This window comes from Colossoma macropomum, unplaced genomic scaffold (genome assembly GCF_904425465.1).
Source record: "Colossoma macropomum unplaced genomic scaffold, Colossoma_macropomum, whole genome shotgun sequence".
Lineage (NCBI taxonomy): Eukaryota > Metazoa > Chordata > Actinopteri > Characiformes > Serrasalmidae > Colossoma > Colossoma macropomum.
Genome location: NW_023494790.1, coordinates 14522787 through 14666965, shown reverse-complemented (window position 1 = coordinate 14666965; position 144179 = coordinate 14522787). Strand labels below are relative to the sequence as shown.

General features: G+C 39.5%; 1 protein-coding gene across 1 annotated transcript; it reads right to left on the bottom strand.

The window, feature by feature from the left end:
• Positions 1 to 34819: 34819 nt before the first annotated feature.
• On the bottom strand, positions 34820 to 140627 carry arid5b (AT-rich interaction domain 5B). The gene is made up of 10 exons (XM_036572256.1): positions 140499 to 140627; positions 139903 to 140157; positions 131381 to 131615; positions 106866 to 107096; positions 69447 to 69562; positions 66083 to 66293; positions 61297 to 61349; positions 57899 to 57996; positions 40939 to 41134; positions 34820 to 38504 (listed from the first exon to the last, which is right to left on the bottom strand). The coding sequence occupies exons 1-10, from the start codon at positions 140517 to 140519 to the stop codon at positions 36357 to 36359; spliced, it is 3564 nt and encodes a 1187-aa protein (XP_036428149.1). The 5' UTR covers positions 140520 to 140627; the 3' UTR covers positions 34820 to 36356.
• Positions 140628 to 144179: the final 3552 nt, after the last annotated feature.

Sequence of the window (144179 nt, the reverse complement as noted above, 5' to 3'; positions counted from 1 at the left end):
ATATAGAATCTTTTAAAAATTATTCTATATAGCACTAAAAAAGCATTCTACAAGCTTCACATCAAAGAGTCTTCTTTGACGCTATATAGTACCATTTTTAAAAACAATAGAACCACATTCTCTATCAATATGAGAAACCTTTTCACTACTTTTTCAATAGTTGTGAAACAGCTGCTGGCTTAGGGATTGCACCGGGAATGGGTCTTTAAGAAGTAGCACAATGTCCACTGTTTTCTGCATGTCTGAAAAAAAAGTATTTTGTTGTTGGTTGCACTGAGTGACATTTGAAGGAAAGGAGTAGATTACATAAATTATTTTATGTATAATTTTGTGACAATTTTGCCATAAATAAATAAATTGTTTATTTAATCCTAATATAATTTCGCACCACCTGACATTTTTAGACCTGAGAGGCATAAATGCCCCAAAAAAAAATTACTGACTTACAGAAAATGTATATAAATATCACATTATTCTACAATTTTTATGTGAATACATTTGCAGGGTAATGTAGTAATTATATATATATATATATATATATATATATATATATATAGATTAGATAGATAGATAGATAAATAAATATTTGATTATATTTGATAATAATGGACTAGTTGGACTAATGTGAACATTTTTCATCACAACAATTGGGAAACCACATTTTAAATTTCCAACTGCAGTTTATAAGCTAAAAACAGATATTAAAATACTAAACAATTTTGATATTCTGTATATGGTGTATGGTTAGAAAGACAACATTTTCACAGATATGAAGCATCAACAGCATGTGAAAACCTACTTAATAATGCACAATTAAACCACCTACAATTCTTAAGTTGCTTTTAATATTACTGTTTCATTAGTGCATGCCTTCTAAATTTCAATGGGACTATTTTATGGAAATAGTCCCATTAAAATCAGCCAAGGTAAACTGACCTGCTTCATTAGGCCATTAAAGTGCAGTTTTATTGTTTGAAAAAATAAGGAAAATGACTAGAATAAAGGCAAAGAAAAAAGAAAATAGAAATACTAGAAGCTGGACATTTAGAACAAGGTGGCTGTGTTTTGCCTCATACAGCTGTGAAGTAGCACCACCTTTTGGACAAAACACTTAATTGCCAAATGCTTGGTTTGAATTACAGAAATGAGACTGCAGACTTCTGCTGGATCCAACATATCAGAAACAAGTTCAAGGACTGAAGGGTCTTGAGGAAAACCCCTCACTTCAAATGCTCAAGTAGATGAGGAAGCTAATGACTTTTATCTTACAAAAAGCCTCCTGACCTTGCAGGTCACGCTGTCAAGAACAAGAACTTTGGGTCACACCGCTGAGAATGAAGAATTACCGCCATGAAAACGAAAAGCAGTTATCAGCTGTTCATCTTTCATTTCCTTGCTGCTCATCTCAGATCATCAAAGACACAGAGAACAAACCCCTTTCATTCGGTCACTCACCACCATCACAACTGCCTCCTTACTGTCTCCCTTTGATTCCCTCAGCCCAGTGAAAGGACTGTAAGACCATGCTCACCCATACCCTCCCACCGCCACAATAATGGACAAATGAACAGGACACGTGTGGCTCTCCTAGCTTTTGTATGCCAAGAAATAAAGAGAAAGCTTGCAGGCTTTGTGTAGCTGGGTTATTTACTGTGAATGTCCTATTACCCTGACCTCATCCTCAGCAAAGCTTATAACAGTAGAGCAGTCTAGAGCTGGTTTATACATGAAGTCTTGAACTGCCTGTAATTAGACCTTCACTGGCCTTGCCTTCACACTGAAATCATGTGCCAATCCTGAATGGATCAAATGAGGTGAGGTCACTAATTCAGTACTAGTTTAATTCAGGCCAATGGTGTGGCTGTTTCAGTATAAGGCAGATTCATTTGAAGGAGAAGACAAAACAGGAATCGTCTACACTCATCCACTTTATTAGAAAATCACATTATACTTCCACTCACTCGCTACTTTATTGAACTCCATCTATATTATAGGTCCACTGTCAACACTCTTAAAAATATGGTTCATCAAGGGTTTTTTGGTAAAGACAGTTGTTCTATATAGAACCATAAACACTCAAAGAACCTTCTGCATGCTTAAATGGTTCTTTGCATGGTGAAATGGTTCTTCAGATAGACAGAGAATGTGTTGTATATTGTTCTATATAGGACGTTTTTGAAAATGGTTCTATATAGCACCAAAAATGGTTCTTCAATTGTTACAAGCTTGTATCTTGCGGTATCTTTTTTGGTGCTATATAGAACCATATACAACAATCTGAGGAACCATTTCACCACACTCTTAAAAAGATGGTTCTTCAATGATTCTTTAGTAAAGGGAATGGTTCTATATAGAATCAGGAGTTCTACATAGAACCATTTTATGCTTAAGTGGTTCTCTGCATGGTGAGATTGTTCTTTGGATTGATGTAGAATTTGTTGAATATGGTTTTTTATAGAGCTTAACTATTGAAAGTTGTTCTATATAGCACCAAAAATGGTTCTTCTATTGTTACGTCGAGTCTAGCCCAGTGTTAGGTATGTGGTTTAGTCTACCATTGCTCTGCTGAGAAGAATCCACTACTTCATGCTTATATACTATATATATGTATTGCTTAGGCTTATATATACGCTAATATCGGTGGTCAGAAACTTACCAGTTGGTACCAGATGAATGGATTAGATAGGGGCTGATACATTTTGCATGACAACAGGTAGACCTTAGTTTATAATTGAATCTACACTCTTGAAAAAGATGGTTCTTCAAGGGTTCTGTGCTAAAGAGTAATAGCATGATAGTGTGTGTGGTGGAGGTTATGTGTATCAGATACAGCTTTATTGTTGGGATGTTTATTCACGCTGGATTGACAGTGGCCTGCTACACAAAAATATCCAGCCAAGAGTGACTCTGAGGTAAAATTCCTACCACTGGCCTAGAGAACGGCCAACACAAATTGTGCAACAACAGTTTCTAACTGTACACCAGTTAAGGTAGGTGGTTAATTTTGTAGTGAATTAGCATATGAATTGAAGAGAACTACAAAGATAAATTAATGGGTTAGCAAGCCAACTGTGGGTGCATTTTGAGTTAGCAAAGATTTAAGCTAATTATGTTTACAGGTTAAGCTTAGACTAGCCCTGGCATAATTCCTCATATTATGCGTTAAAGCATAAGTCAGGAATTACTACAACTGGCAAGCTAGATTGTGATACCAGTGGTCTGCCACCCAAAAACATTCAGCCAAAAGTGGCTCTGAGGTCAAACACCTACCATTTGGGTTAGAGGATTTCCAACACAACAGTTTCTAACTATTTACAAGCAAAGGTATGGGTTTAATCTTACAGCAAATTAACTAAATAATTGAAAAGATGAACTACAAAGCAAGATGGTTTAGCAAGCTAGCTGTGGGCTCATCTTATGTTAGCAAATAGTTCAGCTTATTAGAGCAGGGGTTTCAAACTCAACCAGTAAAAGGGCCATATTAAAAAATCTCAACAAATCTGTGGGCCAGAGAAAAAAATGTTTTTATTTCATTTTTAATTAATGTTGTGCTATCATCCAAACTGGCCATTGTTTATTCAAAATATGCAAAAACTTAAGCAGTAAAATAAAGACACTTGTAGTAGACCTTGAAATATTACATGGACACTTGAAATGTTCAAAATTTAAATGCCCCCATGTGCTTGGTCTTTTAAATCTACCCATTTGCTTAAACTAGGCACCTGGCATCCTTTCTTTGCTGCAAGTTCATTAAGACTTGCATTTGCATTTGGTGATATGACTAGTGTGGAACTGTGTAGAATTGTGTAGAACTGAGGTGTAATCGCTGTCCTGTAGATTGTTTTTGGGGTAGGAGAGACAGCGTGCACATTATGTTGCAGAGCATGCTGGGGACTGTAGTGCAGTGTACTGTGAAATGGGCTATTAACAGAAAATTAAAAATACTTTTGCGGGCTGGATAGGATTGTGTGGGCCTTGTGTTTAATACATGGGTCTAAGAGCTTCAGTCAGGAATTTCTACAACTGACAAGTTAGATTTTAATACTGCTAACAGTGCTAAGGTTACAACTAAAACATGATATAGCCTGGTGTTTCTCAACCCTGCTCCTGGAGGCCCACTCCCCTACATTGTTCAGTGCACATGTGTCAGGCTCCAGTTCTCGCAGGCCAAAACATTGCAGACTCCAGTACACTGACTCATTAAACACTCCTGATTCAGCTCATCAGCTAATTAGCAAGGCCTTCAGAGAGTTAGATGAGAGTAAACACTGATCTCCATGGTACTTTGACCCAGAAGGTCCCCAGTTTGACATGCCTGGTTTAATGTATTCCCTGCTCCTAACACACCAGATCCAAAAGCTCATTAACAGCCTATTATTGGGTTAATGTGGGTGTGTTACAGCAAGGAAAGCACTAAAATGTGCAGGACAGTGGGCCTCCAGGACCAGGTTTGAAAAAACACTGATACAGCCTACAATTACTACACTCTTGGTACGTAAACTCAGAATCTCACAGCTATAGTGTCTGGCTTAATATAATATATTTACTGGGTCTTTAACATCAGGCAAACCTCTTGCTTTCTGTGGAATCTGTAGATGAATATCCCTCAGATTTTATCTTGAAGAAAGTACTCTAATGAATCTCATGGTAAACTGTGTTTCCGCGGTGACATCTAGTGGACAGCTCAGAGCATTTTCTACAAATAGCTCCCAATAAGCAATCATGCTTTTCAACACTAGAAGGAGATGTTCGGTACATGTTGTCTTTGAATCTCAAAGTATCTTGGTATAATTTTTACTCTATATTTGGATGCTTGAAAAAGCATCAGTCTAATCTTTTTGCCATTACAAGATGTACCAAATATTCAAAGAAATATGATGGATCATAATAATCTACCACTAGCTTTTGGGTCCATTGGTGTCAGGGAACAAACAAGCAAGACCATTAGAGCCAGGCTTTAATGTCCATGTTGCCATGTCATTTGTTAACTTGTTTATGAATAAAGTACCGTCCATTGCTTAACATGCCTTAATCGATCCATTCCGCTTATTCATGCCTTTTTACTGTGATGAAATCATGTATAATTCCCTGAAACAACTGCAATCAGATGTCTAGTAATGTCCTACCAAATGCTTTTCTCTGCCTGGATGCTGCAAATCAAATCATGGACTTCTTGTACTGGAACTGCTGTTTTATAGCATCTTTTTGCACCCAGAAACATGCATTAAAGACTGTTTTAAAGAGTAATCATCCATGCATGAGCGCACTAACGCACTACTTTGCCCTTAACACTGTGTACATAGCCTAAGTAGCAAATTCAGACTCAGCAAATGAGCTACTGGACACAGCCCAAACATAATGAAAAGGGGTTAATGTTTTATATAAAGGCCTTTTGGTAGATGGATCATCTGAATTACAGTAAACGCCCATTTACACATGTATGATCATGGAAACGGTCAGTGATGGGATACATGGTGGAGCTGGTGTGGCGTGCCAGCTTGGCTTTGGTTCTTTATAATTATGTCAATAGTAAAATGAAGTGATTATGCCACCCCACCCTGGGCAGCTATGAACATGTGGCACCATGTGCTTCATGAATATGAGACGTGTTCAGAACAGGCTGGAACAGTGGTCATCAACTCGCCTCCTGAAGATTTATCAACCTAGAGTTGTTCACCTCCAACCCTAATCAACCACACCTGCACTCTCAGAAAAATGTTAGGTTGATTTGTTTTTGATAAAGAACATTGCTTTTGGCCTGATGTTACTATGCTTTGCAAGAATTAACCAAGGTTTTTGAGGTAGTCTAAGTTAAACTTGCGCACTTAACTAACTCACTGCTAACTTAACCATTTAACAGGCCCATAATGAAGAACATGTTGATAAATTTTGGGGCAGGAGCATGTTTACCATTGTGTTACATCACCTTTGCTTTTAACAGCACTTAATAAACGTTTGGGGGGTTAGTTTAGCACCTGCACTCTCTGATTACACAGATATGTTGTTGTAACGAGAATTTTCTAGTCATTGTCATATTGAAATAAGCACGGACATTTCAGTAAAAGGCATCTAAAAGGCAGAAAATGTTGCTACAAAATAGGTATATATCTTTCTGCGTTAATGGTGCTTTCACACCATTTTGTGTCATATTGCCCACCCCTAATGTTCATTATTTCCATAAACAATCTGAAAGGTTGACAGAACACAATTCACGTTTTTACTGTGCATGAGTCCAATTCAGATTAATTCAAGCTCAGAGAAGTTGGCAGTGTTTCTGGATGTTTTTGCCACTCCTAATGTACTCTGCCACTAACAAAGCAATTCTGAACACTTAATTGTTTTTTAAAGTTTTTTTTTTTACACTGTGGGACAACAGTTTGAACTAATTTGGTAGAATGCTCCATATTGTGCACCTACAAAGTTGGTGGAGTTCATAAAGTGGCCAGTGAGTGGAAACACCCTGTAGTTGGGTCATTCTACCATTGAGGTGGCAAATAATGCCATGCAACTTTGAAACAATGAAAATGAGCTCAAAATAAGAACCTGCAGAATGTTGATGTCGGTGTATTCTTTGTTCTGTTCCTAAACTGACCAACGGAAAACGATTCTGTAATTTTTTTTTTTATTTTTAGTCATGTCATGCATGAAAAACAGCACAAATGCCGAAGTATTATTTTTTTATGTGAAACTTTTTTGTTTGTTTGTAATTATTGACTGTCCTGTTAAAACTATTTGTAAACTATAAATACAACTTTATTCTAATTTTAAAATCTTGTTTCAAGATTTTGTCAGTGGTGTTCCAGAAACAGCAAAGCCTTTTGAATTACTTCTTATATGAAAATCTCAAAGGAAATAGACTAACACTGGAAAGTCTATGGTTCATGAAATCTATCTCTGATAATTTATCTCTGATAAATTTGACTAAAACACTGACAGCTTCATGTGTTGCTACAGATTGTGTCAGCAGTGTTACTCATGAAACATTGTGATTTTAAAATTTGAAATGAATGCAATATATTGTATATGCAATGTGACTTTAAAACTAAAGTGGCAGTGGACTTTATTGTGGATTTTAGAAATGCTCAGATATTTCATAGTTTTGTCAGTGGTGTAACACATTTACTGATGTTGTTCAGTGTAACACACTACATTTCACACTTGAATTTCATTAAACATTTGTACCCCATTTACCACCACAACGGTAGAATAACCCAGTTGTTTGTATTAAAATGAGTATACAGTATTATTATTCCACTCCAAAATTCCTAATTGAGTCTTTAAAACCACACATGAATGCAGACCCAAAAGAATTGTTCCATAGACCAAACCCAGAATCTGGCCAATGGCAACTATATGCAAAATATCAGAAAGAAACACGAATTTCTGTTTCTTTTCTCTGTAAATGTAAAACATATAAAGCAAACCAGACTTTGCCAGATAAGAGTAATGAGGGTTGTTGGTGGAGGGGGACATTTTTGTGGCTGCCCTTTTAAAAAGCACTTTGTGGTTTTTATATCCACAGTGGGAACCAGACTGAGCCCATACAGCTAACCACAGACTGCTTACAAGTCATAGTGCCCTCAAAATATTCCTGCATCTCCCCAACCCACAGCCACTGAGTAGCTGTGGCTAATAAAGCAGTTATTTAGAGACAGTATAGCAGGCCTAGTTCATGAAATCTGTGCCAGGTTTTCACTTTGTACTTCAAAATCAGAATATGTTAAATATATTATTTCCAATTAATAATATGTACATTATGCCTAAATATTATGTGATCAGACGAATAGCATGTACAGAATTCTTTCTTGGTGCAGGTGCACACAACTAGAAAAACTAATGTCACCATGCAGAGGAGAAAAAAAATCAACTTTGTTTTTTTATTTTCCCATCTCTGTTTCTGCCAGCAGTGTGCCAAAATAGTGTCTCAAATTATTTTTTCATTTTTACATATAAGATAAAATTACTTCTTGTTGACTTACTTATTTTTCCTGATATTTTGAGATACTGTGTCAAAATAATGAATTACTACATTTCAAGAAAGCAAGTGCTTATTCGGTATAATTAGTCCTTATTACAAATCTTTGTTTTGATATAGTAAGTCTGTTTTGAGAAAATGTTATTGTTTTGACCAAGTAAGTCATTATTACTAGATACTTAGTCCTTATTTTGACACACAAGTCATTATTTCGATATAGTAAGTCAATATTTTGAGAAAATAAGCCATTATTTCAGCATAGTTCGTCATTATTATGAGACATTAAGTCTGTTGTTTCAGTATTTTTAGTCAATATTTTGAGAAAATACGTCATTATGTCAACATACTGAATCAATATTTTGAGAAAATAAGTCATGTCAACATGCTAAATCAGTATTTTGAGAAAATAAGTCATTATTTTGACATTGTAAGTCATTATTACCAGATATTAATATTTTATCCATATGTTGTTGTTAAGGTGGTGTAATGTCATTATTTTGACATAGTAAGCCAATATTTTGAGAAAATAGGTCATTATTTCAGCATAATCGGTCATTATTACAAGACACTTAGTCTTTTTTTCACTATTTCTACACAGTAAGTCAATTTATATATATATATATATATATATATATATATATATATATATATATATATATATATATATATATGTATATATATAGTCAATATATTTAGAACAAAGACATTGCAAGATACTAAGTCAGATTTTGACATATTGCTGCAAGAAACAAAGAAGGGGAAAAAAACTTGTAGGTTAAGTCTGGGCTCTAATCTTCGCACAGTCCAGGCACAACCCTGAAAAGCAACACAACGTTTGGAAAAAATCATGTTGCTGTAATATTTTCTATTCATATGGAACCAAAGTAGATGTTTAAAACCAGTTAATTCCAAGCATTACATTTCAGTGCATTTAGTATGAAGAATATATTTTTTAAGCATATAGTAAATAGCAACGAAAGGAGCAAAACACCAGTATAGAAAACATATAAACGATCATGAAATATCTTTAATTTTTTTGGAAATGTAATGCCCACGAGGCTGAACAAGTGTGAGATTCTCAATGAAACGTCCGGAAATCGCTTTTCCACATGCCTCTCCACTGTGTCCAGTGCGTTATGAATTATGATAACATCCGTAGAGACAATTAACAATGATGAGAGGCTTTCTGAGAGAAGCGGAGGGCAAAGGGAAGCAGGCATTACCCGTCTGGAGTGTTAGAGTAAGAAAAAGAGAAAAAAGGCTCAATTGCCTCAGATCTGCTGCCAGGCCAATATGAAAGAGTACAAATAACAAACGCTCTCATTAAGTCATGACATTTCCAGCCAGCCTCGTTCAATGCCATTTCTGTTACAAGACCTTTTTTCTCTTTCCCTCCTGCCGTCTTTCCCCGTCAACTGTTAAAATTAAGCCCCCCCCCAAAAAAAAAGGATGTGACACTGAGGCCAGTGATTCAGGCGTTTAGAAGGCCAAAATCTTTGAATGTGCCTCTCTCTAAGAGGTACTGAACTTTGAGAAAGAGATGGTGATGTACCTTCACATCTGCACAGCTCTGTGTGTGTCTGTTGTCCTCTGTGAAAGGGCTGAGTGATAAAGGCTGGTATTGTTGCGTACAGTGTGGGAAAACACTTCACGTCCTGCTCTGCTCTGTTCTGAATGAGCAGCCTGTATAAAGAGCTGCTCCGTGACTCACACTGCTCTTTCCGTTTACTGCCTCTCTTCACACACCCTGCTCCACCTGGACACACACACACACACATGAGGGGATAGTATGTGTGTGTGTGTTTGTGAGGATGTGTGAGTGGATTGTTCTTGATGTGTGTGTGTGTGTGTGTGTGTGTATGTGTGGGGGTGTTTCATAGGGATAATTAGTGTCTGTGTGTGTGCGCGTGTGTGTATATGTATGCATGTATGGGGGTGTTTGGTAGGGATTATTAATGTGTGTGTGTGTATGTATGTATGTATGGGGTTGTTTGGTAGAGATTATTAGTGTGTATGTGTATGTGTGTATGTGTGTGTATATGTATGAAGGGTGTTTGGTAGAGATTATTAGTGTGTATGTGTGTGTGTGTGTGTGTGTGTGTGTGTGAGGGGATTGTATGTGTAGGTATAGGTGTGTTTGGCAGGGATTATTAATGTCTGTGTGTATAAGTGTGTGTGTGTGTGTTTGGGTGTGGATTCATGGTCATAGCAGGCTGTTCTCCAACAGGTAAGATGAGCAATTCTGCAGAAATATAAAGATAATAAATACAGTTAGTTAGGGCTGGCCCAAATAGTTGAAATACATAAGTACTCATTTGTTGGTGTTGGTTTCTTTACTTAGTATTCAGATCAATCACTTTTGTCGCTTTAATTCTAGAACAATCTTATGGATTCCTGACAATTTTCACTGTTACAGACTTATTTATCACTGAAACAAAGCATTTTATCATAAAACCTGGAGTGCTGGAGAATTACTCGACAATAAATGTGAGATTAGGCTATAAAAATCATGAGAAACATTCATTTATTTGGCTGTAGTTTTTATTGTTGACTAACATTCAGATATGGAAGCCACATGCTAGCAAACTGGCTAATCAGCTGATTTCTATAAGATGTGAACGGCTGTAAATCTGTCTGAATTTCAAGTTATTTCACTCATGATGGAATCTAAACGTGGACCACTAAGTGAGCAATGGAATATGAACTTGACAATCCATTCAGTAAACCAGCTGAACTGAGTGAAATCATGTATAAAAGATTTATGTCTTATGTCTAGGTAAACAGAAGTCAGTGAGACTCATCTGTCTCGTTTTCCTACATAGTGTCGCAGCAATTTGTCTGATTGCATCTTTGGTACATCCGTCATTAAAAGGGATGTATAACCTATTTGTTACAATCAATAACTGGAATATCTTGATTAAACAACATACTTAAAGTAAGGTTAATTATGAAATGTAAATCAAATCATTTTTAAGGGTAGTCCTGAGAACCAGTATTCGAGTACTCATTTGGAAACATCACCTATTATTCAAAGCCTGTAAAATGCATTTTGGGCCAGCGCCTGTGTTAGTGTACTGCAGATGTGTCAAATTTTCTGTTTATCAACTCAAGCACTTAGTAACAAAGCAAAGCTCTGTAAAAATGCGTCTGCAATAGTCCATCTTGGTTATGCCGGAGGATAGAAACTGTCAAACAACGGAAAGTAATCAGATAAACCATAGAAATATAATAAATGGTAATGGTAAAGTACATTTTAAACATGTACAGCAAACCCACATATTATTCCTGCTTTGTAGGAGTGCAAAATACCAATAAAACAGGCTAGTTAGCTAATAAACTGCAACCCATATTTCATAACCTCAATGTTCTGTTTCCATCTCACATAAACAGCTTGTTTAAGTATTTAAGATCAGCACACGGCGTGTAAAGGTGTGCTTTAAAGAACTCAATAAACGGCTTCTTTACAAACACTGAGGTTCCTGCTAAAGCCTGAGTAGACTGATAAACCAATGTGATGATGCAGTTATCAATCACAGCGTGTGAAGAGTGTCCTCAGTAGAGGATGTTCGTGAGTGATAAGCTTAGCATCAGTGTTGTATTGGACTTGTGCATGTGTTTCATGGCAAGGTATTTACGTTGTTAACTGAAAGTCACAAAGCTCCCCACTTTATAGTCAAATTTGCTTGATTTTGTAAAACCAGTTTGGTGTTAAAAAGTGTGTATACGTGTCGGAGGTGTTTGAGTGTGTGTCTGTGTTTGTACAGTCGTATGCAAAAGTTTTGGCACTCCTAGTAGAATGATGTTTTGTTCAAAAATTCATACTGGCAAATTACACTAAAGCAGCACCACATGACTCTTTTCCCCTTAATGACAGATTCCAGGCCAAAAATAAAACATTTATAAGTCATTTTGACAACTCTTAAAGGTCAAAATAACATGTCTCTCCCATTCAGCATTGTAGTGTTGATCAAAAAGATTTTGAAAAACCAGTTTGGTGTGTATACGTGTTGGAGGTGTTTGAGAGTGTGTCTGTGTTTGTACAGTCGTATGCAAAAGTTTTGGCACCCCTAGTAGAATGATGTTTTGTTGATTTTCTAAGTAAAAATAAGTTAACACATTCTCTACAGAGGACATATCTTAATGCACAATTAAGGTTTATTCTATTAATTAACATATTAGAAAAAAATAAACTTTAAAACATGGCCTGTGCAAAAGCTATGGCACATTTAATATTGTATGTTTTATTTGTTTCCAATATGGTAAACTCAGAAACAGAAATTATGCACTAAAATTAGAATAATGGCATGCAAGGTTGTTCCCTGTAGAGGACGTTACCTTATTTTCACTTAGAAAATCAGCAAAATGTGTAATTTGGCTGGATGTCTTCCAACTTTTGCATATGACTGCATTTGTGTGTGTGTGTGTGTGTGTGTGTGTGTGTGTGTGTGTGTGTGTGTGTATCAGAAAACCAATTAAACTACTGCACAATGTCACCAGTGAAACAGTCTACTTACTAATGTTTACTGAAAGTATTTGCTTGTTGAGAAATGGCAGAACAGCTTTAACATGAGCAATGACGTCCGGTTCATTTCCAGTCAGCCACAAACCACATTACACACCAAAACATGACAAATAATAGTCCAAACTCTTGAAATCTTGAAACCTCTGTCAAACTGAGCATGACCAAATGATCAGGGGAGTGCTCCAAAACAAATGCAAAAACCAAACTGAGAGTGAGGCCTGAAAATCTGACAAAACTGTGAGAAATTATTCCCCCATACCTGCAGAACCTAATAAAGAAGGAGGAATGGTTTGGGCCAAACGGACGCCTGGATGAAAGGTAAGGTAATAAGAAAGAATAAGTGTTTTTGGCTGCCCAACTTTTTCCATGAAGTGGAGGGAGTGAGTAGAGAACGCTTTCCAGACCACATGTTATGGGTCCAAGAACCAAACCCTTCGGGGGAATTACTCAAATAACAGTAATTGTGCTGTGTTTTTCCTATATGACTTTTTATACAAGGATTTTATTCAAATACTTCTTCCATGTTGCCTCTAATAATGCTGTCAATAGCACATGTACAGCTTACAGCATGTTTTATTGCTTCTACTGTAGCAATACTGCACTTTTATGTTCTATTGAAAAAATTCATACTGGCAAATGACACTAAAGCAGCACCACATGACTCTTTTCCCCTTAATGACAGATGCCAGGCCAAAAATAAAACATTTAAAAGTCATTTTGATGACTCTTAAAGGTCAAAATAACATGTCTCTCCCATTCAGTGTTGTAGTGTTGATCAAATTTGACAGCAATCGCTCTGCACACAGTCAGCATGTCTGTGTAAGTGTGTGAACAGGCTATAATAAACTTCATAAGCAGTGACTCTAATTTCACGATGTTCTCCAAAGAGACATCCCAAATGATGAAAAGTTGCATTTAGTGGGTTTTGGGATAATATTTCCATTTCAAAGCAGAGCGGGGATGGGCTGTTATTTATGCTTTGAGTGTAGCACGGGCCATTCCTACACAAAAATTCAGAGTGTAGAGTTTCCTGCTGTCTTAGTCAGCACTGTGTTACAGTGCAGTTGTTGCAGTGCTTAAGATTATTAGAAGCCCCCACCTCTACCCCGACCCTCCCTTGAGACTCTTTGTAATTGGTTCCATGTGTGGGCCCACACTGCTGCAACTGTAGCATGTAGCTTTGCACTCATGGAAAACTTTACAACAACAGGACTGTTTTTTTCTCCTACAGATGGTCAGATACACTTAATAAGGATCGTTGAGCTTGTAAGGGAAAACGTTGTTTTTCTTTTATCGGGTACGATCGCCAAGACACAGTCTGTGAACTCGTACTGGAGTCAGCTTTGGTACCCAGGGCACAGCGCAGCATTCCACTTTAAAATGTCTCTCACACCCCATTTGTATTTTCATATTATTGCTAAAGTGAAACCAGATGTGACAAACATTGTATTGAAGACGGGCCAATAGCTCCATTTGGAAGTTCATTTAACATTTGATCTTCCAGGCTAGTAGTTTTCTCAGCCTTTAGGTGACACACAACTTACATGACTGGGAGGAGTAAGGAGAGTGTGTATGTATAAATGGTGCCCCATCATAGTTTGATAGTTCTTCAAAGAATGGTGCATAAGTGCAGAGTGCAAAGGAAACTGTTGTCCTTAGTGAGCTGTTTGATCCAATTAGATTGAAGTCCGGGTTCAGTTTCAGACAGATTTCCTGCACTGTAGATAATTTAAAGGTGCATTTGATGTCAATTAGCATTTATTTGTTATTTAGTAAACTAGCATTTAATATTATTTGTCTGCTGATCCAATGGCCACCTTGGCAATGTCCCCGGGCGGTTATTTCAAATTATTTTCGAACCAGACCTATAAGCCCCAAATTGAAGCAAAATTAACATTTCAAAAAAAGATTTGAAATCACTGGTCTGACAAAATCTGACAAAAACCGTGTAAATAGTTTGTAGTGTTTGGCTCAAATAATGCACAAAAATGTATTTTTTTCAGCTTGCTCTGGCTATTACGTATATCTCCACACTGAGAGAGGGCTTTTCCTGCATGCAGCCTAACCAGCAAGCCAAGTGGCTCTTTATATTGAAGGACTGGGCTTTAAATGGACACCATGTTGGGTGTTGTGAGCTTTGGGTGTTATTTTGTAACCAGGGCACTGTCTCCTCCTCCTTTATGGTAGCTTTGGTACTCATCGAGTTCCTCCCACCTTCAAGATACATCATCAAAAGGGGGTTTCCTAGTCTTTGAACCAGAAACTCTCACTTTAGAGTGGGAAACTGAGGGCCAGAGTCCAGCAGAGTCCTGTTTGATGATTTCCCTGTTCTAGCTCACTGGTAATTAACTGATGAGTTGAATCAAGTGTGCTTACGCAGGAAACTCACCAACCTATCTAGGAATCCAGCCCTTCAGGACTAAAGTTCCACACCTACTCTAGAAACTACTGCGAGAGGAAGCCAGTAGGCATGTGTACAATGGGACATGAGCAGGGTTGGGTAGTAACAGAATACATGTAACGGCATTACGTTATTGGGATACAAATAAGATGTAGTTGTATCCTGTTACAGTTACAAGAAAAAAGATCGTAATCAGATTACATGTACATTATAAAAAAAAAGGGGTGATTAGCAGCAGGATTACATTTGAATGCAAACTTGTCTCGTTGAAATTCACTGTTCTAATGATAAATATGTCACAGGAGTCATGCAGGTATTTTAAAGAGCTTTTAATTTGGGGGGAAGGGGGATAGGCTGCAGCCAGGAGAACTTTCTGAAGAATCCCCCGTCCAGCATCAGTTCAGTTTTTATTCAGACAATCTATAGAATTCTTACTAAGTATTTTTTTTTAAATTGTCAGAACTGAAATCTACAGTGTTCTCCTAAAGATTTCTGAACCAGTTGTTTAATCTGAATTTCCACAGCAGACTGATCTGATCTGGCACTAAACTCTTTATTATTGTTTGTTGCTACATAAAACTCTACAAGCTGCCAGGATATAAATTAACCTGACAGGTTTTAACTAATAGTCTGAATCGTGAAAAGAGAGTGCAGGCTCATGACCGGCAAAGTTAGTTTCGTTTTCACACCTACGATTTCTTTCTTCAGTAGTTTTGAAATGATGGATGCAATATGCTAATATGTGTAACTGATCAGTATTTGTAACTATGACTTACCGCTGAGAGCTGATTAGGGAGTGTCCTCAGCCTTTCAGCAAATAGAACACATATGATGTCCAGTCAGAGTTTTTAGAATTACCGCTATAATTATTGCTGCTCAAAAGAAGATTTCTATCAGAGTGACTGGCCTGATAAATAACAGATTTTTTAATAAATGAGGAAGGAATAAATAAGGAAAAGTTCCAGGACAACACTATAGTTTTTAATTATATTACATTTGATTCAATATACTGGACATTCTCTCTTAGCTCATTAGCTTTTCTTTTACCCAACACGAAAACCCACTGATGTTTCTTGGCCATTTTTGAATACTAAAACATGTTTTCAAATGTACAGTTCTACGTATGTGCTGCTAAATTGTGGTGAAACACCAATGCTGTCACCTACAAAGGTAAGCCTACAGCCCTGCGTTGATGCCAGCTGGAGTCCACTTTTTTGCCATTTCCTTACAGATACAACAGATATATCAATGGTTAAATCTTTCATTATGGCCAGATTATCCAGAGTGTTTGAGTACAACAATAAAACTATTTATCAGTTTGGTAGGTCATTATGCTCAACCAGACCACTCCATATATTATCATCATTCCAATTTCAAAATCTTCTAGAAGGAAAGGAGGAGATAAAGATGAGAAAAAGGTACACTGCTATCATCTGCTTTTCCTTTGATTAGTCTGTTTTGTAAAAAGCACTTGGAGCACTGGGGAGACAGGGTGTTTACATGGCTGAAGTAGCTGAAGTTGCATCCAAACAGAAGTTCAATTACTCGGCAGAAAACGACCAACAGAGCGACAGGAGAAAGATTACTGAGAAAATGCACTGAAGCTGAAGGACTCTCAGTGAAGAGGAAATTCTACTTCAGTGGAAGTGGAGTTACTCCTCTAAGCAATTACACAGATTGGAGACAAGAATGAAGGTGATCTATTTCAAGAACATCAAAACAAGTAAACATAAGCCTTATTTGAATTATATAGGTGCTTATACACTATGTTTGTATTACACTGTATATGTGAATGACATACATGTGCTATGTCTGACCAAGAGTACTGCAGATTTGTAGAGGCCCCATGCACACATCAAATTCTTGCTAAACTTCCTCATTGCACCCCATATGATGAGCTCTAAAATAACTAAGCTAGATGAAACAAACACATTGACATCGCATTTGTTTTGCCTTAGACCGGAGCACCAAACAGCCTAATTATGTTTTTCATTCACACTAACTGGCCACTTCAATTAAGTACACATCCTTGTATCACACTCATTGTCCACTTTATCACCTCCACTGACCATACAGGTGTACTTTGTAGTTCTACAATTACAGACTGTGGTCCATCTGTTGCTCAGCGCAACACACACTAACACACCACCACTATGTCAGTGTCACTACAGTGCTGAGAATGATCCAGCATCCAAATTATACCTGCGCAGTAGTGGTCCTGTGGGGGTCCTGACCATTGAAGAACAGGGTAAAAGGGGGCTAAGAAAGTATGCAGAAAAACAAATGGATTACAGTCTGTAATTGTGGAACTACAAAGTGCACCTTTATAGTAAGTGAAACTGATTAAAATGGACAAAGAGTGTAGAAACAAGGAGTGCACTTTATCAAAGTGGCCGGTTGGTGTGTACATACACATACATACATATATATATATATATATATATATATATGTACACACACACACTGATCAGACATAACATTATGACCACCTCCTTGTTTCTACGCTCATTGTCCATTTTATCAGCTCCACTTACTATATAGGTGCACTTTGTAGTTCTACAATTACAGACTGTAGTCCATCTGTTTCTCTGAATACTTTGTTAGCCCCTTTTACCTTAACTTAGTGTAACTTAATTACTTACGCCCTGGCTGCAAGTCATCTGGCAATCATTTCTTTTACTAGTTCACTGAAGAGGTGTATTTTTATATCAATGCCTTTACAAGGTTGAAAGGAGAGAACATTTATGTAGCAAATTCACACTTGCTCAGGCTCTTCTTCACGGCAACCTGTTCTCTTAAATAAAAGTTTCAGCTTTAAACACTTCAGAAACAAATGGTGTGGGCAGGAACGGTGTTTTCAGTTCAAGCAGACTGTGACTGAAATGACGCATGACAGGCCATCTGCGGTGCTGCATCACCCTCAGCACCTTTCGGAATCTTTTGGATTACTTCCTCGTGACACCGACTGGGGTGTCACTTCTGCCCACATTCAAATCTGTTTGTAAATTGCTATGGAATTAGCTGCAAAGAGTGAGAGACTGCAGACTTGTTGGGTTTTGCCCACAACAAGACCTTTTAAATGCACATCAATGCCCTCAGCCAAGAACTTTGACAGACTGATATACCAGAGGCAATAATAAGAATTAGACATGAGCTGAATGCATCAGTTTTAATGACAGTACAATATAGCCATTCACAAAGTGATTGCATCACAGGCCTCAGGCCTTCTGGCTGCAATCTGTGTGTGAAATCCAAACACTTTTTTTTTATAACAGGCAGTAACGGTCTTTACTTCTGAAATGTATAATCAACACACAAGGTTCTTTCGGAGTACGTGGTGAGTCAAAACATTACCAACCAGATGAATGTTTAGGGCTGCTATCCACCAAAGAATAATAATACTGAAAGTGCTACTCTTCTACATAATTAACTATGACATGAAAACAAACAGACAGTATTTAAATGAGACTATTAAGAATAATACTTAATAGTTAAATTATAGAATAAGTAAATGAACAATTGCTGTGAAAAGAAAAACAACAAAATAGAAGATGATGTGCAAGTCAAACAATGAAGCTGCTGGTATTCTCAGAGTCCAGACCACCAAGATCAATGAATATGTTTGATATCACTTGGATTGTGAAAAATGCAACCAACTTCAAAGACTGAACTTTGGATGTGTGGAAAAATATCACACAGATTTCTTTGAAAAACTGAAAGCTGATAAATTGTCAGCAAATAAATTGAGACCATGCACTTAAATGTGCTGAGAAATATCAATGTTTAAGTTTCTTCCCTGTAGAGGATGTGTTTTGCGTTTACTTATTCATCAACAAAACATGTAATTTCACCAGGGGTGTTCAAAATGTTGCATGCAGCTGTGTGTGTGTAAATATATATATTTATACACACACACACACACACACACACACACACACACACACACATATATATATTACACACACATATACATACACACACACACTTTATTTTTAGGAGCAACTCATCCACTGCTTAAGTCTGCTTATGCCCATTTTCACTGCTTAGAATTTATACAGTCTAATGCTGATGTCAATGCGTATCATAGAGGATCATCGTATCATCTGCAGGGCGTTTCCAGATCCAAGCAGTTCCAACCCTGTCCTAAGGGTAAGTCACTTATGACAGCTATCTGAAGTCGTCCCTGACAAATGTTTTGAGACGGCTGTCTAGCCATTGAGATATAAATACAAAACAAATCTAGTCCAAGTTGTCTTATTTACTCTGGCCTTTGCTATCTGGCTGTGGGCCAGATTACCCCCAATGCTCTCAAAGTCAATCCATACATCTGTCTCCCCTGCAGACAGGCAGGTGGTAAAGGCTGGGTAGTTTTAGCTCCAGGCACCCATGCTTAAGCAGGTGGGCTGATAGCGGACCAGGAAGCTTAGCAGGCATGATACAAGGTCCACCTCACTCTCACTAGTGGCAGAATGCTGAGCTTTAAATTTACAAAAAAAAAAAATATTCCCCCTAAATGTGGTCAAACAGGCAAGAGATGTTTGGTATCTTAAAAAGGGGAAATCCACAAATTTTCTTTTAAACTTGGTTTAACTTAATTGCTGAGATGTAAACAAAGTCATTCAGAGTGGTCTGATGTGAAATGGTATACTGTAGAGCAGTGGTCACCAATCCTGATCCTGGAGAGCTACCTGCTTATAGAGTCTAGATCCAACCAGTTTGCCACACCTGAGCCAGTTAATTAACTTCAGAAGTTCTCAGTTAGCTAGCTCAGATGCATTAGTGTTGGGTTGAAATGTTGGGCCTAAACTCTGCAGGAAAGTAGATCTCCAGGAGGAGGGTTGGTGACTACTCTCGTACAGAAACTTACTGATTTAGAATCTTCACAGTGGTGGAATCACAGGTCACAATATCTACAACACAAAACATTTTACTGATCTTCCAAAATGACCAAAGAATCTACCTGTGTCTGAGTTTTTAATATGTAAGTTTGATAATGATAAAGGTTTTCTTTAGGTACGGTTTTACACCCTGCATGTACCTCCATGTATAAATATAGAAAAAAAACCCTCAAAATATTCACACAGTTGCCTCAAACCACATTGAGCTGTTAGGAAATAAACACAAATATACTTGCTCACATTGGATTTGCTTCACTCTTTGCTCCAAGTGTTGCTTTCAAGCCAGGCACTGACAATTGGCTCTCAAATCAGAAACATTGAAAGCATGTCTCTAGAGCAGGAGTGCCTAATCTTATCAAGTCAAAGATTATTTATACAATTTTATTTATATACAAAGCAGCTTTACAGAAAAATCCAAGCCCAAGCCCCCATGAACCAGCTGAAGGCGACAGTAGCAAGGTAGAGCATAAGGAAGAGCAAGAGGAACAAACCTTAAGAGGAACCAAGACTCAAAAGGGAAACCCATCCACCTCCGGTCAACACTGGACAGCAAAACACAACAGCAATACGAGAATGAGGAGAATAAGGTTTGACCATTAGTATAAGATACAGAAAAGGGGAAAGCAGGAGCAGCAAAAACTATGAATAAGCAATTTGAGTACATGTACTGTACATGTAGTAGCATCATCAGGAGGGTCTGTGGCATGCAGGTGAGGTTTGCACAGTGTTGTACTTCAAGCAACAGCCCACATAGGATGGGAAGTTGCTCAGCTTGGCAAAGAAACAGACAGTTTCGTTAAGAGACACTGATTACTGTACAGTTTTAACAGAATGCAGCAGAGACCCCGGCAGGTTGAGCTATTACAGCCTAACTAAAATGGAGAGCCAGAAGGTAACAAAGACATGGTGGCTCCCTGAGATCTCAGATCTCACCCTTCCACAACACTGTCAAACCTGAGTGAAAGTGTGAGAGCAGAGGGATGACAGCACCAACACTTGCAATTTACCACAATACTCCATTTCCATGAACCCCCAGCTTGACTAAACAAGTAGGTTAATAGCCTAGACCTAAAGACTGAGGAAGATCATTTCAAAGTTGGGGGGCTTTGTATGAGAAGATCAATTGCTGACATGACAGATCAGGATCTATTGTGGCACCCAGTCAAAAAAAAAAAAAAGTACCTGTTGCAACTGAATAACTATCAAGTTTAAGTGTTAAATTAAACAGTTTGTTTCTAGCAGCTTTTGGACCAAGAAGAACCTCTGTTTTGTCCGAGTAGGAGAAGTTACTGGACATCCAGTCTTTTATAGACTTCAATCTTAAGTTGATCATTTGATTTGGTTGATATATAAAACTGTGTGTCAGCATAGCAGTGGAAACTGATGCGATGTTTATTGAAAATGGGACCCGGTGGTAGCATATATATAACGTGAATAATATAGGTCCTAAAACTGTCTTGTGAAGCATCATCCTTTACTTCTGTAAGAATATATGTTTTGTCGCTTGTGTTCACAAACTGTAAGAAATGAGACCGAGAAAGAGCCATTCCTGTTACACCTACAAGGTTTTCTAGTCTATCTAGTAAGAGTGGTCTGTCGTATCAGATTCTGTACCAAGATCAAGCAGAACAAGCAAGGATACATTTTCTTGATCAGAGAATAAAGAGATCATTGCCAATTTTCACTAGTGCTGTCTCTGTCCTATGATGAGGTCTAAATTCACACTGAAGTTTTTCCTGTACGTGTTCCTGTTTACACGGGAATCTTTATATTCTTATTTTCAATCAGAGAGGAGACACAAATGTGCTGCAGTAAGTGTCCTTCTATAGTTTAAGACTATCCTTCCAGGCAGACTGGAATACTTTGTTCACTCAGGCACCACTTTCACTCTAATTGTCTAACAGTCTGTTTTAAAACTCAAGTATGTTCATTGTACCATGGGGCAAGCTTTTTCTGCCTTATTTTACTTTTTATTCGAGCCACATTATCTAAAGTACAACCTCAATTCCAAAAAAGTTGAGATGCTGTGTAAAAATGTAAAAACAGAATGCAATGATCTGCAAATCTCACAGACCCTCACTTTCAACATGTGTTGTATGTTCTATTGTGAATAAAATATGGGTCTATGAGATTTGCAAATCATTGCATTCTGTTTATTTACATTTTACACAGCGCCTCAACTTTCTCGGAACTGGGGTTGTAGAATGAAAAGTATCCTCTAGTACTTGATCATAATATCTAATTTGTTATGCTCAGACAGACAGCTGATAGTAGCTAAAAGATCTGGGAGGTTTCTGATAAAGCTACTGAAAGCTTGCTGTAGAGGACTTAACGATAGCGTGGTAATGAACACATTACGACTAAAGCAATTTTCATATGAGATTAGGTAATGATCTGAGACTACTGTGCTCTGGGGGAGTGACTAAATGGTCTGTGTTTACACCAAAGAACAAAATTAAGTCAAGAGTGTGGCTGCAATAATGAGTGGGCCTCTTTTTATTTTGAGTCCAAAACAGATACAAATGCCTTATTTAGTGGATCCTGTGGTTTGTCAAGGTGGACATTAAAATCTGACAATTATTACTTTGAGAGAGTTATTAAACCTGATAGGCCAGCAAATTTCTGTAAGGACTCTATACAGCCCTGGTGGCCTATAGATTGTAATTACTGAAACTGAATTCTTATTTGTTCCTCGATCACTTATGTTAAGAAAAAACGCTTCAAAAGAAGAGAATTAAGGCAGGCCTGATGAAGAACCTTCTCTATGTTCTCGGACAGGATGACAGACCCACAGCGGCTTGGGTATAGTCTGTCCCTGCGGTAGAAGGCCGGTCGCTTTCAGAAAGTACTCCAGTTGCTCGTGTGGATGACGCAGTTGTTCTCGCACCAGCCTTGGAGCAAGCAATGCAGCGCGTAGAGCCTGCTGAAGACCCCGCTTCCTCTCCTGTAGGTGGGCAGAGGTCCTGAGATGACGATCTCTTCTTCTTAACGGTGCTCCCCGAGGACGACGGGATGAGAGGCCATTCAAACCACTTGGATACAGTGGAAAACAAGAGATAGCAGCGTTACCCTCAGAACCAGCTAATGTCAGCTGTTTAACGATGGAATCTCCGATCATTAGAACAGTGCCCTGACTCTCTGTCAGACGCGCTGCGGCAGGCAGTTACTGAAGGTGAAGTCCGGCGGAGGAGGAGGTGGACACCTTCTCTTTCCCCGTCCGCGCTGACGCTCCCAGCCCCGCTCCGATGCGGGGGCGTTAGCCGCGCAGTGGGTCTAGAGAGGAGTCGATGTAGCAGTCAGCCTTGTTGAACGCTGCTCTGCCGATACAGCTGCTGCAGCTCTCTGCTCAGCGTCCGGAGCTCACGTTCCGCGGCGGCCGCCATTTTCTCAGCGTCCTTAGAGAGAAGACAAGTTAAGGTCAGTTAGACTGAAACACTAAGTAAATTAGCGAATTAAGGCAATGATTAAATAATCAGCGAAAGAATGTAGCCTGAAAGATTACAAATGAGATTTAAAACCTAAGTGTATCAACAGTGAGCAAGTAAACACAAACGTACGACCTGTTTAGTCGGTAACGCCGTCAACGCATCAAGCAGGAGCACACCTAGGGTCAGGTTTTTAAGACTTCTTTAAATAAGTAGAGTCAGGAGAGCTCTTACCTGGTTAAAAAATTGTCCATCCCTGCCATAGAGACTCTGCCTCCTCTGTGCTGCTCTATGCAGGCCACCCCCATGCAGGTCACTCCACATTAATTGGTTAGAAATTAGTTCAATTTAAAGGAGAATGACACTGATTGTGCCACTGAGATGTGAAAAAAACAACAAAAAATCCCATTAAGAGTGGTTTCTTTACAATGACGGAGATATGAACCAGAGGTTTCCATTGTCACAGTGCAAATATAACCATTTTGTTCGCTGTGTACAATGAGCAACCTACTGTGTCGTCTGAGTGTTTGTATGTTAATAATGGTAAATCTGCAAAAGTTTTAGGCCGAAACATTTTTTAAAACAATGTCTCAGACATCTGTTAGCGTACTTATAATCGTTTCATGAAATTACTTTCTGTGCTTTTAGAGGCATTAAATGCTTTGGACATCTTGTTCCCATCACCACCACTGTTAACAGTTCTGATTCTGCAAGTTACTCTAGAACGGAGCATCAAACACATCAAACTGCTCTGAAAGAGTTTCTTCACTTCATCATTCAGTTATGCATTCCAAAAGATCTGTGGAAGTCCCCTTTCTCAAAGAGAAAAAACACTACAGATGGAAGTATGTTGATTTTAGTCAGGCGCCTATTCTTAGGGTTATCTAAGGAAAGTCAGCAAGAGCTTGGCACTTAATCAAACATCTTGTATTTTACATAACATCCTCCTTGCCAGGGCACAGAGACACATTCTTTGCTCCTCAGCACAGGAAATATGGCACACCATTACATAATTCTGACACTTCCAGGTGTACGGCTATATTTACATGCATGGTGTTGAAACAAGTGGGAAACTACCGCTCTATTCTGAACTCTCACCTTTTCTACCAGGGCCTTCTACTCCCCTCCATGTTCCTTTGCATCCTCTCTGGGGCCCTGTCCCAGTTGGGGCATTTCCGGTCTTCAGGACCTTATTTGCATGCGCCCATGATGTTGGCAAGGCTGTTGACACAATTAACAGAAGCTTCATCCCAGCATTGTTAAAACCAGTGTCCAGCAAACAGGATGCCAGCAAGTGTCTTTATTAGGCTGGTTTTACATGGTGAAACTCTTACACAACTTTAGTCGACTGAAACTCACTTGGGTTGCATATGTAAAGCGTCCTGCAACTCTCTTGAAACTCAGATGTGTCTCAACTTTGTATGTATGGTCATGCATTCTCCATAGACACTGGCAGTAGAATGGGTTTTACCAGCATGAAGAGCTCAGTGACTTTAAATGTGGCACGGGCATAGTCATTTCGTGAAATTTCTGCCCTGCTAGATCTGGCTTGGTCAACTGAGAGCCCTGACCGCAGTGGGTAGTGCTGTCGCCTCACAGCAAGAATGGCCTGGGTTCGATTCCCGCCCGGGTGACCAGGGTCATTTCTGTGTGGAGTTTGCATGTTCTCCCCGTGTCTGTGTGGGTTTCCTCCGGGTACTCCGGTTTCTTCCCACAGTCCAAAAACATGCAGTCAGGCCAAATGGACATGCTAAAATTGCCCCTAGGTGTGAATGTGTATGTCTGTCTGTCTGCCCTGCGATGGACTGGCGACCTGTCCGGGGTGTATCCTGCCTTCCGCCCAATGACACCTGGGATAGGCTCCAGCAACCCACCGCGACCCAGAAGGATAAGCAGTTTGGATGATGTATGTATACACACACATATATGTGTGTATGTACACAAAATTCAAAAAGTGTATTAAATCTTTTTCTAAAGATTTAATCCAATCGTTGTGAGGTCAGAAATGTAGACTCCTAGCAGACACAGTCAATGTGTGAATGTGTGTGAATCATCTTCTTCAGCTGATGCTTGGTCCAGATTGATGTTTGGAGCTCGGGCAATAAGCTCATGAAGATTGAGGTCACGTCCCAGAAGGAAAGGCCCCTCCATCTCTGAGCCAAAGCACAGCTCCAAAAACAGCGTCCTCCACCAGAGGGCTTCACACACACACATGCGCGCACAAACACACACACACACAGAGCCAGCAAATTAGCAGTTGAGAAGGACAGAAAAAGTGTTGACTTCGGTATGTCTCAAGGTCAGAGGAGCTGGCTTTGCTACTGCGTCCAGCTGCATGGCCTCCACACGCAACACCTCCTGATTAATATGTTATCAGCAACACTAATGCCTCACAGAAACAAAGCTAGAACACAGCCCAGTCAAACATGAGCTTTTGTGTCAGTTTGATTTGAACGAGGCTTTTCGAACGTGAATTAGATCCAACAAGCTAATCCTTAGTATTATCCCACTATCGCCTAAACTGTGTCTGTTGAGCGAGGATGTGGTGTATTTTTTTAAGAAAAAAATCTGGTTTGCACCATATACCATCATGTGCTCACTAGATATGATCAGATATTACCAGCAACTATTTGGTGAGCAGCAGATACTATCATGTGCTCACTAGATATTATCAGATGATTACCAGACACTATTTGGTGAGCGCCAAATATTATCAGGTGAGCACCAGAAACTGTATAGTGAGCATTAGATAATATCATGTGCTCACTAGATATTAATGTATGATTAGCAGACACTATTTGGTGAGCGCCAAATATTGTTAGGTGAGCACCATATACTATTTGTTGTGCACACTTTACAAATATATACATATAGAATATTCTACAGAATTGGTTCAAAATCACTTTTAACGGACTTGGACTTGAAAATGCGTTGAGTGACACTTTGAGTGATACTTTAATTATCTTTATTTTATTAAAATAAATGACTCAACATTCTATTTTGTCACTACCAATACAATAATAACACTACTGAAACTTTACCAAATGTTTCAGTAGTGACAATTTTAGCAGAACTCATTTTGAGCAGAAATCAAAAACACTAGCCAGTACATGACTAGCAAGCACAGATTTGAACAGCTGTACACACATAAAATATACACAAATACATTTACTTAATAGCAGAAAATATGTGTTTTGGTAGTGACAATTCTTATGCTACACATCAAGTTTCAGACTTTGGACATGTGGACTAACCATGTGGCCATGAGGGACAGGGATACAGTCTCACTTCCTGCTCTAAAATGCAGGGGTGTGACTAAAATAAGGCTCCACCTATGGACTAAAACTCTTTGTTTTTTTTTCACTGAAAATTAAATTCATGATAAATTTAAATCTTTCAACATCACTTTAATAGAAATTAAAAATATGTTTTAAACAAAAAATATTTTAAAAAATGTTTAAAAAAAAGTTTTTTTTTATTTTCACATGTTGAAATTAAGGGGGTTAGGGTTTGAGATAGCCAGCTCCAAACAGAAAATACCCTACATGATTTTGTATATATTTAGCTTATTACTATCTGTATTAATGCATTTGGGTTAAATAGGTCATGACATAATCCTTGTGATCTGTACTTAGTTGTTTTGATTTTTTTCTTTTTTCAGCACTTTGCCCTGTCGCATCTTTCAGAGTATGACAGGTAATTTCTAGTGCAAAGAATGAATGCTTCATCTTCAACAGTTCCTGTAGCACACTTTAGTCTGTCGAAATGACAGTCTATCATATGAACATTACAGAGCATAATAGAGTGCTTTTGTTTTGAGGTAAACACTGTCGTAATGAATGTTGTAATTAATGTCACTGACAAATAAGTGACTGTCTGCTAACCGCTGAACACGAACTGAACACAGACAAGACCCAATGGCTATGAATGGCTGTGATTTTGGTTAACAGGGATGCATGAGTAGAATTAGCCGATTTTTGCTTCAAACATTTTTATCAGCAATCAACAAATTTGTTATTATCACTTTTGGCCAATCTGCGTCGCAATTTTATGACTTAAGTAACGTGAGGCAGGTAAGTACACTTGCGCCAACGTAGTATATAAATAGGCAACTGATTATTCATTTATGAATTAAAATGCATTAAGGAGCAAATGATAATAAATATGTTGCAACTCTGGCTAATAATGAATACTGGAAATGTACTACTGTGTTTCATACTTTCGTGTAACACACATAGTGTGAGCTTTGGGTAAAAAAAAAAGCCTAATCAAAACTGTCCATTTGGCTGTAAAGAAATTGGACAAAAATTCATGATCAGCATAGGCATAATATTTAGTATTAAAATAGCCTTCACAAGATTTTTCAAATTAAATGTATCGGTCACATTTGAATGACAAAATTTGTATAAATGTAAGCTTTCATGAGGAGAAGAAAAAGGCCAAAAAGCATTTTTCACTATGAATTTTATGTTTGGTTGCTTTGACTTTGGCTCGTTAAAACCTCAGCTATTTTTGTGCAAAATACATCTGGCATTTCCCACTAGGTTATTTTTCCTGCCTGGCGGTTTTCCTGTGGTTCTCCCGAGTCAATACTTTGCAGAATGCCTTCATCTCTGAGCCTCCTCTTTATTAGAAAACATGCTTTTGCTTGTGTTATGAGCCAAGCCAGCGTGGTAACATGACACTTTTTACTGGCATGGCTAAATCCGGCTGATAAGCGGATTTAATAACAGTTTGAGAACAGGGATCTTGGCACTCATTATGGTTTTAAATATTACAACGTTGGGCCTGAGATTTGTTTTAATGATCCTTATGGCAGCAGCTGCTCTGTGTTGTTTTTTGCAGGCCTACTTCACAAGCTAAACAAGGCTTTTTGAAAAAAAGGCACAGCAATTGTGCTTGAGGAGCTAAAGTCGCCTGATTTCCTCTATGAGTGGAGAAAATAACACTGAATAAAGGCAATTGGGGGGTTGAAATTGTATACCATTGTGGGCAGAGCTGATGAATAGCTGGTGCAGTATTGCACAAGCCAGCAGATTATCAGAGCACAGCTGCTGAGTGTAGGACTAACATGAGCAGCTGTGCCATCAGGCCAAGCAAACAATGGCCTGTCGTCCACTCGGCAGTGTGTTATGGCCATTGCTTTCCACACACCTCTACCATGTCGGACAAACAGCTAAACCAGCAACGTAAAACCCACCCGGGCCTTCAGGAGCCTTGAGTTTATCAAGCAGCAAAGCAAACACGTTGACTTCATTATCGTTTTTGCAGTACAGCAGAGCCTTTTCCAAAATTTGAGAGCTTACACTGACACAGACTTCTACATGTTGTTTATGTTATATAGTTGCAGAGTGATTCATAATGAATATACAACATATAAGAGATTTCAGGTTCCTCATGTTGTTTTTCACAAAAGCCCACCATGTCTGTTTTCATTCAGCTTTTTTTTGTCCAGACACATGCTGATACAATCAAACCCTAGTTAATGAATGACTTCACTGGCTAAAAATATGCTGCTTTTGGAAGGCTTCCTCTCTTTTTTTTCTGTCCTTTTTTTTGTCCAGAGGGCATGCAGTAAGATAGTTGTAGGTTTATGTCAGTGCTTGTAGTGTCTCCTCTCTGCCTCGAGGTGTCGCCGCATTCAAAGTTCTCTGATACTTTCCTTGAAATTTCCTGAAGTGGTGCAGTAAGTAAGCACTCAGCCTGGTTATTCATCAGGGTTTCACAATCCAGTACAAATTCCCATCCCGCTTTTTTTTAGTCTTTTCTTTTTTTCTTTCTTTCTTTTTCCTTTTTTTTTTCAATGTAATGTGTTTTGAGTCAGCAGTGAAGATAAACATGCAAGTCTCGGTTGTATTCAGTGGAGTTAGCACTGTGCAATTAAGCTACCGTTGCAATACTTATTCTTTTACACTGCCTCAGCTCAGATATATTACATTTGTATAGTATGTAAAAATATATTACATTTGCGAATTAATAAGCTAGAACAAATATGTTAAATGTGTTTCCTCCAAACTATTGCTAGATCTAAGGCCTTCTGTGCGGGTACTAGGGCTGGGCAAAGCTATAACATCATGATACTTAAAGAAGTATATTTAGTTGTCTGAGATTTGATTAGTTGGAAGAGAAAAGAACCCCAAACCTATCAAAAACTATGAATACAATAGTTTTTTATTCAACGTTTTATTCAACTCAAGTCCCACTAAACAGGACTTCTTATGCTATTAGTGTTACCACTAATTATAGCCTAATATCTGCGACATGCTAAGAAAAGCGTATGTAGTAAATAGGTTGTAATTTACCATGATAATAGTATATATTGTCATTTTGCCACTCTTAGGTACATTTTTTAGGTAGGATGCACTCATATTCTCAAAAATAAACACTGAATCTGTGAGAACAGCCTTTTCATGTGCTATGCTAATCAGAAATGCATAGATTCAGCTGCCACGTCGTGCTGTGAAAACTGACGTGATTTTCTTGTCAGAATGTCAGTAGATTATTCACAAGCAAATGACATTTGGAATAGCTGTTCACAGGTCAGCTGGACGAGCCAAATGAGCTCGGTGTTCCTGTGTGGAAAATCTTGTGATGTAGGAAACGGAATGATTTCCACCCATTCGCACCGGTTATGTATATTTTAATCACCAAAACACTGAAAGGCAGGAAAAGCAACAACGTCCGCTGCCCTCCTCTTCTGACTCAACCCAAGTGATGAGCTGTGAAAGTGAGAAAGAAGAACTGTTTACCTCACGGAGGTTGGAAGTTATTATGCCGCTACTGCTTGATCTGCTCTTACAAATACATTAGTCTCCGTTTGCTCAGTTACTACTCAAAACATCTATATCATTCAGTCATTGACATGTAAACAAAGTCATTCAGAGTGGTTTAATGTGAAATTATTAATTGTAGTCTTAATTGTAGATTAATTGAAACCTGCCAATTTAGATTTCTTTACAGTGGTGGTGATAGGAACCAGGGGTCACAATAACACTTAACATATGATGTCAGTAAAATAGTGGTAAATCTGGAAAAAAATTCTTTGGTAACTATTTTGCTTCACAAACCCCTACATGTACCCTTCTGCCATGAATGGCTTTTAAAAATGTATGTTTTAGGCCAAACCCTTACCTCAAAACTTTAGTAAAATAGTGTTTCAGGCATCAGGCAGCATATTCATAATCATATAATGTAGTAACATTCTGTAACTTTTAGCAGCATTAAACACTTCAGACGTCTGGTTCCTATCACCACCACTGTGAATAATTCTGACAAGGTAAGCTTCTTTAGAACGGGGCATTTCACATCAAGTGATTCTGAATGACTTTGTTTACATTTTAACCATCTAATTTTGTACACATTTTGAAAAATTAGTGGAACCGCCCCTTAATTCTTTCAAAAGTTAGCGCTAACCACCTTTCTTTTTGTGATAACACAGTTTTACAGACCCCCTTTCCTGGGCCTCCTCCTAAATCCAAATTCTCACAGAGAAAGAAAGCAGTCTGTAATTAAAGCTTCTGATCCTCTTGACTAAATTTGACTCAGCCACTAGAGGGTGCATCAAAAGCTTCGAAAAACATTGCTGGGGTGTTTTACATTTTAATGAAGTACAGTTATTTCAAGGTTGACATGTTGTTCTCAAAATATTGGCTGTATTATTAAGAGCACTTGAAGTGGTAGGTTACATTTGAGTCGCACATATTTGCTGCAGCCTGGCCACATGGCTTGTATTACACGTACTGGCTCTGACATTCAGAAACCAAAATGTGGCTCAAGCACATTTAGCCGTTTCCTTTATGGCATATGATCTAAACAAAATGAGGTAATATACTCAGGGGTGTAGCAAGATCCTTTTTAATAGGGTGGCCAGGTTAGACCCAGTGGTTTCTTTGGGGTGGCAAACCACTAGGGAGAAAAGGTAAGATAACGTTATGAGAGAATACTTTTTGGCTGGGTAACATGCTAACCTGCATTAGCAGGAACTTCACCTCTGATGAAATCTAGCCTGCATTATTAAACACATGCATGTACTCAGCTGTAAAAGTATTTTGCTTACATGATAAAGGGCAGATGTTACTATACCATAGTAAATGTTAGTAGTTACTAGTTTTTAATGGTCATCATATAGCCTACTTCATATAACCGCAGCGCTGCTTAAGTGTACAGGGTGTACAATTATTACTGTGGTCAATTTTGGTGGTCAGTTCTTTAAGCATTAGCAAAATAGTGTTATTAACTGGTTAACCAAATCTTAAAATTTAAAATAGCTTCACTCAAGAAGAACTGAGTGGTTTTTCATTACATTATCTGAAAATGTTTGTATGTTTTGTTCCCTCTACTATTTATAGTCTCTGCTGAACACTGTTAAAATCTTCACTTACAGTAATCCACATAAGGTGCAATGTGCAACCAAAAATACTGATGTAGAGATTTATTTTGGTGCTTTTAAACCTTTTCTTAATGTAGAAAGCCAACATTAACTGCTTCCTGAAGCAGGTTTAAGGTTTAAGTTTTAGCCCCATTCTCTCGCCTGTGAGATACACTGATCATTGAGTGCAGTGTCAGATCATAACTTACTAGTAACGGCCCCAGTGGCAGATTTTCCCAAATAAATCTCCACACTTTGTTTAACCTTGGTGGCCTAAAGAGTGACCATGCTTCATGTAAGGACAGCACTGGACCACCCCTTGCCTTCGCCCTTGAATATTATGTTTTTATTATGAAGCGAAAAATACCAGTTTGGCTAAAAATGCTTGAAGGGGGAATTTCATGGATTTTTCTTCCTAACTAAATTGCTAAGATGTGAACAAATTCATTCAGAGTGGTTTGATGTAATATGCTTATGTTCTAGTGAAACTGGGTCAGAATTGTCAGGAACCAGACGTCTGAAGCTTCCTCAAAGAAAGTTATTAGACATAATAGTTATGAATATACTGCCTGAGACATGGTTTTACATAAATCTGTTTGTGGCAGAGGGGTACGTGCAGGGCACTGTGAGGCAAAATAGTCCTGAATGAAAACTTATTTCTTCAGATTTACAACTATTTTAACATTATCATCATCATCACACAAAAAAACCCACAAGGTGCATGTAGGTTCACTGGTCATTCTGAATAACAAATAAAATCGCTGTATTTATGTCGTAGATGTCATAAGCCATGGTTCAGTGAGCATGTCATGGGAAATAATAAGGCTAAAAACCACCTGCTAATAATAAGCAATTCCACTTTACCCACTCTACTGTACAAATTTGATAACACTTTCTATAAATACTGTTCCAGAAATAATAAACACATTCAAAATGTTCTAATGCATTATAAATATGGCTATAAATATTTATAAAAATGCATTGCATATGACAGCTATGTTTACTATGCATTATGAACTGTTAACATAATGCATTATGAGTAGTGTTCATAATACATTAGATTATCAGTGCCAAAGAAACTGCATAATGCATCATATATAACAATCCTATAAACATTCCTTAAGTCTAAAATATATTCTTCTTTACTAATAATTAACAAGTACAAGTTAAAAGTTATTATAATAGGGTTATGATATATCTATCAATAACAAAGACATAATAAATATATTCTGTCACTTGAAGCTTGCAAAGAAATGCTACAATACATTAATCAAGCTATTATTCCATTGCAGATAGAGGTATGATTCAAAAGTCGAATAAGAAATCATGGCCATGTTTAGTTATAGCTGTGTTTATAATGCTTTATGAATGCATTAAGTCATGAATGTATTTATGATATGGCATTCATAGAAAATGTTAGCACAAATTTTATGAAACAGATACGTGAATCACAAGGGGGACACTATTAGACACGCAAAGTGCTAATAGCAGTACATTAAGTTTTAGAATTTTTCTTTTCTTAAAAAAAAAAAAAATGAAAAAAGTAACATGCTGAGGTCTGAACTCTAACCTCCAAAAACGCAGCCGGCCTTGACAGTTCAACACTGAAAGAAGTACTTTAAGTACTCCTGACAAACATTCTAATTATGGGGGCCTCGAAATTCCCAGCGCTCATTACAATTATAATGGACATGGTAAACTAGAGCAGATGTGCTCTAGTACAGGGCTCTTTCAGCCTGTGGGTGACTTCAGTACCAAAACATGGATGACTTTCTCCTCCTGCTGAGACACTAGAAAAATACCAACTTTAAATAGACCTCCTTCACACTGTGTTATATACAGTGTCATGTTGCTGTGAAGAGTTTGATATTTAAGTTACAGAACTGTGCTGTTGTGATATTTAAGTCAAGAGACCACTCTTTCCTATATTTAATTTCCAGTCATAAACAGCCATTAAGTTATTTTTTCAGTTTTAGAAAAAAAGTAGGAAACAAGAATCCACAGGAGTTTCTGTCCATCCTTCCACTATGAGAAGACAACTTAACACTATGGGCCTGAAAAAAAAAGATGTGTAGCTGTCAAGAACACATAAAATAAATAAAAAAGAACAAATTGTGCAGTAGGACAACAAAATTTGGACACCTGAGATGTTGAGGTTTTATGGACTGATGAGTCTAAATCTGAGACCTCTGCAAGTAACAGAAATCAGTGCATACGCTGCCAAAGCAATAAAAGACTCTCGAGCCGTGTCTACAACCATCAGTCAAGGATGCTGGAGGACTGGTACAAGTTTTGGGGATGTGCAAGAACATCTGGGGTTGGAGATTTGTTCTTGATAGACGGCATCATGAATGCTGATACGCTATATGTCCAAAAGTATCTAGACACCCATTCTATTCAGTGAATCTGGCTACTTTACTATACCCCCACTAATGACAGGGGTGTTCAATTGCGCACACATAGTTTGTATAATCTCCAGAGAAAAGCATAGAATGGGACATTCTGGAGCAGCTGGACATGAGCCTAAAGTCACTATGTTCAGTGCCAAGCATCAGCTAGAAGGATATAAAGCCACCTGGTATTAGGCTGTGGAGCAGTGGAACTGCGTTCTCTGAAGTGATGTTCCATCCAGTGCTTTTCAGGTGAAACCAAATTCTAAGACTGGAGAAATTTCCCTGCAGGTTGAGAAGCAAGCTTTCTGTGTAAGTTTTAATATTAAATATTTTCTGCCTTTTCCCTGAAAAATAAATGACTTGTGCTTGATTGTTTTGACTGGATTGTTGTGTGTGTGTATATATGCACACTATATTATATGTATATACTTAAAATTGATATAGATTTTATGTATTAATACAATAATACAGTTCATGAAATAAGTAGTGATTTTAAGACTGTGTCAATGTGTTAACCATTTCCAAACCTCTTCCTGTGGTAGTCTTTTGTAGCCAACATCCAATACCTAGTTTGGCTAATCGATGCATCAAGTTAAATCAGGTGTGCTGGTGAAGGAACTTAACAAAACCATACCATAGCTGTGGGCATCATTGGGAAGGCGAGAACCAAACCTGTGTTCATCTAACCAGTTCACATCATCTTAACTACTTTTTGAAACAAATTCTTGTTACTTTTACTGCATTAACTGAATGTACTGTAATGTTATATCGTGTATACATTTCAAAAGACAATGTTGATCAAATATGCAAATACAGTGAATGCAGCACATGACTGGATAAAATTAATGTTTTTTTAAGTTATAAAACAGTTTATTTCTTATTAAAAATGTTACATAGCAACCTTGAGTGCTACTCCAAACACTGCTGGAGCAAATACATTTTCTTGAACTTTTAAGTTTAATTTCTCCTACTAATACATCAAAATAAAGAGTGAAACAAAGAAAAAAATTGATTACCCCTAGGAAGATTGTGTCACTTACAAATTGTGTTGGTACTTTTCCAAAATCCTTTGTGCAAAGAAATTACTTTTTTTTTTTTGACTGTTAACCATTTTCTGGTGTTTCACATTATTTTACACAGAACGTCTGACCACTGCCAATACTGCCAGCACAATCCAACGTATCTTAAGGTAAGTTTGACATCCACTGCTATACATCTTTGAACATAAACAATCAGGAGGGGCCTTTTGTGTGCTTCACTAAGTGCTCCTAAAACTCCCTCTCCCACATCCTCAGGTATAGTCTTAAACCCTGGTAAATCTCCTGAAAAGAATTCCTCTGAGTAAACTGTGATCACAAGTGTGTGCCTGCAAAGAAAAAGCCACTTTCTGACACCAAAGTAGTCCTGGACATGGTACTTCATCCCATCACGAGCAAAGTGATCCCATTTTAGAACTTGCGGTTTAGCGCAGTCAGAAATTACAGTAGCCAGTGAGTATGATACAAAGTGTTTTCAGTTTGCTGGGGTTATGTACAAGCACCTCGGTCCTACATTTGACAAACACATTCCACATTGCCCTGGCAAATGGGAGGGAGCTTCGCTGAGTGTGAGAGGAACAGAAGCGGATGCCAGTGGATGGTGGTCAGAAAAGCATGTGAAACCTAACTCACATTTTATCATCAATGTATAAGATTCTTTCAAAGAAAGCTTAGTTAGTTTTATTTACATGTAGCTGTGTAACACACCAAACTGCAATGTTCTGATCTCTTGTGGTTTGAACAAAACTTAGATCTTACTAGTTTAACCCCTGCAGGCTTGAAATATGAACACACTAAACTACCACACTGATACATAAAAAGATGCACAGTAAGGATTAATATGCAAAGGTACAATAGTTCACCAGGCAGCTTTCCTGCATGATGTCAAAATAGTGTTTCGAACCAGAGTTCTGTGGATTGATTGAAATAGCATTGCTGCAATTGCATTGATTTGTCACTCGACTTGTTTATATCCTTTGGGCACCCAGAAGTTCAGTGAGAATTCCTGCTCATCCATTGGGACATAACACCCTCCACTAACTCCAGCGCTCATGCTAAGGCAATCCTTATTCAAACCAGTCAACTGACGCCTGCAGACAGCACGGTGAGAACAAGACACAATCAGCCCAGCTGGCCCATGTTCTAAGAAATGTGCAAATCATAAACTTGAGTGGCAAAAAAGGACAAATAACAGAAATAAACTGCTCCTAAGTTGAAGCGTCTATAGCTGTGTGGTTGACAGCACGGCCATGCTTACTGGAAATAGGGACCATTCGAGTATGAGTCAGGAGTGTCTTTTAGGCCTCTCCAGTTATCGGAATGTCAGGCTCCTCTATCTAAGAGAGTTTGGTGCTGGGATGAACTGAAGAGAGCTGCGGGGGACTGAAAGCTGGCTGGGGATTGAGGGCTGACATGGGGTAGAGGCCATGGTGGAGAATGTCCCCATACGAAGTCCCAACTGGATGCCTGTATAGGTGGGCTGGGTTGGCCGCCTGGGCCAAGAACTGTCTCTGCATCATTATGGAATGGATGGCGAATGGAGGCATAAGTGGCGAAATGACAGCCTGGTTCTTCAAGTACTGCAGTGGATGTGAGTAACCAGGGGGGACATGGGGGCTCAGGCTGTCACACATGTCCTGTACCTGAGATACAAAAGCCCCAGGATACAGTCCTGGGAAGATGGGGGAGTGCAGGGGGAACTTGTGTCCTTCGGCAGCATAGCTGTTGATATGCACTGCGTGCGCCGGCTCTGCCGGCTTCATGGACTCGTTGTCAGGCTCCGGGGTCCGCACTTTCACCGGGATGTCTCTAGGTGTGGAGCAGTGCATGGGCGTCACAGCTCTGATCTTCTTCTCAGTGGGTCCGTTTTCCAGCTCTTCCAGGTTCCTTTTTAGTGGCCGTGCTGCACCAACATTCTGCGGGCTACTTTTGGTGCTCAGGATGGGCCGAGCCATGTCATCTATCTTGTAGCTCAGCGTTTCTTCTCCTCGGTCGTTGTGTGCTTTGGGCTGAGGTTCACTGACCTTTTTGGGAGTGGAAACAGTCATAGGAGGGACACGGCAGGCTCTGGGGTGGTAGTCCAAGCTTGAACTCTGGCTGTTGCCTGCTTGGAAGAGAGGAGTGCTTTTGACGTCCTGTTGCATCATGGAATGTGGGAGGCCACATAGTGACGAGGTGGAGTGGGGCAGTTTGTGTGGAGAGGGCTTTGGGAGACTGAGATCTGTTGGTTGCTCTTCTGTCACCCTTTCAGTAGGAGCGCCTTTTTCTTTCTGATTCAGATGAGCACAATAAGTCAGGCTTCCACTGTCTGGCTGCTGGCTCTGGGGGAAACCATGTGCAGTCTCAGTGTCCCGTGGGTAAGCCTCTCTGCTCAGGTACTTGCTTAGCTGTTCCTTGCTCAGATGATGCTCAGTCTGTCGGTAGAGGCTGTGCAGATGTGGTGAGGAGTAGAAATCACCAAGGAAACTAGGCGCTTGTCCTGGACGAGGTATCTCAGTAGATTTTTCCACGCTGGAGTGAGGGTTGGCCCTCACAACATAGGGCTCTCCTGTGGGGCTGGTTTGGGACTGCTGTAGATGTTGGTGCTGGAGTGGTTCAGAAGGGTATGAATCCCCCTCATTACACACCTCTTTCTGAGAAGACTCTACAGAAGGTCTCCTGTCCTCACCACCTCGAGACTTGAAGCTCTGGGCATGCTGGATGACAGATGGACGCTTGATCACTACACTTGCCTCACTTGCAGTGGAAGGGACCTGGGGGCCATGCTGTCCAGCAGCTGTTTCCTCTGTGCTACTGGCTGATGCCTTTTTGTTGACTAATGGGGGAGGAGGACCATAGGGATAATTATTGGGCAACCCAGTGCCACTGACTTGGGACAGCATCTTTTTCTTGGCTAAGGGGGACATTATGCCAGGGTTGCTTCTAGGATAGAGGAGTGAGTTGTAGCTGAAGCTCTCCTCTTTGGTTGGGAGTTCAGCCCTCTCCGTTGGAATCTCTGGCGCTGACAGGGGTTGCAGAGGTCTTTGCTTCAGAGAGGGTAGCACCATTACTACGTGGTTCTGATTCTCTTTTAACCCAGCCTGTTCAATATTTCCCAAGGTGTACGGAGGTACTTTGTAATCTGGTGTCCCATGCTGCCATTGGTCCTGTGTGTGAGGGTGAGTGAAGGGGTGGGAATGGCGTAGTGGTATGGAGGCAGCAACAGGGAACACATCAGAGTCCTCTGATTTGAGTGGCGTGCCATCCTGTGGAAGCGATGCGTGCTTGCTCCTATTGATTGGTTCGTGTGTATCGCCATCCCAGGGGGCCTTCTGAAGCACCAGTTTGTCCTCTTCCTCCTTGATGATCAGCTGCACGTCACCATCATCCGAGGTGGGACTCTTCACCTCGCCCTCCCTCTGGGCTGGAAGCTGGGACTGCTGTGCCTTCTGCTTCACCAGCACCTCCTCCTGGAGATGCTCCTTGTCCTCTATGTCCTCTGCACCCTAGAGACACAAATGTACATGGAAACAAAAGGCCACTTAATCACTGAACTGGGTACTGCAGAGGCATATAATCTGCTGTACTGTATTCTTAATGAAAATGCTTGCAGACCTGCCCTCAAGGTTTCACAGGCCCTTGAGGTGAAATGAGCTCAGCAGAATTTGATGTGCAACACCTTGAATAAAGCGCTAGCTTAATTTACAAACAGACATCAAAGCTTTCTCTGAGCTTCACACAAGTTGTGTGAATCATTGGCAGCTGACAGATGCCCTGACCTTCGACTACACCAGAAACTAAGCTACAGGGTTAGCATTACTGCAATGTTAGCCCCAAGATTTTATTCCACTTCCAGAGAGGCTGAGGGGAGGAAAAATCCCTTCCATAAATAAGATGAAAGGTATGTATTAAGAGCCCTGCTGGACCACCTCTCTTGTGTCAGTGGTGAACAAATCCATCCCAAAATGCACTTCATTCCAAATGAAACAAGCAAAAAGTAGTCAGCATAGTGTTGCAGAAGTGACAGCACACATCTGCTGCTGACCTTAAGATCCAGCACCTCATGTCACAACGCAGTCCATGCGCTTCAGGCAGTCTTCAGAAGTCTCTAATGAGCAGTCACATGCCACAACATCAGCCACATGGCAGCGCTGCAAAAGAGAGGCAAGCTCCACCCTTGCATTCATTACAAGCATCAGTTGGAGAAAGGCACAGATGTTTGACATCAGTTAGTGTCAGGTCAAATGTTAGTTCATCTCTTTCATACTGTTCCCTCCCTCAGCCCAGATAAGTATGCGACTGCAGGTGAATAATAGCTTATGCATATACCACATTATATCTCTTCTAAACAGCAGGTCCTACTTGTCTTTTGTAGACATGGGAAAGGAACAATATCCTTATCTGGTGTCCGATTACGTGCAGTTTTGCACAGTTTGTATGGGACGTTACCCAGAAAGGGACTGAATATGCTCATATCAAGTCTTTTCTGCTGATAAAGAGCGTGAGCACATATTATGTTGCTGATGACCCCTGACCTGGAGGCCCAATGAGGGTCTTGCCCTGGGGGCTGTGCTCTGACATGCCCTTAAATACAATGTCGAATGGGGGGTTTTAGAGGCTGGTGACTAACAGCCAAGATTACACAGTTGTAATGGGGTGTAACTGCCTGTTGGCAAGGCACGTATCACTCAATAGCCCTGATTGTCTTTGGTGCCTGAGGAAAGACTGAATTAACAGAGCTCACAACGCTCTGATTCTTACCAGAGCAGCATGCCTATATTTGTACATGTCCTGATTATATTCCACTGACATGGAGCCATGAGACAAATCCCAGCATCTGCCTCTCAAAATTACTCCTACAGCTGAGATCTATAACTTTGGTTGAAATGTTAAAGTGTTTTTTTCCCCTGTACTTTTCCTCCCTCTCTAGCCATTTGTATTGGCTCTGCCTCAAACGGAGAATTCCATTTTCATTTTCTCTCCTGTACAATGTACAATCAATTATCTGGAGAGGGCTTTCAAATTACAGAACATACCAGACAGATGAGCTAGGCATGCCACTGGAAAAGCAGTCAGCCCCTACAACAGCCTTCTTTGTTTCCATGCCGCAGCCGATCACTCACTTCATGCACAGCAGAAATGAATATGTGCCGTGCAGCAGCTCTGAAATGTGTCGAAATCTGACACTTCAAGAGAAAAATTCAAACGGCCCTTTCATCTTCTCTGTAATCATTTGGTTATTCATGTGAAAATAATAACTCAATTTTCATTCCCCTTGCAGAGTCGTGCGCGTGCGCGCACACTCCCTCTTTTTTCATATTTTTGCTTAACTGGAAAGACATTTGCAAATCACCATGGATTTATTGGCTTTCAGGGATAAAAATAAGCTTGCGGTTTATATAAGAACTAAAATATGGCATCAATTCAGTCGGCACGTAATGGCCAGTCGGATCTGATAGCAGGCATTTCCAGCGCAGCCCTCCTCTTAGTGCCGTTCTGTGCACAATAGGTCTTGTCAATAACAGCAACTTGGTCATGATCTTTTCTCCTTCACTTGATTTGTGAGGCAAAACTAGAAGGCTGAGAGAGAGAGAGCCTAGTGTGCTCCAGTCCAGCGGTTCACAGAAAGAAAATAACTGAATGAGGCAAAGCGTAAAAATCGCCTGGAGTCAGTGAGGCAGGGAAATACCATTTGATTTACCATGCTGTAGTGCAGCGGTCAGAGCCTCCGATTCAGCTCAAATAATTATGTTAAAACCAGCTGCTCCTGACAGCGCTATTCTCACAGGTCTTTGACGGTTTATTTGTTAAAGAGACAAAAGGCAGTCAGCCTGAAGTGGCCTGTCATGTTTTTCCCTCTCTGTCTCTCTCTTTCTTCTGTGTGTTTTGAAAAGGAAGGTGTTTCTGTGCAGCATCTCAATGAGAGAATTGGTAACTGACCGGCTCTGGAACTTTGGTTGAGGCGTCCTTTTCATTCCGGCCCTTCAGATTTTGGTCGTCTTTCAGTCGCTTCGTGGCTGGGACCTTTGTCTTGCCGCCCCCCTCCGGGGCGCCGGCCTCTTGCTTTCGGGGTTTGATGGGGGGTAGAGGCTTGTCCTCCTCTCCTTTCGTATATCTCTCATAGGGCAGAATTAGCCTGGGGAGAGGGGAAGTGAGACAGGTTAGCTCTCCAGCCTGAATACCACAGGCTGACTCACTGAGTGTTCTTTTCGTATTCTGCTTGCTCTTTTACCACATTAAACAGTCCTGTCTTCATTCTACTGGAACAATGACAGATGAGAAGTTTCAGGAAAATGCTTCTGCTTTCTCAATCACAACATGTAGTGTACAGAGACCACTATTTCGCCTGAGCTGTGCACTGATCAAAGCTAGTTGCAGAAGTCAAAACAAACACAGTCAAAGCTTTCAAAACGTTGGGCCACTGAAAGTTCTATATTATAAAGTTCTAAAGTTATATGTACCCCTCATTACTAGTCCGATGAACAGAAATGATGTCCCCGTCCACCTTGTCCTTTTCTATAATCTTGCACGTGTTTCTTATAATCCTACATGTGTGATTTCCTCACACCATTGTGCACACTTTCTTTCAGGGAACATGGGCAAAACAAGTGTGTTTTATAACCTGGAGATGTTTGCTTTCAATTTGTGCTATTGTCCTTTCAAAAACTGGTCCCAAACACAAAAATCTAGTAGCCCTTAAACCAGCTGCCTTTTGCGACTTCACATCACATGATATAAAAACATTCCTCAACCTGAAAAATAAATCCGTCTATCCAGGTACTGTAGTTGGAAATTAAATTGAAAAAACTTTTTCGTTCAAACAATTATTTATTTGCTGTTAATGGTTCACTTTAATTACTACTCTTGTGCTTGATCTGTCACACTTTCCAAATAAACAAATTTTTCATGTTTGGCATTAAAGGCTTAACAGAGGAAAATTCTATAGCAAAGCCAAGGAACCTTACCAACAGCTGGCTAAACACCTACAAACATGATGAGAGAACAAAAGCTGGTCATGGACTGTTCATTTAGTGATGGGGAGAGAGGGAGGACCTAGCCACCTGAGAATCTCACTGTAGAGTGTATATAGCACACATGGAATTCAAACCGAACTTAACAAACTGGATTTTTTTGTAATTTCAGAACCTCTTTTATAGGATTTCTCTAGAAGACTATGATCGTACACATATTCTCTTTCTCTCTCTGAAATACCTTGTCCTCAGTGAAGCATGTGGAGCAAACGGGGGATAATGCACTTGATCCTAATTAAAAGCATTCCCAGCAGCTGATGACATATGGCCATTCCACCCCACTCTCCTTCTCCTCAGCATGCTAGTCTTTAACCTATACCTGCCTAACCCCACAAAAGCCAAAATGACACAAGAAGTAAGCATGATTTACATTACAAATGCTGCAGAACCACTTATTGCTCTTTGTCCAAGCATGAACTGAATTCACACGGAGATCTAGGCTCCTGCTATCAGCCTTGTCTCTGGCTTTTGCTGATGGAGAAGCTTGATAGAGGCTGTGGTAATTGGATGGGGTGATACATAGCACTGTAATCTGCTGCTCTGCTCACGCAGTTTGAAGTTTTTATAATGTGGCTCGGTATGATTAATGAGTCCGGGTGGGAACTGTCAGAGGCATGCAGAATTATAAATATCCACTGTGAGATGCCAGCCATAATCAAAATAAAAATTTTACATCTCGCGCATCGTGATCTGGGAATGCCGAACAGGAGCCGACAGGACCGGAGATGCGCTAAATACGTCAGACCACTCTATCTCAATTATTTAGAAGCTTTTGTTGTTTTTTTTTCTTCTTCTTCTTTTCTAGTTCATATCACTAGAAGGCCCCCTCTCTCTCCGTTTCTCTTTATCTCTTCTTTCTTCTCTTGTTTAATAAAATCTGCAAGGCATCTCCAGAGGAATTCATTTCCGCTATTTTGCTTGGCTGAGTGTTTACTCAACAGCGAGGCCGTCCAGGCCTCTCGGAGCTGGGGCCAGCAGGGCTGCACTGAGCATGCTCAGGCAGGGGGAGGCATGCGGGAGAGCTATGCTGGTTGGGGTTTGGCAGTCGGCCAACGGCAAAGCTAAGCAGGAGCCCAGAGGGAACATTCATCTTCAGATCCCATTACCAAAAGAGTTTAAACATGTTACAGCTGCTAAAACTGGAAAACGGCTCGCTCCACGCGGTCAAATCAAAATAGCAGGCAGCTGCCAAATACCTGATTCCCACTGTAATGTTTCAGTTCATGTTTATATAATAGAGGCATAATAATGCACACAATGACTTATCCTGTTTGCAGCTAATCCTCTGAAATCTTCAATACCCCCCCCCCTTCCTCCAACACCCCCGGGAGCCCTCCCTAAGCTTTAAGCAGGTCTTATGACCCCCTTTTAGTTTGTGTACAATGGCCAAAATTAGGCTTATTTTGACCTCATATTTCCTTGTTTTTAAGTTCCAGGGGATAATTGATATCAGCTGTCACTGCTTAATTTGTGTATTTATGTGAGTGCTGAGATAAGAATGGAAATAGCCCCTACTGCAAGGTGAGAAGTCAGCTAATAAATTCCAACATTAAAGTTGCGATTGAAAAAAACAAAACAAAACACTATCCACATGTCCATGTATGGCTATCCTAAGCCACTGTTCCCTTCTCTTTTCACTTAAGAAAAAATCTATGCTTTACAAGTTAGGCCACAACATGTTTCCTCGGCAAGGAAGAAAAATGCTTTTAAGAGGTCGCGAGGGCCTGCACGACTTTAATTTTTGAATTTTTGTTGTTTTTCATTGAGCTCAGTAGCTGGCAGCTAGACAGCAGGATAGCTACATTCCATACAGCTGGTAAGAGGCATTGCGCCAAGAACAGGAAATCTGCAATTAAATGTTCCTTTATGAGAACAAGGCAGAGAGCGAGAGGAAAGGGAGAAAGAGGGAGGGGGGAAAAAAAAGTAAAGAGAAAGAGACAACATTAAAAAAATCTGGAATGGGCAAAAGACTAAGCAGGGTGCAGCCACCCTTTTAAATATAAATAATAAATAGTAAGTTTGTTGATTGTTAGGAAAAGGCACCTTTGTGTCACAAAGGTGGTTGCAGGAATCCATTTCACTGGGAAATGAACCTGAACCGCCATGACGGTCCTAATGTGAACTCGCTCCAGAGGCACAAAAAATAGCTTCAAGTGCCTGCACAAAGTATTCCATTTACTGTACTTGGAAACAGCCCCCCTCCCTTCCTTTCCTCCTCATGCTGTCAACAACCCACACTATCTCCAGAGTGACTGATTACATCTCTAAGCATGAGTTTAACCTAACCATGACGCTGGGGTCTGCCAGCAAGTTTGGGGAGGAGAGGGGGGGCATTCTGAGTCTTTTACATCAGCCTCTGCCTATCGGTCCATTACAATCAGGAAGCCACTTCAATAAAGCACAGCTACCACAGAGGCCATATGACTCTTCTAGTTCTCCTCCACTCTGGACTCTGTAATCACACCGCAGAATGAAAACTAAGGATCAGATTGTACAGCTGAAGAATTCTCAGCAGAGGACAACAAGGTCTTAATAAGAACAATGAGAAATTGTACAAATTGTGTAACTGGTGCTTTTTGCAAAAAGTGATAATGGTTGGTTGTATTTCTGACTTGTTGACGGCTTTTTTCACACTGTTAAACATGCTTGCGCAATTACGTGGTGAAGTTGTGGAACATTCTCTCCAATCTCAACAGAAAAAAACATCTTTGGTCAAGACTGCTGGCATTGCAATGATAATATTGTCAATACTGCAGTTAAAATACTGTCAATATTGTCGCCCAAGCCTAGAAGGTGGCATCCAGAAGACAAAGGTCAGCCACAGCCAGGAAACTATCTGTGATCACAAAAGCCAGGTTTAGCTTTGGGCCAGATAACCATGCAACAGTGCCTCTGGCCAGGCTCAGGTGTTCCTGCAGCCTGGGTTTTCTGCACTGCAGCAGGAAGCAGATGCTTATTTAAAGAAGACTGTCTTTCTCACAAGCACCAGCGGTTTGAGCTCGGCCAGACTGCACCTGTAGACACACACAAGCCTGCCCTTACACTCCAACAAGCACTCACTGGGGGCTCCCCCTCCACTTATCTAGGTTTCTCACTATCCTCCTTTGAGAAAAAAACAACAGGCACAGCTTTTAAAGAAGAAGGGCAGGAATGTTTTTGGTGGAAGAAGAGGAGGCATTGATTGGTGTTGATTAAATGGGGCCTGAGTAATGCTAGCTAGAGCAAAGCCTAGAGGTTAGAGATCACTAATGACCATTCAGTACCAGCAAAGCAATGGAGATACTTGTTAAAGCAGATGCACTGGAGAAATGTCACCTCATCACTGAGGAATGTGTGCAACTTAACAAGGGATGCATCATGATACAGCATCAACTGTGGAAGAATTCTGGCAGAATTACAACAATATTCTATAAAATACAGTGCAGCCTGGTTTTTTATTATTGTTCTGTCTGTATTGTACTACTGTGTAAAAATAACTTTGAACATTTGAACATTTGAGTATTCATTATATTTTTAATTGAGACATTTCTGCATAATTAAGTTGGTAAGGTATAAACAAAGCAATTGAGAGTAGTGAGAAATGCACCATTGTAGAGAAACTTATTTATTTATTTAGTCAGAATTGTTCACAGTGGTGGTGATAGGAACCAGACATCTTAAGAGTTTAACACCTCTTAAAGCTCCCTACTGATAACAGGACATGGTGTCTGCCTGATGTCTGAGACATTGTTCTATGCAAGTTGTAAGCATAGAATGTTTTTTTTTTTTAAATACATTCATGGTGGAAAGGTACATGCAAAACAGTCCCCAAAGTAAACATTTTTTTCAGATTCACTGCTTATCTATCAACATTACATGTAAAACCTCTGCAGACATGTAGGTTCACTGGTCATTTTGGATAGCAAATAAAATGGCAAAATTTGCGCTGTAGACACTGTGAGCCCTGGTTCCTACCATTACCACTGTAAAGAAATGAGTTCTTAAGTTTTCTGCAACAAAGCATTTTACATGAAACCACTCTGAATGACTTTGTTTAAATCTAAATCTTGAAAAATGGGTGGAATTCCCCTTCAAAAGCTTGAAATTCTACTAGGGTAATGAAATTTAGTTTAATAGAATCATGGTGAACTTTGAGAGTAATCTCCTAAAGAATCATAAACTAAATGAATCAGGAGGTCAAATATTTACATTCTCCCACCTATACACAATCTCAGCAAAAGTATACACGCCCCTAGTTGATAAAATGTTTTATTAATTTCCTATGCGAAATAAGTTAATACATCCTCTATAGGGAACCACAATTACTATTTATTTCCAGATTTTAACATATTGGTAAACATCTGTGTTTTATTTCTTTCAAATTTGTTAAATTCTACAAATAAATAGAAATTATGCAAAAAAAATTGCATAAATGTGCCATTTTTGAGTTTGTTCCCTGTAGAAGACATGTTTACTTATTTGCAATTAGAAAATCAACAAAACATGTCATTTGACAACGGATGCCCAAACCTTTGCACAAGACTGTAGTAAGCATTCCATGTGACAGTAATAACAAAATAACTGAATGTTTAGTTGACACTGGGCTACTGTGCTAAAATGTCTGCATTTTATTATTTTAATTTATTTTACTGCATTCGTAACCATTTATAAATAAATCATATGTTTCTCCGTCATGATAACCAAGGCTCAATTGCAATTTCTATAATTTATAATTGTTTATCCATCGGCAGATACGTACATGGAAAATATCGGATATCAGCATCAGTCCACAATTCCCATATCGGTGCATACTTACTCTGCAATCAGTGGGGAAATACCACAACATGAAATTTCCTGGTCTCAAGGTTATATACTATCTATTAGGCACTGAAAGCGCCTGAAAGAGCAAATAAATCAGCGTGACCAGAAGACCATGTTTAGGGTAATGCTACAATTTGAATACATGTATGAATAGATCTTATTAGACAGGCAAATCAGGCACATTTGCATATTTTAAAGGCAAATAAATATATTCATGGCCTTTGAATGATTAGTATGACTACATGAATTTGTCTAAATTGAATTCATCCAGCAATGGGATGACTCTTTTATGCATAACAGTTCTCCATCATTAATTCAAACGTGTAATTACTTTAGGAATCGTGGGGAGAATAAAGGACTCTTCATAATGCTGACAGATAAGGGCATTGCCACAGAGATGGCAGCCTAGCTGAAAACCACAAATGAGTGCAAGCGTGTGTGTGTGTGTGTGTGCCTTCTCCATTGGGAGTGCTGCTGAGTGGGTAATAAGATTCTGTTGCAGCATCTCTCTGTCCTTGCGGCCTCTAATCCGGCCTCTTACGTAATGTTCATTTCCATAGTGAGCAATTTCAAAAAAAAAAATCATGGCCTTTTTTTTAATAATTGCGTTTATAGCACACAATAATTACAGAAAGTGCTGCATTTACCCTCACTATCTCCAATGTCGTTTACAGCTCTGACATCCTTGCTCCCATTAAGGCACGGCCTTCAATTTACTTTTCGAAACAAGTAGGCCAGTAAATAGGCAGGTGTAAGTTAAGAGGAATGACGATCAGCTTTTTAACTTCCAATCATGACACAATAAGTAAGCATTTCAAGGTAAATACTGTGCAAAAGTCATAGACCACCCTTTCTTTTCATTAGTTTCCAGCTAAAATGATTTTTTAGTAGATATTTCTAAGGAGATTAGTTGATATAAGATAATCCACTTACACAAGGAAGGGGAAAGTCAAAGAAAAATAAGTGACAAAACAGGAGTTTTCAAAACTTGAGTTTAAAAATCATTACAAGATACAGGGAAAATGGGACTTGATAGATCACCAAAACTGTCAGCATCAGATAAACAGTACTTAAGGATTTCATTTTTGATAGAGGAGAAAATCAAGCTCTACTCTTGTTTCAGATTAAAAAAAAAAAACACAGGTTTCTGTCTGTCCTTCCACCGTGACGCAATGCTATGAGTCTAAAAGGATATGTAGATTTCAAGAGGCCATTATTGGGAAAAGAACAGACATAGCAGAAGAAAATTTGCAAATCAAACAAAGGAGCTATTGCTGTTGTTCTCAGAACATTACCGAATGTGTTTAGGATGACTTGACTTGAATCAAGAAAAGCAGAAAATGCAACCAACTTCTATGACTGAATTTTGGAGGTGTGAAAAAAATATCTCTGCAGATAAACTGAAAAGATTGGAAGCTGTAATGAAAGCTAAGAGTGGACACACTAAATACTGAAAATATCTGATATTACATTAGTTGTTAAGGCTTCTATGTAATATTCTGTAAAATATGTATTTTCTGCTGTTTCCTGACAATGACAAATGAATAACTGGAGAATACATTAATGAAGAGTGGTCTTTGACACTTGCACTGTATGTTTGGTCAGGATCGGCTGATTTATTTTTATTTTAGACATCAGGTACCAGACTTGACTGTAATGAAATCTGGATATGAATCAGACATAATTTGGTACAACCCTATTCCTGCTCAATGAATGATTTGTATGTGTACATCAATTTGTAATGAATTGTGAATTAAACCCCCAGTCTCTATGAAGTGGATAACTGTAGGCCGCCCTGTTTTTGCAATATTCTTCAGTGAGGCTGGCTGTTACTGGGACAGGAAGCAGGCCTGAGGTCAGTGGGATTTTTCTGCACAGCAAGGGAGGGAGGCCCTGCAACTGTCCACCTTCATGACCCCCACTCTCACTGCTTCATTTACAAGCGTGTGCCCACGCTTGGCAGAAGTGAAAAGCCAACAGACAGAGATGGTAAACTTGAGGTCAGGCTCAAAAAGGAAAGGCCAGCACATGGCTAAATGCAGCTCTAGAGTAGATAACATCAAAAATGGTCTCTTTCTAAATTCACACCACATAGTTGTTGCCCTCAAAAAAATGAGCTGATGGATTTGTTTCTTGTTTTTTTTTTCCTTTTTGGTTTTTGAGCCTGAGAACTGAAATATCATTTCTATTTACCACTCGCGTATGTGAGAAAAATGTGCTGGGGTGGGTGAGTGGTTGAGGCCAGAAGCTGTTTTTCACTTCTCTGTGCTACAGAGAAAAGCTCAGCAGAACTAAATTACTAGCATTTAACAGCGCTACTGGGAATGCCATCTCTGCTATTAGCACAAGATCCCACAATCAATACTCCGCTTTCCTTTGTTAACTAAAATAGCATGCGCGAATGGCTTTGTTGGTTTATATAACCATTACGTAATCCCATAGGATCACATTTGAAAGGAGGGGGGGATTGGACAATTGAATGTTGCCACAGTAACAGACAAATATGCAGCACAAATTTATCACAGAGAAAGATGTTACATAAACTGACATTTAAACACATATGTGGGCAGCTATGTATGCGTCAATATAATCACAGCAAAGATTACTTTTTTCGCCCCTCTAACTCAATGCATCAATCACAATGAAACATCTGACCATGAAATAAAGATAAGAGCAATAAGAGACATTACTAATTCTATAACCAATACAACAAAGCATTGGCGCTATTGTTAAAATATGAGTATTGCTGTCAGGGTTGTTTTAGTGTGAGAACGTGCCAGTTTTTACTTTCATGTTTTAATGAATGTAATTCCAAGCTGCTTTTATATCAACCCTCTGCAATGCTATAATTCTTATGTTTGGCCACAAGGTGGCACACCTTCCAGCATTGCGAGTCCCACGGAGAAAGCAGTAAAATATTACAACCACACATACCATGCTAATCAAGCCAGCAACTATTATCTTCTAGACTTCTCAAATAGAGGTAGAGTTACCATCCCTTTCTGCCTCTAGATCCCAGCACAATAATATCTAAGACAAATGGTTGCTGACACTAACAATTTTATTTTCCCATTCATCTCATTCTGGGCTTTTGGCTCCGGTGGGGGGAAAAACGTGTCTGGGATCAAACATGACAGGACATTAAAGTCATCTGACTAAGCCTGAAGTTTGCTGGGACTTCCACACGAAAAAAGGGCCTCTAATGACTGGCTACTGAAATGCCACTGCCTGTAAATCACAGATGGGGGGGTGTAGAGAGGGAATGCTGGCTGGATGGCAGTGTAGCAGGTTTTCTCTGATGCTAAATGAATGTTAAACAAACAACTGGAGGCTTGTGATTGAACGTAATGGAGAGAGCCGCTGAGCACCAGGCCCGAGGCGTTGCGGCTCGGGCCGAAAGCCTGCCGCAAAGTGGCGTTTTCATTACGGCGTCTGGAAGAGCTGGGATCAAACCTCGAGCTTCAGAAAAGGGCAAATAATTCAACGCACTTGTAAGAAAAAAAAAGAGACGCAGCATGCTTTTATTCTCTGCAGGGGGAAAATGTTGAATTAATCACAGAGACAGACGAGAGAGAGAATGCTGGACTGTGTATGTGAAGGTGGGAGGGAGAAAAGCAGACACTGTTCCATAAGCTCCGCAGGATCCCTGAAAAGTTTTTTCTATTTGTGGAGAAGTCGACCCTTGCACTAATCTTGATTCACACAGTTAAACAGGGTGAATGTGGGTGAAATGCCAAAGCAGGGTCTTTTTGTCACTGCTGGCATTCGTTCCCTTAAGGCACAAACTCATTAACTTCCAAAAGCCAACTTAAATTATGAAGCCTGGTGAATAATGTGTAATCAGCACAAAGTTCTTGTACTGTATGTCCTGGATGGTCAAAAATCCTCGGCAATGAAATGTTTCATTGTCGGAATTTTGCTCGGACACTGTCCAAATGAGAGCCAGATTCTTCCGTAATGATTTAAAGACCAGCCCTGGGCTTTCTACTTCCAGCTCCTTTGAACATGCTGGCTCTCTCAGGCCAAAACAAACACAGGCCCTTCTACCTCGTTCCCTCTCTCTCCCTCTGTCTGAGGACAATCCAAAGTGATAAAGCATAAATAAGCCCTCAGATGAACATGAAACTACATCAATACCATGGTTGCTAACGGGGAGTGGGGGGAAAAAATCCTTGTTCCAAAACAAAGCCTTGAAAAGGGGCTTTTTAATCTCCACTTTATAAATAGCCAAGGAACCTGAGCGTGAGGCACCTATGAAAGCAAAGACTAACCTTAGTAAATGTTTAATATGGGTCAGTTACACATCCCGGGGCAGAGCGAATCAGAAAATCTATTAAAGCTGCTAGACAAACTCAAATGACAGCTTGGTGGAATGCTGGTTCTGCAGTTAGCTGAGTCTAAAATTTTGCTCTAATGATCGACACGGCCTTTTCTCTACTGCAGCAGCATCAGCTGCAGAAACACACCTAAGAGCATTATCTTTGGCTGACACAAGTCACACTCAGGCTGCTGCTATTTAATCAGACGCTTTCTTCTCGCTGAAGAATAGAAGTGACGGTGTCTTACTAGGGCAAATGAGGCCGCAAATCTCCATGCAAATTGCAATGATAAACTAATTAGATCTATCAGGGATTTAATTAGGATTTGTCAGCTTCGAACACCCACCATGTCGCACTGGGGTCCTCTCCATTAGGTAAATTTCATCAAGGGTGTAAATACAGATACAGAGATAATCGTAAATAGACGCCTGTCAATACTTGGCATTTCCGTGAGCGCAGGTCTTTCTGATGTGACATTAAGAGAAGTTTTGGAATCGTACAGCAATGCCGTATGCTTTGAATAATGATGCAGAGGGATAATGCATGCAATATTGCTATCGTTCACAGCAGCCTGTGAGCTCAAATGAAACACTGACCTCTTCAGGGACACAAACAAGCTAATGCAATACTCGGAGGATGCGGCGCTACTTCAAAGACAGATGATTAAAATTTACTTAAAGAACCTGCATTAAAAAGCTGTCATAGAGGCTATAGGTTCAAAGAAGCGTGGCTCGTTTGAATTTAGAGCAAACATTAATTCCAAAGGGGATAAAAAATCAATAAAGCGCTGAGAGGAACCGGTGTGTTGCTTTTTTGCTCTCTCTCTGTCTCTCTCTCGCTCAGCCCTACATACTCCCTCCAAATGCCACAATGCCCTTTGGCATAGATTAACATGCTTTTTAGTTGATCTTTCTAAATGAACAGCCAAATAATGGGATAACTTTATGTAATTTTGTAAAAATCAACATTATGCAAAGTGGATGATTCATTTTTTCTGACCTGGTCTTCTTTATAGTGCTGGGATGGTAAGTGGATGAATTGCGATGAAAGTATTGATAAATATAAATAAAACTCAACATGTTTATTATTTAAAAACACAGGTATTTTACCATTTATTATTCAGTTTTTCTACAACTGTTTCCATTTGTGTCGGAGGGGAAGTCAAAACTTTATGTCATGATGACTAAAATATAAAAATATCCTTATAAGTACAGTAAGGTCTATATATCTAGACCTGTTCACTCAAAAAGAATTACTCATTTTGACAGGAAATAGTATCATGTAAAACTGCTATCTCAACCTTCAAAAGTTTTCACTCAGTAACCAAAGCTGACTCAAAACAGAAACACCTTTGTCATTTCTGCCTTCAATATGTGAACCTGGCAGACATACCTTTCAAAATTAGTGTAAGGAACTTCCATAAATATGAAAAAGTGGTCCCCAAAGTAAAGACAGTGGTCCTACTTTTTGATGTCAGATGACTGTGCATGTGGTCAACATGTCATTGTTTTAACTAAATATTGTTAACTACTGTTATAATAGATGAAAGTTGCACATTTTTTCCTAACAGGCCTTTTTTATTTTGGTTGTACCCCACCTACAGATTTTGAAAAGTTGCAGCTGAAGTTCACTTTGTTTTCGAGGCGGTGGACGTAAAGGAATGGCCAATCTTTTTGGAGTTAGCCTTGACTTGGACACATGATTTCCTTTGTACAGTCTAAGAAGCTGCCTGACTCAGCCAGCTGCATCAGGCAAAGCCGTTGGTTTGCAGCCCTGTGCACAAAACAAGCTGTGGACAAGCTGGCATGAAAGAATGAATGACTGTAATATTTTCTAAATTCCAGCAGTGTCTAATGCTCAGAAGCACAAGTATATGGGATGTCCTTATGAGACAAATGACTTAAGAATGATTAAGCTGAAGTTCCACAATAACCGATGCAGTTACGTTCAAGTGCTTGTACAGGTGCCAGAATGAAACCGCTGCTCTATTTAAGGTGGAACGGAAAATTTGAACAAAAAGCTGCAAAATAAGATGCCAACATCAGCCTTGTAGAGATTAAGACATGAAACAACACTTAGCAATGTTTTTGCTGGGCCTGTGGAGATGGTATCAGAAAGCACTATTTGCACAATAAAAATATTTCAGATTTACTCTAGGTGGTGTTAATGGTTCTTACTAAAAAGAGAAGGGACATCCCAGAATAATAAGCAGGTGTTAATCTACTTAAGCATCTAAATTGGTTTTATCTGAAAGAATATATATGTGATACATACAGAAACTAACAGAAATTTTAATTACACTGTGATATAAATTTTTGGCCAAACCACCCATTACTAACTAAAAAAAATCCTAAAAGGAACTATTACAAACTTACATTGTACAATCTAGGTAGCATCTGAAGCAGTTACTAAGTTGGTGGAGAATGTGGTTATCTGCAGGACGGCCTGTTTCTGGAACAAAGCGCTCTCTCTGAGAGGAGGAGGAGGATTAAATAAATAAGCCAGGCCTGATTGATCAGTGCCACTGACCTATATAATTAAAAAAGCAGCGGGGAAGGGAGGGAGGAATGCCGCAGTCTTTCTCAAGGTTATTCATGTCATTTTTATGACCCAATTTACAATCTATGTTTCATTCTTACTCTTTTTTTTCCTCCTCCCCCTCCTTCCTCTTCACTAGCAGAGGATAGCTAAACTGATGACAGAGCTAAATAAATATCAGTAGAAGCAGTTAGAGTCTGACTGCTGGGACTGTAGAAGATGTTAAATATTGATCCACAGCTGTTCTGGGTTGACCAGCTTTAGTGGCCTAAATGACAAATCCAAACCAGGCCAGATTACATTCACACATAAACTTTTTAGGCTACACACTCCTTCTCCCCAACCCCCCCATCCTCCCCGGCCAATTTTCACATTGCAGCTACAAAACCTTCAACATTTCCAAACTGACAGGGACAGCTCATTCCAAACCACAGTACATAGTGAGAAAGTTTGCCTGGCTACCTTTCAGAGAGTCATATTTAAGGCTTTGGTTTACCCTTTCTGAAAGGGAGGGAGGTAACCAACATCAAGGCGTGTTCAGCTTGTTTCACAGAAGCAAGATTCTCTTGTAAAAGAGAGAGAGAAAGAGAGAGGGTGGGCTCCTCATTCCCATCTGTGGCTGGCTCTTTTTTTCTGGCAGTGGTGCGGCCTGAGGACTTCCAGTGAAAAGCCACTTCAACTGAGCTCAACTCCTCAGCATGTAACTTACTGCTGAACAACGGTGGCCCATTACTGTGGCATGAAAACTGGGAGCACAAACAATGAGGCCCAATCTTTTGGTGCAAATACTGAAGACGTGTCCACTAGGGATGTACAAATGTATCAATGCATCGCATGGCAATGCAGCATCATCAATTATGGAATGTAATTATCAATTACAATCAATTACAATGCTATACAATAAAGTATGTGTTCATTTTTTGGCCAAAATGAAATGCTTGGACTACTTTCAAACATAAAAACCCACTTGCATTGTCTTTACTGTCTATATATCACTACTGTGTAAACAGTTCCCCTAGCCAAATTTGTATATTCGGTTCAAATTGTGTTGAAATTTGACATTTCATGATGTTTTCAAAGTAATTCTAGTGATCTGATTCACTTTGAGGTCAGATATTTACACCACTAACTGAATCAAATCAAACTGTGGTGAAATCAGTGCCTTTATGATGCAAAGAATCATTTTGTAAAGAATTGAAATTGAATCCAATCACTGTGAGACCAGAGAAATACACCACTATTGAAATTGTATCGTGGTGAAATTCAAGATTTCGTGATAAACTGATTCATTTCCTTAAGAATCAAATCATTTGGAGGTCAGATATTTACACCACTTTTTGTATCAAATTGGACTGTGGTGAAATAAGGAATTTCATGATGTGATTCATTGTTTTCTAAAGAATCCTAATAGAATCGAATCATTGTGAGGTCAGAGATTTACACCACTAACCGAATGAAACTAAATCATGATGAAAGAATGAATTTCATCATGTAAAAATTTTAAAATAATCACAATTAAACTAAATCGTTGCAAGATCAGAGATTTGTAAAGCTAACTAAATCAAATCAAACTGAGGTGAAGTGAGACGTCATGATGCAATGAATCATTTTCTAAAAACCTGTAATTGAATTAAATCATTTGAAGGTCAGAGAATCACATCACATATGAAATTAAGGTAAATTTAGGTAAAATTTAAGATTTCATGATGCACTGAATCGTTTCCTCAGACACGTATACCACTTACTGAATCAAATTGAATCATAATAAGGGATTTCATGATGCAACAAATGACGTTCTAAAGAAAAGTTACTAAATTGAATCATTGTGAAGTAAGATATTTACACCACTACTGAAACCAAACTGTGCTGAAATTCAAGATTTCACTATGCTCTGAATAGTTTCCTGGACCCTTGTGAGGTCAGAGATTTACTCTCCCACTATAGCCTTACAGTCTGCTGCTTACATAAAGAATGGCTTCATCTGCTGGGCAAATGAATTAGATTAATTACTATGGTTTGCAGCTGCACAAGCGAACACCTCAGCACGTTCTCCGTCTGCTCCATCGGCCTTTGGCAGCGCGCGATTCGCCGGACAGAGATTTTATACGCGGATATCGATTGAGCACCAGGTTGAGAACAGCGGGGCTGGAGGGCGGCCAGGTGCCAAAGCCTCGTCCACCCACTCTCCTGACCTCCACTCTCCGCTCCCTCACGTCAAAGCAAATAGGGGCTCCTCGCAAATCTTAAAGGTCGCATTGGATTGCTTTTCAAATAAGTAAAAGAAGGCCTTTTTGCCACCGCATACTCACTGATCCATGCCAGAACCAATACTGAGCTCAGCATGCTACACAAGGACATGAAAATAAACACAAGCACTAAGAACTCTACACATTTCCTTTTCTCTCACACCTTACATTTATGTATGTACATTATCATTTTAATAAGAAAGGAAATCTTTCCTGTGAGACAGCCATAGGCCTTAAATCTTCTCCCCCTGTCTCTTCTTAATCAATGCCACTCTCTGATAACGTCAGTGTGTATCTCACATCTTCAGAAAATTATTAACATGCGAGATAAGGCATGCAGCTTGGCTGAACAAAGTCAAAATGACAAGGCATTGGGAACAAGAGAAGCACTCAAGAAATTGATACACTGCTGCTCCTGGTTATTAGTATGAGCCCTGTAATCCACACCCCCTCATTACCATGTCCTAAATGATTCATTAACTGACTGTATTAATTAAGTTATGTGGGGAATCGGCTCACTCAAGAGTTGTACATGTGCAAGGCTTAATGTAGGACACTCATAGCCACAAATCCATTAGTGCCATGCAGTTATGAGTCTACAAATTTGAATCATCCTAATTATACAGACACTTTGGCAGCGTTCACACTGAGGACTATTCAGATTTGTGTTTCAGTCTGATCTTTAGGGACTGACTGTTCTGCAGCATTGTTTGTAACAGTGATCAGATCAGATTGCTCATTTTACTCAGTGTTCCATTTTATAGCACAGCCATTGCTATAGGTTGCTATAGTAATTACCTAGATGATAGCAAAGCTGTCAAGAAACATGTTTACTGCCGAAAACTGAATTAAATAAAAGTTTCTAAATGATCTGTCATTATACCATTAACGTTACCTTCATAATTTACATCACTTTTCACTTACCCCAGACACAGTCAATGCAGCCAAGACATGTTTGGTGTTCAGATTTTGCTTCTTTATTTTAGCACTGGACCTATGAGGGTAACGTTTCTCACAAACACTAGAAGTGAACTCACCCAAATCTTTTCTATAAACACTCCCAAAACGTCTCTAAACCCACTCAAACCGCATCCAGGTCTTCATTAAGGCAACTCAGACTTGTCGATGTGGTTTAGGGAGAAGTATGACTTACTGTGAGCTATAAAAATGAACAAACTTCACTATGTAGCTGAAGGCACACAAGTCATGCTAGATTAGCTTTGTGATTTATGCTGTTTCTATTTTTGAACATTTCTTCAGCTAGAAAATTAAAGATTAACAGCTATTTATTAAGAAAAAACAGCAGAAATTGCTATTATACTCTGTAGAGTCCATATGTGTGTGTGAGGCATGTGCATGAGAGGGGTAGTCCAATTTTGGCACGACACCTGAAGTGGCTGCACGCAGCACTGGGCTACACAATTAAGATCTGTTCACTTTTACAGGGCATGGTAAGTCTTACTGTACCCTAAACTACACTGAAAAGTTTGTACGGTTTAATGAAGACCCGGATGGGGTTTGAGTGGGTGGCAAGAAGTTTTGGGCATGTCTTTACAGATCTGGGTGACTACTGATTTCTATTGTTTGTTAGCAATGTTAGCTTTCTAGCTCTAGTGCTAAACTAAAGAAGGAAAATTTGGACGGCAAACATATCTTGGCTGATGGACTACATCTGAGGTAAGTGAAAAATTGTGTAAATTAGAATAATTTAAGACAAGAGCTTTTTAATCATGTACTACTGTATCAAACACGAACCGTTGTGAATGAGAAACATTTGAAACAACTGAAATTAGATCAGCATCAGAAACACCTTAAAGAGCTAGGCTATCTATGACTGTGCTTTGAATGACATTTGTAAATATCAGATGCTATGCGAAATCAGACATTCAACTTGGATATGTAAACACGATTTTTGTCATCTGAATGAACTCATCCTCAGTGTGTGGTGAGCTGTTTGGGTCTGTACCTCTCGTAGTGTCTCCGTGTGCATGTGGCGGCGCTCGTGCTGCCTGGGTTTCCGCCCAGCTCGTCGTAAACATTTTTCCACTGTCGGCGGGCTGTGATCTGTCAAGAGACAGAACTAGTTTTGAGTGAAGGACAACAACATTCAAAACAATTACATTAAAACAGTATATTGGTACAAGTACACTTCAGTGTACACAGTGAAGACTAACAATAGGTTTGCTATTTGCTAAGCAATACAGGCTATTGATGCATGTTGTAAAGCAATCAGTTTCTGGGAGTCTGTTTGAGACTGATATACAGTCAATGCTGCACTAAAACGTAATAAACAGCTCCAAAGTGTAGACAACAAAGTTTATTTCAATACTGCTGCCTAGAACAAATGCTGTAGACCTACACTGAGGTTAGATCAAATGTAGGAATGTCACGACTGCTTAAGCATTGTACTGTTTTCCAACAACATTTTGTGATTAAACAATTTTTCCTAAGTTACAGGTTTATAGCTTGTCATGGCTCCAATTATGTGTTTAAGAAGGTGTTTTGAAGGGTAACTGCAAGACAAAAACAATCCCACAACGCTAATTCAGTGCAGGATGTTATTTCATTAAATCCTCCATAGAGCTTTATGTTACTCCACCACTGTTATAGTTACTCTCTTAGCTCAGACACAAGGGTATAACCAGTGTAGTGCATAACACAACAAGCAAATGCAAACAGATGCCATTTTTCCAAGGTTGTTTGTGCCTAACAACTTGATTATGCAGAATCTCCTGTACAGCCTCTCTGATATTCAAGTCTAAACTGATAAACCTACCATCTACTGCACCAAAAGGCCACCAACACTCGATTAGCATAATGAACGTACACAATACTGATATTTAAAAGAGACCTTCACTGCATTGAGAGCGTCTGAAGTTAAAAGATTTTTAATGGCTCTTCCCAGCTGCTAATGGAAGCCTTTCTGAATAGACCTACATGTTTCATAAAAATCCCATGTCACGAAGCCATTTAGCAAACGCACAATACAAGTGGACACCAAAGCCCCTGTATACTGAAGGCTGTGTCCATGATGCACATAATATCTGCAATATATTTAACTAAATATACCATATATATTATGGATATATTATAGTAATATATCCAGATTTCATGTTTTAAAGTGATTGTTTGGCATAATTTTACCCTCATTCCAAATTTAGTCCATTAGCCACAACACATTGGCTGTCCGAAATCTGCTTGATGTATAGCACATGAGTACTGGAAACTATCCCACCAATTAGCATCATGTAAACTGCATGCATAAATCATCACACACTTGCCTCAAAACATGTTGAATTCTTAAACAATCTTTAACAGACCTGCTTTTGTATTACATGTTTATGTATTGTTATGTATCAAAACTATACACAATCTTGAAACCTGAATTTAGTCCATACTTTGATACATTTCTGAGGCATGTGTCTCTTGTTTGAAGCATGTGGTTTTCATGAGTATAGGCTTTCATCACTATGTCACACTACAAAGGTACTGTGCAAAATTCAGAAAAAAAATCATCTATTTAAAAAATTTTTTTCAGTATTTAGTGTGACCATACTTTGCCTTTTTTACAGATTCCATTCTTTTCATGAGACCTGATTTTGTTTTTCAGAGAAAGTTGCAGGGATAATCTTCCACACCTCCAAATTTCAGTCTTTGCAGTTGGTTGCATTTTCTGATTCTCACCAAGTAATCCCAAACACATTTAATGATGCTGAGGTCTGGACTGTGGGGTGGACAGTCAGTTGCTCCGAGATCACCAGCAGCTTCTTTGTTTGATTTGCAAATCTTATTATTTTTATTCAGTTTCCTTTTCTCAGTAACAGCTTCTTGACAGCTACACATCCTTTCAGACTCATAGCATTGAGTTGTCTTCTCACAGTGGAAGGATGGACAGAAACACCTGTGGATTTTTTTTAGATCTGAAGCAAGAGTGGAGCTTGATTTTCTCCTCTCTCTCAAAGATGAAAGCTTAAAGTACTGTTCCAGCATCTGAGGTTGTAAGTTTTTTAGTCTGCCAAGTCTTGCATGGTTGTTAGGAGTACTATTTCATCTAAAACCCCATTTTTTCACTTCTTTCTTTGACTTTGCTGTTCCTTATGCAAGTGGATTATCTTCTATCTAATTAAAAAAAATGAATAACTTGTGTTTAATGGCCATTTTGATTGGAATTTGAAGAAATTAAGGGTAATTTCTGACTTTTGCATAGTACTGTACATTGGATGCATTAGCCTTGTAGATCCTGTGTAAAACTGAAGATTTTAGACCCTGGTAAACAACATCTAAGATCAGAGAAAATTGTATAAACTTGGCTTTTGCCAAACTGTTACTTTATGCTAACAATCACACCTAAAAGTGAGCTGCTCACAGTTACTACAATAGGAGAACAAGGCAGCCTTGCTGGCCATCTCTGCTCTCCATTAAATGCTTCAGTCCTAATATCCCCTGACTGTTGTTTGTTTTAACGTGGCTATTGTGGACTGGGGCTGGTCTCGAAGCCGCAGCCCTAAATGCAGTCAGGAAGAGTTCAGCCTTGGTAGAGGTGCATAATCTCATCATTGTGCACCGTGGAAATGTTTCCAGTGACATCACTGTGGGCCCCCTCACTTTTTCACATTGCACTGATTCGTGTTACAGATGTCAGCTGCCTCGGAGCAATGAAGACTTTGAGTGTCCCAAACGGCAGCCTCACTCATGTACATGGGGACTAATTTCATTTAAAAAACCACACACACGGCAGTGGGCTTCCTGTGCCTTGCAGGCAGGCAGCCTGTAGTATTGATAAGGAAGATAAAAGGACCCAAGAGAGCGAGCATGAATGAGAGAGAGAGGAAACAAGAAGACCTTGAGAGGCTTTTTGTTCGCTCCTCATCCAAACAACTTGGCCGTCTTTCTTGTTCGTCTCTTGATGGATAAAACGGTGCGAATCTCGGGGTAACCTTTGCTGATTAAATGGAAGGGGCCTTAATTTTTTCGCCATCTTAATGCTACGCCAATGTCAGATGGGCTGCCAAGCAAATTCCCTGCGCTACGAGATTTGCGGCTTGCGGAATAATAGCCCCTTAAGAGGCTCAACATGGGTACCCAAAGGGCCCTACCAATTTCCTCCCCAGCAAAAAGGGTTACACATGTTTTCCACTTGTAGATTTCTTTTTTAGAACAACCGCAAGGAGCTTGGGCCAAACCTGGAGCTGAGCGAGGGCCCAAGCATTACCATATTGGTCTGGTAAACACACGTCACAGTGGGACAAGAAATCTGCAAAATCCTCCTGCCTGTTCTTCAGGAATCAGACTGAGCCAAAAGGAGAAAAGGCAGTTGCCAACGTCATTGAAAACATTCAAATGGATCAAAGCGTAAACACTTACCAATTCGTATCCTCCCAGCTTCTGAGCAGCTTGAAACATAGTCCAAAGGTTTACTGTTAGAAGGACAATAAGCATAAAGATCAATACCACAGGAGAAGAAAGGGAGGAAAAGAGCCAGTCACACTAACACACACACACACACACACACACACACATACAAACACACTCTTCCAATCAAGCTCACTTCATATGAGAACTGAAACATGACTCAAAGCACTTGTCAACAATCCATTCCCTGCATTTTTTTGCCTTGTGAATGCTAAACAGGGGGCTTTCAGGGAAGAAAACAACATGAAACTAAATAAATTAGTAATTTAATGATGCAGAACCATTGCACGTGTATGAAGAAGGCCGAGCTGAAATTAATGAGAGACTTTTGCTGCTGGGGAGACTAATCAATCAAGATTCAATCACCACACACACACACACACACACACAAAAAGCCTGCTGCATTTGTCAGAGTGGCATTCTCCTATCCCCATATCTGGCAATATTGATTTTTACCTCCTCCCTAGCAGCTATTTCAGATGGACTGCAGGATTACGCTGCCAGTTCTTTTTTAGCCCTGTGAATGACATTAGGCCTGCAGCTTAGAGCTCTGCTCTCTACAGCCACAGAGGTTTTTATGCATCAGCAATATATCACACAAACGTACGTTGGTCAAATATTTGATGTGAACACTCCAGGTAAAGCTTATGCGTATGCTACTGTATGTACTGAATGTATTTTTTAGGAGGTTTAAGACAGTAACCGTAATCATTAAAAAGTGTACAAAATGTTACATTCAAAACACAAGGGCCTGATTACGAATATTATTCAAATTTACTGTAAATATCTCACAATTTTTGGGTGTTGATACTCAGGGTACACATGAAAATAAGCCAAATGCAGTTGCCAGTTTTCATCACCAATGTCCATTGGGAGCAGCAGTGGCTGCATAGGGCTCCTCCATAACCTTGTTTTAAGCTTTCCATTTTGCTGTTTCCTTTCTTAGTTTACTGCTACCTGTTTATCCACAGGTCTCTTTTGAGCACTGTTCAGTGTAGTCTGCTGAAGGCGTCCTCCGTTACTGATATTACTGATATGTTATTTCTGACGTACTTTAGTGAAAAAACACACTTATTCAACACACTGCAGTAGCTGTTAATAACTTTAAACAAGAGAGCTATTAGTGGAACTTGTCATTTAAAAGCTGTGTTGGAGCTACAGTCTACAGGACAACAGTTGCAAAGTCATAGCAACAGTGTACGAGCAGCTGGGCTTCAGACTGGAACTACGGATGGTGCAAAGGGTCAAATAATTAAAATTCTCAATATCCATGATATCAGAGACCAAACTGATCTCAGTTTTCAGTATTATCGCAGTATTGTTAAGATATACCAAACATGTTTAAAAAGGCACTAATACACATTAAAATAATTTCAACACAGGTATTTTGTTGATAAACTTTTTCTGGTTAACCTTATGTATTTCTTTACACCATAAAAAAGTCAAATACATTTTAAATGCTTATAAATTATCATCAGTACTACTGCTTTTTACCATTTATATTATAACTATGTAAACATGCATTTTCCTTATGTATACTTTGCAGTGAGACTGTAGCAGTCCACCTTGACTTTTTCAAAAGATGGTAACCATACACAGTCCTATTGTAGTGGTGGGTGATATGGTCAAAATAAAATGTTATGTTACATGAAGACATTTTCATGATATCTCAGTATCTAAGTACAGCTGGGCAATATGACAATATGTGTCATAATTGTGATAAATGTCACAATATGCTTTTCTGAGCAAATAGTGGATATTGTCAGTACTTTAAAAACAATGACCAATTGCATGTTTTATTACAAAGAGAGCATAATTAGTCCATTTGTGCAGTGCAGTAGATGAAATGCTGTATAAAGAAAAAGTGCTCTGAGGTTTATAATGTGGTATATCATTACAACTGTCCCTTTCCTGCAGATATTTATCTGTGGTTAGTTTCACTCTGTTCAGTTTTTATTCCAGAGAATCGCATCAATCATGATGCTAATTTGGGCCCAGAAGTGAAATGAACAAGTACTTGTTCTAATCTAGAGCTTACTAAAACATCTTCAAATACTGCATGTTCTCTCCCCTGTGTAATTGACCCTGTCCCCATCCAAGATGTGATTCATCCTCCATACAACTAGTGTTTTTTACTTGTACTGCGGATATCGGATAATAAAAAGAACATATTATTCCTGAGCTGTTTTCAGTGTAATCGGCTAGGAAGTAGTGGCAGGCTAAAGTGACTTGAGTAGAAGAAAACAAACTAGGGCTTTTTTGATGACTATGTACATCCATTCAGCTGTTTATCTGTTCTCCAAGCCCCCAGAGGCACCTCTATGGCTGCGGTTTGTGTGTGTATTTGTGGAGGGGGAGGAGGGGGTAAAGAAAGGCATTTGTGTCAATGGACTCAGATCCAGCAACAGTAACGATAAAAGGTGCCTCTGAAATAATATGTTGTAGCCTGGCAGACTATCAATGAGCTATTGATGCCTATTTGCAGCACACAAATGTTGCTGTTCAAACCAACAGGAGGAGAATGAGTTTGTGTGTGTATGTGTAAGTATGAATAAAAAAGATGAGAGAGAAATAAAATGTTTTTGCTTGAAGCCCTTTCTATCATGCAGAAGTGCCTTGAATTGGGGGTAATTAGGTTTGGCATAAACTACTTGTCAATTCAGGTCAGATATGGTGTATGCGTATCCATATTCATGAACTGGAGGATGTTTTCATTGATGACTGCGGCAAAAATCAAGGGGGAAAATGAAGATGAATATTAGCATTTTTGCTTTCAGCATTTAGATAGTGAAGGGCATCTTCATGCACAGTTGAGAGTGTGACTCTGAACTACTTGCCTATTCATGTCATGTTTTGTGAGAAAACAGCTGAAGACATCGAATCAGAATGGCTAGAGCTGACTAGCAATAATGGTCTCCACACTTGCTTAAGTTACATTGACCCACTTTTCAACCCAGCTGAGTTGATTGCGACTTCCTTTTTTTGTTTCTAAGAGAATACCAATTAGCTCCGAAGCGAGGAAAGGAAGTTTCCGGGAATGATGCGTGGTGTTTGGCACAAACTGGACTGATAGATAATGTCCCTTTTCAGCATTTTGAGGACGAAAATCTGAAGCCACGGCTTATCAGGAGAAATCGATACTCCCAGCCTGCTTGCCTTTTTCAATTGAGCCATCAGTGCATCTGTAATGTCAACTGCCAGCCAGGTGGGGCAGCTATGTCCTTTTGCATTCAGGTTACAAGGGGCTACACTGGCAAAGTCAGAGTGAGAGTGAAAGGGAGAGAGAGAGGGATAAGAAGAGTTAAGTAACTCTAAAAGCAAAATTAAAGTTTGAGTGTAAATTGGCAGATTCGAAGACTTCGGGACGTGAGTTAGTCTATATAGGCTTAGAATAATTAAAAGAATCTTTTCTTTCTTACCTGCTTTCTTAGATTTTACCTGATCTGTAACCCATGGAGTCACTCAAGGGTCAGAGCAAAATCAAGGAAAAGATAAGGAAAGGAAGCTTCTTTTAACTATGTAGCCCTAGTCAAATAGCACATAAGAAGCATCTCAGTGGGAGTGTCGATACACATCAAACTCTATCTGAATTTATCACATTTGGTGTCAGCTAACTAATTCTTCACAGATGTTTTCCAGCCATAAAGTACAAAGTGAAGTAAGTTATGATGTGATTAAGCTAGGAATGTACAACACAATTAGCATGTGTATGTTGTCTTAAAGAATGACTCCCTTTCAGCGTAAGCATGCGATTTATTATGGATTTCTACGGCTCTTAATATAGTATGATACAGTAATAGTGTCATTAGTTTGCTTACTAACTAGAATAGCAATGTTTTAATAAAAAAGGCTTCCTGTAGTGGAATATGCAAGTGACTGACTGAAATATGCCAATAAGCGAGTGAAATATGCCTGTGGCTGAGTGAAATTTGCCAATGGCTGGGCTAGAAATTGTTGGCTAAAAGGCTACCAGCAGGGATATATGCCAATAACTGAGCAAAATATGCCAATAACTGAGTGAAATATGCCAGTGGGTGAGTTGAAACATACCAGTAAATCAGTTAAATATGCTGATGACTGGGTGGAACATGCCAGTTACTGAGTCAAATCTGCCACTGGCTGAGCAGTCTATCTCTTTGTAAATTGTACATGGGCTTTGAGTGACTTGGAAATTCTAAATTACTTTACACACTGGCTAGGAGAAAGTCTGGTAAAGAGAAAGCAGCATATCCAGATCTTTACTCCAGTCTTTAAGAGTTTGTATGGATCCACATGGTCAATCTGGACAATTTTATCCATACACTGTTGTTTAGCATCCCTTCGGATTTGGTTAAGATACACTTTGTTCTTACTGGTTTCAAATTTTTTGGATTGAGCATGAGAAGTATGAATAACTACAATGAAACAGAAATCTCTTTAAGCGTTCACAGTGTGTGTATTTGTAACATGTAAAGAACAAACTAACCCTGCTGTAAGACCATACTAGTCTATTAAAACTATTATGAACATATTTATGATAAATAGATTTAAATGCTTTCATTTTTAGTAACTTAATATATTTGAGCTGAGTTGAGAGACAGCATAGTGAACTTACTGTGCTTGAAGTCTAGACAGGTTATCCGCTCGACAGGAGCACTGAAACAGGTTTAAATGCTCCGGCAGCAGTGTAACCTAATACAGTCATGCCAATAAAGGTTTCTGAGTTGTGCTGAGATGAGTGAGAGCACAGTGAACTTACTCTGCTTGAAGCCTAGGTAGGGTATCCGCTCGATGGGGGTTTTCCTCTCTTTCATGTACTTGTAGAGAGCCACTAAGAAGGCTTGTTCCTCCGCCCGGCACTCTTCACCTCCTTCCTCTTTTGGCTTATCCTCGCCTTGGGCTTGTCGTTTGCAGCCAGCGCTGCTGCTGCTTTTGGGCTTGGACACCACGGCCTTTATGTCTCCTTTCACCTGGATGCCAGCAAGCAGCAGAGGAGAGATTGCAAGAGAAGTAAAATCTGTTAGTCTTATGACAGTCCTGTGGCATATTTCCATGAATTTCGTGCATGATCTACAGTACTGGTGAGGGAGCTCAAGAGTGCCAGTCCATCAACTTAAGAAGTATTTTTCTTTAGATTTGTACTGCTTTGGTGAAGACAACAAAACTATGAAGTAACACACGTGGAATTACACAATGACCAAACAAGAATACAGTGTCACTGATGTGTGGCACTACTCTTATGAAGCACTGAGTGCTAACACCTTCCCCTTGTGGAGAATCCTCAGCTTGCTACATGTGAGTGAGTAAGTTAGTTACAAGCTAGGTCCATGAGATGTGTCCTATCTAAACTTTAGGTTTTGCGTTAACACTGCTTTGTGCATTCCTGGTATTCTCTCAAGCAGCTTAATGGAGAGCTTAAAGAGTCTCTACATATGCAGAGCACTTTTTAGCTACTGAAAACTGTGTTTTGTAGGGGTGTTTAAAAGTAAATAAGATTTTGGTTTTGTTTTGGAAATAAATTAATCAATTGGAAATAGTTCAACTGAAATCATTCAGAGTGTTTTAGTGTGCATTGTGGAGAAACTTACCAACACACGTCCTCTGTACAACGGTGCTAACAGAAACCTGAGGTCACAATATCTACATTGCAAATACTGCCACTTTATTTGCTTTGTTTTAGGCCAAAACCTTTCTTCAAATCTATTGTGAAACAGCCTCCAGCATCAGGCCGTGTATTCATAACCATATCATGTAAAACCTTTCTAAGAGGTGGGCTTTAGAGGTATTAAACGATTCGGACATCTGGGTCCTAACACTACCACTTTGAACAATCCTGACTTGGTAAGATTCTCTAGAACAGCATGTTTCAGAGTATCCAACCACTCTGACTATATTTGCACCTTTACAATTTAATTATGCAGGTGGAATTCCGCTGTAAGACTATGAAAAACGTTCTATCAGCTGTATCCAAGCTTTTGCCTAGCGCTGTACCTGATGTAGGTTTACTGACTAGGATCACTGACTGCTGGTACACTCAATGGCTTTTGACTGGCCTTGTAAAATTCAGCTGCCTCTACCTATACCGTGCATGACTTTGCTACAAATTTGAACCTGAACTATTTAGAGCTTTATGCTGCAGTCAAAAGCCTGCTGCTGTGTGTAGGCAATTTCAGAGGTACAGGCCATACTCTAGCCTACAAATGAAACATATGAAACATCTTGAGTATTTGGAGCTCTAATGTGCTATGAAAAATAGATGCGCTGAAAATTCTCGAGCTCCAGCTCCTCGGTTTCTAAGCACTGGAGCGCCGAAGGTGGGCGTTTGACCCGGCGGGTGAGTGTATGGAGCCTGATCTAGAGTCAGATCCCGAGTGCCGGCTTTAGTCGTGCTGTCGCACTCGGCAGTCGGCGCTGGCCCACACGCGTCTGCTTAGCCATCTGCTCCCGACAATCAAGCGCATTTGTTTTCCAAAAGGAGCTATCAAGGCTAGCAGGATATATGAATGAACAACAACAACAAAAAGGAAATGGTGAAAATGCTAGTTCATGTTGCAACTAAATAAACACAACCTGGAACTGGTGCCTCATTCAGCCACAGAACAAGGATGTGTGCTAGCTTGCTAGCATATGAGAATGATTTCACAGCAAACAATGCAGGCTTTTTGTTGCTCATTAAGATTGTTTATTAGTAAGACTAAAATATCTCTCCGTTCTGTGCTGTGGCACAAACAGTGTGGAATATTACAGCTGACTGGATACCAGGTTCTCCTGTTCCTATTTAAATCACAACTCAAAAAACAAGAACCCACACTTGAATTGATAAATTGAGTGGAGTGACTTGGCCACAATTTAGAAGTGCAGTACATATACAGTGGCTAAAACAAGAAGCATGAAACAGTGCTGCAAATGTTGGCAGCTGAGTGCAGGAAATGGCATGTATGAACAAAGGTCGATGAAATAACAAGTGTAAAAACAGTTGTAGACATTTCTGAAGGCTTGACAGTGGCCCTTTAATTAAATATTATGGAAACCTGAGGAAACGGCTACTCGGGGTTGCCAAGTGAGTTGACTGAGGAAGTGAAGGAGGGAGCATATTGTATATTGACTACTGAATATAGTGCATATTTCTTAACTCCCATTAATCACAGTTGCTGGCAATAACAAAAGTATGCTGTAATCACATATTACTTATATCTCACTCATAGCTCACTGAGACAAAGAATTTCTGCCAAAAGTATGAATTCTAACTTTCAACCTGCAGAAAGAAGTCAGAGGAGCAAGCTCAAACCTCCCAATACAGTGTTAATGTTATTCATTATGTAACTAACTAGTACAACTACCAGTAAAAGGATTTTTTTGGCCAAAACAATTCTTTCCTGAATGCTATTATAATAGAGTATAATCTTTTCTAATATTCCTAAATAGTTGCAATTGAATGACCACCTTCAGACGGATACATTTTTAAAAAGGCTATTAAGTACAATTTATTCAATCCACTTGCATAAAGAAGAGGAAAGTTGAAGGAAAATAAGTGGTGAAAAAAAGAAGTTTCCAAAAATGGATTTCAAAAAATTTTAAAGAGATACAGAAAAAATAGGACTCCTAACAACCGTGTAAGACGTGGTAGACCACCAAAATTGTCACCATAAGATAAACAGCACTTAAAGCTTTTCATTTGAGAGAGAGAAGAAAATCAAGCTCCACTCTTGCTTCAGATCTGAAAAAATCCACAAGTGTTTCTGTCCATCCTTCCACTGTAAGAAGACAACTCAATGCTACGGGTCTGAAAGGATGTGTAGCTGTCAGGAAGCTGTTACTGAGAAAAGGAAGTGAACAAATCAAACAAAAAAGCTGCTGGTGTTTTCAAGACAATGGACTGGCCACTCCAGACCTCAAATGAATGCAGGTCTCCCAAAAAGAATGGTCACCATGATAAAGGCAAAGAGTGGACACTAAATACTGAAAATGTTATATTTAGTTGTGTAATTTTCTGTTAAATATCTGTTTTCTGCTTTGTGACCCTGAAAAATTAATATCTTGTGCTTGATGGCCTAAAACAAATAAAGGGTGGTCTCTTGTGTTGTATACCAAATTGTACATTAAACTCCTAATGATGGTGGTACCTTGGACTTGCCCTCTGTACTGCCAGGGTCTTTGCCATTTCCACTCTGGCCTTGAGAGTCTCTGCGCTGGGAGAAAGAAAGCTTCTTCTTGCGGGGCCGGCCCTTCAGGTTAGGAGCTGCAGAGAGAGCAGAGAAAGCCACTTACAGTCCAGCAGGCAGTGACAGTGATTGCAACAACACACCCACTCACTCTACAGGCTCCTGACACACACTCCCAGCCCTATAGGCCCCATACAGCCACATGAGAGCGGCAAATAAGCCATCACCGCTAACCAAAATAAGAGTAATGATGAGCTTTTTCTAAAAATGTGGACATCAACTCGGGTGGGCACGGGCCTTGTCTGAAATAACTTGCTACTGCTGGACCATACTTTTTTCCTTGATTTTCAGGACTTGATATCACCCAGGCATATCTTTTAGATGGTGTTAAAGTTGGCACCCATTAACCAGAACCGCAACTTGATATGATGAGCTTAGCTTTCTAGGTTTCTCCGCTCATTATTTTAGTCTTTATTTCAATGTATGTTTAAAAAAATACCCTCAGCAATGTAAGCTATGAAGGCATGCTTCTATAACTAGGTGAGATTCAGTAGCAGCTGATTGTCAGGTGAGAAAATTCCTTACACACCAGTTCTTTAAATAACATTTCGAAGTAATGTTAGTGCACATTCATGCACATAGTTAGAGTGTGCGTGTTCCAGGGTCTGACAGCATCTCGAATGTATTAAAAGCTTTAGATGCCAAGCGGAATGTTTTATTCCAAACAGAAGGCCAAGAGAGCTGCTGGATCACATTTCCAAAATTTTCTTCGAGGCACAAGGCAGAGCTTTTCGGTAGAGCCTTTTGTTTTCCTTCTTCAGAGCCATTAAAGCATTTTACATGTTTTAAAATGACAGCAACAAGCATCAAACATGTGGCAGTGGCCTGGCTAGAAACAGGAGTGCCTTCTGATTCAAAAAACAAGAAGACATTCAGGTCCAAGAAGGTGACCAGAAGCCTCATTCCGCGTACGCTGAAGATTAAATCACAGTCAAGGTTAGCTCAAGCCCAAGGCTACAGTCACACTGCCACACTCTATCTCCTAATATATTTTGAGGAGCCATAAACAAAAAAGAATAGCTGTTCAGGGAGAGGAAAGCAAAGTTTTAACACACACTAATCAGCGAAGGTCAAATGTCTTTTTTTTATATTCCAATTGCACCCCCATCGTTCTCTTTATATAACTGCTCAGTGAGCAGCAGGGGGTGGTGAGAAAAAAACAGCACCTGAAATTAAACCCTTTTTTATAAGAATAAATATTTATGTAGGAGTTTTTTTCAGTCACCTTGGCAACAGGCGAGGCTGTTCTGTTTTTGCGCAAGCCTTTGCGACAAGTGCAGGCATCAGATACAGGTCCCACAGAGCCCTCCACTGAGGTAATGGGGACGATCGGGGGGAACTGGACTGCTTCTTACTCAAATATCAGTTTGTCTTTGTCCCTGAGATTAATGTACTCTCACAGTTCTTCCTTTTTTCTTTTTTCCCCTCACCCTATCCTCTCCCATACTACAAGTCACACCATAATTCGAATTCCAGCCTTGTGAGTAATGCCTTACCCATGATTGTTGGAGTACTTTAGCGCTTATTCTCCACTCTTGTTTTGTCTTTGCTTGGTATGAGGACACTGCTTCTAAAGAGTTTCACATATGTGTATTACAAAGCATGGTGGATTGGATTGAAAAGAGTATTCCAGCTATTTTCAACCTAATCTCTGCATTATACAGTCAGTTACCACATGTACACCAGTACTTAAAAAAGTACAAAAAGAGCAGTGTTCTGTTTTACAAATAAAACACACTAAACTTGAATAAATGGCATGTATTGGTTGTATAATTTCACGTTCAAATGGCTTCAGAGCTAATATAAATAAATGCTTAAAGGAATTGTTTGGTGAAAAATCTAATGTATAGTGGTCCACTTACCCCAGGTGTAGCCAATCAGCCAAGTCATGACAGGAGTCTAAATTTTACTTCAGTTCAGAACTAAAATACAAGGCTAACGTAGCTAACAAACATTAACACTCAACAGTTATGCAAATAGCCCAAATTGTTTTTTTAAAACTACATCATGAAACTTCTCAAACTGCACTTAGGTCTTCATTAAAGTTGCACAGACTTTCCAGTGTGGTTCAGAGCACAGCATGAGTTACTGTGAACTATAAAAACAAGCAATTAAACTACACTGTTACCTGCAACTATTTCAGATAACCCAAAGACCGGCATTCACAATTCAGGACTGATCTTGGATCGGAATCTTCTGTATTTATGACAGTCATCGTCACAAATACTGATTCTAGATTAGCACACCTTCTCCTGAGGAGGTTTGTGAATACACACCCTGTTGTCTAAAGTGACTGTTGATTTTTACAGTTCACATTAAGTCATACTGTGTTCTAAACCACATTGACAAGTCTGCTGACTTTAATGAAGGCCTGGATGCGGTTCAAGCAGGGGGAGAGCATTTTTACCAAAACAATTTGGGCTATTCAAGTGCTTATTGGGTGCTTGTTAGCAATATTAGCCTCACATCTTCTACAGTTCTAAATTAAGAAGCAAAATTTGGTTATCTGGGGTAAATGAAAAACTGTGTAAATTCTTGCAGTTGTGCAGTTTCTGAAGCAACCCCCTGCCCACTGCCTCCTATCTCTAAACTTTTGTGTAGAGATTAGATAGAAAAATGCTGGAGTATGTTTTTAAGTAAGAGGTGATGGAAAGGAAACAGCCAACACAGCATAGCATCACATGCTCTAAAAACATCTGCCTCCTTTATTCGCTGTCTCAAATCCTACAGTGAAATTACAGCAAAAGAAGGGAAGGAGACATACAGAGAGAGCGAGAGAGAGAGAGAGAGAGAGAGAGAGAGAGAAAGAGAGAATATGTTATTCTTGTTTCTCTCTCTTGCATTAGCACTCCACTCAGCTTCCCCACTGTGCAGGCTGTACAGGCATATGACAGGCATTGGGCAGGCCGAGGCTGCAGATTTTTGGGCCGCTGCGCTGCGGGGCGGGAGACTACTATTGGGCCTCCATTACTCACACATAAACAGATTACTGGCTGCCCAACACTGGCATGCAGCAACCAGAGTCCACAACTGTCACTGTTGTGTACCCCCAACCCTCACTTTATTGACTTACCTCAGGACTGACATAACAGCTGGCCTGCTCCCCCCCACCGACTACCCCCCCTCCTCTGCAGAAGTGTGTCAGTTGAACTGCAGTGAGAACAAAGGACAGAGTAACGTTTGTGCTGAGAAAGGATTGGCCCCAACGCTCCCAGAAACTCAACCTCCACCTCTTGCTTCTTCCTCATCTTCATGTCCTTCCACATGTCTATAAAGTGACATGTAACTATGTGACAAATGTCAAGGGGCTGATTAGCGTAACTCAATTATGGGCCTGTGGCATTCGCTTTGTGCAGTTTGAAGCTGTCAGTTCGGAAAGTTATTCGGCTCTGTCAGTTTGTATTAAGGATGAGCATTTTAACTTATTTTGCATATCCATAAGAGTTAGTGAACTGGTGGTTGGTGAACCAAAGGTTCGCTTTTCAATGGCATGACTTCCTGTGATGCGACTTATATCGAGAAAACGATATCAGTATTCAAATACTAGCATTTGGAACATCAATGTTGTTGTTGGTTGCTAGTGTTGCATGATGCGGACAAAATAACAGTATTGCGATTATACTGCTACTAGGGCTGGCTCAAACATTTAGAATACTGGAGTATTCATTCATTGTGTTGGAATTTGTTTCCTTATTCAGTGTTCAAATGCTCTTTGCCATTTAGCCCCCAACAGAATTCTAGAAAACTCTTGTGGGTCCCTGACAACTTTCAGAGAGGTTTAAGAGGCATATTTATCCCTGTTTTACACACAGTGTTTGATCAAAAAACCAGAAGAAAATGGCAATTACTTAAGGATGGATGTGATATCAGGCACAAAAAGTCACATTACACCCAGGTAATGTTAGTAAATGGCTGAACACAGCTACATACTCCCCGTAGAAGCCCCCTTTCTCTTTAAAAGACTGAAGCAAGACAACTTGGTGAGGAGCAAGATAAATTAGTGAAAGATATTAAATACTTAAACAAAGAGATAGCCAAATACACATTTATTTGTTTGGCTACAGTTTTTACTGTTAAACGACATTCAAGCAAAGAAGCTGAGGCGTCTACAGTCACTCATTTAGCCCTGTTGAGCCAAGAAATGTAGATAAAGAGACAGCAGTGTAGTTAATTAGTTTTGCTGATTTCTATATTATATTAAAACACGGAAATAGCCCACCAATCCATCAATGAGATTTGTGCTCGCCTACTGAAGTTATTTCACTTGTGATGAAACTGAACTTAGACCACCTAACCCTAAACCTAACCCAAGTCAACAATGGAATTTAAACATGGCTATTCATTCAGTAAACCAGCTAAACTGACTATGAAAACATGTCGCTAAAAATATTATCAGATTTACATCTTGAACTTACTTTTGTGTCATCTCTGCTATCTGGTAATCAGAAAGGCACTCCTATGTCTCCTTACCTGGCATAACATTACAGCACATATATCTTTTGGCATCCTTGGGACATCTGTTGTAAAAAGGGAATTTATGTGTAAAAATGAACAGAAACTTGTTTTAAAAATTATAGTTAATTATGAAATATAAATTTTATTGTTTTAAGTGTAGTATTGAGAATGAGTATTGAAATACTAGTTTGGAAACACCACAGAGTATTCGAAGCCTGTAAAATGCTCTTCAGGCCAGCCCTAATTGCTACATATTGTGCAACATGCCTTGCAACACATTAAACCATGTTAGTGAATCAGTAATGTGACATACTTAAAGGCTTGCCTGAATTATTGTGACCAAAATAATTTAAGCTTGTTGGATTATATGTATACTTTGATTCAACAAAATACCCACAGAAACACTCATCTGGAACATTCATCAGGATAAAGCAGAAAAACAGCCTTCTGTATAGCAATCAGTACAGCAAAAGCCAATAATGCGATAACATCAACCAATGATACACTGTGCTGCCCTATCACTTCTCAATTTGAACAGGTTGTTCAAAAGGCATGTTGGTGGTCAAGACTGTAACTGAGGTATTGCCTGGTCTGGAAGCTCTACTCCTTTCTTCCAAATCCACTGTGGAGTACTACAAGGTCTCCAGCAGATCAAGTATCCTGCTCATGCATTCCTGTGGTCATGTTTGTTCCTTGAGCGAATATGTCTGAAGCATATCTGTGGACTCTCTTGCCAAAGATTTGGCCTGAGCCATTTAAAGCTCGAAGGAAGTCTCAAAAGAAACTAAATGAAATGCGTTGCCTCAGAGTGTTGCTCAACCCCCCACCCCCACCTTATGAACACAAACACATAGAAGTACTGTACAGTATGTGAAAAATGCCTTGTGTCTCATCTCCTTCCAATAATGGTAAAAACATCTTAATCCTTCATTTCCTCTTCTCTCCTTCACACAGTCATAAAATACGACCAGGCACATAATATGCCAGTGTCAATAAAATGTGCTGCAATGCTATTGAGTTCCTGTCTCAGTATTTGTATAGGAGCCTTTGGTTATGTTCAGGGTTTAGGACTGGAAGCCTCTTCTGTAGTCCCAGTGCTCCAGCCCTGCTGCTACGCTAACTAGCATACAAACGCATCGCAGCCACGATCAATGCGGTACTGCTCCGACAACTTCATCTATTATGCAGTGGAGCGCTCTTCTTGTGTCTTTGTCTCATTCTCATCTTTTGTTACCGGCAATTTGTTCACATTATTCCGGAGGACAATTAATTAAAAAGCCCTGCCAAGAAATGTAAGATATTTCATTTTGACAGGGAGTAGGATTTTTTTTAAGGACCACACTGAATTTGTGACAGTAAACAAGGAGGAAAAGTAGAGAGAGAGAGATAGAGAGAGATAGAGAGAGACTTTTACTACAATTAATACAATGACTGTTTAACTTGTATATAGATTTCCCTCTATGGAGTGCCACAGGGGTCACCTTTGGGATCACGGACTTTGCTAGTTGATAAACTCGTGTGTTCCTGGGATTATTTCACAAAGGAAGATGTCTCAGGAACGCTGGAGAATTTAACCAAAAGCAAAGACTGTCCTTAGCTCAGATCTTACTGGACCCTAGGCTTTATGTAATCTGGCTAATTGAGAAATCCTGCTTTGCAAAGTTTTCTCTTGAATTTAGCTCCACATGTCCAGCAAGACAGAGAGTGCTTCATGCCCCCTCTAACTCTCTCCCTCCCCCTACTGGGGCCAATCCCAAACCAACCAACTCTTCATCATCACAGCTTCATCCTCGATAATTCAGTTCATAATGTGAGTGCACGCACCGCCAGCCTAGATGGATTATATGAATATATACATGACAGAAACATTCATATCAATGTACTAGAGCAGGAAGGAGTGGTCCGTCACTTCACATCTATCCACATATCACACAGCTCACCATCTGTAAGAGAGACAGCAGGAAATAAATCTCCACCTATTCCCTCCCTCTGCCTGTTCACCCCCCCCACAGTCTGATTTAATTCTCTCTTATTCTTTTTCAGCCCCTCCAACCCTCCCTCCCTCCCTCCACTCTCTGATTTAATACAACACTATACAGCAGATGGCAGTGTGAGGCACAGAAGGAGCAAAACATACACGATGAATAAATGATATCGTCCTCGCTAAATAATGCTGTGTGCTACTAAATCCCCATCTGAAACAGCAACTGTTCCATCTTTTAATCTCACACAGTGTTGAGCTCCGGAGAAGAGAGGAAACAGCAGAATGCTCCAGCTCGCAGGCCGACATCGTTTACGGCTTTACAGCACAAACAGACGGGGGCCGAACAATGAGTCAATGTCAGCCCGTGACGCGCATGCCAAGGTCAGATGCTAATTCAAGAGGGAGCAAGTGGTACAGTCACACTGCAAAGGCTGCGGTCGCACATACAGAGGCACACATGCTCTCGCAGGCTCTGTCACAAATATAAAATCACGCATGGTCAGACACCTAGCTAGCCATTTTCACATCAGCCGCACAGGGTAGCTGTTATTTATTTACCTATCTGTTTATTTATTTATTTGTTGTTTCTGCTAAAGCTGGCAGTGTTATTCATTGCATTGCATTGTGGGAGAATGCTGTGTCAGCTGTAACACTATCCTACCTGCAGTCTTATGACAATTCATTCACCTTTCCTACCTCAAGATTTCCAAATCGATAATACTTAGCTGACACGTACGCCCGACTTGTGGCACCTTTTTTAATATCAATCCAGGCAGTAGTGCTGAACGATGCAGATAAATTATAAATGTAGGTAGATAAAGATAAAATGTACTGATGCGACTGCAGTTGTGATATGCCTAGCAATATATATTTTGACCAAACATGATTTAGGATGCCTTCACTATTATAACACTCACAGAACACTCACCAAAAAAGGTCTGTGATTGGCCAGAATGTTTACAGAACACAATGAACAGGTCTGTGATTGGTTAGACTGCTCATTTGCATATTGTAGCCTTCTCTAATATCAGTATTGCAAATTGTAAACAATTAAACTATAGTGTGCAGGCCAGCCAGGCAGTTACATCTTCAAAGGGGAATTCTACTGATTTTTGAACATTTTTACATAAATGGTTAAGATGTAAACAGTCATTCAAAGTGGTTTGATATGACATTCTAAAGAAACTTCCTGAGTCAGAATTGTTCATAGTGGTGGTGATGGGAAACAGACATCCAAAGTGTTTAATGTCTCTAAAAGCTCCCTCACAGAAAGTTATTACAGGAAATGGTTATAAATACACATCCGGATGCGTGAGATGCTGTTTTACGATAGTTTTGAGATAAAATTTTCGCACAGAAGGTATTTTTTAAAAAAACATTCATGTGGAGAGATACATGCAGGGCAAAATCGTACCCAAAGAAAACTTTTCCACTACTCATATTTTAGCATTTACCACTATATACCACTCTGTTACCAGTATCAACATTACATTTAAAAACATAGAAGACGCACATAGTTTCACCAGTCATTCTGGGATAGTAAATAAAACAGCTATATTTCTGTTCTTGATGTCACTACCCCTGGTTTCTATCACCACCACTGTAAAGAAATCTGAGTTGGTAAGTTTCTCTATAGTGTATGATATCACATCAAACAACTTTTGAATTATGTTACAACTGTTGATAGAAATTTAGCACAATCCCTTTTAATCACTACTGTTGCCAGCCACAAATAAACCAACCTCCATGGCCAATGGTGCACTCTTACAGAGCTGTAAACATACCGCTGCGACAGTCTGTCAAAATCTGCTGTCCTTAGAGAGGCAACAGCAAGACACAAGTGCCAATGAATTCAGTACCAGATACATTACAGCCAGCAAACTATGTAAGGGGAGTGAAAAAAAATACAACACGACTAATCCAATTATGGCTACAGCTTCATCCGCCCTTTGTTCTTGTTCCACAGAAGCGCTTTTGTACAGCTCTGTGCAGCAATGTGCCCCATGCATATTTTAGCTGGTCTTATTAAATTCTGACTATCAGTTATTTGATCTTTACCTAAAATAATCCAATGTGACTCAGCTTCTCTCTCTCTTTCTCTCTCTCAAGTCCACATATTTAGGCACCAATCCCGATTCATTTTATATGCTTACAGTACAGTGCAAAAGTTAGGGACCACTTCATTTATTTAATTAATTTATTTAATTTCCAGTCCAAACTGCCATTAAGTATAGATTATTTATATTTGCGAGATATTTCCGATGAAATATCTGGTAGACCTGATAGACCTGATAAATAGATAGAAATTTGTACCAGACCATTACATTTAACCTGGACATTTGAGGTGTGGAGTAAGTACTGGTGGACTCATGAGTCTAAATTTGTAATTGGGATTACTTGGATTTTAAGAAGCAGAAAACAAAAGCAACTTCTGAGCCTGATCTTTAGAGGTGTGAAAAAAATATCCCTGCATTTTTCTAAAAAATTAAACCAAGTCTCCTGAAAAGAATGGGAGATGTAATAACCTCTAAGCCACTAAATAAGTCATGTATTCTTGAAAAAAGAATATATATTAAGTTGTTGAAAACATAGCATTTTTTTCTGTTAACTATGTGTTTTCTGCTTTTCTTTCAAAATGAATTACTTTTTTGTTTGACTGAAAATCAAATAAAGGGTCTCTGACTTTTGAACAGTATTGTATATTTATTTAACATTTTATAACTGACTATGTGCTACAACTGCAGATGGTTCATATATGTGTACAGTGCATGTCTTTCACAAGGGTGGATTTTTTTTTCTTTTGAAATATTTTGATTATTTTACTCTTTTGTAAGCTCAGCCTCTGATATTAAAAAAGGCAAGCCATGGGAATAAATGGCAGCATTGCTGGAGATTTACCTTGAATTATTTATATCCATCATGTTAGAGAAGTCATCTCATTGACAGGCAGTTGCCCTCTAGTGTCACTGAGAGGTATTACTCTGAGCACTAATGACCTCAACACAACCAAACACACATACAGCAGAGACACTGCAGAGCTATAGGACATTACATTAACCCCTTCCGGGCTCCATCAGATAACACATGAGGCAATATCTTAATGGTTGCTTCTTCGACATCCTTATGCAAATTATTAAAATAAAGGCCAATATTAAGGTTACACCGGATTAATGTTAATGCTTAATGTTTGATGAAACAAAAAAAAATATTTATAATAAACATGCTCCTCTAATATGAGGAGAACGGCCCTCTTATGCGTACTGCTAAGCTAAAATATTTGTATTATTTATATTATTTATGACTCTCTAATTTACTTGCGTTTACTTGTGAAATGTGACAACTGGATCAGTCAGTAATGCAAAAATATGGAGTTCTTTTTAGTTTTTGACCAATACAATACAACAGGGGTGGGAATCGCTGCAGGCACCACGATACAATATTATGATATTTGAGGCTTGATACTATTCTATTATGATATTTAAAGATTTTTGATATATTATTGTCATTTGTGCTGTCAAATGATTCAAATAATCATGACTAATCACATAATTAATCATGTTTATCTTATTCGCTTAAATTTTCCCAATAAGAAGGATTCTTTTTTCATTTAAAATGCAGTGCATTTTTAAATGATTACAAGAATGGTAAAATTAATCAGAATGTAGTAATCACATTAAATATTTCAATAATATTGTTTTCATGATGTGAACATGAGGATAACATGAAGTGAACATGAAAATCATCTCTGATGTTACTGATATTGCCGGTATCAATGGTTTACTTAAGACCTGATGCCCTTCAGTCATAAACAAATTCACCACAGCAGCTGAAAATATCTTTGGTTTTATCAAGAAAGCCATTAAAGAAACTTGCCATTTAAAAGCTGTATTTGAATAAGAGGATTAAAGTCACAAGTCATAATAACACTGTGCCAGCAGCTGGGCTTTAGGGTGGAACTACAGGTGGTTTAAAAAGTCGAACTAGGAAAATGTAATAACAATGTTAAAAAATTAATGGCATTAATCATTCACCACATTATCACATTATTAATGTGTTAACACTGACACCACAAGTTGCTATATGACATACTGTGATATACTGCAATTTATTGTGACTGAAAATTACTTCGCCAAAACCTTATTTTATCCAAAGAAGGTTACACTTTGTTCACCTCACTTCAATCTTTTGTTGCTGATGAAAAACAAAATTGTAAAGTTGACAAATCAACATTTAACATAAACTCTGTTCTTACATATTTAGCAAAGCTTTTATTTGTATTGCTGACAAACAACATTCAAAACATATTTCTATATATTTAATGTTTTTTTTATTTAGAGCAATAATAAGGTGACAATGTAAGGTGAAAGAAAAGTGAGGAGTCTTACCCAATGAAGTCTTAGGTTATGTTCAGACTGCTGCTAAAAGTGGCCCAGATCTAATTTAGGTGCAAATTCGGTGGCAAAACATTGTTTTTACATTTTTGCATAATTTGACAACCTCAGTTAACCTATGCACTGTGTGAAAACTTCATGATTAACAGAGGAACAGAAACAGTCCTCAGTTAGTTGGAAGAAAATCTTTTGACAATAACCTCTATTCCAAGTTAAGAGTGTTTTCCTTCTACTGTAAAGTTACCATTCTCAAGATATGAAGCTTTGCTCTGACAGCGACAATATACTGGATAAAGGCACTTGATCTGTTTGAAGCTCTTTTTGACTCCTTTGCTCCTCTCTTTTTTCAAACTATCCTTGTAAGTAAGGTTGAGTTTGAATAACTGTTAGTTTGATTTCTTTTGTTGTTGTTTACCCTGCCTCGCTTCCCCTAAATGAAAGACGTGAGACGAAATTATGATGAAGACTGAGTTGGATTGACGTAAAAGTCACAAGAATTCAGATCTGACTGTTCAGACAAAAGTCATGTTGCTGTGCATTGCCTATGTATCACATATAAAAATGGGCCAAATCGGAATTTAAACTGTCAGATTCACTGTGTTTCTTGCTGCTCACATGGTCAAACAAGTAACAAATATGTTTCACATATGAACAAAAAGATCAGATTTGGGCCACTTTTACCTGCAGTGTGAACAGAGCCTTTTCTGATTCCTGGCTGAACAGTGGGACTGATCCTCATTCTCCTACACGCAAGCGTGAAATCCACTACACTATCTAACTATTTCTAATAACTATTTCCTCAGCAGAACACTGAGGCACCATCTCATGGACTGAGACAGAAATGCAGTTTGGTAATCTTTAAAATTTAAAATATTTATAATTAAATTATAATTTAATCTGTGTATCAACACTATTTTACAACACAAAATATTGCAGTATTACTGTATCAATTATTTCTCCCACCCCTAGTATAAAACTATACTGGCTAATATTCAGTATTTTCAGCTCCTTGGTATCTGTAAAAAAATGTTTATATGGGTCAGGCCCATGTGTGTGTTTGTGATCACAGTAATGTCACACACAGACCACACTAAGATGAATCCCCCAACAGCTCACATTTAACAACAGCACAGACAGTAATGTAATAGGCCAGCGAGACCGAAGCCGCTAAAGTGCACATTAATCTGAGCCGGTCACTCCTCCACAGAGTGCCTGGCGGGGTGTCCAAGTGAGGGTCAATTTATGGACATACAAATTAACGGTCTCCACTGAACAACAGATGCGGCGTCACCTGATCCCGCCTTCCGTCGTTTACTTAGCGCCTTCGTCCATAGGCCGCATTTCATCCTCTTTTAGCAATGGCACATTCCAGGGGGGGTTGTTAGCGGAGCGGTGGGCCGCAGCCTGTAAGTGTATCCACTCCAGGCTTAGGCGTGTGCGATATCCACCAGACCAATTTCTCATAAATCTCATTTATTTATACAGCCCTCGCCTTCTTTTTTTTTTACCCCCCCACTTCCTCTCTCCTCTGCTCCTAAATGAAGACACTAATATGCAGCATTGGTTTGACTGAGCGCTAGCCATCTGCGTTGACTTTTAATGCATTGGATAGTTAGCACTTACGTTACAGTGGATTTTAATGCACCTGGGGAACACATTCATGAAGTGAAGAGAGAAATTTGTCAAAAAAAGGTAAAAAATAAGTAGAGCAGTCTAAAAAAATCACTGATTATATCAGATAATTAAGTAACAGGAATGAAATACTCTCATATCTACATATAACTGTAATCTGTGATTCATAAGAGAGATTTGGAAAAAAAGAAATATAAACAGTCCTCAGTAGGGACATGTGGGAGACAAAGGCTGCTTTGTGCTCAGAAAGGTGTGGAATAACCTACGAGTTCTATGGTAAATTCATCAAAATAAATTGCATGGCATCCATGGGGATGGGAACAATGTGCAGTGTGAAATTTGCATTAGAATTGCTGATGCAACTGTGTTAGTGGCAGTGTGGGGCAAAGCGCAATCTGGGAGGGAGAGAGAGAGAAAGTATGTGCAGCTGTGCAGAGAGCTAGCTAAAACTTTGTGTTTCACCTAGAATGGGGAGCGCAGCTAATGATTAACAATATCACTGATCAATCTATCGACTGTTATGCGATTAATTTACTAATCTACATGAAATTTTGCCAATTTATCTTAATTTGCCTCCATCACTTAAACTGTATTAAGTATGCAACTATTTTTTGACCAAAATTATATAATAAAAATGCAACAAAAAAAAGAAAAGAAAGCAAAGAAAGAAAACCTTAGTGTATTCATTTTACCATCTGTATTCCATTTAAGGGTGGGCAATATGGCAAGATTTGCATCACGATATTTAGTGTTTCTGAAATTTGATACGCAGCGCCATGTAGTTAGAAAGTCAAAAATGCTTTCGAAAACAACAAATACAATGACTTTTATTCAAAATGTCATATTCTGCACTGAACTAAATCCAATAAACATGATTAATTATGCTCTCTTTGTAATGAAACATACAGTTGGTCAGTTTTCTTTAAGTACTGATGATATCCACAACATGCTCAGAAAAGTGTATTGTGAAGTCGTCATGTATTTTATCAATATTATAATAAATAATGTCAACTCCACTATTCTGTACATAGTTCCTTTTTTCATAAATGCATATTCAGTGCATTGTCTTAAAATAAACCTGATTGTACCAAAACAATCCAACTGAATTGTGGTGAAATCTGAGATTACGTTACACTGAATCAAGATTTACACCCATAGCTACAAGTGATTTCTATTTTTATGGGGCAGAAAAAACAACAGCAGCCATATCACCACAACACTTCCTGTAGTTTACTGGAATTTGTCAGAATGGAAATTTTACTGCCACAATCTCTCCTATTTTAAGCCTACAGTGACCAAATTGGCTGATTAGTTATCTTGCATGACTTTCAAACCACCATAAATGGTGCTGCTAACTAGGGGAGAGGCACTTGTTAGCATTAGCTTAGCTAGCATGATAATAATTCTGTTCACCACAGAACATGCTAGTTTCTAGCTAACTAAAGCACATACACAAGATAATTATGATTTAAATCTGAAGAAGTGAATTCAAGCATCTGAAGCGACAGGAAGGCAAAATTAAACCTGTTTCATCAACACCAGAGTACTGGCGCTCTGCTGAAACAAGTGTAGATTATAAAAACCCATGTCTGAGAGAGCAAAAGTGAAGTGACTGTTGTTTGAGTAACAAGCAGTCAAAATCAAACCTGTTCGGTGGTGTTTGGGACTGTAGTGTATTGGTTGAGCTAACGATAGCTTAGTTATCAGGACACACTCCCCACATATCAAAGCACAGGCTTTGTTCCAGCTAACTGATGCTAAAATGACACCCATTTAGAGGCTGTCTGAGAGTGCAAGGTCAAGTAACTGGTGTTGAAGAGAAAACTGAAATCAAATGTATTGTCTGTGGAATTGTCTGTGGTGCTTAGGTGCTTGTCTTTCTATTAGTGCCACCTATCGGTGAGCTCCCACACCACCAATCAGTGAGTCCCTGTAAAATATAAATGGGTGAAATGTGTTCATTTTGCAATACTGGCATAATTTTTAAATACTGTGGTATGGCCTATTACTGTTATACCACCCAACCCTAAATTGCAGACAACTTAAACAAAACAGATCAGGCGATTATGAAATAACTGTGACACGTCTAGTGCCAACTTTTTTTTTAATCAACATCACTAACAACTTACAGACTTTGTTGACTAATCTTTGCAGCCCTACCTACAACCATTTGTGTGTATGTTCCTTATATAAGAATGCGGGGCAACCTAGGCAGGCTTTCCATCTTGCCTGAGTGTCCTGTCACAGTGGGGGTGGAGGCAGAGGCTCTGGGACAGCAGAGATATGGAGCAAGTTACAGATTACACAGCAGATACAGCTGCAGTGGTTCATTCTCTCACACACACACTGCATATAGGTCTGACACTGTAGATGGGTCAGGCAGATGTAAACCACTGAATGGCCTAATTGAATGTGTTATTTTGTCTGAACTGATTTCTGAATTGCTGATGAGAGATGATAACAGAACATGATAAGATGTTTAATGAGATTAGCTTTTAAGATTTCAGTAAAAGGGACTTTTTTAAGCATAATAGAAATAGCTTGAGCATAAATACGCAAGGCACCAAACAGAGTGACCATGCAGACTGCATAAAAGAGCGACTTTTTTCTCACAAAAGAGAATCATTTTTTTGGATTTAACCACCAAAAAGTCCCTTAAGCCATTAACTATTCTCTTTACACGCGTCCAATTTGGGTTGTCATTCTCAAAAGAATGGCATAGAGAGAGAGAGTGAGAGTCAGAGAGAGAGAGAGAGAGAGAGAGAGAGAGACAGAGAGAGAGAGAGAGAGAGAGAGTGGGGGAGTGTGTGTATGTGTGTGTGAAAGAGAGGCTGAATATAACTATTGCTGTTTGTTCACTCCTGCTGACATAATGTGAATTCCACGGTGGCTGCGATTACCAGGGAGATAGGGCAGCATATAAAAGATCTTCTGCCTGCCTCTCAAACTTTGATTTTCACTGAATATAATTACACAGCCCAGCATGTGCTCTTTGTCAAAGTCAACACAAAAGGAGGGCATATCATAATCCTTCACTGTGCTTCAGCCTCTAATGATTTTCATTACAGAGTAAGCAAGGTTAATCTGACTATGCATCTGCACATAAACGTGCTGCCTTTGTTCGCCTGGCCAGGAGAACGTTTCCATCCGAGTTAAAGCAATGACTTACAGCAGTGGCCAAAATCAAATTGACACAATTCTCCCCTTAGCCCAAAATATAGTCCATCAGCCTAGAAGTGCTCGGTGTCTGAACACCAAACAAAAGCATGTCGCATTGCTAAAAATAGCAATAGCCACCATCTTGAAGCTAGAATGTCCAATTTTATAGATGACAGCAGTGGGGAACCCTCAGGGCCTTATAAGTTTTCAGAGAATATCTGATGATTTCTGTGATTTAAAAAACTGCATTATTTAAGCTGCTTTCACACCTAGTTCATTTGCGGTTTTGTAATCATTGTATCTTTTTCATTTGGTTCGGTTGATTTCACACTGCAATGGCTAAAGAGTCCCAAATTATACATGTGAGTGGTTTTTTGGGCGGAAATTATGCAGAGGTACGAGCGTCTGTTACCCTCATATTTGTCACATTGGCCACCGTTTAAGTCGAAAAAACTCCTACTTTGCACGAAAATAGACATGCCCAACATCTAAATCTGACTAACCAATCAGGATGCTAATGCAATACGTTTCTGCAATCCACATGCCAGAATCAAAGGCTTTGATGTTATTTTATTGCTCGTCTGCCGTTATTAGCAGCAGCTTGTGCTGCAAGAGCAATATGAGAATCTCTAGAGTCAGAGCTTAAAACAGGCAGATTATAAAGACAATACAGCTGATGTTTTGCGAGAAGAAGAATGCTTTGATACTTATTTCTCTCTTATTTCCTTATTGCCGACTGTCCCAAAAATACATTTGTACCAGCAGCAAACTGAACTCTGGTTCACTCGGAAGCGAACCGAGACTTGTGATTTTTGCACTGCAACAGTTCATTTGTTTAGTGCACACCTGAGTACGAGTGGAGTGTTCACTCTTGTCAAAGTGGACCAATCTAAAGAAAAAGTTTGATAGATCTGCACCAAATAAGTTAGGTGCTAAAGCACTCTTAAACTCGGCAAGTTTTACAGTAACACTCGTTTCAGTTGGCAACAAAAGGGTTCAATTCTTGAAACGTTTAATAGAATATTGTCCAATCAGGATTTTTTTTCTATGTGGTATTTAGATAGATATAGCCAAGCGAGTTCTAAGGACAGTGCTTAGGACAGAGCTGGACAGAAGATGTAACGTCAGATTAACCTCTAACATAATTAGGAACTGACAATGGAATCAACTAATCAATCGTCATACAGTGTCAGTATCAGAAAGCACATAAGCAAGTCTATTTGGGAATGCGTATCTGAGACAAAAACGTGATTATTTAGACGTGGTTTGCACAATTCCTTGTTAGCAACATTAGCCTTGCAAAACAGAAAAAAAGCAAACCAATCATGTCTTGGCTGATTGACTACATTGAGGTTAAGAGCAAAACTGTGTGAATTTGATTTCTGGACACACCATCTCTTTAATGAATGTACTAGGAAAGCCTGAACTTCAAACATATTAAGGACTTTGAAGGCAGAGGAGCCGAGAGGAAGGAAAGCTGAAAAAAGAGGAGGAGCCTTCTTTTATCCGCATGTGTGATTTGAGATGGCTGGACCAAAGCCAGGCACTAATCGTCATCATGTAGCTTGACTACAGACCCCATTCCACTGTATCCCCATGACAACCGGGCTACCAGCGGCACATGTATATTTACCAGAAACTTAATATAACTTTGAAGTCGGCGCCCCCCCGCTATAGGTGAGCCGTTTGAAAAGGCGGGCTGGAATCGATTCGATCGCACTGCTCCCACAGAGAGACGGAATAATATAGCCTCGTTTAGGAATTAGCAGTGGAGGCTGACGCTACAGCCGTGAAGAAGCTTTGTAATTGTGATATAATTTATGAGCATTTGTTCTCTCTCTCCGTGAGCTCCTCTTTTCCATGGAAGAAAGCACGCTGTCCCATTTTTCTTTGAAAATGCCTCTGCCTCTTTATGAATTTGACATGTTTCCTTAGGCAGCTAACTCATTCTGGTTTGTAACTCTTGCCATGACATCCGTCAGACGAGCTGGATCATTTTGTTCGCGTCATTTCTGAAATGGCATGAGCGGCGTTTTAAATGAGCTAGCAGATCCTACCGGGACAGCGCTTAAAAGCCTCCTGTATATACGTTCCTTTGAAGCCAAGGGCCTGCGTGTGTTCTTTTATACAATATTAGCGTAGCGCTGGGGCCCAAGCAGGGAAGCCATGGATACAGTACTGTCCCAGTTTCTCTACGAGGGGATCCAGGCTTGCTAGCCCCCAGCACAGATGGATCCATGCCCGCTAATGACATTCCGCATTCTGGGATGTCTGATAACAAGGGGTCAGCTCTGTGTGCTTGGCCCCACCCCTCACGTCCCTGTGACCTGAAGAATGTGAGACTCCTTAGCCCCTCCCTCCCCTTTCTCTGTTCCCTCCACCGCTCACAACTGGGTTATTTGCATATGACTGTCAAAATCTGAATCAGCAATTTCCGCTCTCCTGGCAAGATGGGTCAGCAGAGTTAACCTGCCATGGCCCTATAGGCTGGGAGGGCCTAGTGGGATGACAGCCTGCCCACTGATGACAGCCTCCATTTGTCTTATAGGCAAAAGCCTCCACCCAGGAGCCAGTGGGGGTATTTGCATAAATCTGTATATGTTTGCATACACATAAATAAAATATTCCAATAATGAGGCTGGCACAAACTAAGAGGCAGGATATTGGGTCAGTGCTTGGCTTCCCCTTTAAGATATTACTTTGTTTAAAGGGGAATTAATTATAGTCTGTGAAGAACGATTACAGTCAACGTCAGGTATCCCTGTGAGCGAAATAAGGAGCCGTGCTTAAACAGGACCCGTTTCTTTTGAATTTCTGTGCTCGTGTTCCACTTACATGCTAAAGCTACATCTTTTATTAATGCTCACAATGAAGGGAAATAAGTCGTTCCAGGAAGAGGTAATTAAACAACTCAAAGAACTATTGTTCGCTCCCTGCTCATTCATTCCAACGGTGAAAAAAAAGCTCCACGTACTCACAACAAAACATGCAGAAGCTCAGTGGGTAGTAACCTCTCCAATATTAAAGCAATACATCAAAAGGGTATATTATACTACACCACACTTTAACTCCGAGATAGAAACTGCAAAGCCACCATACATCTTTAAATTCAGACTGCTCAAAAAGCTCTGCAGTTCTACTCAGAGCTATACTTTAAGGGCCTCTCCTTGAATGCCTTGAAGGACGTGAACACATCTCTCATGATTACGTGATTATCTGTAACAATAGGTTACTACTAACAGCATACAGCATGGACACTGTATCTGCCTCTCTATGCTCTTCTGGTTCTCTGACACAGCACACTGTTTGCCGGTATTTGGCTGTGGGAACTCTCAATGGCAAAGCCACTGAATGACAGTGGGCTGAGCGCGAGAAAATGCATTGGTATTCAGTACGCACAGCGTAATTTAGTTACTTGGCCAGTAATAAACCATCTTGCCGCCTCTGTAAAGTGTATTGTAGCAAAACCCTAGTGGAGCTGGGGAGAGCGAGCGCGAATATGTCACAAGGTCTCGGAACTGACCTTTAAAATGACTAAAGTGTGGGGAGCTGTGAAATAATAGTTTGTCACAAAGAGGCGAAGCTGCAAAAGCCGCAACCACTCCAGGAGTGTTTAATCATTACATGTCGAAATAATGAAGTAGCACAACGGCACTGTCGCCAAATGAAATTATCCCAAGGGGGGTAGTCATGAGGGTGGGGGTGGTAGGAATACTCTCCATGTAGTTGAGAATGTGACCAGACAAGCATTGGCGAATGATCTTAGGTTTTGCTCTTTTTCTTCGCATTATTGTCGGATCTCTTCCACAGGGATCTTTTGGGTGCCGTTCTGGGAGCATGAAGCCGTTTGAACAGTTGCTGGATCCCGTAATTTCCTGAATTTGCTTCTTTCCTTCTGGGAGAGCATACGAGTGCAAGCCTGACCATGTTAAAAAAGAAAAAAAAGGGGACATAGTTCAAACACTAATCTTGCACATCAACACCATCTCATTCAGACCACTGGCCCTTTTTTTCTACGAGAGCTTCTCGTGTTGTAATTATTCTGTACATGCCTTTTGAAATGACCTTGTTGAAACGGCTCCCATCCACCGAATGATGTATGATTTGGCTGCAGCTCCTCTGCTCACAATGGCTGGGGAGGCACAATGCACCAACTAATTGTTTAACTGAAGCAGCAGGCTATTAAGGCTGCGATTGTACAGCTCTTCAAAATGGTAGTCTATTATTTCTGCATGAGCAGCCCTGCGCTATGCAAAACTCAAATTAGGGCTCTCCGGAGTCAATCCAGCGCCTCAAACTCTCATCATTCTAATAAATATCAAACATATACAGTTAAAAATAAATAAATGAAATAAACACTGATGCTTTGAGACCAAATCAGAGGGTTATTACCCTATTATTCAGGATGGAAGGCCCCTTTTTTAATTTCCAAAGCCGCCCAAACCACTCGACATAATGACAGTTAATTACAGTGAAATACAACACGGGGCGAAGGCGTCCCCCCGGGTTACTGATATGTCAGTGTGGTATGCAAAGCGAACATAAAGCCTGGCACAGCGGAGCACAACCACGACAACCATTATCTGCGCAAAGACAGAGGCAAGTCGCTGAGACACCTACCCCGGCTTTGGCATCCTTCATTTAAACAGAAGGAGTCCCAAACTGTGTTTAGTAAGAGTACACTAACTGGCGATTCAGCCATTTTCTCGCTATCCATATGCTGAAATAATCCTAGAACATTTGTCCACTAATTATATCCCACACCTGCCCCTTAAAATGTAGGAGACACTTTGAGCAATCAAACTGCACTCTAATACAAACCTACCAACTACAAAAATGAGCTCTTCAATAGCTAGCCACAGCAAAAGTCATACAGTGCCGTGTGAATGTCAGAGAACATCGTTTTATTTATTTAATTTCTAGTTTTCAAAGAAATCTGCAGGAATGATTTTCCACCCGCCAACGTTCAGTCTTAGAAGTTGGTTTTATTTTCTGCTTCTCAGAATCCAAGCAATCCCAAACACATTCAATGATGTTGAGGTCTTTATTCAGATCGGATGCAAGAGTGGAGCTTGATTTTCTGCTCTCTCTCAAAGATGAAAGCTTTAAGTGCTGTTTATCTGATTGTGACAGTTTTAGTGGTCTACCAGGCTTTGCAAGGTTTTTAGGAGTCCCATTTCCTCACATCTCTTTTTAATAATCTTTTGAAATTTTCAATATATATATATGTAGTTCTCCTAAAGTCTTGTGTAGGTAGCAAGACAGCAGCTAAATCTATGCTACTGAATCTATAGTAGTTACATCTATGCTACTGAATTCGAGCGCATAGTGACATCACATGTTTATGTGTTGAGTGGCCCAGTGTTCCAGTAAATCTAATCCACTTTATGACCTAATCAGGTCACACAGTTTCATTCTGTAGATAATTACACTGTATGCAGATAATTTCATTACATGCATACACCCGTAGTACAGCTCAGGAGCTAGAGTTGAGTGGAGAAGCCCACCACGCCAACAGATGGTGCTTCTCCTTATAGCAAAATATGTGATGCAAACATAACGGCCTTTAGAACATTTTACAGGTAAATTGGCAGAATGAGGTGCCTGTCACACCAATAACATAGCAAGATTATAGATTAGGTATCTTTCAAAATCTTTACGTTATCACTTTCTCCAGAGATAGGCTTGTTGTGAATGGACAATAATGCTCTTATTATTTGGTGTATACAATGTGAAAGCCACTGTAAAATGCAGAATGCTAACTGAAAGGGAAAATCCCTCTCATTGTTCAATCAATGCCCTTCTACGTAGTCTTCACAATGATGTGCTTATGACCATTCAGAATAATGGAGGATAGAAAGAGAAAGAAAGGCATTGCATCTCCTGTACGTGACTGTAACACATGCAGTCAAAGCCCTTCAAAAGGATAAGCAGATAAATGAAATGTTTAAAGTTTCATCAATCATTGATGCACTCACATCATACAGACACAGAAACACAGGGACAGAATAAGGACCAATCCACACACCGAATACACAGGGAGTCCGCTGCTCCTCCTGAAACATGTAGTGGGAGACACACTGGACGAATAACTGGTATATGCAAACACCAGAACCATGTACGTGTTTGTGTGAGAGAGAAGGACACGGCATTATGTCAGCAACACAGTAGAGCAGCAGATTAAAAATTAAAGATTGCTAAATTAACAAGCAATGGACATAATCCTATGAGTTGACAGTAGCTAATGACCAGCTTAGTTGTGCTGGGAGGACAAGTAACCTGAAAACGCAACTTAACCTGAAATCGCTCTTACTCACATTGTATGATGTCATGTCATTAGCTCTGTGTTTCTTCCTGTGGGGTAGTAGGGTGTTTGAGTAGCCTGAGCATGGTAGCCTACTTTTACATGGTCATCTTAAGTGCTTTAATTAAAAACACCTCAAAGCCTTGTACTTTTTTAAAAAGAAATATCTTTTAAAAATATATTTACTTTTGTAATTTTTCAATAATTCTCTTCATAAAAAGTGTGTCTTATTCTCATGTGGATACATTTTTATTTGGTCATACTAACTATGATGGTGTTTATATGTAAACAGGAGGTTACTCATATTGGGTGCCACAATAATCTTGGGTTTTGCTATGTAATTGGGAGATTGTGAGCTACAGTTTCAGCAATGCTGTGATCAAAAAATGAAATACAGGCGATATATCACCTCCAGTGTAGCTCATTTTGGAGGCACAATACATAGTTCTTATCTGCCTATAATTCATGTCAGTGCGTGTACTGCTCAAAGTAAATATAGGCCAATCCTCGCAAAAGTTTAAGTCTCAATGGAAGGTAATATCAAAAGCATCCCACCAGAATAGGATTTTAAATATGTCTCTTGACCTAGCTCAAGTAAAACAGTTTGAGTATGTTTGGGAACACTAATCCCTCCCTGTTCTTAGCCATGCATGGCTGAGCAAGTGTGTGTGTGTGTGTGTGTGAGAGAGAGAGAGAGAGAGAGAGAGAGCCGGAGCCTGAGTGTCCCCACTGCTCATTAATGCACATCATAGTCAGAGAGACCACATAAGGGGCTTTGAACTGCACCCTCACCATGCGCTCCGACCACTAATCCAGCCTCCACCTCTGGCCCTCCCAGCCGTCCCATCCCCTTAACCTGGCTCCCACTTAGAGGCCCCACCGCACACTTTGACTCACAGCCATCACCCCACGACCTCTCTGCAAAACCAGAGACGAATACTGATGCCCTTATTGGAGCGGGGCCCCAATTCCCCAATTGTAGACATGTAAAAATACAAAGAAATTAGCACATACAAGACCCAACGATATGGGTATGTGATAAACTCAGCAATATTTGAAAAATGTATGCCAATATTCCCAAATGGAGATCACTCTAGAAATGGAGACAGTGAGTTTAAAGGGGGAATTAAGACAGTAGTTCAATATTCTTTTAGGGCTCCATGATGTGGACAAAATATTTCCTTGCAACTGAATTGCTACAAGGGATGGACCAATGTGGGAAATGTGGGCTGATGCTGATAACCGATATTTCCCATATACATATCTGCCTATGATATTAATACCTCTTATAAAACGTAAAAATCTGCACTGAATCCACCTGGATTAGCACTGTAGAGAAGTGTATAAAGTACTTAGTACAGGGTTGTAGTACAACGAATAAATGCAGATAGCACAGTAACACAGCAACCCTTAAACATTTTGTTCTTGTTCTAGTACAATTAACACTTCATCAAATAAGGGTTTGAAATACTGGTCAAATCTAAACATCTGTCCAATGTCGCTTTTTTTAAAGCTACACTACATCAGATTTGGGAATTTAGAGACCTCTCTGGTGGAAATGTGTAATTGCAGTTGTACCCCAGAACCCATCTTCATGAATCTGATGAAAGTGGACTCAAATAGTGTAAGTGAATGATCTACTACTATCATCATATTTTCATCAGTATAATGTTGATTCTGCATTTGAGACCTAAACCTTGAGCTGGACCATCTTTCTAAGCGTGTGTATGTGACGTTAGTGCATAAAGATGTATGATGTGCTGCGAAAAATATACATAGCGCAGCTTTAAGCAAGTATCTGCTGCTAGCGATATGATCTTGAATCTGAGATTCGCCAGGATGCTCACAGCACACAAAAAAACATTCAGAGATTGCTAAGAGGCTCATCTGTGAGTTGCATACTTCTGCAATTGGAGTAATGTGAAAGCTGATGTTGTGAGAACGATTAAGAAACTGTACTGTGCAGCCCCACCACACACGTATCCGTAACATTCCAGTCGCTTGTAGCAATACTAAATTTCTTAATTCCTGACAAACCAACAAAGACAACAGCACAAAGTCCCAATTGGTTGTTTAGTGACAGTTGCTAGTAGCCATGCTTTTGGGTACTTTCTGAAATGTTGCTAACATAACGCTGCACCAGCTCCTATGACAATAAGACTGGAACATGAAACTGAGAAAAGAGGCAATGGGGAAAAACGATTCATCGGAATGTGGCACTATAAATATACATCTGAGTGACAAGCATGTGCTATTGAAGTTCCTCTTTGAGCAGCTTCGCCATGGGCTGCAGTGTTTATTGGCCATTGTTTAGACAGGGAGAAAAGCCTTTTAGGGATTAATTTGATGTGGAAAAAAGCCCAAGACTCTAAATAGAGCGCACTGTGTGGTGTGGTATTTTAGTTTTTAGTAAGAACATTACATAATGACGCAGATGTCTAAATATATATATATATATATATATATATATATATATGTGTGTGTGTGTGTGTGTGTGTGTGTTTGTGTATATACAGACATAGAAGTAATTCTACATAAAATCATCATAATGCATTGCTTTCAACTGCAATTCTCTGCTGAGGAAAAATAATAAGTGTAGCGGTTTAGTCAAACAGATAATCCAGCGTTGTTCTCATAGCAAAGCTGGCTGCAAATGAAAAAAAAACATAGCCTGTGATATCTGTCTTCACTTTTGTTGCAGCTTCACAGAGTGGCTGTAAACAGATAAATCCCTTTGTAAACATGTTTGAGTAAACAATCGGAAATGGCTTTTTGTGAGTCTCAGTATTTACAGCCGGTCCATCTGATTCCACAGTTCTATACTGCATTTAATGCCAATGACCTATAATTACTTGAGACCAAAAATAATGAGGAAACAAGACTTAGGGCAACAATATTGAGAGTAAAAGAGAGAGAGAGGCATCAGTGGTATTGGGACCTGTTTTACTGTTGAGAGAACAGACGCAATCAAATATAGTCGTACAGTCTCAGGGAAAAAAAGGCCTGCATTATCCAAAATATCAAATTACAATTTCAAATGACTTCACATGGCCTGTGGCAGCCCCGCATAATAACATCTTTAAACGTGACACCATCTATCACCATCCGCCTGACTATTATGCTCCAGCAAAAAAGCTTTTACTGGGGGCCAACTTTCAGACCCACCCCCCCTCACATTCCTTTAGTAAAAGCCTCTAGGAGGGGGGGGACAACGGCAGAGAGAGAGAGAGAGAGAGAGAGAGAGAGAGAGAGAGAGACAGAGGGAGAGAGAGAGAGAAACAGAGAGTAAATATATATAATGAAAACAAAGCAATTGAGCAGTCCAGTAATGAGAAAGTAATGTTTTCCCAATGGTCCTGCAACGCACAGAGTGAGTCCTTGAACCCCCTTTGCTTGCTTTAAAGCTATTATCAGAGGCTTTGCTGTGCATTTCGTTCACGTCTGCCGCTACAGCCTCATTAAATGTTTATGGCAAGACGCGCTGACATCCTCGTGAATCACAGCACACGCACACAAAAAGCAGCGTCCGAACACACCGGGCCGAGAAAACCGGGCCATGTTCCTCTGTGAAAGAGCTGCGAACACTGTACCTCCAACTTCTGTCTATCTATAAACCCAAGCAGTACTGCTGTATTAAAAAAATAATAAATCACACTCCTGAAAAGAAGGTTCCATTTTTCAGCATGAATAATTTATTTCGCCTGTAAGTAGTCTATTGGGGATACACGGGCCTAAAAAATCAAGCTCAATATTTTCCTTTCGCCATGCAGCACTCCGAATCAATGCTCATCACGGCTACGACTGCGCGGCAACTTAATAACGCCAGCATGGTGCTCCTTTCAAAAAAGCGTAAAGAAGGGAAAGGCGACAAGCGTCGGCTTCTCGCACTTCTCTCGAGGACTTATTGCCAAGAATGAGCTTTCATTACCAAAAGGGAGCGCCAGTGGCATAATTAGTCCAAATCGCAAAGGAGGACTAAAAATAATCAGCGCAACCTCAAATGTCAAGTCAAACAGATAATTCATTCCAACAGGGTGAGCCTCAATCCTTGTACCAGGACCTGAGAGATGATTTAAAAAAAAAAAAAAATCAGTACTGTTATTGTTAAGGTGTCCCAGAGTAAAAAACAGAAGCTGATGGCTCACACTGGATACTTGTCAGAGGTATTCTGCCTGACGTTCTGTTTCTTGCATTTAAAGGCTTCCGGCCACAGGAGACCGTTTGCTGCTCCACCAGTCGCTCGACAGACAACTTGTGGGGTTGTGGTGATGATGTCATTCATAGCTATAGGCTTAAAGATAAAAAAGGAATAGGAGATGGCTGTTAAAGTGAGTGAATGCATGTGTGTGTGTGTGTGTGTGTGTGTGTGTGTGTGTTTAGGGGCTCTAAGCACTTCAATAAAGTACTCTATTCCACTCACAGCTGTCAGAACGCAGAGGCTCACAGGCCCTGTGCAACATTAGGGCCAAATAATGGCAATTTGGTTGTAATTTAACGTGATGCACTACAAACACACATTAGAAAAGTTCTGAAGGGGGAAAGATCCCCTCCCTCCTTCACTCCACCCCTCCTCTCTCAGATGTTAATCGTATGGGAAGGCCAGATTTTATATGCGATTCATAAATGTGTTGCAGGCTTGAGTCACGACCAAGCATAGAGATCCCCAGTCAGACCATTCAGGCCATTTCTCAAAGTCTTTTCATGAAAGGCAGATTTTATCTATGAACATCAATGAAACAGATGAAAGTTTATACAATATCCCTCTCACTTCTAATGTAGTAAATAAAATGTCTGGCATCTACAGTTTGCTTCTTTAGTATTGCGCTGGAGCTATGAATCTAACATAGCTTTATAATTCAACCCCTCCAAAGGAAAAACAATACAGGAACCATTTTTAGATTATCAGTTATTCTGTTTTCTGTTTGTACTACCTTTTACATTAAATAGCCAAACTAGGCTTTATTTACATTTTGACCCCATTTTTATAAATCAGGATATCATGTATAAAAATGGACAGAAGTATGACATATAGCTAAAAACAGCAGCCTTCTGGTAGCCTGAATTTGGTCTGTACTTTAGTTCATTTTTATAGGTAAGAGTATGTCACATATTGAACAAGTCTATTTGAGATTAACTGACTGAATAATTGGTTTGAAGTGACTGTGGTACTACAAAGGCATGACTGTACAATTCCAATTTGCGTAGATAAACTTAGCTAGATTAGCCTTGTTGTTCTGGCACATATCTAAAGAAGAAAACTTCAGACACCAAACATATCTTGATTGACTGTAAATGATTAACCAATTAACTGTTAATCGAAAAAATAAACAAGTGCTCAATCAATGCTATTGGTTAAAAACATTAATTTCATTTTTGTTTCATTTCTAATAAACAGCAGTTCCTATTTGAAAAGGCAGGTTCATCTTTCAAGTTGAAGAACCTTTTTAAATAGTATGCATTGAGGGCACCATAGGGAACTGGTTTCATTACATAGGCCTACTAAAAAATGAAGCACACAGCTAAAAATAGTGGTGTTCAGGACCACTTTTCGAGAAAACAATAGCACAACTCCAACCACGTACCACATTGAAAGCAAATATCCACAAATGAACAATTACCACAAAGCACTGCTGTGTGAGAGAAGGATGGCGGTGGACGGCAACAGCTTGTGAGAGCTACTGAGGTACACTCGGCCAAAGCTAGCTCTGGGCATAGCATTTATGCTCATTTTAATGTGGGCAAGTAATGGGTTGTAAATATAACTTTAGAACTTTATAATGTAGAACTTTCAGTGGTCTATCTTTATATATTCCAGTCATTGTGGTATATAATCATGAACATATAGTTGTTAGTCCCTTGGTTTAAAGATACAGTGATACAGAGTTCCGTTCTTATCACTGGTTCAGTTGGTTATTGGTCAAAAGCATTTGCCAAAACATACGTCTGTTCCTTTAAGAGTTCTTTGCAACGAGGGCGTGGGAAGTCCTGTAAATGTCCACCATGACACTGCGAACTCAATCAGATGGTCCTGCTGGCGTTGTGTAGAATGGGAAACCGCCAAACAATCTGGCATGCGAGAAAATCGCGAAGCCTGGCACTGTAAAATGCATTTGAACTGATGATACTGACCCCGCAGTCACACCAGAAAACCACAGAGTACAAGAACAGGACGCCCCCAACACCCCCCCTCCCAATTACCTTCCCTCAGCCAGCGCTGACTCTCAAGGTTCCACTCTGCGCACTGAGCTCACAATCATGTGCATCTGGACGGCTTGTATGTTATTCATTACAAAATCGGAGGGAATATTGTACTTCACCAGACAATTATGCAAATTCCACTCAGGGGTAAAACGTTTTCAGATTTTAAGAGGCATTTTTTATTTCGAACAGGCGGTGAGGACGGAGGGAGAGAAAAAAACGTATAACTCTGGATCAAAAAAAAAGAGTCAGCCTTTCGCTTTGGCCTTGAATTCTTAATATGACACATGGATGAGGCATATGGGCTATTAAAAAATGCATGACCTTTAGTAATTCAATCCAGATTGGGAAATGGGTGAAAAAAAGCCCTGAATCATCAAACCTAATGCAGAAAACGGTGTTTGAGTACATGCGTCAAACAAAAGTAGTCCATAAAGATGGAGACGGAGATAGAGAGAGTGTAACGGAATGTGAAAAGCATGTACAGTCGACTATGGCAAAAGCTAAAATGTAATGCTGCTCTCGATTTCCCCCCCATTTAATGCAAATGATCACTGTAAAAGCTTGTGTCAAGGCTAATTGTACGGTTTGCGCGGGGGGAAAACAGTAATCATTTTACATTCTGTTTACTTAACTGCTCATACAATTCTTCTTGAGTGTATTAAGTGATTAGTGTGGATGGAGCCTGCCTCGGCTTGTCCATGCTTTCAGTGTGCGCTGCTGAAATAGATCTGACTCCAACATCTGGATGGCATTAATAACCTGCATTAAATCTAGCGCAGCCAAATACAGGCTAGCACAAGAGAGAGACAGAAAGGTCTGTGATGGAATTTGGGAAATTTTTCTTCTGTAGTGAGAAGTGGTGGGGTACAAAGCATTTTTTCAAGCAAACAAACCACCAGGATTTGATTTCCAATGAAGGCAACAAAGAATTTCATATCCTATGTGGTCGAACAGAAATAGCCACTATAAATAGGCCCAGAGAGTGAGCGAGAGAGAGAGAGAGACGTGCGGCAAATTCTCTGGAAAGTCTTAATGCTGAATCAAATTTGAGAGAAAGCTTTTGTTTATTTAAGCGGCAAGCCTGAGGACCGGATCCGATTGCAAAAGGAACTGGGTAATAGGTAATTCTGCCTCAACTTTTTTTCCCTCTTTTCCTTCCTCGATGAAACAGTGCAGGGGATGGAAGGGTGGGGCTGCGTGATGTTTCTCAATATTCAAAAAAGTCTCTTCCGTACGCGGCCGGGATGATAAATCTTTTCCCTGCATCTGATTATTCAAATGTTCCGTGAGCCACATGTTCGCACAAGAAGTCAGTGCCCACTTCCTTCAAGGCCCTGCCAGAGCCTCTAGACTCTTTTAAAGAGTAAACACACAGGCCTGACAATGCAGGCAAAATATTAATACAACCCCCCTTCAGATGCCTCCAAGCTCCCCTGAAATATGGTATCAATCCTCACAAAACCTCTGAATTCCTTCAAATGGGCTAGATGGCTAAAAATGTACATGATTTTTTTCTTTCCTCTTACCTCATACATAGCCGACTGATCAATGCATGTCTGGTGTCTGAAGTTTGCTTCTTTAGCTTTGCACTGAAGCCTTGAGGCTAATGTACTTAACAAATAATAGAAGCTTATACCTGTCAGATTATACAAACGTAAATCATGACACACTTGCCTCAAACTATGTCAAGTTGTTAAAGCGACACTCCAGACAAAAAGAAAAATGTCACCTATATATCAGCTGTAAACAGCCTACTTGCATCCTACAGCGGTGCTGTAAGAGTAGTAACAGATTTTCTGGCTTAAAGACTATGAAAACCCTCTTCTGATGTTTCTTGAAGGTGGGAGGAACTTTTGAAAAACTACAGACGGATAGTTGCTATTTTTTCCAGACAGCTAATGGTACTGCTAGGTATTTGAATATCATGTCTGCATTAGCCACTACAACATCTTAACAGTCAACATTTCTTTATTCCCAGTGGCTGAATAATGTCTCTGTGTATTGCATGCTGGGTGTTGTAGTGAGAGAACACTGATGGACATTCTGTCAAACTGATGAGGCTGAGGGATGCAATGCCGCACTACAGAATATTGTATAACATTTAGTAATCTCAAATAAACATGCAGTAATCTCAAATAAACTTGCTTATGTACTTTCTGACACTGTATGCGTTATCTACAAAAATGGACAAAAGCATGCAAAATTTGGGCTACTACTATTTTTAGCTATGTGACATACTTGTTTATTTTTATAGATAGCCTTATAACATAGAGGGTCAACTCTTTGTGGAAAGGGGAAAAATGTGAAAATTTTTACCAGACTTCCATCTAAATCTTCTAAAAGTGATGCAGTTGGCTATATGGACACAGTGGTAGAGGTCTGCAAAACAGCTTCTTTTCACGGGAGGAAAATAAATGACCCATTTTTATTGCAGCATACATGGTAAACAATGCCCTAAATGAGGCGAAGGATGGAATCGGAACGCTTAGAACCCAGTCAAAGACGGCAGGACTGCGCTGCTGGCCTGCAATTTGATTTAGTTAAGTGCAAATTATTAACACTCCTGAACAATGCCTGCGATAGAAGAGGCCCCTCAATGATAAACAACAATGGGCTCCTTTGTGAACCCCCCACTCTCTCCACTAGACAACAGGCTATCATTAATTCCTTGTCCTCATTGCTATGCAACCAATCACGGCCGGTAATCATACATGCTGCATTCCTGTCACACCACGCCAACCGGCCTGGAATGGCTAGCCCATGTAGCATTTAATTTAGAAAAAAGGGAAAAAACACTCGCTAACTTGCTAACTCGAGTGCTTTTATTCACAGCCACAATCGCTTTGTTTCTACATATCCTTAACCTGATGGCGCTAACCAGTCCCAAGGCCTGTGTACAAAGAGATAAAGACCTAAGAGAGTTTCGAGAGGCAGAGAACATCACATCACTTGCCACAAAACATGTGTCCTAACAACAGGAACAACTGGTGAACATTAATGCCTCCTCTCTCTGAGAGAAAAAATAAATAAATAATAAAAAAGTAACCCGTTTTTTTCCACTCTCTCCACTCCATAATGCAGTTATTATGCAGTAGGTCTGTGCTTCACTCTGCAATCATTAAGCATATGCCCACATAATAATACTGACTTCCTAAAAATAAACCTCCTCAGAGACAGGAAATGAATCAGGAGGGGACGAATAACAGCGTGGCCATTACAGAGCATCCATGTACAAACTCTCTTCAATAATTCACCCCCCCACCATTAACCACGTCCCTCTAAATAGGCACTTCCTGTCTGTCTCTGTCTCTCTTTTTCTCTCTCTCTCTCCAAGCCTTTGTCAGAACCTGCTCTTGCATGGTAGACACATCCCTGTTGGCATGGGGTGGGGTGTGCGGGGGGGTTTGTGGTCCCATTCAAAAGAGTAATACACTGACAATATATTGCAACGTATGCTACATGGCTGAGCAACACGACATTATTGTTACTGGGACAAACTACATCACAATTCTTACTGTATTTAGACATAAAATTCAGCAGTGAAAAAAAGGCGACAAGTTCAGAAAACAAATTCCTTGTAGTGGGGTCCAGTGGTGTATTTTGACTAATTTGTTAAAAATATTGTTTTACAAATTTTCACAATGTTTACAAATAGAGGTGACTTTGCCTATCTTTTGTCTTCAAGGCGCTCCTAAATGACGCTGTGTGCTTGGACCCCAATGATCGCTATTTATGATGTCATTTGTTGATGGTCGCTAAGCTCCCATAATGGTTACAACAGTCCACAGAAATGGATTTTACACAAAACAAAGTGGTAGCTGATTATCTGGGATGACCATTTATACATATTAACCTTTTATGACTGTTATAAAAGAATATTCGAAAATGAAACTAACTTTACCACTCACGAAACATGACTCTCATTTCACGTTTCGGTAACATTACCTTAGTTCTGATTGGTGAACAAAAATGAAATGCTACATCTGTGGATTGGCTGAATAATGACCATGAACTGCTAATGTGCTGTTTCTGGGGGCAGAGGAGGGATTCTCTGCTGGCAATACAGCCCCATTTCTAAAACTAAACACTCATCAAATCTGTATGATTCACTACTGACAGGTTTGCTAGTGGCAGGTTTACAGCCACCAAAATCTTACAACTCTGGATCACCCCACAGCTTTCATTATAAAGTTCGTATAAAGTTCTGTTTTCAAAATTAATGCTACTTTGCAGTAACCATCTTACAGACAGGCTCAACAAAGCAAAGCAGTCAGCTACTGTTAACTGGAAGAGTCCAAGAACTTTAGTTTTAAACTGTACTAAGCAGTAAATATTTTTGTACTGATTCCTTTGCATGTTTTCAACCTGTAAACCTAAACATGTACACTTACCACTGTATCTTAGTGTCCTGTCCCACTACCCCATCCCCTTATTTAGAAATGCAATAAAAAGATAATCATCTTTCATCGCTCAAAATGCTGAAAGGTGAGTTTGCATGTATGTTATTTTAAGTGTTAAAAATCGCTGTACTTTTTGAAGCACTTTTTCAAAGCAATGAAAATAACTATTTTTCAGTGACTTTTTGTCATTGTTTTGCAGTATTTTAATTAAGGTTTATTAAAAAGTAAAATAAATAAAAACATTTTATGCCATAGTGCAAAATGACAGTATCACATAATAGTACATTACAGGAATAATAATAACAACGAAAACTACAACTATTTAACTAAAACTATGTATATACAATAGTTCGATACTATGCTATTCATATTTTGGAGCATTTTTCTTTTTTTATCTGTTGTATCTCTTTACAAGACTGAGCCGATATTAGCGATGTGGAGAGGAATGCGATGGGGCGATGGTTCAGACTGCCAAAAGGAGTCACATGATTCACAGGGGTCAGGGTTAGGCCCTGAAGGGTCACCAAATATGGCCTGTGTTACCTGTTCACCCTGCTGAACAATCGCACAGTTTAATGCACTATGATTACATTTAGAATACATTTCTACACATTGTAATTATGCTTGTAATACAGTATTAGCTAGAAATTTTCAGCAGGGTGCCCAACTTCTGTCCACCTGGCCCCGAAGCCATTCACGTGTGGATAAGTCTCTGGTCAATTTACTAGCCTTTGTTTCCTTTAGGGGAAAGAGACAGTGTGAGAGACAGACAGACAGACACAGAGATTGACATGTGGCCAAAGGAGCAAGCAGGCAAGGCAAACCCTGTGGATATTTCCATTAAAAGACAGAGCAGATGAAACAGGAATTGGCAGGGGATGTCCAGGATCGACTTACTAAAAATATGTGGCGCGCGAGAGCGGGCGCTAGCTACACCATTGCTTCCACAGTTTCCTGAAACAATGCTGGCCTTTCCTTCGTGATGTACTGGATCCTTCTCAAAACTAACTGACACCTCTCTCAGTTGCCAAGCCTTTGGAAGCCCTGTTATTCGCTTCAGAAAGTTAATGGCTAGGCTAAATGCGGAAGATTTTCCGCCAAGTAACCGTCACTCTGGGCATAAAAAAATTCTCAACGTTTTTTTTTTCCATCTCTGATTTTCTCATCTGTCTCTGAAGTGCTTCAGAACAACTAAAAATCAAATCTATCCCTTTGTGAGCAGCCCAGCGCTCAGGAACCCCTTTTACATGAACAATGACTTCATATGCTTAGTTCACAGCTTAATAAATAACACGCCCTTGTAAGTTAAATAAAATTACAGCTTGTTATATGGCCCTTATTACAAGAGCTCTGTTTAAAGCTTGGGGTGGAGGAAAAGGCATTTTAATCAAAGAATGCAACTCTTATCCACAAACTGTCAGACTGTAGAAGAAACACTGCATGTACAACAAGCAGAAAAATGCTGTTTATAACAGAATTAAGATTGCGTCTCTGATTTTTTCCAGTAATTAAAGAAATCCCAGGCTATTCATAGCTGACTCATGTGTCCTTTATATACAACAGATAAACCATTAAGCACATTGTGAGCCATTTACGCAAATCTGTTCTTGCTGCAAGTTATTATGTAAACAACCCTAGCCCTCCTTCTGCAGCACAAAAACAGCAAGTGCCTCAGTATGCGGCCAGTCAGAAAGGTCTAATCTGGATTCCTGCGTACGCATGAGCCTGACCCTTTGGCAAAGAATCTGAATTGGAAGCCCAACAAGCAACAATAAAGTACAGTGAGCTTTCTGAGACGCAGTATTAAGTACTTGATGAAATATTCATGTCATTGTTAGGGTATAGTCATGTATGATTCATGCAGAATTTAAACATTTATACTTCAATGAAAGATTAGCATATGTGAGTTGCCAAGATTACAGTCACAAAGCAATGTTTATCATATATTGCTATGTCTAAAGTGGCTTCTCAAAAGACCCTCTCTTGCTGTTAAACAGGGCTGCACAATAAACAAACAAAATACTAGTACTGTGATTCTATTGCTAAATACTGCAACCACAATATGCAATATTTAATATATTAAATGTACACTAGTGAATCAATAATGTGACATGATTAAAGTTTGGTCTGCATTATTTTCACCAAAATAACTTCTGTTTGTCAGATTGCAGGAATACCTTGATTCACTTATTTGGATGGAGCTGTGATTGGTCAGCACACAGTAAATAAACAATGTGACTGGCTCGTTTGCATATGCAAAAGCCATCATAACAATATCAATCAACAAACTAAATATTGTGCAGCCCTACTGTTCATCAATATTGTTACAACTGGAACCCTGGCAAAAATGTAAGGACTCTTTACAGTAACACATAAAAAAGTTTAACTAGCGTTCTCAGACTGCATGGGGCACCGCTCAGAAATACTATGTAGTGTGGTGTTATGATTCACTCCTTGATTTGATCTTGCGTGGAATTCATCCCGTTGCAGCAGCAATGATTTGAAAAGGAAAAAACTAACATTAATTACTTTGTGCCAGTCAAAAATTCATTTTAAATGTTACAAATCAAATGAGTATGTGATTTATTAACAAAGCAAATTTGTTTAAACAAACACATGTAATCTTCTTCTCTGACTTCAGTGTTCACAATAGTAAGTAGACACTGCAAATGTTTCCTCTGTTAGAAGCATTATGTGGCCAGATCCTTGTTATCAGCTAATATTTTTAATGTTTTTAATGCATTATAATATTTCTAACAAAAGCCTGAATCAAATCGCTGTTTAGTTCTAAATTGTTTGTGAAAGGGCCATATTCTATACATTTTTCCTGTATACTATTTTTCTCCCTGAAGGCCACTTATAATGTTTGTTGTGTTTGTGGTATACACCAAGTGATTCATTTTTAAATGACCATTTTCCAAACTCTCTTTACTCCTTTAGAATTAAGCAGGCTGTTTTTGTTACTGTGCCTTTAAGACTGATATATGTAAATGATCACTGTTCTGACTGGTTGCTTGTATCGTGCCTCCTTTAAAAAGCAGTTTGGGCTGAAACACTTCTTATAACTGCAGTGTGAATGCGTAGAGCTGAACTGCTGTAGGCTTAACAGGAGGATATATGTTTTCATGACATCACACAAACAATTAATTAAAATCAGGTTGTTTTTACAGCTTAGTTTCAATTTACAGACTTTATGGACTTGTGAGTGAAAGGTATGTTTTGTAACTTTAATGTTTACGTACTACATCAAACTCTTTGATCACAAAAAAATCGAAAGCAATTCTGTTCTCCAAGAAATGGGCCCTTTTAGAAAAAAACAAATCATGAATCGAAACGTTTCTTCCACAAGCCCTAATGTAACAGTAGTAAAAAGGAAACACAGTAACAGTAGATAAAGTTACACAGTGTTGAGAAGTGAAAGCAATGGCTAGGGAAAATGTGTTTCTTTTCTACAGTAGTGGGTACAACTTGGAAGACTGGAACTCTGTATACCAACAATGACCAGCAGTGAGCCAACAAAACACCACTTACTAGGAAAACTTTTCAGTACTAGGGAAACACAATTTTTACTTTAATATAATGTGTAAATTTGTCTGACCATCACTTCAAGTTCTAATAGTAACTCAGGCAAGTGTTCCAGTTGCTGTTTTACTTTCAAAACCAGGTCGCACAGGCCACTGGCCACTGCTGACAGCACACAATTGCACGCAAAAGCATGGTGGTTCTGAAACGATCCAACCAACAGGACCACAGATGGTGCCTCTTCTGTATCATCAAGGCACTCCTCTAGAAGGAGCCTGAGGTCAGGAGTGTGCCTCCAACAGACTATTCCACCTTACTCTGTCCCCAGGGATAAAAAAAAATCTAGTCAGTTCTAGACTCCATCACAGAAAACGGCTTTGTGTCCCTCTCTGCCTTCGGTTTCTGGTTTCTGGCCGACAACTGAAGGCCTAGCCACACTCAGACCAAGCGCGTGTCTGTTTCAATTACCAGTGGCATGATCAAACCAGCTCCAAGTCATTTATCCCTGTTTCGTGCCAGTCCCAGAGCCCATCACCCTGCCAAAGGCTCTCCTGCGAGAGTTTAGCGGCAGTCAGGTAATTAAGATAAAGCACAACCTTCACAGGGACATTTGTTCGGTCAAGTCGTTTTGGGCTTTTCTTTCGCCGGTTTCTTGTGTGGGTGGATTTTGCTCATTCATTCATTCATTCATTCAATCATCCAACAGACCATTCATTCATTCATTAATCCAGCCATATAGTTGTTCAGTCATTCATTCAACTCTGATTCTACCACAAACATCATATGAGGTGTCGCCAACATTGCCACTGTCCACTAGAAATTGCATCACCTACAATTGACCTATCTATGCTTCATCTACAAAAGCTGTTGCCAGGTTGGACTAACAAAACGCTGGCAAAAATTCCATTACAACCAATGACAACAACAGTTCTTGTCAAATTAAGTATTTTTATGTCAATATACATTTAGAGTGCATTAATAATTTCAGATGATATTTTCTATGTATGTAAAAAGTGATAAGGTGTAGTTTTTTCTTGTAGTCAAGGATTTTAGGGATAAACATCTAACTGACAGGCTAAGCAGAGAGTTGGCTTCAGATGGTTTAATGTTGCTAGATGGTTCTGCTAACTTGGAATGGTGGCTTTGAAAGAACGAATTTGTAGGTAGAACATGGATAAATCAATTGTAAACTAATGGAAGTACTAGTGGACAGTGAATTAACAGGTCAATTAATACAGTCACTCCAACTATTTCCACTTGCGGGGTGCTTACCAAACTCGTCACAGATGCTCTCATTCTCTAGTAGCGTGGGGTGCTCGAAAGTGTCCCTGCAGTAGAGGATCTGTGTGTTGCTGGTAAGCGAGGCGATGCCCCCCAGTGCCAGCACCACCTGGTCCGTCAGGAGGGAGGCCGGCCGCTCCCGGAGCCGTGCGATGATAGAGCGGTAGCGACAGTACTGTGGATAACTTAGCACCAGAACCCTCTTCTCCTCCGCATCATCACCTGCAAGCATGCAGACAAATTGAGATCATCAAGTACATTCCATTTAATGCATACAACATAAGGCCATCATTTCTAAAAGCAAAAACGTTTTACAACTACTGTGTTTTACAGCAAGCGTTGCTTACAGGCTGAAAGCTGTTTTTATGTTTACAACAGGGATGTAACTATGTAACATGCTGAGCCAACTCGCACAGTGCAAAAGATCATTGCTGACACTCATCGTCATCTCCAGCCGTCTGAACGGTTACTAATTCAATCAACGTCCTTCTGCTGAAGTTGGAGAAACTGCAACCTGAATCCATATTGCTTATCTATCAAGACGGAAAGATAAGCCAGGCGGGTTTGAAATACAGACATGTGAGATATAATGTTTTACAATGGCCCAAACTGCTGTTTTAACATGACAGCCCTCTGTTAGAATTGGCAATATAAAGGCTTCTGGGCAAAGAGCCACGCCATTCAGGCCTACACGATCAGAGTGAAAAGCAACACAGTTTGTGCACTTCCTTTTTCTTCCATCATAACATCCCTAGGCAGTGTTGAGATGCTACAAAAAAATTAACAATAAAAAAGCACTACAGCACCCCTGATAGTACCCAACAGGCTCTCGTAATGCACCATGCAAGTTGCAGAAAGTTCAGACACTGGTAGATCTTGATAGACTAGAGCACTCCAGAGTTATCCAGACATGCTGGACAGTTTAGAACAGGCTGCCGAGGAGCTGTAAAACATGATCCACTTGACAGAGTCAAAGTGAATTTACAGCTGTCACCTCACTCAGAACAGGTGACAGAGCATGGTCCAGATGCAGTATGTTGCTAAAATGGACTGATTATGAATTTGCTAGCACTTTGATGCTAGGCTGTAGTGCTGCACAATACACTGTCTATGAATCATTACTGCGATATTGGTCTCTGCAGTACTCATATTGCAGAAGCAGTATGCAAATGACTGCACTAACCAATCACAATGTGTTTTACTGTGCGCTGAGCATCTTGACCAATCACTCATGTTTCTGTGGGCATTTTTATTTAAGGTATGACTGCAATCCCACAAAAGTGCATGATTTGGTCAAAACCATACAGGCCCAACTTTCACCATGTCACAGTACTGTACCTTAATATAATACAAGGCATTTTACAATCGTAATACAATACTGTGCAAAAGTCAGAGTATTCATTCATAACCATTCAATTATGTAATTTTGAGTTATAAGCACAAGTTTTTTTATTTTTTCTAATATCTTATATCTATCTTACATCTGAAAAGATTTAAGATTTAACTTGTACATACATGAAAATGAAATAATTGTACTTGCAATGGACCAGTGACCTGTCCAGGGTGTATCCTGCCTTCCGCCCAATGACAGCTTGGATAGGCTCCAGCTCCCCCCCGCAACCCAGGAGGATAATCAGCTTACAGAATGTGAAAATGTGTGTACTTAATGGCCATTTTGATTGGAAAATAAATGAAGAGCAATCTCTGACTTATTGCTGCACTAGCATTAGGTCCATATTATACAGTCTTGCTAGGCAGTTTATTGAACAAATGGTGGGACCTTTCAGAAATGTTTTTATGGTTGATCAAATTATTCCGCTTAATGTTTGGATAGAGAAGGAGGATACTGAAGCAATGGGAGGCAGGCTGTTGTGGGCCTCTGGCTGGAGGAACTATGCTGACTTCAAATGAACTTGAGTGCCCTTGCTCCTCTGTGCCAGACAGACAGGAAAAAAAGCAAAACACAAAGCCCTGATTTATCTGTTTATCCTTTTATAGGACTTTTACTGCATGTGTTATAGTCACTTAGAAAAGGACACAGTGCACATATTTTCTTTCTTTTGCTTTCTATCCTATATAACTCTGAATGAACACACACACATGAACACATCCCAATGAAGATGCCTGTTCAGGGCATTGATTGAGTGATGAGTGGGATTTGCCCGTTTGCTCAACAAGACTATCTCCCCATTGCCTAATTCATTAATGAGAAACGAATTTACTCTTTGACAGAAGAATATCTCTCTCTCCCTCTCTCCAACCCTCTTCTACTCTCCTTTTTACTTGCAATTAGCACAGCTGACGTTGGTCTCAAAATGTCCAGCTTTTTATGGGCCACCCTGGCCGGTGTTAATCGCCCAGGGATCCTGCGAACATTTTCTTGATTAGATTTCGCTCTGGGCCAGAACAGAGACCAGAGAAGAAGAAGAAGAACCAGCAAAACGGAGCTCCCCTGCCACATAGCCATTTCCCTCATAAAATCTAACCTTTCCCAAAGAAAGGCATTCTTATCTCTTTTCTATTTAATTGGTGAGGGCTGCACTATCATTAGAGAGCACTGGAAATCGCATTATGCAATTTTCCTTTAATACCCTTGACAAGAGGGCCTTGTCGAGAGGTGGAGGAAGGGGGGGAGGCAGGTACGCACTGATTGGTCACAAAATCAAACCGTCCAATCTGCATGACTAAGCCTCACATGTCTTATCAGATCCACGGTAAGGGACTCTGTCTCTTTAACTATGGCAATGTTCTCCTCGTTTACAGCTCAAGTGCTCCACAAAATGTCAAATGGCCCTCTGTGGGAATATATTTACATAACACCTCTCCACTCTGAGCCCCTGCCAAAGAGGGCCAATTAAACATAAAAACGCAGACGTATGTGGTAAAAATGCCTCAGAATTTTAATAATTCATGTTATTTCATCATATAAAATTTCAGAAGGTACACCCACGGATCAGTCGCAAAAGGTATCGCAGAAAGGGCTTTTGCTTTTGGAGTTTTTTGAGGAGGTGAAAGAAGTTCATTATTTATGCAAGGGGACAATACTGTCAAGTTGAGATCGGACAAGAAAAGAAAACAAAAGAAAAAGTAGAGAAACCCACCAATAACAAACCCACAGCAATTTTTTTTTGGTGAAATCAAAATGTGTACACATTATACTGTAATTATGATGCATGGCGTATGAAAGACGGCATGACCCAGATAAACATCTGATAATGCCTGTGTACAGCTTTGCTCTCGTGCCTGCCTGAGCTTGTTGTGGAAGTTTACAGAGCGGTATCTGCAAATCACCTGTCAGAACTGTTAACTTTCTCTGTGCTCCAACCTGAGCTTTTTTCACTCCAAATTACAAATATCTGGATCGCACTGGATGCCAGCGACATCAAAAGCCCCTTTGATTATCTCTGAGGGAAACCTGAGTGCTTGCTAAGACATTGTTCTTGTATCGGCCCTACTAACCCCCACCCCCCCCACAGACGCCTGGGTGCAGTGACTAAGATTCAAGAAAAACAACTTCCAGCGTGCGTCGGCCGCTAATGTACATGCAGAAGCTTCAAAGCCTCCCTAAATGGCCTGGTGGATTCCCAGCAAGTCAAACAGAGGTGCTGAGATGCATTCCAGTAGAGCCCCACCCTCAGAGACCAATGCATTCTCACTGTCGAATGAATCAGGCTTGACAAACGAGCTTTAATAGTTACCTGTCTCTTTGAAATGTGCAGGTCAAAATATCAATTGGAGCACAGGGCTGGAGAGAGTGAGCAAGCCAGAAAGAGAGAGACATTGAGGAGAATATTCCTGGCAGAAGCTGCTTATTATATGTCCTGGTTACAGCAGCCTATTAAAACAGACGAGCGTTGATGCTAAGGTTATTGGCATGTGTTATTATTGATACTAACGTGCTGCACACCGCGGAGGGGAAAATGTGTGTCATTGCCACGGCAACCGTTCTAATGGAAGACTTCTCGTCAATAACGGCTAACACAATTACACTTCGGTCATAAACCCATGAATCAATGCGCTCGATGTGTTTAATGCATGTTTGTGTGCTGTAACTGTCTGTGTGACTGTGTGCTATTAGGCTGGGAAGGACCAGAAATGCAGTGTTTGTGGTGAGTGGAATACTAAGAACACAAGATCTTTGGATCTCTGGTTTATTCATGGCTGATCTTTTCAGCAATCAATCCTTAGCTAATTATTACTACACAAATCAACCACAGCCTCTACTGGGCCAAATCACATTGGACACCGGCTTGAACCGCCGCACCCTGGTTGGGTCATTAACAGGATACTGCTGCTTTAATAGTTCACTGGCTTGAATGCCAAAACGTATGATATCACAGGCTTTTTACAACAGTGCTAATCTGCAGTGAGACAATAGAAGACAAGCCCAGAAATATTTTGGATTGTAATCTAGGCCAAATATATTTATTTCTGAACAAATACTGTACTGACCACCCTTTCATTTATTTAATTTCCATCCAGAACAGACAATAAGTACAAGTTATTCATTTTTCAGTGTCAGGAAAAGAGCAGAAAACATATGTTTAACAGAAAATTATACAGAAGCCTCAACAAATAAATATAATTTCAACATTTCCAGCATTTAGTGCACCAACCATTCATTACAGCTTCCATTCTTTTCTGGAGACTTGCTTTCAGTCTGTCAAAGAAATCTGCAGGGAAATTTTTCCACACCTCCAAAGTTCAGTCTTAGAAGTTGGTTGTTGCTGGGAGCTGTAATTTAATGTAAATGAATAAAAGTGGTAGTAGCTCACACAAACGATAGTGGACAACTTAAATGTTGACAGATTTGACATTATAATTAGTGTTGAATATATATTTCCTGCTTTTAATCTCACACTGAAAAATGAACAACATATTTTGTTAATTTTCTAAGTGAAAAAATGTACAAAAAAATTTACAAAATTATTTTTTTTCTTTGTAGAGGATGTGTACTTATTTTCACTTTAACAAAACATGTATTTTGACCCAAACATTTGCATGACTGTACACGGTGGTTGAAGTTTTACACTTTGCAAACTATTCTAGAGCCCTGCCGCTGCTTTTGCCAGTGAATTGTGCCTGCGTAACCTCCATACAAAGCCAGGACACAGGGAATAGCAGGGCACCAGCCTCTCAAACTGTTTGTCTTTATTTCCAAGGTATGGGGGCCATCAGCGAATCGCTGGCTCAGAATGCCCAGATAACCCAACTGCCCCGCCACGGTCTCACATTACTTAAACATATTAGGCTTTTCATATTTAAATGACTCTAATTTGCCTTCCATCGGGTGCTTCTTCTCTCTGGAGGAACGCGGCTATCTTAAAGAGGCTGAGGCCCTATTCAAATCTCCCCCTTCATTCTCCACTATTATATCTCCAATAAGCCTTTCTTTCTTTCAATGCTTGGAGACTCCTAAAAGCATATCATATTTTCACCAAGCCCAAAGGAAATGTTCAATTGAAAGCAGGTGCCTGGAAAAATACAGCACAAGTCTGTTCCTGAGCTCAATTACAGAGAAATGCTCTCGCTTGTTAAATTTGTGTGATTGCGTTTCGCGCGCCAAGAGCAACAGCGGAAGATCTAAGCCTAACAGATCGCTCGGGTCGCTTGAGACGCGCATGGGCGGCGGCATGCGTCCCACTGCTCCGCACACCTCCATAATGTGACTCTTTATTCGACTCCATCTTTGTCCTGACTCCAGCCCCAAATTGCCCCGAGTCAAGTAGTTCCGCGCTATCCCCCTGATGTCCATGTGAAACACTTTTCCCATGATTTATGCTACCTGCTGATATTTTATTGGACCGGCGTTGCAGCCCATATGAGTCCAGTGCTTTCTGCACTGCTCCATTGGTAGAAGCCAAAGCAATTTCTGCTACAGCCGTCTCAGCTCCATATCTAATGGCCTGTGTCATTGATAACCAAATTGTGAACTTTGAATAGCAAAAGCTCTTGTAATACGAGAAGGAACAGAACACATTTGCTTCTTTCAAATTATTCCCTAGCCTGAAGAAAAGATTGTAAAAACGTTTTATAATTCCAGTGATGTGCCTGTCGAAACAATGAGCATCCTCATATAAAAGGTGACATAGACAACTGTTTCTGTTAAGAAAATTGTTGTTCAATGTGCACCAACAATGGCTTCAGCAAGAGAACAGTACAAATAAGAGCAGCAATAATGAAATACTGAAATATTAGAACAAAACAGCAATATTACTGATAATAAAACGCTAAACCTGTACACTATTTTGAGTATAAAGGCCTTCATAAATTCAACATGATTTATTCTTATTCAGACAACAGTAAATTAATCCGAGCATGTGTATAACTGATGGTATCTTGTACACCTAACACAATTTTTCGGACTGCAAAAATGCAACATTATTCGCCCTCTGTTTGATTTTTGCAAACTTTTGCCAGCAACAAAAACTCACTGACCAATTACAGTCGCTTTTGCTATTGGCATGGCGACAACCAAGCTGATGGAGCAGCTGGGTTCCAGCAAACAGAACACAAACACTAAAAGGACCAAGACCTGAACTACTAACATCAGTTTCTCACATCGAGGTAAATGTGGAAGAAGTTTCAGTTTCTAAATGAAGTGATGAAGTTCTTCATGCTACTTTCTTTATTCCAAAATGGACAGTAGCCCGGTGTCACCATTTGTCCGTTCTGCTGGGAGCAAAGAATTAGATCCTATTTGCACTTAATTCAGCCTGTTTGATTTGTGCTTCGTTTAGTAAGCAGCTGCATTTCCAAAATCAGCTCAGCTCAGCTGAGATCGTTGATTTATCATTTTGTTTCCAAAATATATTGTTGCATCCTGTGTGTACGGTTTTGATGCAAAAAAATTATATCCAAATATTTCACATTACCGTGTCACTTTTTTGCATTACATTCAGTGTGTAACGGCCTTAACGCTTTCAGTCTGTAATTATCACAATAAGCCAGTCACAGTAAAAGAACAGAAGGATCTGCCTCCCCACAGCTCAATACTTAAGTTTTGCTTATTCAAATGTTTTAAGGGAAGAAATTGCCTTGGGTTATCTTATTTTTCAAGAGACGCGAGTTAAGTAACCACAGCCATAATAACCCAAGGCGATTTTACTTTATATGAACAAGCTCAGAGGCTTGTGTCTTAGTGTGAAGTCAGCGTTCTCTCTGAACTCAGCACTGACCTCTACAGAGCACTGCTACTGCTTTTGAGTTACAGTGATGAAGCTGGAATGGCGCTGGGATTAAGAGTTACAGCTGGAAGCTATCCAGACTTTTCAGCTACAGTGATAATGCCAAAATCAATGTGGAATTTTTAGTTACAGTGATAAAAGTGAACTGAGCTGGAATTTTCGGTTACAGTGATAAAGCCGTAGACAATAAGAAATTCTGACTTATAGTCATAAAGATGGAATTGCAGTGGAATTTTGGGTTACAGTCATAAAGCTGGAATTGCACTAGACTTTTGAGTTGTAATCATAAAGCTGGAACCTCACTGGACTTTTAAATTACAGTGATAAATCTAATACTGAACTGGAATTTTGAGATACAGTTATAAAGCTGACCTGAGGTGGAATTTTACAGTGATAAAGTCATAATCAATGTGCAGAGGGGAACAAAGCTGCAATTACGCTGGAATTTTGAGTTACAGTGATAAAGCCATAACTGAGGTGGAATTCTGAGTTACAGTGATGAAACTGCGCTAGAATTTTGTGACAAAGTTGAAACTGTGCTGGAATTTTGAGTTACAGTGATAAAGCTGTAACTGAGGTGGAATTCCAGTGATAAAGATAAACTGAGCTGCATTTGAGAGTAACAGTAATAAAGCATAAATCGAGGTGGAATTTTGAGTTACAGTGATGAAGCTGAAACTAGTTATGGTAATAAAGCATTGACAGAAGCAGCATTTTGAGACAGTGATATAGCACCAGCAGAAAGTAGAAATTTGAGCTACAGTGATAAAGACATAACCGAAGTAGAAGTTTTAGTGATACAGCTGTAATTGAGGCTGCCTGTAATCAAATTGGAATTGAGATACATAGACAAAGCTGTAAAGCCACTATTATGAGTCCATGTTCAAGGCAAAGTCACTAATCCTCTTTACAGACACTGGTTGCTCTCTAGATCCCCAAATAGGCTGCAGAATAAAACAAGTGACTTGTTTTCTAGAAAATGCATCTTTCATGAAACACAGTAAGCACATTTACACCGGGCACACAACAGATTGGCAGCACTGGCGCTGCATAGGATATGAATGCGAGTCACGGGAATCGTATGTATTTTTGATTGCATCTGAACAAGCTCTCCGGCAAACTGCTATGAATTGTTTAAAACTTGCTAATGTGAAACATCGTTTCATAGCCGAACTGTTCAAAAGCACTTTGAAATCTGAGGAGCTCATGAGACATGCATCCTGAAAACAGAACCTTTTTTTCATTCACAGCTTCCACATCCCTGTTATTTCAAGTTACAATCTGATCTTATTTTGGTGATAGCCTGTTTAATACACTTCAACCAATAGCAAATTCATCAAAGGCTAAGTTGACCTAATTGCAATTACACTGGTGAACAGTGTTGGATATTCGTTATTACATTCCAGCAATGCTTCTTTACATGTGGCCTATTTTGGACTGATATGATCTGAGACTTAATCCGAGGCCAAACCCAAAAGCTAGCATGCCGTTCCGCTATCTACTATTCCACTCCATCTCACGAACCCAAATATTTGTTTTCTGGTCCCGCTTTTAATAAGCAATTTAAATATGTATTAACTCAGGACGCAGGTGTCAAACAAAAAGCAACAATGACAAGAGCTTTAGTAAAATGGAAAGCGCACTGTGTTTGCTGGCAAGCCCCGCTCCAAACGATGACAGCTCTCTCTATTTTAGCACACGAGTGGGAGAAAATGATTACAGTTTACACTGAGCTGAGAGAATGGCAGGGAAGAATGGCATTACTCGATGAAACCAATTAAAAAGTATTTAGAACGTGACACAAAGGAGTGGATTAGATGCCAGGAGCAGATAAGAAGATAGTACGCTATCAATGCACCATTGTGTCGATTTCTTCATCCACACTTACTGCTAGACATGGCCTTTTCAATTACTGCCCAAAGAAGATCGCTCATAATTACAGGGGCCGTCAAAAAAAAAAAACCTGCACGCTAAAGGATTTCCAGCCGCTTTGAATGGCCTGCTGCTGCTTCCTATGTCTCAGAAAATAAACAAGAGAGACAGGCCATGCTTGATTTTTATTTTTAATTTCTCACTCGCTGAGCCTGATCAAAGTTGATAAAGCAATGCCATCGCCTTTTTGTGCTGCAACTACAAAGGAGGATGAAGATGAAGGGGAGAGATGTTTGAAGTGCGCAGTGACCTCAGTCTGGCGAACGCCCGCCACCATATGTTTTGTGAGATGCCACACTGATATTATTTAGTGGTGGACGATATGACAATATGATACCGCCATCATGGGCAATTACATCACAACAAGCATACAACAAGCATAGAATACTGAACAACTGCATGTTTCTTTATAAAAAAAAAGTTTAGAGGAGACACCCAAGTATTGTAGCTGCCTAACTTTCACTCTATTGTCAGAAGATTATGAGGGCGAGTCCCTACAATGCTGAGATTCTGGTCCTGTTTCATTGCATGTCATGTAGTCTGGTATGTGAAAAAAAAATCATCATGGTAATCATGGTCTTTGACAGCATTTTTTAAATAGCACTATTAGTGCACTGTGTCTGTTCAAAGTCATCAAGAATGAGACATATCACCAAAATTAGAGCCTGACTGATGTGAATACTTACCAATTTTGGGAGGGTAAAATCCTGATAACTGATAATATCGGCCAATATAATTTCATATTTATATTTTATATTTCAATTTTATTCTTTTTCAGTTTTAGTTAAACTGATCAAAATTTCTGCGTAATTAAATGGTTAAAGCCATTCAGGCTTTCACACAGTTTGGTGTGAAATGCTGCATTCTAGGGAAACTTACCAGTTGTTCATAGTAGTTATGACAGGAGGCAGAAGTCTGAAGAGTTTAATGTTTCTGCAAGCCCCTCACAGAAAATTATTACATACAATGGTGATAATAATACACTGCCTGTTGCCTGAGACATCGTTTTCCAAAAGGTTTCTGATTAAGTTTTGGCTTAAAACGTACTTAAATCTATTTATTTTAATCCATTCATGGTGGAAGTATGTTGTGGAACAACATGGTGGAAGAACGTGTTGTGAGACAAAATAGTTCCCAGAGGAAACGTACCTTTTCAGATTTAACACTATTTTACCATCATAAACATAACATATAAAAAACAGAAAACACACATAGGTTCACTGGTGGTTTTGGATTGTAAATAAAATGTCTATATTTGTGCTGTAGACATTACAACTCCTGGTTCCCATCACCACCACTGTAAATAGATCTGAATAAGTAACTTCTCTGTAATGAACCATTTTCATCAAACCACTCTGTTTGACTTTTCATTGCAACAATGGAATTAGGCAGAAATGTTGAAAAATCTGTGGAATTTTCTTTAAATAGGGCTTTACAGACAGATCTGATTGTTCTCTTGTCACATTTCTTAAATTCAAATTAAAACAGACACTCAAATTCTAATAATATAACAATATAAGAATATTAAAAATATAATAATATTAAAATTATAACACAGAGATGCAGCTAGACAGAATTTTTTTTGCAGTTTCGGTTTCTATATGTTACTATGTTCTATATTTTTTCATTAGTTCTTATAATAGAAAAAGGTAGTTCGTAACATATTCATAACATGTTATTCTCATGCTAAAAGTTGGGGTTGGACATTTTTTACATGGTTTTGATATTTCAACCATGATTTTTTCCTGTTCAAATTTACCAGTTCAGCCTCCTTCTTCAGGAAATCACATGTTCAAATCCTGGCAGTGCCATGAGCAAATAAACTGCCAATTATTAGCACAGTATCTGCAATATTTTTCATTAAAACTGATAAAATTATGAGTCATCTATACTGATCAACATTACTGGTCAACCAATATTTAACTCAGGGCCTAATAACATTTTCATCAAGTATTGTGATATTATACACTGCAAGTAATGATTTGCAGTTTTAAAGTAAGCTACCTAAAAATATTTAAGTTTGTTTAAATACTGTATCTTTAGATCACAATCTTTACATCTTGCCATTTTGCTGAACCCCAATATTAGTGCAGGGCGATACTGACCATAGGCAGTATCACCATATTTTCCAAATATATCACATATGATGTTTACTACTCTACACTTGATGAATGACTTGTAAACCTGACATAGCATGACTTCTTGACTTTCTTCTCTTAAAAATACAAACTAAATATCAATACTGTTGTGTGAAATGCCAGCATATCAGTATTAACGATATATATATATATATATATATATATCACCCAGCCTTAGTTAATAATGAAAAAAAAATTTTCATGATTAAATGGTGGCAAGTAGTTTGCACACCAATAAAATATTTTACATCAATGCAACTGCTTTATTTAAATTGCCTTGTTTTGGCAGGAATTATGTTGATGTAACATTTTATTTGTGGGCAACTACTTGCACATTTTAATCATTTAATCTCCCAACACTACTTTATACTGGTATAGTCTACATATTTCCCATCACTGGTTGATTGCATTTTCTTACTCATATGCAGTTAAATATATGTGGGAAAGCGAATGAGTGCAACATTGATCACAAATAGTTGTTTTTCACTAGGTCACTGGCCCCTACGCTCACACAGGGCCAAAGGTCAAGCTGACAAACAGTGAGGGCTAGCTCCTGATCGGCTGCAAACTGCAGGGTCATCCTCCCACAGCCATGTTCAGTCAGGGCAGCCGGGGAGAGAGCAGTAAGAGCACAGCTGACTAGATAAATGTGGCCCAGAGAGCTTTTCTGGGCAGGGTGGCGTTAGTCGACACAGGCACGGTGGGAAATTTGTCACCACTTTGAACACATACTGCTCCCTGTGCCTTCCCCCTGCCATGGCCTGCAAATCAACCTGACGCCTGTCGCTGGGTGGAGGAGGGGGGGCAACCCCCAAGCACAATACCACATACTCAAAAGAAAAGAAAGCAAACGCACGCAAACACACACATACACAAAACCTATAAATTCTACTGCCTAACCGTATGGAACAATAAATACACTACACGCCAAAAGAATGCAAACAGTGATTTAAAATGTAAAAATATACAGTTAAAGGAACAGTTTGGTGAAAAATCAAATGTACAAAAACTTCCACATACTGCAAATGTAGTTAATCTGCCAAGTCTGGTGTCCAAATTTTACTTATGCTAATGTTGCTAACAAATACTAGAAGTCAGCAATCACCCAAATCTTTATCAGAAATATATCCTCCAAACTTCTCTCAAACCGCTTAAACTGCATCTAGTGTTCAATTACACAGTAAAGTTTTGTTCATTTTCAGCAAAAAAAAGGTCATACTGTGCTGTAATCCACATCGACAAGTCTGTGCAACCCTAATGAAGATCTGGATGCAATTTGAGCGAGTTGAGAGAAGTGTTTAAATATATTTAAATGTTTGTTAGCTTCAATGCTAATGCTGACTGAGTGAATATATCTGATGTTACATGGACAATTGTGTAACTTTTATTTTTTACCAAACCATTGTTAATAATTTGACAACAGTCAACACATTTCACAGTTCACCTAAAGAAGGTTTTCCACAATAATCCATTGGTTTGCAGTGGAACATACTTGGTTGCAATCATTTTACATGGGAAAAGCCTTTACGCTCTTTGTTGGTAACAGTCCTTAACTTTGGGCAATTTCTAAATTCTTTACAATCTCCCAAAATAACACATGATTGAGTTAACTGAGCAATCAGGAGCATCTGTATATAAGAATTAGGTGGAAACTCTGCACCTTTAGTCAACCCCTTTTTTTCTATGTACATAAACATATTACTGCCTGTTATCTCTTGGCCTGTCTCGCATATATCTTAAATCAGTCGGCTAAATAGTGCAATCAGATTGATTTCTGGATATTAAGATGAGGCAAGAACAGAGATGAATTTAATCAGTGAATAATTCAATATTCAGGCACATAGTAATCATGCCTTATAACTAAAGAAAGTGAGCTGGCACACTGAATACCATTAGGAGTCCACTGCCAAACAGGGGATTAATTAGGCCTAGAGATACAGAGTGTGCAAATTCCAGGACGTTTAATATTTAAGGAAGCACTTCTTGAGTTTCGCAACTCCCACCCCCACCGCTTGCCCGACATGCAGTGATTGGCTGGTGATAATAACAGATTAGTCATCCTGACTGAATGGGGCTTGGCACCACACACCATAAAAAGCCGCATTGTACTTTTCTGACAAACACAGCCGGCCCCCTCAGGTTCAAATGTATAATTCCACAATGGGCTGCCTGGAGGTGGTGGGCTACTTACTATAACAGGACACTGTGGTATTAACATTTAATTGAATTTTCCCCGCTTAAAAATGCAGCTGTGAAGGGGGGAAAAAAACAAAGGGTAAAATGTAATAAAGTAGTCCGATAAATGATTTTCCATGTTAGTAACCTTCAAGAAGCTTTTCCCTCCTCACTGAGTTTTCAGGCTGTTTAGGGGGCCTATTTTCATGTTATGGTGGTGGGGGGGGGTCACATCAATAACTTGACTGTTGTTTCAGACTCAGTTAACGGACAGACAATAAAAGTATTCATTTCCTCAAAGGTCAGGCCTGGGAGACATGCACATTGTTCTGAGTGATGAGCTGGCATGGCTACTATCTCCAGGCTTGGGCCTGAGCCTGGCCTGCTGGAAGTGCCGGAAACAGAGCAAAGTAACGAAAACAAACAAAGAAACTGAGCAATGATTATGGCACATACTATTTCTACCCCATCCCCGCCCCCCCCTGCCACACACACACACACACACCCCTCCATCTCTTTTCCCTTTGTGTGAAAAATAGGAAAAAAGAAATACCACAGAAAACCTGTGCCGCCATTATTAGCAAACTAACAGACTTTTTCCACATCAGTTCCCGGCCTGCAAATTTAGAAATGCTGGCACTGATCCACAGTGTAGTCATAGGGGGAATAACGATATGAGCAGATCAGTGGGTTATAATGGACAACAAGCCCTGTAAACTTCCAAATGGGCCTGCCAAAAATCAAAACGCAATGACTATAAAAAAGACAAGAGAGGCAGACTGAGAAAACTTACAGAGAACATGCATGGACAGACCTGATGCAGTTTTTAAAGACAGTTTAAAGGAAATTACCATGATTGTTGAAACTGTTTGGGTTGGTTACTGACTACAAACACAGTATCCAAGTGTCTGTTTCATTTGTTTCAACTGAATGGCAGGGCTGTCCTTGCACGGAGTGGCCCCAGTGTGTTTTGTTGCAAAAACTGGAAAAAGCCGGCTCGGCAGCTGAAATATTATAATTTCAAACATAAAGAAATATGTTTAGAGTATCTGCATAATAATGTGTTTTGTTACATGCGGCCCAAATATAGGACACAATTTCCCGCTTGCGATCCGCATGTAGCAACATAATTTGTATTTAGTGCGGAATACATTACTTTGGCTGTGAGTGCTAACATGTCATCTGTTTTTCTCTCTTTCACCCTCTTTTGCATTAGCCTCCTGCCTGTGTCAGCACAAACGTTTCTCAGCCTGCCATTTTCAGGACATATGAAAATGAAAATCACACAGATCCTCCGCTCCAAATCAAATGCAGCATTGAAGCTTTTTTGACGTGAATGTCATTTAATTGGCAGGCTCTGCCAGCGTCCCCCCGTGCAACGAGTCTGAAACATTCCTCCTTTCGGAGAGGATCCAGAGAGAGGCCCCATGCCAAATACAGTTACGGAAGATGAATTACTGCCATCTCTTTTACTTCTGTTGCCATCGCCGCTGCTGCTGATGATGGGCAACTGGCCGGCTGAAAGCAAATTGTGGCCTTTGCCACAAATCAAAGCCGGATCTGAACACGAGATGGAACAGGATAAACACGCACTGGGCTCCTGTCAATCGGGCTCAATGCTGAAGATTCAGAAGAGTTCATAATTTGTCCGCCTGCCCCTTTTCTTTTGCTGATCATGCCTGATCCATACAGGCCTGATGGCTCAAAAGAGGAGAAGGGCTAGCAGAGTGAAATACAGAAGAAAAGAAAGACTGTGAGAGAGAGCAAGAGAGAGAGAGAGAGAGAGAGAGAGAGAGGGAGGGATAGATGGATGGATGTATGGATGGATGGACAGATAAAAAACTCATGAAAGTGTTGTAAAAATGCAACTGAATGTGGTGACTGCATTGCATCAACTGGAATAGACAGAATCGATCAGAATTAGTTATAACAGTATTTAAAGGGGAATTCCACTGATTTTTCAAAATTTCTGCATAAGAGTAGTTTTATCTTAAATTCATTCTAGAGAAACTTACTTAGTAAGAATTGTTCTCAGTGGTAGTGAAAGGAACCAGATGTCCAAAGAATTCTGCGTCTAAAAGGTATCTCACAGAAAGGTATTACAAGAAATGGTTACAAATACTCTGCCTGATGTCTGAGACACTGTTTTACAGTAGTTTTATGATGAGATTTTGACCCAAAACATATTTTTAAAATACATTCATTGTGGAGGGGTACATGCTTGGCATTATGACGTAGAGTAGTCGCCCCAAAAAAGTTTCAGATTTACGGCTATATTACCATTATTAACATTACATATAGAAACTCAAAAGAAGTGTAGGTTTACTGGTGGTTTTGGACAGGAAATAAAATGGCTATATTTGCGTACACATCATGACTTCTGACTTCTATCACCACCATTGTACAGAAATGTGAATGGCTTTGCTTACATCTCAGGAACTGAATTATGCAGCAATTTTTGGCCAAATTAAAATTGTCAGGCTATTTTCAAATGTACAAATTCAATAAAAATAGTTTGGTGTATCGTCTATATCCCACTACAGTGCAGATAGCTCCTCTGGTCCCACTGGTGTATTCAGTGTATTTAATGAAATGAAAACAGCTGTACCTGTACAATTACATGAAATCTGAGATCTCATGATGCATTAAATCATTTCCTAAACAATCGTACTTAAATCTAGGTCACAGCTTTACACCACTAGTCAACAGATGTGTATCAAAAGTCTAATACCTTGAATGTATAATTCAAAAACAAAAATGTTTGGAGATGGTTGCATGGTGACAAGTACAGATTCATATCCGTCCATAAATGGGAAAAAAATGTCTTTTTTTTCCACAAAGGCTGTTGGGTTGAACATGTAGGTTCTTTCTCAGACTGATGTTGTGAGGAGTCAGGTTTCCAACAGTGAGCTGGTATCGCGTGACTGACAAGGCAAACATAAAAACACTCTTTTAATATGAGCTGTGCAGGCAAATAAAAATTCAGATTTATTCCTCCACCATATTGTCAGGCTACATTAACATCATCTTCCCTAACTAAGAGAGAAAAGCCCCTCCCTGCATACTTGTGGATACAATCTGACAGGCAGGTTGTTAGGTGCTATTGTTTGGGTACCAGTGGTATAACTGTGCTAGTACATCTTGTGCTCAGTGAAAGAAAAGACTTTTCAGATATATTGCTCTCCTCTGGCTGCTGCTTACTCAAACAGCGTGCACAAACATCTGGACTCCTGAATCAGCCCCTTGTTAGCCTTAGCAATCCCCACCTGGTGTTAGATTACACATCAGGCATAGCCTTTCTATCACACCTATCGTTCCTCCTATAGCTCGGCAGGGTGTGGTTTCATACATCCTGTGCACATCACAATGCTCACCTATTGTCGACACGCAACAATTCCACTTTTCTGCAACCTACAGCACTGTGCAAACATCAGAGACCACCATTCATTCATGTCATTTCCAGTCCAAATGTTATTAAGTTATTCATTTTTCAGTGTCAGGAAAAAAAGCAGAAAACATTACACAGAAGCCCTTAACAACTAAATATATCAACATTTTTCAGCATTTAATGTGTCCACCACTTGACTTGCTTTCTGTTTTTCAAAGAAATCTGTAGGGACATTTTTCTTAGAAGTTGGTTGCATTTTCTACTTCTCACAATCCAAGTATTCAAACACATTCAATGATGTTGAGGTCTTGACTCTGGGGTGGTCAGTCCATTGGTCTGAGAACATGATCTAAACATTTGTTTCTTTTTGGTCGATTCCTTTTCTCAGTTCCGGCTTCCTGACAGCGAAATATCCTTTCAGACACAAAGCTTTGAGTTTTCTGGGGAAAGGGTTTTTTTTTTTTACATCTGAATTACTGTTTATCTGATGGTGACACTTTTGGTGGTCTCCCAGGACTTCCACTTCCGTTTTACCTATGTCTTTTAATAGTTTGAGTAAAAATGAAGAGGGGTTTCTGATTTTTGCACAGCAATGTATATCTAAAACTTTTTGTGTCATATAAGAGCGAGTGCCGACACTCTACAGCTAGCAGTGGGAAATATGACAAAATAAGTAATACTGCATTTACTAAAGATATCTTCACAATATGTAACATATATTCTAAGGCCATTTCTGTTCCATTTGCCATGAAACTTTGACAATGTTTAAATTATGTATTTAAAAAACAATTATTTTTAGATTCAAATATGACACTGACACTACTTATTGCTGTTTATAAGTTCTCGACAACTGATATAAATAGCTACTGTTTACCTCTTTAATTGGTCAGGGCCCACTGGTGGGCCCAACGTTTTATTACACATTTCTATAATATAAGAATAGCTCAACCAGTTTGCACTGAAGTCCCTGTTGTTACTGAATAATAAGACTTAGTGTGCAATAAGCCTGGGATTTTGAGGAGTTAAGAAGCATGCAGCAGGCCAGAATTCTCCATGTTATATTCAGAAAAGCTTATTCTGATATAACTTATCACAATATTATCATATTGTTATTTTGCCCAACGTTATCTACTGCTAAAATCAATGTGGGGCACTTTCATTGAAAGCTGTGTGGACTGGAGGATAGACAAACAGAGAAACAGACAGACAGACAGACGCTTCCTCCTGTTAGACTTGTGACCTGAATCCCATCCGGACGCACAGTAATGAGCTGAAGGAGACGAGATATCGGCATCATCAGGGAATTTAATGAGGGAAAATATATCCTTAAGACACAAAGTCAAACTTCATCTGAATATAACAAGGCCAGAAGGGAGATACTTTAATTACAAGATCAGGAATACATCAAGTCAATTTTCAAGTTGTTTTGCTTTTTCTTTTTTTCCCTCCCTCCCTCCTCTTGTGTTCAGCTTCAGTGAAAGTCATTAAACTACTTGTTTTTTCTTCCAGGACAGCACCTTGGCAGCTGATACATGGAATATGAGCACTTATATGTAAGCGTTGTTATACTGTGTTTGCAATTACTGAACCATTGTGACGCTATAGGTAAAGTCTTTTAATGTCACTCTGTGTAGCTTCTTACTTTGATGTTATTTGTTTTCTTGTTCGTAAAGCACTTTGTGCAAAATTTATGGCAGAGACCACCCTTTATTTATGTAATTATCAGTCAAAACCACTATTACGTACAGGTTATTCATTTTTCAGCATGAGGAAAAAAACATAGTTAAAAGAAAACTACACAAAAGCACCCAACAACTAAATATCAATTATCAAATTACCAAATCCTTCACAGCGGAAAGATGGACAGAAACATCTGTGAATGTTATCAGATCTGAAGCAAGATTGGACCTTGATTTTTTTCTTATTTCTCAAAGATGAAAGTACTGTTTTGTGATGGTGACAGTTTTGGTGGTCTACCAGGCCCCACTTTCTCTAAATCCTTTAGTCATGTTTTAAACTCTAGTTTTGCAAACTCCTGTGTTTTTTTCTCCACTTACGTTGCTTTGACTTTCCACTTTCTTATGCAAGTGATTTATCTTATAGTTGTTCTCCTCAGAAATATGATTAACTTGTACTTAATGGCTGTTTTTGACTGAAATAAATGAATGTTAGTCTCTGACTTTTGCATAGCACTAAAGGTATAGTTTATTGTAATTTATAATTATCATTATACTCCGAGCAAAACTCACCAGCTGAATATTTTCATTCATGAACCAGCTGATCCAGTGTGAATGTAAAATCAGGGCAGGTGGTAAAAGCGAGCTGGAGATGTCTGAAAGGCCTTGAAATAGCACTGGGTTGAATGCGACTGAAACTGAAACAGGCCGTCATTAAACAGAGTTACTTTTGAGGACAGTCCGAAGCACTGCTGTATCGCCACACGGCTTCCCCCGAGCGTGCTGACTGGAGGCTAACATGGCAAAATCTTTATACCTGTCTTCTTGTCTCCCATGAGACAAGGCTCAAATTATCCTGCTTTGCCATTAAAACCAGCAGACTGGGCACAGCTTTTTAAAACCTAATTATGATGGTAAGGCCTTCCCGTTGGATCAGAACACACGATCTTTGACACATCTCTATAGGCTAAGTGACTCCATTGATCGCCAAACGGCCGACAAATTGTGGCGAAGATGATAAGCGTGGAGTAAACTGATTACGGACGCAAATGAGCTCTCTGGCCAAATATTAGAGGGAGCTTTCTTTTGTGGAGCGCTCTCACATTCAACTTCTGGCACACTCTACCACTGGCTGTCATCCATGTGTGCTGAAGAAAAAACTCTCTCCTTTAATTATTAAAACACTTCCCATTTTTGCAGGTGAACAACTGCTTTTTTTATTCAGAGGCTTCAATTATGGCCAACACCTATATGTGCAGTGTGCTATTTCACTTATGATCAAGGCAATTTCCACATCAATTGCAGACAGCTCCCTTTCTTTACCTGCGTTAAGCAGCACTAAAAACACTCTGGTCCAAGAAAACAGATGGAAGAGCCATCATCTTAAATCCAAAAGGCCCCCTCATCGCTGCTTGTGATTCAAAATGAAAAGGCAAATTAGTTTATTCCATGTCACTTACAATTCGTGCTAATTCAATACACCCTTCAAAAAGATAAATAGTCTTGCTCGCAAAAGCCAGTGGAAGGTCAAAACCGAGCCCAAAATTGACATGTCTAATTCATGTGGCAGTTTCAATTAATGGTTTATTTCCCATCAGCGGAGCTGCTTTTTAAGTCTGCCTTCTGCTACTGAAAAGCGCTGCCCTGCTGAATGATCCCTTTCTTTCTGTGGCTAACAAAGAAAATTGCGAGAGAGAGAGAGACAGAGAGACACAGAGATGGCCCCTGGTCCTCTGCCAGAATATTTTGCCTACCAAGCGTATCTGCGGGCACTTTGAGTAAGTGCATTTAGAATCCTGACAACATAAACAGGCTAATACAGTCATTAAAAAGCGACTTATTAACAGTACAGAAACGGCACCCTCACAATGCGCACAAATAATAAGGTTAGGAGAGTGACAGTAAATAAATCACACATCTTTTTTCTTGCCCTCCTATTGATTCGCATTCGCAGCTGTAGCCTCCATGTAAGCTTAAGTGACAAAGCATCCATTATTGATTCCCCTATCTAATCTCGGTATAGGCAGCTAATACATCAGCCAATTCAAGGGCAATTTAACATTTGCTTCCATGGACTGAGACAAAGCTGTATGCAAATTCCAGCAACTGGCAAAGTCAGTCTGTCCGTCCACTGCTGTATAATTACTCCCTCCCGCTAAATGGGGAAATATGTAAGTATAGCTCGCTTAGATGTCTTTTCAATCCGCCTGCAAAACCTAAATGGTCTGGAGCAAAAAAGGAAAAAAAAATGAACGCTCTGCTTTACCAGTTTATGCACTTAAATAAGACACTTCACAGAAAAACGTGGCTATTCTTGTTTGGCCATTTCTTGGCTTCCAGCAGGTATCTGCTATGCAGGAATGCAGCCAAAATGACATATTTATATGGCCATAAAGCTTGCACCGCAGCGTTTATATTCGACAGTGAAGGACTTTGTGATAACTGAGGCATGTTACAGATGTATAAATGCATGTCATGTTGTTTCAAACACCGCAATAAAAGCGAATACGCCAGCAACCTTTCACTTGGGATTCTATTTTTTCCTCCTTAACAATGCAATCAGAGAAAAAACATAATCATGCTGAGACTAGTGCACTCCTAAATTAATGAACATTTAGACACCACATTGTTCGAAGCCAATGACAGATGTAAACAGAGGAATGAAAGGGAAATGCAGGGAATACTGATGAGGAGGTGGCACCCTGCCTGTTTTAACCCTTAGAAGTCTAGAGTTATTACTGTCATTTTGCTACTTACATGTTATTACACAATCTAAATTTATTATTCAAATGAAATTACATAATTAATAACGTAGTTAGCTACACAATGAGTTATATTTACATTTGGTTTACATTCTGTGTCAAGGCAAATGCCTAACCAACAAAGCACTCTCATTAACCTCTTAAAAGTCTAGAGTTACAGTCGTTTTGTTAGATTATTTAAGGGTACATTTATACTTGTAGTTTGGTTCCCCTGGTCTGGACCAAAGCAGGAATGACGCACTGTTGCAGTTTAACTCTGGTTCGCTTAGTGTTCACATTAACACATTCAACATCAAACCAAAAGATGCAAACAAAAATCATATTAGTAAAACATCACAGCTGATTGGGCAGATTTTTTGACATACAATAATTATGATAATGTCCACAGAACTTTCTGAATAATGCTGTTCTCTGTTCTGATCTGGGCTCATTGGTTTTATTTATGTCTCGTTTTATCTGTCTTATTATCTGTGATATTAGAGCAATGAGCCACTACGTTATGTTGGTTTTGCATGACGCAAAGCTGTAACATCCTCAGGTGGCTTACTACTTTTACAAAACAGAGGAGCCTTGGCGCCTTATTATATAATACAATTTATGTGTATATCAAATATTTAATAATGACCTCAGACATGCCTCAGCCGTGTTTTAAAACCGAAACTATCTGTTCTATAATTACAGATTCAGAGCTTATGAACAGATGATAAAACACATGCACGTGTCAAAACAGCATCAGAAACACCTTTTCCATGTACTAAAGTTCTGCAAAGAGGAGACAATGGTTCAATCTGACTTTGGTCCATTTAAATGTCTTTGATCTGTATTACATTCATACTTCAAAAAGAATTGCAACAGAGTTTGTTTTGAAGCGAACCAAAACTGGCCTGCTCAGCGCGTCTCAGACCCCTTATTTGGTGTACACCAGTGTTCAGATGGCAGCATTCTCACTTGCTCTAACAAACCACAGTAACAGAGGAATCACACCAGGATTAGTTTTAATTGAACCAAACTTGCCAAGTTTAAATGTAAGCTTTCAAAGGTAATGAAGTACATTTACATTCCATTTTCTGTATGGACAGGTTTGAGCATGCACTTCAAGCTTTTCTCCATTGTTTTAATGTCAAGAGATTATAAGAACATGGGAATATTGAACAGGGTGCTTTTTTCTTTCCTCAAAACAAGACTGTACACACAAATCATAATCTTCTACATATGAACACAAAGGTGGCAATGAAAGTTTAAATTCACATTGTTGACAGAATTTTATTGCATGCTTCAGTGAAAAAATAATGGGGAATTGTACAAATTTGTAAACATTTCTGCAAATTAAAATTGCTAAGATGTAAACAAAGTCATTCACAGTGGTTTGGTTTGAAATGCACCTTTCTACACAAAATTAAAGTCAAAATGGTTGTGACAGAGACCAGATGTCTGAAGCATTTTTTCAGCAACCTCACAGAAAGCTGGTTAGTAAAATGGTTAAGATGCTGCCTAATTCCTTTGTCTTACATTGTTTTATGACTGTTTTGAGATTTGTCATCTAATGTTAGGTTTTGGCCTAAAATATATTTTTAAAAAAAGTTTCAGGGTAGTTTTCTGTAGGTACCGCTATTTCTATAACATAATAAACCTTACATTTAAAACTCAGAAGACACACACACACATTTTCTAAACCGCTTATCCTTCTGGGTCGCGGGGGTCATCAGGCGGAAGACTTATGTAGGTTAATCAATTATTTAGGATAGTACATAAAATGGCTATATTTGTGTTGTGGACACTGTGACCCCTGGTTCCTATCACCACCATTGTTGTGAAAAAAGAGTTTCTCTACAATGAACCATTTCATACCAAACCACTCTGATTAACTATACTTATGTATCAATGAGTGAATTATGCAGACATTTTTAAAAATCTGAGGATTCTTTGTTTTCAAAACAAAATGTAAGAAGATGCTTGACCAAGCATGCTAACATTGCTAATCACAAATGGAAGCCACCTATTAGCATGATGTTCACAATTTGCTTTCATTCTCTGTCAGTATCATTAGCATTATTTAACTGAGTTCTTCCTTCAAAAACCATAATGACTATCGCCAGCTTTCTTACCACATCCATCACATGAAAATTGCTGCATTTCACCCTTACTGACAACTGAGCGCACCACTCTTATCTGTGAAGACATCCTGTTTGTCTCGGCTAACTACAAACATTGCTTCGCTCTTGGATGCAGGTTAAATGGACACTTGAAATGGGTTGCAAATATTTGAGGGATTAAGAGCTCCCAATGATAGATCGCGGGTCGTAAGAAGTACATTTTTCCACACCGGGAGGTAAACACTGGCCGGAGCACAGTGAGCCTTATCTACAGTCAGTCCTTTCTTTGAATCTGTCATGTGCTTATGAACGAGGATCGCTGTCATAAAGCCCTGGCAGCTTGGCCTTCTTTTACAAGACAGCCTTGAAGCGAGTGAGAAAGATGACCTCCAATATTGGCGTCGAATCTTCATCGTCTCAGCATCAGGATGCTCTAAAGAGCTGTTCAGTTGGAATGATAAAAGATAGAGTTGGCGTGCTTTTATAGTGCACTCTAACAGCCAACAAGCCATTGCTCCAAGTCATTATTTACATATGCATAGTAGAGCTATGGGTATGGACAAAATGACACATTGCAATTATGCAGCTATGTATATCGACTGTGATAAAAGATACTAAAAACACATTGGTATATCCTTGATGTGAAATGAATAAATACCAGCCAGCATTCCTAAACCAAAATTACTGCTCGTTGGAGTTTGACGAATTCCTTACTAAAGGCTGCATAATATATTGCTTGTTAATCATTATCACGATGTTAGCCTTTGCAAAACTGATATCGCAAAAAGCTGCAATATGCAAATGAGCCCTCTGATGAATCACAGTGTGTTTTATTGCGTGCTAGGCATCCTGACTAGTAAGAGCTCCTGATGAGCACTTCTGTTTGTGCTTTGATGAATCAAGGTATTCATGTAATCCAAAGCAAAATTCAATTATTTTAGTCAGAATAAGGCAGACCTATCTTCAACCATATCACATTATTGATTTTAGTAATGATGCTCAGTGCACATAATAAAAACTTGTTATCTGCTGAAGGGCTTGTTTGCAGTACTGCAAAGACCAATATTCCAAAAGCTATAAATATTTTTTTTATTACACAGTCCTAATTAAAAAAAAAATTTCTTGGTATTTATAAAGAAAGCCATTGACAGTTACCCAGTTCAGCCTTCTCCCTCAGGACGTCCTTGAAGTTGAGACCGCTGTTGAGGGTGGACTCTCTGTATCTGTGGAGGGCTTCCCTCTGGCCATTCTTGCCCAACTCCTTGAGTGTGGAGGGCTTCAAGGGCATGGCCCTTAGGCCCTTCTTCCAACATGAGGCGTCCCACACCGTCCATTTCACCAGGTCTTCCAACTTCACTATGACCTTCTCTGACACTGCGATGATCTCGTCCTGCAGGGAGAAAGGTACTGCATTAGACCGGGTTACAGGCGTCTGGAGGGGACAGACATTGCATACTTGGATGTTCCCTTACCCATAAATTCTGAACAAATGAGAACATTGCTATCAAAAGGTAACTGTGCAGATTTCTCAGAACATGAAGCACAATGCAAGCAGAGAGGTGGAGCTCACAAAGCAGTGTAATTACACCAGCTGAACACCATGTAACTGTTTAATTGAAAGTAGTCTGGAGCACAGAAACAAACAGATCACAGTAAAAAATGCCAGAACATAGTCTGGATTATTTGTTTCATTCTACGGCACTCGGCTTTCATAAGTTTTATTTCAAAATGTCATAATTTAGAGAACAACAGGGACCACACACCACCAGAGAATTTGTAATTCTAGCATGAACATTGCTTAGTGCTGTGTATAAATTTGTACCATGTCCGGTAAACGTGTGACTGAGGACGCCTTAGCTTGAATTCTGTTCAACAGTCAAAACTATAGTTGAACAATTTAACATGTATTTGGCTATTTCTCTTTGTTTAAGTGTTGTCTGCCCTTTTTTCACCATTTTCACTAACTTATCTTGCTTCAGTCCTTCAAAAAAAGGGACTTGCAAAAAGCATGGATTTGTGTAGCGTTTAGCTAACACTACCTGTCTATGACGACTTTTTATACCCTAATATCATGTCCATTGTTAAGTGTAAAAATGTGCACTCAAACACACCACGAACACTACAGCTGACAGCCGACATGCACCTACAGCATCTGGCGGCCAACAGTTTGTTAGGTGTATCCTGTAACTAAAGGTTTAACAAAAGATGAAGCCTCCAAATACTAAATAAGGAAACAAATACCAACAAAGCAAAAAAATACTCAAGTATTTGAATTATTCTGGTCATCCTTATAAATGTCCAATAGAAAAAAGGCAAAAAAAGAGTTTTGTACATGACTTGGTAGAGGAGAACATGAAGTCTTGCTTACAGAAGGGAATCTGGGGAACAGATGCATCAATATTTCCCAGAAGTCTTGATCAAGCACTTTTGACTGATTCCCCAGCATTCTCTCCTAATGGAGTAACGCTGCAGAGTCACTAACTTCTCCTTGACGTTTCCCAGACATGATCCAATAAAAGCAAGCACAGATCACAGGGAGTACCTTTTTTACAAGGGCTGAATATGCTCCTTATGTAGTATACATCTACTATGATACATCTAGAGAGTAGCACCGCTTTGGCGATCTAGGCAACTAGCACTGTTTTAGGTCAAAACATGAGATTCATCTTCTTGCTCTCAAACAATAGAGGACATTGTCATCTGAAACAAACAATACCAGACTTATGAGTAAAAGAGAGTCATATGGACAACAGAGCCATATTTGAGTAATATCTTGAAACATCTACTGGCTTGCAATGCCCTATAAAAATGGCCCATAAAAAACAATTCAATCAGTGAGCGAATTATTACACAACTGTCTCATACCAAACCCTGTGTTGCAATGTCAATGGGGTCAGCTGTTAATAAAAGCAGCAAGGATATGAATGTGATGTCTCTAATTTCCTTTAATTTTCCATGGGGGGGGATGTGTGCATTCCAGTAGGTTTACATGGCATTCCTCCTCCAACGGCCGAATATTACTGCAGTCTAAACAACATTTTTTCATTCTCCCCACAAATGGAAACGGTCTCCCTGCGGGCTCTCCAGATTACGCACCTTAAAGTTATTGCAGCACAACGGCCAGTGCAGCCCTGTGCATAATAACCACTTAAGCGCAAAGGCATCTGTTTCCATGCCCCTATAAAGCTAAGTGGGTCAAACACTGTTAATCCTAATGGCGACACAGCAAACTTTACTATGAGATCATGAGCTCTAGCCTGCTGCTTTGAAGATCTGACACTGCTCCTTGGCTTTGACTGGAATATTACTGCAAGTCTCGGTTTCTCCAATAGGCTTCAAAATGTAACACATGTATTTATACATATACATATTGTATTTGTACGAAACCTGGCACTTCCAAAATGGTGACTTTACAGGAAAAGGAAAAAAACATTCTTAACCCCTTGTTACATACTAAGGCCTATTGTTCAGTAACTACAAGGACTTTAATCCAAACTAGCTGAGCTATTCTTAGATTACAGAAGTGTGTACTAAAACGTTATGCTTGCTGATGGGCCCTGGTCATTTAAGGAGTTTAACTTATAATGGAGCTGTTAATGTACAAATATTTTCTTCCAAGTAATTTTAGACCATTTCTTTTGGTCCATTCATCATGAAATGTTTACAAATGTGAAGGGGAGCTAGTGTTTTTAAATTATGTAAAAAAGTGAAAAATAGAGATACAGGGTTTTGTTCCAACAGCGACAATATATAAAATAACAAAAAATATAAAAATATATACACTCCCTTTCAAAAGTTTAGTATCACTTATTTTCATTTTTTAAATTTGATTCAATATCTTAAAAAGTGTCGACTGAAATGCTGTAAGTTAGATACCAGAAGATATTTTATGACGTTTTATTTAATATTTCACTTGTTGTCAATAAATTAATAAATGATAAATAATACACTGAAATAATTTATTTATAGTAATCCCTTTATCTACGGAGCTCATTCTTATTTTTATTTTCCAAACTTAATATGTGTATATATATATATATATATATATATATATATATATATATATATATATATATATATATAAATATATATATACGTACACTTTATATTATATATATATATATATATATATACATACGTGCCCTTTACATTCTATGAACATCTGATGATGAATGGACCACGAAATTTCTTGGAATTTGTATTTTCTGCTTCTCACAATCCAAGTTATTTTGCCAATGCTCTTCCTTTTTTCTATTTCCTTTTCCCATTAACAGCTTCTTGACAGGTACATGCCCTTTCAGACCCATTGCATGTAGCTGTCTGCTTACAGTAGAAGGATGAACAGAAACACTTGTAGATTTTTTCAGAACTTTTCAGAACGCCATGTTTTAGATTTAAGGTTGGGGTTGTGCAGTAATAACAACTGGCTCCATGTAATTACACCTTAAAGGGGGGTAGGAGGGGGGAGAGGCATTAGCTGCTCTGAGTGAAGCAGTAAAGTAACCCAACGAAGCCCCTCCAACAGCATCACACTGAGTCTGCCTCACTCCACTGAGCTGGGGGGTCAGGCCAAGAATTCCCCAGGTCACTGCAGATTTGTACACCTGCTTGCATGCCTATTGAGTTATTGACCTGGTAACGTGAAAAATGTGCCTAGCGGATCCAGAGGAAGCCTTTTTTTTTGAAAGCTGAATGTTAAATGAAGTATTTTTTCCTGCCATTAATTGATCTCACCCAGAGCTCAAGTTAATTACTTTGTCATGTTAGACCAAAAAAAGAGAGAGAGGGAAAAAATCAAGCTAATATAATTGGACATGAGAGCAAACAAGGCAGTCAGTGCAGCATGACCCAATTGTAACCTGTACCGATATCTTTGAAACAGCCTTCTAGGGCTCCTGGGAGAAAGCTTGATAAGTATTCACGCATTTAGAAACTTACAGCTCATGTTAAAGACTTTCTTAATACCCACACGGTAATCGAGTGCCCGAGGCAAGACCTTGTCAAAGAGGTATAGCACTTCTAAATAGTATTATCATAGCAAATTCTATTTCTCACCCGTCACACTTGGGAGAAGGTATGGCGAGGATCTATACTTCTGCAATTAGCACTTATCAGTGTCAAGAAATCAGCACCGCTGGCTGGGACATAAATAACCTCGAAATGCACAACTGAAATCTGCTCTATATCAAATGCCACTTAGCATGCAGGCAATAGGCATTTGTGCGAATTTGGATGTGAGGGCACAACATGGCTTACTGTGAAATATGATGACACCATATAACCAAATTAAACCCATTTGTCATGAAACACTAGATCTTAGAGAGACGCGCAATGCAAATGTGTCTTCTCTAAGCCCGAGGGGGGAAAACAGCAAGAGCGAAAATCTAGACAGCAAAACTTTTTTTAAGGCTTCCCTGTGGTTAACAGACAACCACCATCACAGAGAGCTAATTACTGAAAAAAACGTAGCATACCTCAGCGCAGTGCTGGACAATATTGATAAAACTCAATATCTTAACTTTTTCCAAATGTATCACGTTATCAAATAATATTTAAGTTTGCAGTAATAAAGTTACAGAGTAATTCCACTGATGTAATTCGTTAACTCATTAAAATGTAAACAAAGTCACTTGTCACTATTTGACCATCATTAACATTACACATACAATTTCAGAAAATGGGAAAGTTGACTGGACTTTCTGGATAGTAAATAAAAAAGCCTATATTTGTGTTGTAGGCATTGTAACATCTGGTTCCTATCACCACCACTGCAAAGAAAATCTGAGTCAGTACATTTCTGTACAGTGCACCATTTCACGTCAACCCACTCTGCGTTTATTTACATCTCAACAATAGAATTATGTAGAAATTTCAGTGGAATTACCACTCTGAATGAACCCAAGCATGCTCAGTACAGCTACTCTGCTAAAAAAAATGTCAAAGCTCATTTTCATTCAACTGTTTTCTTCTCTTAAAATTACTCCAAATAGAATCTTACGCAGTATTGTAAACAGTATCCAGACACAAACCACATTTCCACAAGGAAACTTATTATTTTAGTTTTTATGTATTTTAAACTGCTCTTTAAAACAATCAGCACCCAGCAAATGACGTGGTGAAATGAACTTTATTTTGGCCTATAAATGCAGCTAAAACTGGAAATCAGTCTCATTGTGTGCTATCAATACCGATAATCCACTAAAAACAAGATATCCACCGTCAACCTGGCAATCAGGTTTAACTTTTGGCTGCGACACGTGACCTAGTAAACCAATATCAGTCACATTCTCCAGCTGATGTGAAGCATAAAAACCACCTGATGAAGAAAAGAATGTTACCTTTCGGGGGAAAAAAGAAAGGGAAAGACTGATGATCTCAACTGAACTATAAATATGTCCCAGGCATTCAAAACACAAACATGGACATCTGCCAGGCAGAAAAGACGGGTTTGGATCTCTGCCACAAAGCACCTCTGCAAAAGTCCCTGGCTCAAAGGCCTAGCCTGTTTTTTTCACTCCAGTAACAGCAGAGAGAGAAGTAACTAATTAGATATTACTGCCATTCCCTAGATCCACTCAATGCGACAGTGCACGCACAATATGGAGTTTGTATGCAAATGCACAGCCACTATCAATCCATACGGTGCATCGCTGCCTGTGTAATACTGCAGGTTGTATGTGGCTATGCAAACTATGGCGCGATAGAGAAAGCGTTCAGTGCCTGCTGGAATCTGATATGGAACCTATTTATAATGCGCAAACCCTCATTTAGTTCTGCCCTTATGTCACATAAGCGCTATTCAAGACTATTGCCAATGTCGATGCAGCTTTCACTCCTGCCAAAGCGCTGATATTATGAGCAACAGAGCAACAAAGCTGCAGAACAACTGGGTCCAATTAAATACGGGGGAGACAGGGAAAAGAAAAAAAAGCCCACTGTGGGAGCAGTCTTCTCCGCTCACCGAAAAACGTTTTTCTTTCTAAATTAGATAGATTGTCTCCGAAGAATAATCACAAACATGACTAAAAAAACACAAAAAAGGAAAAGTTCCCTCACTCTTTTTGGAGAGATCCAATCCAGATAGATGAAAGAGAAGAGAGGAAAATAATTAGAGGAGGAAGAGAGCTCTGCGACACAAGAAGAATATCAACAGCATTCAAAGAAAAGCATGTTTGCGAAGGCCCATGAGAGCAGATACAGTCAGTTCAACAAAGTAGAAACAGCACATGTCTGAACGAGAGTGTAATGTTGCCCTCTCTAGGCTCAAGGCCTAAGTGTTAAATTCTATAGGCCGAGTGCCAGAGAGTGAGTGAGAGAGAGAGAGAGAGAGAGAGAAACACTGCGGGCCCTTGCGCTGTTACAGCCACCACTGCTATCCTCCTAATGAATGACTAACTCCAGCCAGAGGGGAAATTACATCACCTGGGTGTAGAAACAAAAAAGCATCTGGAAACACAGTGCCCTGCTTTTATCCCAGCAATCATAGCTATTTACTGCTCGCATACATACACACGTACGCTCACTAAACATTAGCACATTGGCTGTCGTTTTGGGTGAAAGCTGATTATCGGCCCTATTCTTGTGAGCACTCTTCAACGGAATGAAGCTTTGGCTAAAAAAAAAAAAGATATCAAATGCTTGGGGGGGGCGTATCTTAAAATGTTTCTGTGTATCATTTATTACAAGAACAAGATGTCCCGGGGTGACAAAAACAAAGGAAAGCTCACCCCCCCACCCCCCACCCCCCCGTTCTCCCACGATGTCTTTATGGAGAGGCAGTGCATGGACTGCTTGGTGCAAATGCAAATGTAATTTAATTGGACAATCTGCTGAGTGCATGGAGCCTGTTAGAGGCGGAGGCGTTGCACGGCTCACGTTACTGCAGGTGGTTAGGTTGACACTCAATCTCATTGTTATTTAAATGTTGCATGTCTCATTTAGCAACTACATAAAGGACACGCAGTACAAAAGACTGATGCGTATCCTTCTCCCCTCGGTCCAGGACTGGAGCGTCCAGAGCAAAAGTGGACTAGGCAAAACACGACTAAACACGTTTATTCCGCCTAAAAATAGTCACCTGGCAGCTGCTGACAGATAAAAATCTCTTTTCCCCTACACTGTGAAGTAGGCTAACAGTCTGAAAAGTCGAGAGCATTGTCCTTGGGCCTTGTAATCCTATCTCTCTCGCTCTCTCTCTCCCCCGCCGTTTCCAGATCAGCAATCGGGTGTGCGTAATAAATTTGAAAAGCAAATAGTTGGCATTGCTCGTGAGTGGGGGGAGGAGCATAGGTGGCTGGAGGAGGAGAAGGAGGAGGAGGAGAAACGGCAGGGGGGTGGAGGGGGGGTCTGGTGTCAAATTGGAAAGAGGACAGGGGTCTGATCAAGTGAACAAACAGAGCGTTAAGTCCTAATGTTTTTCCCCTCAATTCCACCTCCCTCTGTTGTGTCAACAGCTTGGGCGCACTTTCAATACCCGATACTATCGCCTTAATGTTCTTAATCATTTCATATGCCTAACCTTGACATTTCACCCAGACAAAAGCGTTTTAAACCTGTTGCTTATTATAAAAAGGAAATTTGATATTCTGATCCACTGAGTGAGAGAGAGGTACAGTAAGAAAAAAAAAGTTCAACGTTGACTTTTTTGTGTTCTCTGATTACACCTGTAGTGCAAGATAAAACAGGTACAGATACCACGCAAACCAGCAGCTGGCTATAAAAAAAGAAAAAGAAGCAGTCGTGTATTGCAACACAACAGAGGTGGGGGGTGAAGGAGAAAACTAAACACGATCAGCATGTGTTGGGTTAAATCCACATGACAAACAGACATTTATTTTCCTCTCTTTTCCACAGATTGCTCGGATGTGCACAGTGTGTCTGTGTGTGCGCACTGAGGCTGCAGCACTTTTGACACAATAACCTTCATAAATGTCACTCGATGCCTTTAAGGCAGCGCTGGCTCGATCAGATCAGCTTTGCCTTTAATCATCGATTCGTCCCTAAAAGCGTATCGAGTGCAGTCATCATAATCATAAACAGCAACTGTAATAACACTGCTAACCTCTCGCTTTGAGCCCACGCATGCAGGGCTTGCATTTAACATTTACATGCGGTCAGCTTTTTTCCTAGAGCGAGTAAAAATAGTAAAAATGCTTGTTTTTTTTCGCTCCAGCATGTGCACCACTGCAAATACAGTATTAGCTCACACCACACTGAGCCTCTCTCTCTCGCCTTTCGTAATTTCCGCACTGTTGTTGCTATATGACACGGTGTAGTGCCAAAAAAAGATCACATTGAGGCAACTTCAACACAGCAAAAACCACACGCTGTTCAAGTTGCTAATGTTAATTTTTTGGAGGGGGGGTGACAAAACAGAACAAGACACGTTCATCGCGTATGTAGGTATCGCAACACAGCGCTATTTATCAGACGTGATATGATCTTAGTTTGGCAATATCAGGCCGAACAGCGATATCAGATGACTTAAAATGAGAGGAAATCGCCGCACGTAGAGCAGTTTCAATGCAAGCAGCGAACAGAAAGCGGAATAGACGTGAAAAAGCAGCACACAGAGGTCGTGTTTCATCGATTAGCAAGTGTGGAAAGAGTATCAAACGCGTTACGAAGCAGGAAACGAGACGCAGCGAGAAGAAGAGTAAATGTGTGATTAACGTTACCTCGCCGTGAGTGACAGTTCTTCCCTGGGGAGTGTCTTCTGGGAGAAAATAAAGTTTGGAGCTGGATAAAAGTTGCTTGTTCGTCCTTTCTTCCCATAGCAGCTGGAGCTCCGCTATGCAGACCGGGTCCTCGGGTTTACACCTCACGAAGAAAAAGTCGCCAAGGGACAAAATCCTCGCTTTGCCTTCAAGGTTAAACCTGAACGCCTTGTAGAAAACGTACGGTCCGTGCAGACCACAAGGCGAGCCTACCCACTGCGGGAAGGGGAAAAAACATCACAGCATGAGAAAGTCATTAATTTACACATTAATTTTTTGTCCCGGTTCAATGCTTATAAAGGCAAATTCACGTAAATACAAACGTATTGACCGTTACAAGAAAGAATGTCTAATCACCAAAGCAACGAAACACAGAGCAGCACCACCATTCAACACTGATAACACAATAATGAGTAATAAAATGTTAACTTTTCTCTTCAAGTCGCCTGTTTAGGTCCTCTATCATGTAGCGAAAGGTGTCTGCGCTGTAAATACATTTGTCAGCCCTGACTACTGATGTAAAACGAGGTATAATTCGTAGTAAATGATGATAATACCATGAGTGAGTTGGGCTCCATCTCGACGCTCTGAATTGATTAAACTCAACATTCACTCCAAACTTGTTGGCTTGAATGGATCGCTGCGCGGTCCTGGAAGGGCGAAATATCTGCTCTTCGGGCAGCACACAGGCTCCCAATATGAGATCGACGCCGAGCGAACTGGCGGGACAAAAAATGTGCGCAATGGCGATCCAATATTTTTTCACCCGTCGCCGTTTCGTTTCACGCCCTTTCGGCGCCGCTCCGTGCGCGAAACGATCATATTAAATTCGAAACACGGTGCGGACCTGCGAGACCGTACGAGTTGGAGAACGATTGACGTCGATTAATAAATGTCATGGGCGCTTTGAGGTCGAAAGCTGCACTTTGCCAGGATTGTGAGAGAAAAGTTAGAATGCTGCGGGTGCTGGTTAATTTTTAAAACCTTAAATGTGGCGGTATTATCGGAAAATGTAAACGGATGGCTTTATGTATCAGCGAGGACCTGTGTCGAGGACGTTGTGTGTGTGTGTAATAAAGAGAGCATTTCCTGCAGACCTGCAGAGATTCAGGGGCGCTCTTTTCTCATTCTTTTCTCATTTTCTTTGATTTTTTTCTTTTCTTAATATTTCTGTTCTGCTTTTGTGGTCTACTGTAACTCAGATAATGCGGTAGAGCGCAGCTTGGTCGCAGAGAACAGCAGCAATACTGCATCCAGATACTGCTCTTGCTCTGTGTTGTTATTAATGAGCAGTGAACGCCGCTGTTTTTTTTTTCCCTGAATCGCTGCCATTAGGGCTTTTGATAATGAAAATGATCATACGGGCAGTGTAGAACAGGTTCTCATAACAAAATAATGAGCCTGACAGTCCTTTAAAAACGAGTCTGGCTGTGTAATTATTCCTTCTGACATACTGTAATGTAACCAGTTCGCTACGGATATGTATCTGTAGTCTAACGACTTAATTTGCAGCGGGCTCTTGTGGATTTTCTGCTGAAAAATAAGAGAAAACATCAGCCGTACGATTCCAGGAACTCGAAATGGGGCTGTTAGGTTTCTAACAGCGAGCATATAATGGTATATGTTTTATCAGCAAACAGGATAGTAAGCTTCTCTGGACATTTTCAAAAGTGACGTTGGTATTAAAAAGGTGCGCTGTCTCAGAGATTATTTTTCAGCACTGCCATGGAGGGGAAAAAAAAAAGTTGCAGCATATCAACTAGCCTATAGCCTAAATTACAGGATGTAACGTTTACGTCAGCGTTTTGTGTGTCGTCTTATGCAATGTTTTATCTCAAGTCACGAGGAGAACGGCTTGTAATTGTGGATTAGAGATGGCAGTCACAAGAAACTTGAGCTGATGGGTTTAACCAGTGCGGGGAAGAAAAGGCGGTACATGGTGAGAAACTGTGAACTATGAAACATGAAGCATTTTAGCATTTCATATCCAAGCATTTAAAGGGGAATTCCGCCCATTTTTCCAAATGTCTGCATAAAAACTTTGTTACAGTGTAACCAGAGTCATTCAGTGATCTGATGTGAAATCTGTGTTCTGTTAAAGAATACACTTACCATATGAGATGTGTTCACAGTGCTGGTGATAGGAACCAGACGTCCGAAACGTTTATTACACCTCCCAAAGCCACCTCACAGAATGTTATTACTCTGAAAAAAAGGTTCCTTAAAATTTACATGATTCAAATGTGTACATTGGCTCAAGATGAATGAAATATGCTACATTAACATAATTACTATATGTAAGTACTTAATTAACCTACTTCATGTATTTTTTTTCAGTGTACATGAAGACATGGTTATGCATACGCTGCCTGATTCCTGAGACATTATTACAGTTTTGGTCCAAAACTTATTTTTTTTTAAGATGTGAATGCTTGGTGTCATAGGGTACCCAAAGAAATCAGATTTTTTATTTATCCAGATTACCTTCTATTTCACTATAGTCAGCATTATCATATTGTTCTTATCATAACAACATAATGACTATATTTGCACTGTACATATCATGACCCCTGTTTCCTATCAGCACCACTGTACACTCTCAGAAATAAAGGTACTAACCTGTCACTGAGGCAGTTCACCTCTTGTCACTGGGGTGGGACCCTCAAGGGTACATCTCAGTATCTTTAGTCAGGGAACATAACTGTACCATAATCCACTGAAATGATATTTTCTAAGCTGTACTGACTCCACACACCCCGTCTCGTCTCCAGGCTTTTTATTTTATTATTCTGTTTTAAAACATTCGGTTATGAAAAGGTGCAAATACAAACTTTTCACCTGGAAAAACTTATTTAAGGTGCACAATTAGACCTTAAAACCACTGTTGTACCTTTAAGGGAACATTTACATTGTTTGTACCTTGATGAACTATTTATGAAACATTTAATATGCCTCTTAAAGCTGCCTCACATAAAGTTATTGCAGGAAGTGGTTATGCATATGCCGCCTGAGACAGTGTTTTATTACAGTTTTGGTCTAAAACTTATTTCTTAAGATGTCATAAGGCAAAATAGTACCCAAAGATACTGTACCTACTGTTTCACTATTACCAACATTATCAACATAATAATAACAATATGACTATATTTGCATTGTACATATCACAACCCCTGGTTCCTGTCAGCACCACTGTAAAGAAAGCAGATTCATTAAGTTCCTGTACAAACAACAATTCTGAATGACTTTTCACCTCATTTATTAAATTATGCTGTAATTTGGAAAAATCGGTGGAATCTCCCTTCAAGATCACAGTCTTCAAAGGAGCTCCATTTGAAGCATCTGCCCATTTTTCCAAATGACTGCGTAAAGAAGTCATTCTGATGTAACCAAAGTCATTCAAAGAGATCTGGTGTGAAATGTTCCATTTAAGAAAAAGTTGAGGAAGTGTTCACAATGCTGGTGATAGGAACCAGACGGTCTGAAACGTTTAATAAGCCTCTTAAAGCTGCCTCACAGAAAGTTATTGCAGGAAATGGTTATGCATGTGCTGCCTGATGCCTGAGACAGTGTTTTATTATAGTTTTTGGTCTAAAATGTATTTTTTAAGATGTACATGAAGGGTGTCATAAGGCAAAATAGTACCCAAAAACACTTTCAGATTTTTTTTTATTCAGATTACCTACTGTTTCACCATTATCAATATTATCGACATAATAATAACAATATGACTATATTTGTATCGTACACATCATGATCCCTGGTGCCTATCAGCACCACAGTAAGTACCACTACAACAAGCCACTCTGAATGATTTTAAGCCTTGATTAAATTATGCAGAAATTTGGAAAAATTTGTGGAATTCCGCTTCAAGATCATGGTCTTCAAAGAAGCTCCGTTTCTTAGAAGTGACTATGCATCAGAAGAAAAACTGATAAAGCAGATTGTAAAATACACTTTAGGCTAAATGTAGCTTCAGGAAAAGTTATAATATCAAACAATCGTGTACATAAAAATGACTGACTGCTTTAATTTAATTGGTAACATAGGTCAATATAGAGAAATTACTACCTGGTAATGTAATAACATAATGTATATGAACAGTATGATGTATAGAACTGTAACAGGCCAGAACAGCCCCTTTTTATTAAGTCTGGCAGCAGCATAATAGGCTTCCAATGGCCAAAACAGTGTAACATGAGACTTTACAACATTGGCTACAAGGGTACATTGGACCTTTG

What these genes read in the sequence shown, in the direction of transcription:
- arid5b (XM_036572256.1), bottom strand. Translation starts at nt 140,519, where the DNA reads ATGGAGCCCAACTCACTCATG. An exon ending in GAGCATCTGTGACGAGTTTG is followed by an intron (nt 69,563 to 106,865) that starts GTAAGCACCCCG and finishes CTCTCTCTGCAG; the next exon opens with CTCCTAACCTGAAGGGCCGG. An exon ending in AGCTGGGAGGATACGAATTG is followed by an intron (nt 57,997 to 61,296) that starts GTAAGTGTTTAC and finishes GTCTCTTGACAG; the next exon opens with ATCACAGCCCGCCGACAGTG.